Source organism: Microtus pennsylvanicus, chromosome 11 (assembly GCF_037038515.1).
Source record: "Microtus pennsylvanicus isolate mMicPen1 chromosome 11, mMicPen1.hap1, whole genome shotgun sequence".
NCBI classification, from domain to species: Eukaryota; Metazoa; Chordata; class Mammalia; order Rodentia; family Cricetidae; genus Microtus; species Microtus pennsylvanicus.
Window position 1 is genome coordinate 34,976,414 of NC_134589.1, and position 143,678 is coordinate 35,120,091.

Sequence of the window (143,678 nt, forward strand, 5' to 3'; positions counted from 1 at the left end):
TTAGTCATTTCCAAGTGACTTAAAGAACAGACAGGAAGTGCCTGGACACATTCCAGCACCATTTCTGCAAACCAGACCTTATTTGCACTGGAAACCACATTCCAGAATTCTGAGGGGCTCTAGCCTCCTGGACCTCTCAGCCATCTAGCCAAGAGACAGTTGATGGTTTTCTGGAGGCCTCTGTAGCCATTCTTCCCTCCCCCACTATCCCAATGTGACGTTTACAGTCTTTTCCTGTGGGCCCCTTTGGGCTGACCCAGCTGGTCAGCGTTGCTTAATTGTGTTCTAGGCTGTTTCAGATCAAAAAGAAAACTATTTTGAGGTAGTAAGGCCAGTTAGGCATTTGAAAAAAGGGGTGACCATGATTCTCCCTGGAGGTTAGATTGTTGTTGCTGTCCTCCAGCTCCTCGGCCTGAGCCGGGCTTGCTGGCCATGTCCCCAAGGAATGCTATTCTCCACCCAGTCATCTTTTTTTGTTCTTTTTTTTTTGAGGCAGTTTCTTTGTATAGCCTTGGCTGTCCTGGAACTCACTCTGTAGACCAGGCCTGGCCTCGAACTCAAAGAGATTCACCTGCCTCTATCTCCCTAGTGGTGAGTTTAAGAATGTACTCCACACTGCCTGACCCAGTCACTTCAAAAAGGGAAAATAAAGTGAGACGGCCTCTCCCGCAGCCCCTTCCCTCCCCGCTGGAGAGTAAGCCCGCCTGGGCCTCCAGCAGAGTCGCCCACAGTGTGGCAATGCTCTCCCCAAGGACCTGTTTTGCCCATTGCATGGCCCCTTCCCTCTCCCAGGCCATGTGGCACTTTACACTCCGCGGTGCTGAGGGCTCCCAGGGACCTCTCTGCTGCACCCTGAACCAGGAAGCAGGGAGTTGCTGTAACTGATGATTGCTTGCTTGGTACCGAACACTTTTCAGTGTCTCGTCAAGTGTATTGTACTTAGTCACTTAATCCTTACTGCAACCCAGGAGGGCATTGAGAACAGGAGGTTCAGCAGTTTGTGGGTGGTGAGGGCACGGACAAGGAAGTAGCCTTGTAGGCCTTGGCACTGCCCTGCTTACGCACCCTGTTATGTAGAAATCAGTGCAAAAGTTCAAGCTGCATCTTGTGATCACTGAGTTGGTGGAGAAAGGAAGGCAGCAGAAAACCAAGGCCACTGCCTCAGAAGTCAGGCGTTTTCCCCTCCCTAGCCTTCCTGTCTGGTCGGATTCCCAGAGTGCTCGGGGTGGTAACAATGATTACTAAACAATTCGTGTTTATATAGGCCTTTTTTTTTTTTCAATTTTGGAGCAAGGTCTCACTTTGTGGCCCTGGCTAGTCTGTAATTTACCGAGATCTGCTTGCCTCTGCCTCCCGAGTCCTAGGATTAAAACCATGTACCTTCATTTTCAGAATGCTCCCACACCTTGAATGGTTCTTTTAATTTCCTCATGGCATGTTGTTAGCCGCACTTTAGAGGGGAGAGGGCAGAATATGGTGGTACTCCTTGGTGATTTTTGGATTGTTTTTTTTTTTTTTTTTTGGTTTGGGTTTTTCAAGGCAGGGTTCCTCTGTATCTTTAGATCCTGTCCTAGAACTCACTCTATAGACCAGACTGGCCTCGAACTCACAGAGATCCACTTGTCTGCCTTCTGAGTGCTGGGACTAAAGGCATGCGCCAATCAGAAAACTTGGCAGCAGATACCCAGAGTGGGTGAAGCCCGGTGTGGTGGCATGCCCTGTAATCCCAGCACTTGGGAGGTAAAGGCAGGAGGACCAGGGGTTGAAGGCCAACCTGGCCTAGATGAGACCCCCAGTTTGAGAGAAACAATAGTAGTAGGGGCTGTGTGGGGTTGTGTAGAAGAGGCGAGATCAGTGGGTGTACCAACGGGGGTCATCTCTTCCTCGCTATAGTCTAATTTCTTGAGGGTCCTCTGGACCGTGACACGGTTCATAGTAGAACCTAGCATGCGCAAAGCTGTAGATTCAATCGCTAGAGCCACCAACAAAAGGAAGGGAACTTACAATTCATTTGTCCGTTTTCTAGTGTTGGGTCTGCTTTTGCCCCTAGAACATTATCTCTAAGGGTCCATGTGTGTGCAGCCAACAGCATGTGCTGAGTGGGTACTGCAGCCGTCCAGTTAGGAGCTACTGTCCTGTTAGAGGCCGGGGTGTGTGGCTGGGGATCTGGCTTGGTGGGTCAAATGCTTGTCACACAAGCATGAGACCCTGAGTGGATTCCCCAGCGTCCACATCTGGACCCTAGCACTAGGGGAGCAGAAACCAGAGGATCCCCAGAGTTAACCCAGTTAGTCAGTGAATTCCGTGAGAGACCGTGACTTTGAGCCAATGTCTTCAGCTTTCCCGCAAGCACGGCAGCCTTCACTTGTGTAGCAGTGATGGAAAGATGCCACTGTGAGTAGAGCTTTGAGTGACAGGAAACTGAAACTTCCCCTCTCCTGTCTGCCCCTGGCTCCTCCCTGTGAGGCTGAAGGGTGGTAGTTCCTGGATGGATGGTCTTTCTATATAAGGAGAAAAGTTGGTACCGGGTGTTGCTGTCTTCTCCTGGATCACAGCTGCAGCCAGGAGCCCAGATGTGTTTCCAAGGCAGAGTGAGGGCTTTTCCCAGCCGCCTCTGCCAAAACCGAAGGCAGCATCTTCTGGAGTGTGTGGTGAAGGCAGTTTTCCACTTGGCTGCTTTGGTGCTGAGGTCGTTTACATGTTTTAGTAAATGAGTTATTGCCTATTGAAGTTGGCCAAATAGGCGCTCAGAATAAATGGCATATGACCACACCACCACCACTCGAGGAGCTCCAGGCTTCAGCAGGAGAGGTTTCATCTGTGCATTCCCTTGTGCTGGAGAATGGGTGACAGCGAATTCCACTTGCAGGTTCCTGTCCTGTTTTCAAAGACCAGGAGGATTGGGGTATCTCCATTCTAGGTAGCTGCTGATCCTGTGAAGACGTGGACAAGGATTTCTGAGGAGGGATGCCCGCATAATCCTTCCCGAATGTAGCAGTCAATTCTCGGATTCTCTGCATTTGTTTCAGAAGTAAAGGAGTCCAGAGGTGGGGTGCCAGCTCAGCACCGCGCTCTTCCAGAGGACCCAGTGTCCTCTTCCAGCCTCTGTGAACAACGGGCATGGGTATGGTACACCATTCGTGCAAGCAAAACACTTGTACAAAGATTCCATGGAGGGCTGGTGATGCAGCGTAGGTGGTAGAGGGCTTGCCTGGCAAGCAGGAAGCCCTGGACCCCTTGTCCTGCACTGCCTGAATCCCAGGACTGAGGAGGTGATCACAAACTCAAGGGCACACCTCCACCTCGGGAGATGGCTAGCATTAACACACGCGGCTCTTCCATAGGACCCATGTTCGCCTGACAGCACCCGTGCTGGTTACCCCAGTTCCAGGAGATCCTGTACCCTGTGCACCCGGGGCTTACCTTTACGTCCGTCAACTAAACACACTAAACTCAAGGTCATCCTGAGTCAGAGAGGAGCCTGGAATACCTGAGACCTTATCAGTAGGGGGAAATCCCTAGTCCCTGCAGAAGGAAGTAAAAAGGCCTTTGAGGTGTACTTTTTCCTAATCAACTCCTCTCACCCTTTGTTAAAGCTTCTGACTCACTAGACGTCAGTCTCTGTTCTTCAGACTGTTTCCATGTGGGTGTAACATCCTTTAATAAATTATTTTCCTGAGCCACAGTGTTGGGTGCCTGACATCTCAGCTACTTGGGAGGCTGAGACAGAAAGAAGCTCAGCTCGTCTGGAGCCAGAAGTTCAGAGCAATATAGCAAAAACAAAGATGGCAGGCATCGATATTACAGTGTGTGCCTGGCCAGCAGGAAGCCTTGGGCTCCCTAACACCACCTAGACTAGCCAAGGCAGTGCACACCTGTGATCCCAGATACACAGTTGGGGAAGTGCTTTATGTGTAGACAGTTTGTCCTTGTGGGTCTGTGCACCATGTGTGGACCTGATGCCCAAGGAGGCCAGATGGCATTAGATCTCCTGGCACCGGGGCTACAGAAGGTTGTAAGCCACCATGTGGGTACTGGAACTCCAACCCAGCACCCAGGAAGAGCAACCAGTACTCTTAGTTTCTGAGCCAAAGACTCTGTCTTTTAAAAAAGAAAAAAGAAAAGAAAAACCTGAGCCGGGCGGTGGTAGCACATGCCTTTAATCCCAGCACTTGGGAGGCAGAGGCAGGCAGATCTCTGTGAGTTCGAGGCCAGCCTGGTCTACAAGAGCTAGTTTCAGGACAGGTTCCAAAGCTACAGAGAAATCCTGCCTTAAAAAACCAAAAAAAGAAAAACCTGGGTCTCCAGACAAAAGTGAGAGGAGAGAGAGGATGGTTAAGTAGGAAAAGGTGCTTGCCCCAGAAGGCTGATGACCTGGGCTCAATCCCCAGGACCCACAAAGTGAAAGGAAAGAACTGACTCCCACAAAATGTCCTCTGACCTCCTTACACAAATAGCCCTCTGTGTCACCCTGACTATCCTGGAAATAGCTATGTAGACCAGGCTGGCCTCAAACTCAGAAATCCACCTGCCTCTGCCTCTTGAGTGCTGGGATTAAAACAGGACCCTTTGGAAGAAGAGTCAGCGCTCCTAACTGCTGAACTACCTCTTCTGTTCTACACTCGATTGTTAATTCTGTTCATTACTTATTACTCGCGGAAGCCAAAGGCCAATTTACGGGGGCTATTTCTTTCCTTCCACCCCATGGGTTGGGGAAATTGAACTCAGGTCATGAGGTTGGTGGTCCTGACTTTACCTGCTGAATTACATTGCTGGTCTGTTCTGGTTTAGAGGCGAGGCATGGTCTCATGTGTCCCAGCCTGGCCTGGAATGCTCTATGCGACCAAGGGTGATCCCAGAGTGCTGGGATTACGGGCATACAGTGCTCAGTTTATGCAGTGCTAGGTGTTGAACCTAGGACTTCAAACATGGTAGGCCAGTGCTCTGCTATCCTAACCACTTGTTTGACATAGGGCTCCGTGTAGCCCAGGTTGGACTTGAACTCCTGATCCTCTTGTCATCACTTCCCAAGTGCTGGGATTACAGACCTGCACCACCAGACCAGGGTAATTTTGAATTCTGTTGTGAGGTTGGAGAGTCAGCAGCTAGGAGCACTTGCTGTCCAGTCCTGAGGACCTTAATAGGCTTCCCCATGTCCCTGTCGCTTGATAGCTGGAGCAAGAGGCCTAAATTCATCTGTCCAGTAAATGTGGAGTCTCTTGTGAGCCAGGAAAATGCTCGACAGCATGGAACATAGCACGCGGTGAGCATCTTCCAGACAGAGGCAGGTTAGACTCATCTCTGTACCCCATTCTTAGCGGTCTTTCCTTGCAGGTGTGCAGTGGATGTCTGTCGAGTTCAGCTCACATCCTTCCTGCCCCTGCATACTGATCTCAGACCCAGCCTCAGCCCTTTTTTCCAAAAAGAAAACTCCCTGCTTTTGCCTTATGTCTTTTTCCCCCCCAGACAGGGTTTCTCTGTGTTATCCTGCCTGTCCTAGAACTTTCTCTGTAGACCAGGCTGGCCTCAAACTCAGAGATCCACCTACCTCTGCCTGCATTAAAGGCGTGTGCCGCCTCTGCCTGGCTTGGGTTTCTTACTCTCTTGTTCCCATGCCCTCTCACCTAGTAAGTATAAGGAAGTTTTCTTCACACTTCTGCAAGTTCCTGAACTTTGCTCTGGAACTATCTAGAACAACTCAATCACGCATATCTCATTTAAAACCTAATTTGAAAGCATTTGCCTAATTTTAAATTTTAAGGAGAAATAGATACAATTAATATTACCAGCCTAATATCCATAAAATTACAGTAATTAAAATATTAATATTTTGGTCTGGAGAGATAGTTCAGTTGTTAAGAGCACTGGCTGCTCTTCCACAGGACCTGGGTTCAATTCTCACCACCCACAACTGTAACTCCAGTTCTGGAGAATCCTATTTCCTCACACAGACATACATGCAGACAAGACATCAGTGCACATATAAAAATACAATATCAGCCAGGTGGTGGTGGCACACACCTTTAATCTCAGCATTTGGGAGACAGAAACAGGCAGATCTCTGTGAGTTTGAGGCCAGCCACTGGAGAGTGATTTCCAGGACAGGCTCCAAAGCTACAGAGAAACCCTGTCTTGAAAAACTAAAATAAATGAATGAATGAAAATGTAAAGAATCATTCTAAGAGAATGTTTAAAATATTAATATTTCTTTCTTTCTTTTTTTTTTTTTTTTTTTTGATTTTCGAGACAGGGTTTCTCTGTAGCTTTTTTTGGTTCCTATCCTGGAACTAGCTCTTCTAGACCAGGCTGGCCTCGAACTGACAGAGATCCGCCTGCCTCTGCTTCCTGGGTGCTGGGATTAAAGGCGTGCGCCACCACCGCCCGGCTCAATATTTCATATTTTTTTATTCAAGTCTTTTTTTTTTTTAAATATTTACTTATTATGTATACAATACTCTGTCTTGTGTGTATGTCTGCAGGCCAGAAGAGGGCACCAGACCTCATTACAGATGGTTGTGAGCCACCATGTGGTTGTCGGGAATTGAACTCAGGACCTTTGGAAGAGCAGGCAATGCTCTTAACTACTGAGCCATCTCTCCAGCCCCAAGTCTTTTTTTCTTATAGCATTGTAGATCAAACCCTGGGCCTTGCACGCACTAGCCAAGTCCTTGCCATCTCTCTACTGCCTTCCCTTTACAGTACTGCCAGAAGTCTGATGCATTGTTTCCATTCATAGCACTAACCACGTGTGCTCAGTGGTGATATTGCTGGACAGATGGGAACTGTGTACCACTTAAATACTTAAATTCGCCAGGCAGTGGTGGCACATGCCTTGAATCCCAGCACTCGGGAGCAGAGGCAGACGGATCTCTGTGAGTTCAAGGCCAGTCTGGTCTACAGAGTGAGCTCCAGAACAGTCAGGACTACACAGAGAAACCCTGTCTCAAAAAAAATTAAAAAAATAAATAAAACCCTTAAAGTTAAGGAGAGCAAGAAAGCCAGAGAAACATCTATGACACTGACTTCACTGGCAAGAGGGAACTCTGACAAAGCAGCAGTACTTGCTCAGTGATGCGCCGTTTAAAGCTTTTAAAGAGTTTAAAATAATTTCTTGGTTTTTGTTTTTTATAGAACCCAGGCCTCCTCTTAATCCCCCACATTTCTGGCCCTGCTCTCAGAAGGACCACAACACCTAGGCTCTTTTTAAATTGTTCTTTTAACATAGTCGTAGACTTCGCCCTTAGGTAAAGCCAGCAATTTAAAGACCAGGCATGGTGGCACACATTAGTGATCTCAGCACTTGGGAAGCAGAGACAGGCAGGTCTTGGTGATTTCAAGGTTAACCTGGGCTACTTAGTAGGGTGTTGTCTCAAAAACAAAACAAATGACTTTTGAAATGCTTAAAGCTGCAGTTTGTTTCCACGACTTGAACTCCCTGTTTTCTCCTATCCGACCCTAACAGACAGTTTCCCAGGACACTGGAAGCATCTGCATAGTTTATCTCAGCTCCCTGTAGGCATTCCTGTTTGTAGAAGTGGGGTTCTGTCTGCTGCTAAGGTTGACCTCGCATCTTCCAAGACATTTCAGGCTGTAGGAACAGGACGTTAGTAAATAAAAAATATAGACCCTGGGTTTTTTAGTTCACATTCCTAACCACACACACAAAAGATATTTTTGATTGATGAGGGATGAGACAGTGTCTTTTCAGATATTTAGTCATCAAAAATGACAAGTCAGCTGAGAAACCCATATTTAGTAAGAAGATGGAAGGCGAAGCAAGGGTGGACAGCCAGATGTGAGCTCCTGGGAAGGGAGCAGTGGGAGGGGGACGTATGGAGCATGTCTGAAAACAAAACATTGGACAAGTATTCAAGTGTGATAAACACGGCGGTCAGAGGAGGAATCGTTGGTATGCATGCTGCAGAGTTGTCCCAGGCCAGAAGAGACATTGCAACATCCAAAGCCCAGGCCAGCACTCCCATTTGCTGTTCTTTCTGGAACTGTGTTCTTTCCCATTACAAAAAAAAAAAAAAAAGTTGAATATATACACAGTCAAAAACAATAATTAAGAAGCCAGAATCGTAGATTCATACAGGAAAAGAAACCCTGCCTTGTGAGCTCTTCCATCCCCCTGCAGTACCGATCTACAACCCTACGTAACACCTCGATGGTCCTACCAAGCACTGAAGACATCGCTGAACGAATGAATGAGCTGAGAGCAGGGGGCTCTAAATGATTGAGGGGTGAAACGAAAGACTTTATACGGAACTGCAACTGCTGCTGGCCGGGCGGGGCGGGGCAGGGGTCCAGAGCTGGAAGGGATGGAACAGTGACTGCGGGAGGGGCGGTGGGGGGGGTAAATGGGTCCGGAGCTGGAAGGGAAGCAGAGGGCGAAGTGGGAAGAGACGGGATGGGTTCTGCAGCTTAGAGGAAAAGGCTGAGGAGACAAGGCGGTGAGAAAGCCCGAAAAGAAGCAGCCTGTGCTCACACCACACCCGCTGGCCATAGGCTGTTCCCTCACCTGTGTTTCCATGAGTCCAGGCTGGCCCTCCTTTCCTGAGTCTCCTGAAGCCTCGGGATTACGGGTGTGCGCCACTGTGCTTGACTTCAGCGTTACATTTCCAAGTCTTCTCAACCTACCTGGGAGCTCCAGTCTTTGCTTTCTCTCTGGTAGGAGCAATTCTGATACCATCTTAAATTCCAAAGCTTTGACTTCAGCCTCCTCATGGATTGACTTCGTTTGGTTGAGGCAGGAGCATCTCAACGTATTGCCACCGTTGACCTCAGTCCTGGGCTCAAATGATCCCCGTGCCTCAGCCTCCCTTACAATTGAGACTCTAAGTAGGTACCACCACACCTGGCCTCTACTGTTAATTTTCGTTAAAACTGCAACTCTCAAAAAAGATCATTACAATTTTTTTTTTGAAAACACCGTTTTCTGTGTAAATGTTTAAAACAAGCTTAAAATATTTTGCTATCCACATATGCCAAATAGTGGTGTGCTTGAAGAAAATGTTCAAACATACGGATGGGGCCTGAGTGCTTGTAGGAATTTCCTTCTCATAGTCACCTGCTGTTGATTATATGGATTTCAGATAAAAATATCTTCACCCCGTCTGTACCTCCTGAATTCCTGTCTCCAGTATCAAGTGATTTCAACTGCTGACTTCTCTCACGCATTCCTTCTAGCAAGATCCCTGAGTCAGCTCACCCCAGTGAGCTCATGCAACCACGGGTCTTCATGAACATTGGTTTCGTCCAGGAAGTCCTGAAGAATTCTGTCTTGTGAGAATTATGATCTAATTATTCCTCAAGTATATTTGAGTTAACAAAACGCAGCCAGTGGGGTGTGCCTTCTGACAGCCAAACAGACCACTTTCTGCATTCTTTTGAAATAAGATATAGTCCAGTATTTTAAACCATAGCAACAGTTGATAAGAAAAACAGCAAAAAGGTAATCATTTCCATATGGAAAGAAAAGCAAGAAGGCAGCAAAGCTGGGAACCATTGTTTTTCCATGTAGCAAAATAAGTTACTACCAGTAGACTGAGCAGAAATAGCCAACCTCCTATTTATGTTTGTTGATACACTGTGTGTGTGATGTATTTCATTGAAACACAATGTTTCTTTTTTTTAATATTTATTTATTTATTAGTTAGTATACAATAGTCTGTCCGTGTGTATGTCTGCAGGCCAGAAGAGGGCACCAGACCTCATTACAGATGGTTATGAGCTACCATGTGGTTGCTGGGAATTGAACTCAGAACCTTTGGAAGAGCAGGCAATGCTCTTAACCACTGAGCCATCTCTCCAGCCCCGAAACACAATGTTTCCTTCAAGCATACTAGCAAATTTTTTGTGCCTGTGATTCTTCAGAGTGAAACTAACATCCTCCTCTATTAATTTCAGTACTGTATAGGCTGTGTGATAATGTTCTCAATTTCAAAAAACCTATGGGTGAATGGTATTTTTACTTCGGGGTCACAAGAATGGTTCACCTGAGCCAGGCGGTGGTGGTGCACACCTTTAATCCCAGCACTCAGGAGGCAGAGGCAGGCAGATCTCTGTGAGTTTGAGGCCAACCTGGTCTAGTTCCAGCAGAACAGGCTCCAAAGCTACAGAGAACCCCCCCCCCAAAAAAAAGGCTTGCCTGGTGAAGGTGCCTGCCACCAGGCCTTATGACCTGAGGGTGATCCTCCTCCAGACACAGAACCGACTTCTCCAAGTTGCCTTCTGACTTGAATCCACACGGTGGCACAAGCATGTCCACACACTCACACAAACACACACAATAATAAATAATGCAAATTTACAGAAAAGCATATAAGCTGCCGACTATAGCAACTCAAAACCTAGTAGTCTTCAGAGCAGCAGCTGAATAAAGTCAGTTTCTGCTCTGACATTCTACAGTTTCACAGCCAAACTGACTGTGAACTGACCTAGTTCACTCATTCCCAGGGGGTTGAAGGAAAGAAAACAATTAGCACATTTACCTGTTTACTTTAATTTAAAAAAAAAAGCTGGGTGTGGTGGCCACGTCTTTAATTCCAGCACACAGGAGGCAGAGGCAATTGGATCTCTGAATTTGAGGTCCATCTGGTCTACATAGTGAGTTCGAAACCAGCCAGGACTGCACAGTGAGACCCTGTTTCAAAATAAATATTTAATATGTGTGGGTGCATGCATATGCCATGGCACATATGTGGGCCAGGAAATGTAGGTCCAGGGATGGATCTCAGTTGTCAGGCTTGGCAGCAGGTGCCTTTACCTGCTGAGGCATCTCTCGAAGCCCTGGCTTTGGGTTTTGAGACAAGGTCTTGCTGTGTGTATCGCCCTGTCTGACCTGGAACTTGGTGTGTGCTCAAGCTGCCTATTAACTCCTGATCCCTGTGCCTCCATCTCTCAAGAGCTGGGATTTCAACTGTTTGCAACAATGCCTAAGCTTTTTTAACTCATCTTGAACTCCTGACTGATCATGCACTTGACCCAATGTTCTCTTTTGGTTTTGTTTTTATGTGAGATTTTATTCTGATAAAGAAATGTTGCCAGGGCTAGTACCGGGGAGATTTTTCTCTTACATTTGCATCTACTATTTTAGATTTAGGACTTTTGTTTAGGTCTCCTTTCTACTTTCAGATAAATTTTGAAAAAATATAAAATAAATATCCCCAATGTTCCTTATTATTATTATTATTGTTTTGTTTTTTGAGATAGGGGTTTTTCTATCTGTCCTGGCTGTCCTGGAACTAGCTCTTTTTTTTTGTTTGTTTGTTTGTTTTGTTTTGTTTTTCGAGACAGGGTTTCTCTGTGGTTTTGGAGCCTGTCCTGGAACTAGCTCTTGTAGACCAGGCTGGTCTCGAACTCACAGAGATCCCCTGCCTCTGCCTCCTAAGTGCTGGGATTTTTTTTTTTTTTTTTTTGGTTTTTCGAGACAGGGTTTCTCTGTGGCTTTGGAGCCTGTCCTGGAACTAGCTCTGTAGACCAGGCTGGTCTCGAACTCACAGAGATCCGCCTGCCTCTGCCTCCCAAGTGCTGGGATTAAAGGCGTGCGCCACCATCGCCCGGCTCTAAGTGCTGGGATTAAAGGCAGGCGCCACCACCGCCCAGCTGGACCTAGCTCTTGTAGACCAGGCTGACCTTGAATTCACTGAGAACCACCCGCCTCTGCTTTCTGAGTGCTGGGATTAAAGGCCACCGCCCCCCTCCAATGTTCATTTTTAAATAGCTGTGTAAAGTAGCTTACTGTGTTCAGAGTCGATGGTCACACTGTAGTGCTTGACAACATCTCCCTCTTGTGGCTCGATGCGTTCATTTCCAAAGGTAAATATACTTACAGAATTGTAGTTCTCAGACCCAAGTAGTGGCTGATGCTTAACACTTGGGAGATCACAGCATGTTTCTGGCCTTCCTGGGCTACAGAGACCCTGCCTCAAAAAACAAACAAAACCCATGCTAGCTGGAGGGATGGCTCAGGGTGAAGAGTACTTACTGCACTCGCAGAGAACAGAGTTCAGTTCCCAGAACCAGCACCTCTACCTCCAGCTCCAGAGGACATAACGTCTCCTCCTGGCTTCCACGGGTACCTTCATGCATGTACACAGCCCCACACAGCACACGCACAAGTGCGCACACACACACACACACAAATCTTTTTTTAAATCCCGGGTGAATACTTAAAAGTAATTTTTTGCTTTCATTTGAACTGTGAACGCTTATGTTATGTTCAGTAAGTCTTTTTTGAGTAAAGAGGGAAGATTTAGAAACATGGAGAACTCCTTGGATTCTTACAGCTCTGTCTGTCAAGTGTTTTGGAATTCTTTTAAATGAGGTTCCAAGGGGCACAGAGCTGGCTCTGGTGGCTGAGGCAGAAGGATCTCTTGAGCCCAACAGTTTGAGAACCTGTCCTAATAAAACAATGTTCTTTATAGAAACACTGCTTTTTTTCCCTTACAAATGAAATACCAAATACATGCTTATGGCAGGCTTTCTCCTGGGCCACCAACCAGCTCCCGAATCACAGAGACTTCTCTTGTTTTGTTTTGTTTTGTTGAGACAGGGTTTCTCTGTGTAACCTTGGCTGTCCTGCTTCTGCCTCCCAAATGCTGGGATTAAAGGCATGCACCACCACCACCCAACCTCAAATAGTTATTCTTTAACACAGCTACTCCACTCCAAATTGAAGTCAACACGGTCATCACTACAAATCATTTGTTGAAATAATCTATCCTGAAGAAAAATTAGGAAAAGGGGTTGAAACAATTCCTCCAAATTACACATTTATAAATATTGTCATATTTAAAATGTGAAAGGCATGAATTAGTGGAAAAGCAGTTTTTTGACAATAGAAAAAAAAGACTCAGCAACAGTTTACTAAATTCAGCATTCTACTTTATTGCTTTAACAGACTGAACTTTAGAACAAGTATTTGTATTTATTTATCTATTCTGAGACAAGGTATCACGTACCCCAGGTTGGCCCGGAACACACTTTTATTTACTTATTTATTTATTTATTTAGTTTTTTCAAGACAGGGTTTCTTTGTAGCTTTGGAGCCTGTCCTGGAACTCACTCTGTAGCCCAGATTGGCCTCAAACTCACACAGATCCTGGCTGTCCTGGGACTAGCGCTTGTAGACGTAGACCAGGTTGGCCTTGAACTCACAGAGATCTGCGTGTCTCTGCCTCCTGAGTTCTGGGATTAAAGGCAAGCGCCACCAGTGGTTTGGCCTGGAACACTTGGCGTGGCTAAGGATGCTCGACTTTGCTCTGGCTCTCCGGCTTCTTCTTCCAGAGATCAGGGATCTCACGTGACCTCCACTGAGCACGGCTCAATTTTGAAAATATTTTAGTTTGAAACTCCTGCGAGATGTTTTCCCTCTTGGTTTAGGGTCAGAGATTACCGTAACTGGCAACAACTTGTTCTAACAGTGTAAAACTGTCCAGAAAATCTTCTTCCTCTATTCCAAATTTTGTGTATTGATGAACGTAGGCTCTGGTGGAAAAGCAGAAACTGTCAAATCAGCAAATCCAGGCCACTGAGAAACGTACACAATGAGTAGACCTTTCCTGGCTTTTGAGCATTCAAAGCTCACAGACCCTCTTAGGGACCGTACGTGTGGGTCGCTGTTTACTCAGAACCATGAGCAGCATTAGTAAACTGTCAGCCTATCACCACGCTCCCTTTACCTTTGCTGTCCACGAGCGCACGGGGAAGGCAGCATGTCTAACTGCAGTCCAGGCAAACAGGTTCAGTTCACCACAGGAGGTGATGCCTCCAGATCAACTCTAAAAGGAGCCCAGAAGTTTCCCTGAGGGTTTGACATTAGAAATGGATCTAGGGGGGCTGGAGAGATGGCTCAGTGGTTAAGAGCATTGCCTTTTCTTCCAAAGGTTCTGAGTTCAATTCCCAGCGACCACATGGTGGTTCACAACCATCTGTAATGAGGTCTGGTGCCCTCTTCTGGCCTGCAGACATACACACAGACAGAATATTGTATGCATAATAAATAAATATTAAAAATGAAAAGAAAAGAAATGGATCTAGGTTTCTGCCTTGTGGTTTTCTCAGACCCTTCCTGTTGGGGAATATTATTTTCAGGTGTGTGACTTCTGTTTACGCCACATTTGTTTAACTCTATGAAGCTGTTACTCTGCCTGTCTAAAACACCTGATGGCCCTAATAAGGAGCTGAACGGCCAATAGAGAGGCAGGAGCAAGAATAGGCAGGGCTGGCAGGCAGAGAGAATAAATGGAAGGAGAAACCTGGGAGGAGGGAGAATGAGGAGCAACAAGAGAACAGGGAGAGGAGGACCTCAGGGCCAGCTATCCACTACACAGCAAACCACGGAGAAAGAAGTAAAAGAAGGTGGACAGAAATAGAGAAAGGTAAAAACCCAGAGGCAAAAGGTAGTCGGGATAACGTAAGATAAGAAAAGCTGGCTAGAAACAAGCCAAGCTAAGGTCAGGCATTCATAACTAAGAATAAACCTCTGTGTGTGGTTTACTTGGGAGCTGGGTGGTTGGGCCCCCCAAAAGAGCCAAAAGAGTAAAATTCCCACAACACCTTCCCACCCAAATGTTCTGGGTCAGGAGAAACCCAGCACCCAGAAGACCAGCGAGGGCAACCCAAGATAAACTGACGTCATAGCAAGAGTAAGATGAGCTTGAACCAAAAGAGGACTTGGGATCCAGGTGAGGAGACAGGACTGCACCAGCCTGGGAAGATGGCAAGGCCTGGGGAATCCTAACCCTGCTCCATCATCCGGGGAATTGTATTCTGACAGCAAGGAACTGTGGGAGGCTGAGCAGCTGCTAGGACTTCCCTGAATACGGCTGGACCAGAGTCCCCTCCAGTCCCCTGGACCTTTTTCTTGTCCTCCCAGTGCTAGGGACAGAACACAGGCAAGTGCTCTTCTCCTGAGCAGCATCTCCAGGACCAAGGATCTGTTTTAAAAATCTTATGAAATTTTGAATGTTGCCTAGAAACTGTTCACTTGGTAAACGAGTCCTACAGCGTAACAGCAGTTTAGGAGACAAGCTGGAGAGAGAGAGAGCTCAGTGCTTGAGCGCACTGGGAGTTCTCCCAGGAGACCCAGGTTCTACTCCCAGGGCCTCCATGGAGACTCTCAGCCGTCTGTAACTCTAGTCCCAGGGCTCTAGGCATGGCTACGGTACACAGACTACATACAGACACACATACACCCACACACATAAAATGACAGCACAGAACAATTACTGAGCCCTTTGCTAGCCAAGTGGTACACTAAGTGTTTTGCATGGTTATCTCATTGGACCCTTGCTGCACAGATGAGGGGTAGCCTTTAAGTCACATGCCCACGGCTTCGCAGCCACACAGCACACCTCATGCTTTATCTTGGCATGTCTGGCTGAGGCAAGGCAGTCTGGGGACGTCTCTTACTTACTTGGATGCAAACATATTCCACGCCTTGCCGACGATCATGTCGAGCGGCTTTACCAAGAGCTGGCTATTGCTGACCAGTGCCGCAGACTTCTCATACTTGCCGAAGGCTCGCTGGGTTTTCCAGGTGCTGAAAGCGTGAAGAGGCTCCAGCCAGGAAGTATAGAGAGCTGGGTCTTTAAATCCCTCTAGAATTAGAAACACCACACACATGAGCAAAGTCCCTTTTTTTTGTTGTTGTTGTTTTTGTTTTTCGAGACAGGGTTTCTCTGTGGCTTTGGAGCCTGTCCTGGAACTAGCTCTGTAGACCAGGCTGGCCTCGAACTCCCAGAGATCCGCCTGCCTCTGCCTCCTGAGAGCTGGGATTAAAGGCGTGCGCCACCATCGCCCAGCGCAAAGTCCCTTTTATGTATGTGTGACGATGCTATAACGAGGGCTGGCAAGATGGCTCAGCAGGGAAAAGTGCTTGCTGTCAGCCTGATGACCTGAGTTCAAGTCCTGGCACCCACACGGCGGTAGCAGAGAACTGACACTTCTGCAAGCTGCCCTCTGATCGCCACATGTGTGCTGGAGCACATGCGTGCATCTTATGTCGAGCACACGTGTACACAAGCACACGTACACACACATGTTAAAAAAAGAAGGAAAACACCCAGTAACTCTGAAGAAGGACAGAACAACGGGGAAATCTAAGAGGAGAGGAGAAGGAAGGAGCCCCTCACTCCAGACTCCAGATAAAGTTTCTGGGCCAGAAGGACAGTCCAGTGCTTAAGAAGTCAACATTGGCTGTTCTTCCAGAGGTTCAATTCCTGGCACCTACAGAGGCATTCACAACTGTCTGTAATTCTAGTCCCAGGGGATCTGACACCTTCTTCTGGCATCTTTGGGCACTATAGATGTATGAGATACTAGAAATTCATGTAAGCAAAACATAACACATAAAATAAGTAAATAAAATAAATCATAGAACAATTTACAAAATTTGCTGTGAAGATTATCTGCAAAGAGCTGTTTCAAACAGGAATGTATAACTAGTAACGAAGCATGCTTGAGGCCAAGTGTCTGGCTGTGCTTAGGTACGTCCCTCAGCTGTGAACCTGCACTCTGGAATGTCACAAGACCGTAAACTGTGTACGTCAAAGCACGTCTTAACTCCCTGATCTTATCAGCTCAGTCTGAGGAGACCCCTCAGGTAAAGCGGATCCTTGGTTTTGTGGGAGAAAAGAATTTGAGAATGAGCCAGCGGGATGCAGAGCGGGGCTTTATGAAAGATGTTTCTCATGTAGAGCTTAAGTACAAGGGTTAACAGAATGAGGTCCTCAGGCAGAGAGTAAGAAGATGGGGTAGGCAGAGACCAGGGTGGACAGAGAGCCACAAACTGTTTCTCATCTCCACACACGTGAGCTACGTGCACACAACCCCAACACACATTCCCGTGCATGTGGACCCATAAAAGACTTGGGCCCCATTGTCTATACAGTACTTTGGTGATTTCTGAAGTTACGGTTTTCAAGAAGTTGTTAAGGAACTTGAATGAGGCCACAGGGTACCCAACAGATTGCGGTGGTGAGATAAACTCCAGATCGCAGGGATGAAAGATGGTAGAGCATCTTCACCGAAAACAAAGATGTTAGTCTGCAAGAACAGGCTCTAAGCCTGGTCACCGCTCTTTTAATATGCCCATTCCTGTATAAAACACCGTGTCTATGCTGACCGTCTCAACAGCGAATGCTGATCATGCAGGAATCCTCAGTTTTTGGGTGGTGAGAGAGACCCCCTTCCCTTCCTAAGTCCCCAGATTTCCCTCTTCTAGCCAGCCTTACATTTACCTTGTCAGCTCTGACCCAGTGTGCACAAACCCACTGTATATGCTCACTCAGCTCCCTAGGCAACCCTTCGAAAAGGGACTCTGAAAGCCACCAAAATTGTACACATCACGGGGCCGAGAGAAGACTCAGTGGGTAAGAGTGCTTAATGTATAAGGGGGCAGGGATAGGCAAACCCCAGAAGCTTGCCAACCAGCCTGCATAGCTGAGAGGGTAAGCGTCAGGTTCAGTGAGAGACCCCGTCTCGGAGGAATAAGGCAGGGAGCAGCAACAGATGAAGACTCCCTAAGTCCTCCTCTGGTCTCTGCATGTACATGTACAGGCATATGCATCCACACACTCATGGGCACACCACTCATGTAGAAATAAACTCTTTAAATTGTACATAAGGAGCGATGGCTCAGAGATTAACAGTACTGACTATTCATTTTTTTTTTTTTTGAGACAGGGTTTCTCCATAGCTTTTTGGTTCCTGTCCTGGAACTAGCTCTTGTAGACCAGGCTGGCCTCGAACTCACAGAGATCCGCCTGTCTCTACCTCCTGAGTGCTGGGATTAAAGGCGTGCACCACCACCACCCGGCTAGCACTGACTATTCTTCCAGAGGTCCTGAGTTCAATTCCCAGCAACCACATGGTGGCTCACAACTATCTGTAATGAGATCTGGTGCCCTCTTCTGGCCTGCAGGCATACATGTAGGCAGAATGCTGTATACATAATTAATAAATAAACCTTTAAAAAATTGTACATATGGAACCTGGCAGTGGTGACACACGCCTTTAATCCCAGCACTAAGAAGGCAGAAGCAGGTGGATCTCTGTGAGTTCGAGGCCAGCCTGGTCTACAGAATGAGTTTGAGGAGAGCCTCAAAACCCTGCCTTGAGAAAAAGAAAAAAAATTTGCCATGGAACATTCTTTTTACACTGTAAATGCATATTATTACTCTCATTGGTTAGTAAGGAGGTGACTGCCTTATAGCAGGGCAGGAGAGCCAGACTAGGAGGACACCGGGAAGAAGGGTGGAGTCACCAGAGACAGAGCAAGCAGGATGGGAAGTAGATGAGGTAAACAAGCCTGGGGCAGCACACAGATTAGTAGAAATGAGTTAGTTTAAGTTATAAGAGCTAGCTAAAAGCCTAAGCTATCGGCCAAGCATTTATAATTAATAAGTCTCTGTGTGGTTAGCAGGAAAGAAAAGTCTGCCTACAAAAAATTTTACGTATGGCTATTGTAAAGAAACTTAAGAGTGACTCTCTTGAGAGGCTCATGCCCACATCCTCTCCCTAAATGCCTCTCTTTCTATAAACCCTGGTGCCTAAGCCTATGCTGATAATGTCTTCTTGAGCCAGCAAGATGGCTCAGCAGGGACGCTGGCTCCGAAGCCTAATGACTGGATCTGATCTCTGGGACCCACAGGGTGGGCAAAGAGAACAAACAAATTATTCGTTCTCTCTCTCTCTCTCTCTCTCTCTCTCTCTCTCTCTCTCTCTCTCTCTCTCCCTCTCTCTCACACACACACACACACACACACACACACGTACACTCTCTTGAAACTCTTCCTATTGAATTCCAAAGTTAAGAATACTGGCTTGGTTGTAAAGATGGATCAGTAGGTTATGTATTCCACCCCCTAAATTAGGTTGTATTGTTTTAAAGACAGGATCTTGCCGGGCGATGGTGGCGCACGCCTTTAATCCCAGCACTTGGGAGGCAGAGGCAGGTGGATCTCTGTGAGTTCGAGACCAGCCTGGTCTACAGAGCTAGTTCCAGCACAGGCTCCAAAGCCACAGAGAAACCCTGTCTCGAAAAACCAAAAATAAATAAATAAATAAAGACAGGATCTTACTATGTAGCACTGGATAGCCTGGAACTCATTATGTAAACCAGGTTGCCTTCAAACTCACAGAGATCTGCCTGCTTCTGCCTCTTGAGCTGGGATTAAAGATTAGAAACCACTAAATTTGTATTTAGTGTGTGTGGAGTCGGTTCCCTCATCCACCTTTACATCAATGAGTTCCGGGTACCAAATTCAAGTTTGTCAGGCTTGTAAGCTAAGCGCCTCTCCCCACCGTACATCCCGACAGTCCCAGAAGTGAACACCCACATGATCCAAAACAGATGCCTCACTTTTGACCTGAAGTTATGCTTACCCACGTCGGCACTTTGCACATCCTTCCCACGGAGAATGACCAAGTTGGCAATGGAAGTGTTAAAATGAGGATCCTTGTGGACAGACATTTTGCCAAGAGGTGGGAGGCCTGAGGAAGGAGGCCGCACCTGCCAGTCAATACCTAGCACAAAAGAAAAGCTAGAGAGTTTATAGGTGGCTTCGAACAACACAAGGAGAATGTAGATGTTTAGGTCGGGTGTGGTAGCACGTGTCTATGAGCCCAGCACTTGGCAGGTAATGCAGGAGGATCAGCAGTCGGGAGATAAGGCCCTGGGATAATTCACCTCACACTGAGGATCAGCAGTCGGGAGATAAGGCCCTGGGATAATTCACCGCACACTGAGGATCAGCAGTCGGGAGATAAGGCCCTGGGATAATTCAGGGCACACTGAGTTATATTTCATTGTCTGTCTGCTTTTGAGGCAGGGCCACGCTCTGTAGCCTACAACTCACAATGTAGCCCAGGTTGGTCTGGAACTTCTGCTTTGGTCTCTGAAGTGCCAAGTTGCGGGGTTACAGGTAATAGCCACCATGTCCACTTTTTTTTTTTGGATGGGGTCTTACTGTGTAGCTCTAGGTTAGCCTCAAACTCACAATCCTCCTGCCTCAACATGCTGAGATTCCAAGCATGCACGACCATGTTCAACTTTGAGGCAGGTATGCAATGACACTTGTAACCTCTCTCTGTCTCTCTACTTGTATCTCTCTGCCCGCCCTTCTCCCTGGGCTCTGCCTATTGTGTAGCCCTGGCTGTCCTGGAACTCGCAGAGATCTGTCTGTCTCTGCCTCCCGAGTGCCGGGAGTGAAGGCGTGCGCCACCACATCTGGCAGTTCTAGTCCCTCTTCAACCTTCATTCCCTTGTCGGTCTGTTGCTGGGACGTGGGGAGACGGATAGTGATGGAGACATAAACGGGGCCGGTCTTTACACAGAGCAGTCTGATAACATGAACAGTTTGTACCTAGATCCTTCACCTTGGTTTGTGCCATAAATATGTTTACCCATCTCCTTAGTCATGTATTCAAAAATGGAAACCAGGGGCTGGAGAGATGGCTCAGTGGTTAAGAGCATTGCCTGCTCTTCCAAAGGTCCTAAGTTCAATTCCCAGCAACCCATCTGTAATGGGGTCTGGTGCCCTCTTCTGGCCTACAGGCATACATGTAGACAGAATATTGTATACATAATAAATAAATAAATAAATATTTTTTTAAAAAGAAACCATTCAGGGCTGGCTATGTGGATCAACATTAGTGCACTAGCCTAGTGTATGTAACTGTAGATTCAATCCCTACACTACAAAAACGTTTTATATGCTTAAAGTCCATCTGTAGCAAACTGAAAAAACAAAACAAAAACAAACCATTGACACCCTACGGTTCCATTTGGAAAAATGACTAAGCAAACTGCGTTTTATTGACCTGAGAGAGCTTGGTGCAGAGCGCCTCACCCTCCCTTGAAGAGCATTGCTTCATGAGATATTAGCAGGTATTGCTAGAACAACAAGAAGAGGTAATAGCTAAAGCTGGAAATAAATCAGAGCAAAATATTCAGAAATAGGGACATCAAGTTCAGAAAAACAACTGAGAATGTTGAAAGGGTTTTATCTGAGTGAGGGGAAGCAGAGGGCAGGGTCCTGCTGTGTGTCCTCTCAAATGTCCCCAGACAGCGCTGCACCACATTGCAGACATACTTGTGTGTACAGAGTGACTAGGATCAAATGCAGGACCTCCCACATGCAAAAGCTCGGCTTGGAGGCCGGAGTAACTTAGTGGCTGCTCTTCCAGAGGACCCAGATTCTATTCTAGGCATCCATGGCCCACAACTCTCTGTAACTCTGATCCCCGGGAATCTAAGGCCCTGTTCTATCCTCCACAGGCACAGAGCATGTATGTACAGATATACATGCAGGTAAAACAATCATGCGTATAAGATAAATAAAAATTTAAAAATTGTGTGTACTACCAAGAGGCTTAAGTGAATTTTAATAACTCAATTCAATTACTTGATTTTTTTTTTTTTTTGTTCTCGAGACAGGGTTTCTCTGTGTAACCTCCTGAGATGTCCTGAAACTCGCTTGTATACCAGGCTGGCCTTGAATTTACAGAGAACCACTTGTTTCTGCCTCCCTAGAGCTGGGATTAAAAGCATGTGCCACCACCACCCGGCTATTACTTGGCTTTTTAAAAAAAGTTAAAATAATTGCTGTGTGCTTGTGTTCGTGCATGTGGGCACGTGCTCATGTGTGCCGCAGGCACGTGTGGCGGTCAGAGATAACTTGTACAGCGGCTCTTGCCTTCCCCCATGTGGGTCCTCAGATTGGCTCCAAGCACCTTTACCCTGGAGCCATCTCACGGGGGCCTGATCCTTTTCTTTTGAGGCAGGGTCTAACATACCCTAGGCTGACCTGGAACTAGCTATGGAGCGGAGTCAGGCATTGAATTTTTGATCTTTCCGATTCGGCCTCTAGAGTAGAATTACAGGCGTGTACTTCTGCCCCTGATTTTTATGGGGCTAAGGACTGAACATGTCACATGTTACATGTTAGGCAAGCACTCTTCCAACTGAACTATAGTCCCAGCCCCTAACTACTTGATATTTTAAAGCTACATTCATGTATTACTTTGATTAAAATAAAATAAAGATTTGAAATAACATGACACCTGTCTTAAATGTCCTTCTGAAGTGAAACTGTAAAACCATCAAGAAGCCCTCTGCAACGTCCCAGGGGTTTCTGAAGGAGGCTCCCTGGCTAGAAGAAGGGGCCTTTATTTCAACCAGCCCAAGCCAGTTTATACTCAGGGCTCCAGGACAGGCGCCTTCCCCATATGTGGGTTGTCTATTTTAAAATATCTCTTTACCTTCTTCCACCTTTGCGCTGGAAATAAGCATCTGTCGCAAATGCTTGAGGAGGCCGGCCCAGGTAAACGTGCTGTACGCCAGAGAGTTCTCAGACATCTGTGGGATGTGACGGACGCTCAGCATTTTAAATTCAGGGTGGGGAACTAAATGCTCCATTAAGTCTCCTGTAAGAAAACAAAACAAAACAAAAATGTGAACTAAATTTACTTCCTCCACAGTGGGGCATTTTACATAACCGTGACTTGATGATCTTCTGAGTAAAATATGTCTTCTCCATCTCCAGAACTGCTAAATTACAATGGTGAATTTTCAGATAATGTCTGATACAGACTACATATTTGCATTATTGCTATATATACATATATATATATATATATATATATATATATATATATATATATATATATACTTTGCAATAATAATAGATGCAGGACCTCACTGTGTAGCCCTGAATGACCTAGATCTCTCTTTATAGACCAAGCTGGACTTGAGCTCACAGAGATCTATCTGCCTCTGCCTCTGGAATGCTGGGATTAAAGCGTGTACTATCAGGCCCAGATCTTTGCTTGATTTTAGCATGGTTGAAAAAAACCTATTTATAAGGGGTATGGGTAGGGTGGCTCACACTTGTAATCCCAGTACTGAGGAGGCAGAGGCAGAGGCAGAACAATGGCCCAAAAGTTCCAGGGCAGCCCAAGGGCTTACATTATAAGACTCGGGCTCAAAACATAAACAGATATCCAGGCATGGTTGTGTACACCTTTAATTCCAGCACTCAGCATGGAGAGGCAGACAGATTTCCGTAACTTATAAATAAGGCTAGTTTTGTCTCCATAGTGAGTTTCAGGACAGCCAAAGTCACATAGTGACCCTGTCTCAAGGAAAGAAGAAAGGAGGGAGGGAGGAAGGGAGGAAAAAAGGAAGGAAAGAGAGAGAGAGAAACACCCTATACTTTTGCCAAAAGGCATATGAGTAGAGACAAGAGTGACTAATCACAAAGCTATGAGAGCTAATCTGCTTTCCTTGTCAGCCTATATTAACTAAAGTTCCTCAGATCATGTTCCAGATCTTGTATTTATCTAGCTAAATGACAATCAAACCTGTCTGGGGGATAGACACATAGTTCCGTGGTAGAAAGTCGCCAAACAGACCTTCCCAGTGTAATGATCTGTCCTGTGCCTTTAACAGAGAAGCCCCACCCACTCCCTGCAGCGTTTTACCATAGCATTTGGTGCCATGACTCAGATTGGTACCAAATGTTATGGTAAAACTAAGATGGTGCCGGTGCTGTTCCCTGAGTGGCAGCAGCAGGCCACGAGACCATGGTGGACCATGAAGGCAGCCTGTCCCAGGCAGGGAGCAGTGTGGCGGGTGAGACCTTGGCAGGGTAGCCAGTCCCATTAGGAGCAGAGAAAGTGGGTATTTATTTAGTGGGTTATAGAAGGGAAGGGAGAAGGGGGATCGGGGACGAGGAGAGAGAGGAGGAGAGAGAGGCAGAGAACCAGAGAGAGAGAAAGAAAGACAGGAAAGGAGGAAAGGGAGAAGTGGGTAGAAAAGAGTGTAAGGGAGCGCGGCCCCTTGTTCTGTCCCGCCCGGCTAGCTTATACCCAAAACAATCACACAGAAATTGTATTAATTAAATCACTGCCTGGCCCATTATATCTAGTTCCTCTCGGCCAACTCTCACATCTTGATTAATCCATTTCTATTAAATCTGTGTTTCACCACAACAACTGTGGCTTACCCCAGATCTATACACCTTTTATCTGTTGGATGTAGCTCAGTGGTGTAACACTTGCTTAGTGTGTGTAATAGCTTTAGCCTCTATCCCAGGCTGTATGAAACGCATATTTTCACCCAGTGAATATTTTATCAAGTGTGCACTATTTGCCTTTCACTGTTTTAGATCCTGGGAGCACAGTGGTTTCACAGATGGTGTGGTGAGTGGGGAGCACCTAGCTCAGCGGTTCTCAGCCTCCTAATACTGCCGCCCTTTAGTACAGCTCCTCATGTTGTGGGGACCCCAACCATAAGATTATTTGTGTTGCTACGTCATAACCTTAATTTTGCTACTATTATGAATGGTAATGTAAAAATGACCATTCAACCTCCAAAGGGATCTTGACCCACAGGTTGAGAATGACTGACCTAGAATTCACATTGTATGCTTTTGAGAAATTTAGTAACTTTTTAAGATTTTTCAGTAAGACAGTTCAAAGATGAAGGTGGGCCTGAAGACAGATCTTTGGGTATATCTTGGCAGTAGCTCCAGGTAACTTTGGGACTTTCAGAACATATGGTTTTCTACAGAGAGCAGAGGGGTCGGGTACCTAGCGGATTCCTGCGGTAGTGAAATGAGCCATCCTCAGAGTATGTGGGCTGGAACACATTCCCCAGCTGGTGGGCGAGAACTTGATTGAGGTCTCTGAAGGAGATCTGCTTGATGTTCATCCGTCTGGCGCAGATCTTGTGGACAGCGTCATTTTCATGGATGAGGAGGGCATCTGAGGACCGGTACAAGTGAGAGAGAGTCAAGATGGAGTTGTAGTTCTGCACGATAACCTGGAGAGAGAGGGGTCAGAGACAGGACAGGGGAGGTGAGGGATGAAGAACAGAGACTCCTGCTGGGAGTGATGGCGCACTTGGGAAGCAGAGGCAGGCGGGTCTCTGAGTCTGGGACCAGCCTGGTCTACATACTGAGTTTCAGGACAGCCAGGGCTACACAGTGAGACCCCGGGTTAACACAATAACAACAGAAACGAAAGGATGTAGATTCCAAAGGCGCCCTGCCTGGCTTCAAGCCAGGTCTGCTACTTTTCAGCGGCATGGCTTTGAGGTTATTTAATTCCTCCATGCATTAGTTTCCTCGTGTGTAAAATGGGGACGGAAATATCCGCCTCTGAAAGATGCAGGACATAATGCAAGGAAAGCATACACCAAGGCCAGGCATGGCACACGCCTTTAATCCCGGCACTCAGGAGGCAGAGGCAGGCAGATCTCTGTGACTTTGAGGTCAGCCTGGTCTACAGAGCAAGTTCGAGGCTAGCCAGCATTACAGAGTCTCAAAACAAAAAATGAAAACAAAACAATAAGTCATGGCAGAGCACGCCTTTAATTCCATCACTCCAGAGGTAGAGGCAGGCGGATCTCTGAGTTCCAGGCCAGCCTGGCCTACAGAGTGAGTTCCAGGACAGCTAGGGCTACACAGAGAAACCCTGTCTCAAAAAACAAACAAACAAACAAACAAAAAATTGGTCTCAATAGAAAGAAAGATCGTTTGAAGGCTAGCCACAATACCATGAACCCCAATATGAGTTAGGTGAAGGTCCCTCTTTGCAGCACCAGAAGGACCAACTCAAAAAACGGGCTCCCGAAAGATGTGCAGTCATTTTTGAAATTCCTTGTTGTGATTCCTACTACCACCTGGTGCTGGGGATAGAATCCAGGGCTAGAAACAAGCTAAGCACATGCTCTAATGAGTTACATCGCTGGTCATCATCTTTGGAAAAAAAATTTTCTTTTTATTATATAGTTCTGCTGTCCTGGAGTTCTATATATAGGCCAGGCTAGTCTTGAACCCACAGAGATCCACCTGTCTTTGCCTCTTGAGAACTGGGGTTAAAGGTGTGCGCCACCATGACTGACTTAATTTAAAAAAAAAAAGACACCTCAGATATACATGGTGATACATGCCTATTGCTAGACTGGGTAGATGGGTCTTAGCTGGAAGTCAGTCTGGACTGCAAGTAAGACTGTCTCAAAAAACCCAAGACCATAATGAAACAGAAAGACTTAAAAACAAAGAATAATTCATATATTTGGGAAAATTTAACCAAAATTAAATGAATTATTCACATAAATTGAACTCAATAGTCCCAAAAAAGTGAGATCCATTATTTATTCATGTTCACTTTAAGATCAAAGACTATAGGGACTAGGGAAATGGCTCCATGGTCAAAAGGACTGGATTCTCTTCCAGATGACCAGGATTGGGTTCCCAGCACCCACGTGGCAGCTCACAGCTACCTAACTCCCCCAGTCCCCAGGGATCGGACACCACATGGGACATAGACATACATTCACCAAATACTTATAGACATAAAATAAAAATAAATAAGATACTATGATTTAATTATTCTACTATTGAGTATTTACCAAAGAGAAATGGCATATGACCACACCAGATTCCTAACTGTGCCTTGATTAAACAAACAAAAAGAACAAAGAATACACAACATAAAACATTTGGTTAGGGGCTGGAGAGATGGCTCAGCGGTTAAGGGCACAGGCTTGTCTTCCAAAGGACCTGGGTTTGGTTCCCAGCACCTACACGGTGGCTCACAACCTTATGACCCCAGTACCAGAAATCTTATGCCCTCTACCAGCCTCCTTGAGAACTAGGCATGTATTTGTGCACATACATACAAACGAGCAAAACACTCATGAAATAAATACATAACTTTTAATTAACGTGTTCATACCTCGCCAGTTCCGTAAGGCCATATAACCTGATTCATTTTCAAGGAACTGGGATACTCATCTTGTAACTTCTGTGTAACGAAGGCTCCCAGCCCCGATCCTGTTCCGCCAGCCATACTCATAATGATGAAAAATCCACTCAGAGAGTCACAGTTCTCCACCTCCTTCTGGATTAAGTTCATTATAGATTCTTCATGCTTCGGTCCATGCACAGAGTAGCTATGCCACAGCAGAAGGAACAAACATGGCACCCGTCAGTTTAACCAAAGGGATGTGGTACGACAGAGTAAGGACATTTAGGAGACAGAGGTCTTCGCAAAGCTATGGGAGTGGGGCCCTGATTGACAACATTTTATAGAGACAGGTTAAACATATTTAACAGGTGAATAGTGTGGCTATATGTGTGTATGATTTTCAATACAGGGTTTCTCTGTGTAGCAGCCCTGGCTGTCCTAGAACTTGTTCCGTAGAACAGACTGGCCTCAAACACAGAGATCCTCTGCCTCCCAAATGCTGCAACTAAAGGCATGCACCACTACCACCTGGCTGAAAGTTCTTTTTAATATGAGAACAATGGAATTATTTTCCTGTTATTAATATCATCGTATGTGTGTTCTGCGTGTGAGTGTGTGTGTGTGTGTAAATGTGGGCCATGGTGTGTGTATGGAGACCAGAAGACAGATCCATGGAATCCATGTGTCCTGCCATGACTGAGCTCAGGTCTCCAGGCTTGGGAGCGATTGTCCTTCCCTCCTGAGTCACCCCTCCGGCCTCATCTATGGTGTGAGAGCAGCCCGGGAACTCAAGTTCCTGCTTCAGCCTCCCAAGGCTGGGATACCTGGCCCTCTGGAAATTCTACAGCACAGCAAGATTGGGGAACTACTGCCTTGTACCAGCCTTAGAGCTGGATTCCTGCAAGGTAAGGCTGCTGCACTGATACCAAGTGTGCAGCGGGATAGTGACGGAGACCGGCTGCCGGGACCTTGGTTTCAACAATGGCCTTTACCTGAGCACAGGCAGCAGAGAGTAAGAGTTTTTGAATGAGATCAAAATTCTGAATATTTATTTACTGGTGGTAATGGAAGTTGGTCCTAGTGCCTCAAACACGCCAGGCGAAGGTTCTATTGCTGAACTACATTCTTGGCCCCTTTGCTTATATACTTTTAACTTTGATCTTTCTTCTTTCCCTCCCTCTTTCTTTCTTTCTTTCTTTCTTTCTTTCTTTCTTTCTTTCTTCCTTTCTTCCTTTCTTTCTTTATTTCTTTCTGTAGACAGGGTTTTTCTGTAGCTTTGGAGCCTGTCCTGGACTAGCTCTTGCAGACCAGGCTGGTCTCGAACTGACAGAGATCCACCTGCATCTGCCTCCCGAGTGCTGGAACTAAAGGCATGTGCCACCACTATCTGGCCCGGAAAGTCTAGGTTTTTGGTTTGTTTTTTTTTTCACTTTTTTTTTTTTGGCTTGTTTTTGTTTTTTCGAGATAGGGTTTCTTTGTGTAATAGCTCCAGCTGTCCTTACTTTTAATTTTGAGACAGGAGTTTGCTAAATTGCAAGAAAAGCTCAGGCAGACATTAAACTTGAGATCCTCTTGCCTCAGCTCACTAAGTAGCTGGGATTATAGGCTTGCATCACCAGTTCTGATACATTTGAAATTGTAATTTTTTATGACATATATTTATGGGAGGGTATGGCCATGTCATGGCGCATGTGTGGATGTCAGTAGTCAGATGTCTCCTTATACTGTGTGTGTTCTGGAAACTGAACTGAGTTTATCAGGTTTGGCAGGGGTGTCTTTACCCTGAGTCATTTCCCTGGCCTAAATTCTTAATTTTATTTTAGGTTTGATTTGAGACAAGATTTGACTAGGTAGCTACAACGTGGTTTGAATAAGAATGGCCTCCCAAGGGCTCACATATTTGAATGCTTAGTCATCAGGGCGTGGCAGGACTTGAGAAGCTTTAGGAAGCTGTAAGTGTGGCCTTGATGGAGGTTTGAGGTTTCAAAAGCCCAAGCAAGGCCCTGTATTCTCTCTTCCTGCTGCCTCTGGATCCAGATGTGGAACTCTCAGCTACTTCTCCAGCACATCTGCCTGCATGCTGTCATGTTCCCCTCACGATAATGGACTAAACCTCTGAAGCTGTAGGCCAGCCCAGTTAAAATGTTTTCTTTTTTAAGAGTTGCTTTGGTCATGGTGTCTCTTCATAGCAACAAACACAGAATAAGGCAGCTTGGAACTCACTCTGTAGACCAGGCTGGCCTGAATTCACAGAGATCTGCCTGCCTCTGCCTCCTCAGTACTGGAATGAGAGGCACGTGCCACCACACCAGACTCCAAATTCTAACACTTTCAGGATTTGGGGCCTGTTGTATCGACTGCAAACTGGACAGCTGTACCTTCCCTGACATCATGAGGAGTTGCTCTTACCCATACGCCCAGTTGTTCCCGGATCCTTGTCTCTGACAAAAGCACGCGTGCTGACCGTATGTCCACCGGCCAGACTGGGCAGCTCTGGACAGTGTTTGATTGATCACTTTAGGTTCCATGTCAACAAGGACAGCCCGGGCAACGGGAACTAGAGTAGGGAAAAGGGGGGAAATCGTATATTTTATGTCAGTACCACACAGCATACACTAAGTCCCTGAACCATATTGCCAGCCCTAGATTCAGTTGTTTGTGCTTTTGTTGTGCTTTGTTTTAATTCGGGGGCTGCAGGTAGAGTTCTTGCATAGCCTGCTGAGGTCGTGGGGTGGGGAAAGAAAAGCAAAGGCCCTCCCTAGTGAGCTGGAAGGGATGGGCTTAGAGACTTCAAGACGTTCAAGAAAGGGAAGGAGAGGGCTGTGGACCACACCTACCTCCATTTTCTTCCTCTCTGAAAAATCTTTCTTTGCAGGAGGCTTGATATGCCTCATTTTCTCTCTTAGAGCAGAGTCCTTGGGAACAGTGTGAGTCTCTAAATAAAGCATCAAACACTTCAAAGCCAATCTGGTTGCCACACTGTCCAAGCTGCACTGTTACTATCGACATGCCAAGCCGCAGACTGGGCCCAGTCTAAAACACAAGGGATTGGATGACCTGCAAAAAGACACAGACATTAGAAACCACCACATTACTAACAAGAGCAAGCAATATGCCATGTGCTCATGAGACAGACGAAAGGGGCTGGAGGGAGGCTCATGTGCTCATGACACAGATGGAAGGGGTTAGAGAGATGCTCATTGGTTAAAGCACTTGCTCCTACTGCACAAGAACCAGGTTTGGGTCCCAGTACCTACACTGCTGCCTGTAGCTCCAGGTCTAGGGGTTCCAATGCCCTCTGTTGGCTTTCCCAGGCATTGCATGCACATGGTGCACATACAGATATACAGGTATTCACATAAAGATATGCAGGTATTCACATACAACATAAAGATAAATAAAATTTTTAGAAAATTAAAAATATGTGTACATGGGGGCTGGAGAGATGACTCAGATGTTACGAGAATTGGCTGCTATTTCAGAGGTCCCTAGTTCACTTTCCAGCAATCACACAGTGGCTCACAACCATCCATAATGAGATCTGGTCCCCTCTTGTGGCATGCAGGTATACATGTAGGCAGAAAGCTGTATACATAATAAATAAATAAATCAGCCAAGTGGTAGTATGCTTGTCTTTAATTCTAGTACTTGGGAGGCAGAGGCATGAATCCCTGTGTTTGAGGCCAGCCTTGTCTATAGCACGAATTCCAGGACAGCCAGGGCTACAAAAAAAAAAAAAAAGAAAGAAAGAAAAAGAAAAAGAAAAACAACTTAAACAAGAAAAAAAATATATGTGCATTAACAAAAAGTAACTTTTTGTCTGGACCTGGAGGCCTACACCTTTAATTCTAGCACTCAGGAGGCAGAGGCATGTGGATCTCTGTGAGTCCAGGTCAGCTCATGAGACTGTCTAAAATGTGTGTGTGTGTTTATACATTTGTTTTTGAGACAGGGTCTCATGACATAGCTCCGGCTAGCCTGGCTTTGAATTCACAGAGATCAGTTTGTTTCTGTCCCTGGAGTGCTGGGATTAAAGGCATGCAGCACCATGCTCGGCAATCTATGATTCTTACTTTGCCATCAAAAAGCACTTCAGAACGAGCTGAAGGAAGCAGCGTTGATGTTTATTAAGAAGGGATTTTAGCGGATTTAAGTAACGGTACTGATGGAAAGAGAGGCACTTAAGAAAAGGATATTGCATCCCCAGTGTGGGGCATGGACTGCTCAAGAAGCAATCTCATTTAAGTGTCTTAGCCACAACTACATATGTTAATGTGCTTTTGTTGTCTTCTTACTTACCTTTTATTTATTTATTTTTAAATTTTTATTTATTATGTATACAGTGTTCTATCTGCATGTATGCCTACTCGCCAGAAGAGGGCACCAGATCTCATTACAGATGGTTGTGAGCCACCATGTGGTTGCTGGGAATTGAACTCAGAACCTCAGGAAGAGCAATCAGTGCTCTTAACCTCTGAGCCATCTCTCCAGCCCCTTATTTATTTATTGAGACAGGGTCTCACTGTGTGGCTCTGGCTGTCCTGGAATTCACTATGTAGACCAGGCTAGCCTCAAGCACATAGAAATCCACCTACCTCTATCTCCTGAGTGCTGTAAATTTGTTTTGTTTGTTTTGAGACAAGGTTTCTCTGTGAAACAGTTTTGCTTATCATGGAACTAGCTCTGGAGAGCAGGCTGGCCTTGAGCTCACAGAGATCCACTTGCATCTGCCTCCTGAGTGCTGAGATTAAAGGCGTGTGCCACCACCACCTGGCCTGTAAATTTATTCTTAGTGAAAATATTTTGGGGCTGCCTGTTTGTCTGTCAACTACATGCGATGCTGGGAACTGAACCTGGATCCTCTGCAAGAACAGCAAATTCTCCTAACTGTTGAGGCCTCTCTTCAGCCGGATTTTATTGTCTTCTCACATTGCATGGTCCAGACTTTCTAAGAGAATTATTTTTCTTTCCCTCTCTTTTGGTTCCTAGTGTGCACTGGCGAAGACGACAGGCGGCTAAGGTAAACAGTACGGCACAAAGGCTGCGGTAAGGCCGTACTGGAGACTCATAATCTTAGGCCTTACACAGGCTCCTTACTCTTTTAACATTCCTATTTGAGATAGCTCTATATAAAAGGAATATTGCCTCTATATCGGCAACTTGCACATAGCTTTTTGCCAATAGTCTGCATGTATGTGGCCCTTGTTTTCTGCCGGGTTTGAGGCCGGGTCTCTCTCTGGTTGCTTGCAGCTGTGTATCAGGCTAGGTAGCCTGTGACTCCAGGGATTCTCTGTCCCCACTTCCCATCTTTCCAGAGGAGTACTGTGATTACAGATGTGTGCTACTGCACCTGGCTTAAAATGGGTTCTGAGATTTGAACTCACGTCCTCACGCTTGCACAGCAGATGCCTCACCCCCTGTACCATTTCCCTGTCCCCTGTGCTGCAATCTTGACTTTCAGGTGGTGAGACCTCACTATACTTTGGGGTAAAGTACCCCATTCTTGACCTCCCCACGTTCATAATTTTTCCTGTCTTTCTATCCTGCCTCCATCTAAGAATCTAGTCATTTAAAGACATTCTCTTACACTATATAATATGGGGGGGTGGGAATCTAGGGTACTCAAATTCATTCACACATAGATCAATAGTTTCCAAATATGATTTGTACTCACTGTTTTCCCCAAGTATGGTTTTAAGAAACCAAACCAAAACAAAATGTTGGTTGAGGGGGCTGTGTAATCAGGAGAACCGGAGTTCGGATGCCAGCACCCACACAACCAGCCAGGTGTCCTGTGCAGGCCTGTAGTTCCAGGTCCAGGTAGGTGCAGACAGAAGGACCCCTGGGGATGGCTTCCAGCTTGACTGAGAAGCTGAAGCCCCAGGTTCCGAGAGGGGCTAGAGGGATGGGGGTGGGCGGGGGGGGGGGGGGAGAGAGAGAATCTTTCTCAAAGGAATATGTGAGGAGTAGTAAAGGAAATGCTGTGATAACCAACCGGATGCCCTCTTCTCTGCATTTGCGTAAGTGCTCACATCTACACACATGCGCACATACACTCTCACACATTAATGATCTAAAGTTAATATAATGTTGATTGAAGGAATTCTTTGTATTCACTTCATACCGCATAGACACTGGAAGTTAGCTTAATAACAGAACATCCATCGAACATTAATTTTCTGTCTTTCAAGAAAATGACTTATTCTTTTTCCACAAGGCAGCTTCTGGCCTGGTAAGTACAATTAAAATCAGTAAGGAATGTTTTGTTTAGTTCCAGTATTAAAACAAAGTTGGAGCCGGGCATAATGGCGCATGCTTTTAATTCCAGCACTTGGGAAGCAGATACAGGCGGATCTCTGCGAATTCAAGGCCAGCCTGGTCTAGAGTGAGTTCCAGCAGATTCTGGGCTACATAGTGAGACTTGGACTCGGAAAGAAACACAAAGTTGGAGCTTAGAGATAAAACATTAAAGTAAGTCTTATTAGTTTCATACAACAAAAAAGCATTCTTTGTTTTGAGACGGGGTCTCCCCCATGTAGCCCAATCAGTTCTGGACTGAGCAGGGTTCAAGCACGTGACCTTTCTACTTCAGACTCCCTGAGAGCAGGGATTATAGGTGTGCGCCACTATGCCCGGTAAGAGTCTTTTTGATAAATGCATCAATCCTATGTAGCCCTGGAAATGAGCAGAGGCTAGCGAACCAGATTTTCAACTTAACGGCTAAGCCTGCGTTGTAGGTAATACTATTCTCTTTTTACAGATAAGGAAATTGAGTTACCAAAGGATTATGAAACTTTCCAAAGCCACTGAATTAGCAAATATCAAGGCCAAGACGTTCTCTTTGCCTTTCTGCCCTATCGGCTCCCCATTAGCCCCACACTCACTGACAGCTCTCCGACCCGCAGTTTCAGTTCGGTTCAAACTTCAGAAGACCAACCCTCTCACTATGCGCATGCTCACTCAAATACTTCTTAAAAGAACTACTGAGAACGAATTAATGCGCATGCTCCTTATACTAAGAGCTCTGCTGAGGCTTTTTTTCCCCTTTCCTCCTATTTAGAATAGTTAATCACGCATGTTCAATTTTAATTTATGAACTTCAGATATGGTACGCATGCTCGGTGTCCAGTAAAACGCCTTAGACAGTAATGCGCATGCTCTACTTTCCGGGTTTGGCTTCGGTTGTGATCTGCGCATGTTCCTGCCAGTACCTGGAGTCGGGAGATAGTGCTACGCATGTCCGCTGCCCACAGTTGGCTTCACGAACCCTTGTACGCATGCTCCGGGGCTGAACTTGAGGAGCCAGTCTGGGGCCTAGGCGCAGACGCATTGAGCTTAAGCAGCTGGTGATGGCGGCAGCAGCAGTGGAGTCTGCGGCGGGTCCGGGCCCATGAGGCGACGACGGAGGCGGGACGGCTTTTACCCAGCGCCTGACTTCCGAGACAGGGAAGCTGAGGACATGGCAGGAGTGTTTGACATAGACCTGGACCAGCCAGAGGACGCAGGCTCTGAGGATGAGCTGGAGGAGGGGGTGAGGCCCGGGGTCCCCGGGGATGTGGCGTGGGGTGGGGTGGGGGGGAAACGGGACGACGAGGTGACAGGGCCGGGGTGGCGGCGTGGGCCCGGGAAGCCTGGTGTTTCCTACGGCGCGGAGACCCGGGGGGACGCGAGCGGTCTCCGGGAGGAGCCGAAGCGCCGCGCGGCCGACGAGGAAGAGGGAGAGGGAGCAGGCGGGCTGGCGGGCGGGGCGGACCTGGCCCTAGGTGTGAGGCCTCTGCGGGGCGCGCAGGTGCAGGTCTCGCCCTAGTCCCTAGAGCAGCGCAGCCCAGAGCGATGTGTTTCGGGACCGCCGAGGAGAACGGCGCGCGCTCGGCTCCCGAATGTGGCCGGGGTGGTGCGAGCGTGTGCTGCGGGGTGGGGCGGGGGAGCTGCTCTTGCTGGGTGTCCCCTAAGTGCAGGTGTGAGGCGCGAAGGGCTTCCCCCTGGAGTGTTAGATGGCAAGTCTTGAGCTCTTCAGACTCCCCACAACCACCTCTCTTCTCGGCCTGTCGCTTCTCTCCTAGGAAGCGCTCAGCTGTTAGAAGTGACAGCTGAAAACTTCTGTCGGGAGTAGCACTGCCGCTGCTGTTACAGCCACCAGAAGTTTTATTTCGGGAGCAAGGGGGCCCTGCTGCATCTTCCAGGGTTTGTTTGTTTGCCTTTTATTTTTAACCCCCCTTCCGTGTGACATTTTAAAGGAAAAAAAAACCATTCATAATGACACACGGCATTTGTAAGTTAATTTCCCCCAAGTTGAAGATGTCTATATTTTTTTTTCGGAATAATTTATGTAATTGTAGGGTGGGGAAAAAACCCAGCGTTGACAGCTGTGATTTGTCTCGCCCTAAATAAATTGCTTGAACAGAGACTTGTGAATAGTGGTGTGAGGGCTTTCCTTGCTGAAGTTTAAATTTAGAATCGCTTTTCCTAGCGCACATCTTGGTTTTACCTTTGCTGTCCTAGGAGTTTGTTATTTATGGAACATCACCTTTTCTAAAATAACATTTATTGAAACATACACATATTACACCGAGGGTCAAAAAAAAATGAGATGTCAAACTGAAGAACCTATTGAGGGCAAATGCCCTCAGTAAAAACCTCATGGGGATTTCATAAGAATATGGATTTATGGCTGATGTTAGGTATTTGCTGCATTTGCATAGGGGCTCTTTCTCTTCTCATCCCCAGTTTTCCTTCTTTAATAAATAAGTTGGCAAAAGATTGAAAGACTCTGTATAAAGGGCTCTGAACCTTTTACGAAATTAAGTGGGCCAACCAAGCATTGCTCTTTTTATAATTGAGTGACTCTCGAGGTCACACAGGTCCACAGGTTTTGAGACACACACACACTTTTTAAATGTGGAATTCCACTTAGCCTTTTCATCAGACAATGTGGTGGATACTAAATTTGAAACAAATACAGGATTACTTTAATTATAAATGTGATACACTGTTGAGTTACATTGTTTCCATATGGCAGTGGCTTTGGAGTAGGGCCAGAGAGTGAACGGCAGAGGAGAGTGGCTTTATGGGAATATTGTCATTAGTGACTGGTGGAATTTTCAGTCTGTGGGTTCATCGTCTTTGGAGAGTACAATATTGTGAATCTTGGGACGAACTCTGGAGCCTTGTTTGTTTTTCTTTTCGCTTTCTTAATGTACTTCAAGAGCAGTAGGAGTTCCAGGTCTGGCCTACTCTTGGGACAGAAAAAGTGGGTAAGAGAATGAAATGTGACCATTCATTAGGTTAGGAGGTTAGGAGGAAGAGCAGAAGTAATTCTGGACGATTTTTAAGAGGAGTGCTTTTAGAGTTGAAATGTTTCTCTTGAGTGCATTCTTTAAAAACAACCAAAACCAAAGCTGGGCAGTGGTGGCGCATGCCTTTAATCCCAGCACTTGTGTGGCAGAGGCAGGCGGATCTTTGTGAGTTCAAGGCCAGGCTGGTCTACAAAGTAAGTGCCAGGATAGCCAGGGCTACACAGGGAAACCCAGTCTCGAAAAACTAAGGGGGAAAAAAAAAACCAAAAAACAGTGTGTCACTGTGTAGCTATGTGGCTTCAAACTCCAAATTCTCCTACATCGGGCTCTTGAGTGCCAAGAATACAGGCTGGGTGCACCTGCTAGGCCTTCATTGTTACTAAGGGATGTCTTAACGTCTCGAGGTGGTCTCGAAGTGGAAAAAGGGATGGAGTTGGGTCAGCTGCCTAAAGAGAATCAGTCTCATGGGGAAAAAAAGTTTAAAAAATTTTAAGTATGGTAACAGTTTTGATTCTTAGGAAATCTTATGTTTTCTCTGATAGTTTCTTTCTCTCTTTTTTTTTTCTTTTTCAAGACAGGGTTTCTCAGTAGCTTTGGAGCCAGCAGCTTTTAGTTTCTTATGTAAATCTTTCTTTGACATTGGTGGCATGTCAAAACAGTCCCATTTCTTCCTTTTATAATGAGGAAACTGAGGCATAGGCCAGAGAAGTGATTACCCACAATTAGTATCTTCTGACTCATTTGAGCAGATTGTATTATATAGGTTTAAATATCTTGGGCCACATGGATGGCCCAGTGGGTAAAGGCACTTGCTAACAGAAGTTTTGTGCTGAAGACTTGAGTTTGATAAATTTGATTGACATGAGCTTACTCTGTAGCTCTCCTGGCCTTCAACTTGTGGTTCTTCTTGATCCTCCTGACCCTCTTCTCTCCTGTGTGTTGGGGTTGTAAGTTTGCATCCCCCCCCCCAAAATCTGGCTTGCACACGGATTCTTTCTTTTACATTTATTTTGATGAGGTAGGTGTGCAGTAGCACATGTATGGAGGTCAGAGGACAATTTGGGAGAGGTCAGTTCTCTCTTTCCATCATGTGGAGAATCTGAATCAAACTTAGGTCCTCAGACTCGGCAGCAAGGGTGTTTACCAGCTGAGCCATTTCCTTGACTCCCGCATAGGTTCTTTTTCAAATTGTTACTACATTTGTATGTGTGCAGACACATTTCTATGTGTGTGTGTGCGTGTATGCATGTGTGTGTGTGGCGTTATGCTATCGTGCACATTGTGGGTGAGATGACAACTTGTGGGAGTTGGTTCTCTCCTTCCATCCTGTATGTGGGTTCAGAGGAGTGAATTCAGTCATCAGGCTTAGTGACAAGCTTTTACCCACAGAAGTATCTCATAGCCCTGCTTTTTTTTTTTTTTGTTCTTGTAGACCAGACTGGCCTCGAACTCATGGACATCAGCCTGCCTCTGCCTCCAAGTGCTGGGATTAAAGGCGTGTGCCACCACCGCCTGGCTCGGCCCTGCATTCTTGATTGCATATATTAGCCTCATTCACAGTGTGCCTATTTGTATGTCAAGTTGAATTCAGTAAAAGAAAAATAGGGAATAGAGATCTTTTTGGCCATACTCATGAGCTATGGAATCTACAGTAAGCTGATTTTTTTTTCTTCTTTGTAAAGTGAGGGTTAAACGTAAAGTATTCTCAAGATACCCTGACTTATTGTCCGGTTTGCTGCTTCGTGGACTGTAGCTTATCAGCACCAGTCAGTGCTAAGTTCTGAGTGATTAGAATTTGCCTTCAGCTGTTCCTAGCCACTCAGTAACAAATGCATGTAAACCAGAGCTGGCATGTTTTTAGAATGGTAGCATTTTTTAAAATAATTAATCACACAGATAACACCTTTGTAGGTATTTTGTACTGGGTGAATCTATATTATATTAGTATAGGCATGTATGTAGTCAATTCTTCAGACAGTAAATGATAAAACTAAATAAATAACTTATAGATAAAACTGAGTGGCTGCTATCCAAATTAAAAAAAACCAGAATAAAAGCCCTAAAAGTATAAAGTAATGGATAATCACATGAATGAATAAAAGGCTTTGATGAGTTTTTTCTTTCTGTTTGTCTATATTTCTGTGGTAATAAGCTGAAACTAAGGCAAAGTTTTCCTCCAGAGAAATGTTAGATTATGAAAATGTTGGCTGCGTCTTTGCTTTTTCTGCCAGTTAAAAATTTGAAATAATTGCTGAGACATATTACACAAATTTTAGAATGAGATAGCAGATTTTTGTTTGACAAAAATTTATTGCTCTGCCAGGTGTGGTGGCGCATGCCTTTAATCCCAGTAGTCAGGGGGCTTTCTGAGTTCAAGGCCAGCCTGGTATACAAGTTATAGCCAGGGGTACATAGAATGATCCAATCTCAAGAGAATTTAATTTTTTTTTTTAAATTAGGGCCCAGCTTGACAGCTCAGTGGGTAAAGATCTTGCTGCCACACTGGCAACCTAAGCTTAATGTTTGATTCCCAGAACCCACATGATGGGAAGAGAGAACTGACTTCCATAAGTTGACCCCTGACCTCCACTTGTGTACCATGTCATGAGCTTGCTCAAGTACACATACGTACACCCATGCACGCGTGCACACACACGCAGAAACACTCATTATTTAATTTTTTTTTTTCTCGAGACAGGGTTTCTCTGTAGCTTTGGAGCCTGTCCTAGAACTAGCTCTTGTAGACCAGGCTGGTCTCGAACTCACAAAGATCTGTCTGCCTCTGCCTCACAAGTGCTGGGATTAAAAGCACGCACCACCACCACCCCCGACCCTCTTTACATAACATTTTTAATTTAAAATTTTGCAAATATTCACTGGTAGGCTAATATGACACAGTCTGTCTTGTATAATACTTTGCCGTAGCAGGATTCTAGTTCATACAGGTGAATCTTTTAGAGAGTGTGTGTGTTTTGAGACAGGGTTTCCCTGTGTAGCTCTGGCTGTCCTGGCACCCACTTTGTAGACCAGGCTGGTCTTAAACTCAAAGATCTGCTTGCCTCTGCCTCCCAAATGTTAGCATTAAAGTCATGTGCCACCATTGCCCAAAAAGATTGATCTGTCTGCGTGCCTGACTGGCCTGCCTATCTGTCTGTCTGTCTGTCTGTCTGTCTGTCTATCTATCTATCTATCTATCTATCTATCTATCTATCTATCTATCTATCTATCTATCTATCTAATGTGAAGAGGGTATGGGATGGGATTCTGTAGCACGATTAATAAAAACCCAGAGACAGATATTGGGTTTAACCTGAAGGTCAGAAAAGTTAAACAGCCACCCACTGACTTTTACCTCTACTTCAGTCCAAAATGGTAATCCTGCATCTGGTAATGAGACTGAGCTGACACCTGTCTCCTCCTGTTTTATATTCCTCTCTAGTGCTAAGATTAAAGGTGTGTGCCATGCCTGCCTGGTCTGTAAGGCCAACCACTGTGGCTGTTTTACTCTCTGATCTTCAGGCAAGCTTTATTTATTAAAATACAAATGAAATATCACTACAGGATCCATGGAACTGCAGTTATATATGGTGTTGGGAATTGAACCCAGGACCTCTGGAAGAGCAGCCAGTGCTCTTAACCTCTGAGCCATCAGCCTCCACACAGGTGAATCTTACTTAAAGTAGCAGGAAATAATTCTGAGGGAAGAATTTCCTTTGAAAGAGTGTTGTCAATGTGTATTTCAGTGTGTACCTACATGCCTTAGTGAGAGATTTTTGTAGAAGTACGGTGAGTGGCAGAAAAGAATTGTGTCACTGAAGTCTCTGTTCTAGAAAGTAACGGTAGGGGTTGGAAGTTAGGGCAGGTGCAGGTGCAGGTGGTGGAGCAGCTCCGGAAATGAGCCACAGCCTGGGGGCATGTCTGCTGAGGTGGCTTCCAAGGAGGCTCTCTGCTAACTACTCTGTGATCTTTAATTTAGAATTAAGTAAAGCCAACATTAAAAAAAAGACAATTATGTAACATCAGTTTTATCACATCTGAGAGAAGTTAGTCATTTGTCTTTAAAGTGCAGCCGTGATTGTATGGCGGCCAGAAACTAAAACCCTGGTTTATTGGTGGGTTTTTTTTGTTTGTTTGTTTTTGGATACTGGGTCTGACTATGAAGCCTTGTCTAGCCTGACCTAAAACTCTCTGTATAGAGCAGGCTAGTCTGGAATTCACAGAGATCTGTCCACCTCTGCCTTCCAGTAGCAATTAAAAGTGTTATCCACCATGCAAAACTTTTCTTTTTTTTTTTAAAAAAAAAGATTTATTTATTTATTAACTTCTACCTGTGCACATGCTTGCAGGCCAGAAGAGAACACCAGATCTCATTGTAGACGGTTGTGAGCCATTATGTGGTTGGTGAGAACTGAACTCAGGAGCCCTGGAAGAACAGGGAGTGCTCTTAGCCTCTAAGGCCATTGCTCCAGCCCCCAACTTTTTTTTTTTAAATGCATATGGCTATTTTGCTTGCATACCACATGTGTGTAGTACTCTTGGAGGCCAGAAGAAGGCATTGTATGTCCCGGGACTGGAATTATTGATGCTTATGAACCTGCCATATGGATTCTGGGACATGAACCCTGATCTTCTGGAACAGCAGCCATTGCTCTTAGTAAATGAGCTATCTCTCCAGCTCTGACTGGTTATGTTTAATCTTTTTGTTTGTTTAAGATAGGGCCTCCCTAAGTAAGGTAGCTGTATTTGGTACTCCCACATAGACCAGGCTGGCCTTGAACTCACAGATATCCTCCCGCCTCTAGAGTTCTGGAATTTAAGGTGTACCACCATGCCCAGCCTTTTTTTTTTTTTTTTCCCCAAGACAGGGTTTCTCTGTAGTTTTTGGAGCCTGTCCTGGAACTAGCTCTTGTAGACCAGGCTGCCTAGAACTCACAGAGATCTGCTTGCCTCTGCCTCCTGAGTGCTAGGATTAAAGGTGTGCGCCGCCACCACCCAGCTGTTTAACTTTTTAAAAAGTGTTTTATGTGTAGGTGTGTTTTGTCTGCATATGTTTGTGTGCCACTTGCATGTATATTGCCCCAGAGGCCAGAAAATGTCAGATTCCTTGAATTAGAATTACAGACACCTGTGAGCTACTATGTGGATGCTAGAAATGTAACCTAGAGTCTCTGGAGGAGCAGCCAGTGCTCTTTAACTCCTGAGCCATCTGTCCAATCAGGCTATGTTGAACTACTTTTTTTTTTTTGTTTTGTATTGTTTTTAAAGATTACTTTTATGTATGCAGTGTTCTGCCTGCATGTATCCCTGCAGGCCAAAAGAGGGCGCCAGATCTCATTATAGACGGTTGTCAGCCACCATGTGGTTGCTAGGAATTAAACTTAGGTCTCTGGGAAAAGTTAGTGCTTTTAACCTCTGAGCCATCTCTAAAGCCCCTATGTTGAACTTCTTAAGAGATTGCCAGACTATTTTCTGAAGTTCTTACACCATTTCACATTCACACTAGCAGGGTATAATGGTTTCTTCCCTCTTGTCTCCTGCCTTTTCTATAGTCTTAGTAAATGGGAAGATGTAGCTTATGTCTCTATGCATCTGTCTTCTAGTACTAATGCTGAATATCTGTGGGTTATTGTTCATTTTATGTCTTCTTTGGAAAAAAACCTATTCAGAGTCTAACTTGTTTTTCAAAATTGTTATCTTTTTATTCCTTTTCTGTGTTTTTTTTTTTAGTTTTTCGAGACAGGGTTTTTCTGTAGCTTTGGAGCCTGTTCTGGAACTAGCTCTTGTAGACCAGGCTGGCCTCGAACTCAACAGAGATCCGCCTGCCTCTGCCTCCCAAGTGCTGGGATTAAAGGCGTGCGCCACCACTGCCCGGCTTTCTGTGGGTTTTCTTATCATCTTTTCTTTTTTTTTTTCGAGACAGGGTTTCTCTGTGGTCATCTTTTCTTATAGGGGAGTGGAGGAGCTAAATGTGCTGGGGATCAAACCCAGGACTTTGCACATTCCACCCCAGTGCTGTACCTCTGAGATATATCCCAAGACCTTTTGTTTTTGATGTACCAAGTCGTTCAGGATGGCTGTAAATGTACTCTGTGGCAGGTCTTAAATTTATGATCTCAGTCTCTTAATCAAGTAGTTAGAATTGATTACAGGCCTTTTATACCAGGTGTGGCTCTCCCCCCTACCTTTTTCATTTATTTATTTATTTAGAGTCTTGCTGTTTCACTGTGGTTGGCCTGGAATTCACTGTTTAAGCATTTCTCCTTCCTGCATCTTTCAAATGCTTAGATTACAGGCGTGTAGGACCATGCTCAACATCTAAGCTATACTTAAATACATATACATATATATTTTTTAAATTTTAAATTTTGTGTATATGTGTGTCTGTGCTCATGACTGGAGGTGCCTGAGGAAGACAGAAAAGGGTTTCAAATTCTCCCCCAGTCCTGCCCATGCTGCAGTTACAAACTGTTGTGAGCTGCTTGTTTTGGGTCCTGGGAATTGATTCTGGGTTCTCTGGAAAAACAGCACACTCATTCTCTCACTCCTGAGCCAGCTCTCCAGCCCCACATCATCTAAGTTGTTGTGTTTTTTTATTTTGTTTTTTCATTGTTTGTTTTGTGAAACAGGGTCTCAATTGTAGACCTGGCTGGTTTTGAATTCACAGAGAAATAGCTGCCTCGGCCTCCCAGGTGTTGGTATCAAAGGCATGTGCTACCGTACCTGGGCATCTATGCTATTTTTACTGATTCTGTTCTGAGTAGCATTTTCTCAATTTAGTTTTAGGGTTGTTCATTGTCAGTACACAGTAGGTTAATTACAATTTTCACTTACTCAGTGGCCAGTGTGATGTTTAATCATTAGATTGGCTGGTGAATTATTTTGCTTTGTTTAGCCACAGTGCACATTATGTATCTTGGACTAGTTGCGGTTGGTTGCCTTAGGCTGAGCTCATGACATGTTCCTCTACCCAACAGAAGCATATAATTTGACTTAGTGTCTTAGAATGTAATTAATGCCTTTGGCTTCAGAATAAAAATCATATTTTTAATAGCTGATAAGTATAATTGCTGAAGGAAAACTCACTTTGCTGAAGGAAAACTCACTTGGCTTTGTTTTAGGTTATGAATGAGTAGCTGTTGTAGTTAGCAGTATAAAATGAAAACATTTAGCCAGGTGGTAGTAATGCATACCTTTAATCCCAACACTCCGAGGCAGAGGCAGGAGGATCTTTGAGTTTGAGGCCAGCCTGGTCTATAGATTGAGTTCCAGGATAGCCAAGGGTACACAGAGGAACCGTGTGTCAAAACAAAGAAACAAACAAAAAAGAAAAACTTCAAAAACTTTAAAATACTCCATAGTATTGTTTGTGTACTGTATTTTGTTTAGTAGCATGTTTGTTTGATAGTGAAGTAGAAATTTTAAGCCGATTTTATTTCTTTTATTCTCTGTGAATTATGAGATAAAGCACTGTACATCTTAAATTTTGAGTTTCTGATGTTATTTTTTTCTAAAACTTAAAATATTTTTCAGGGTCAGTTAAATGAAAGCATGGACCATGGGGGAGTTGGACCATATGAACTGTAAGTGTATCTGAATAAACTTCCATTGTGTTTCCAAGTAGGCTGTACCTGCTGATAACCTCGGGATTCTAGCTAATAATCTGTTTTTAAACAGCTCATATTTACGAAGTTGTTTGTTGAGTTGCTGAATATAACATGAGAGTTTTAATATTCTGTGTGTAAAAAAAGATGAAGATTCAGAGTATACTAAATATGAATTCAAGTTGGTTATTTTTTTCAAGACATGGTTTGCTGTGTAGCCATGGCTGCCCTGAAAGTCACTATGTGTAGACCAGGCTGGCCTGGAACTCAGATTCATTCATCTGCCTCCCAAGTGTTAGAATTAAAGATGTGTGCCACCACTACCCAGTGAATTTTTACTCATTTAATATAGAAAACTGTATTTGTAACTTTTTCTTATTGAAAATAATTATGACAGTGCCCCCAAAATACTTCAATACAATATTCTTACAGGGAGATTAATGCAATTTTAAGTCAAGTTGAACAGATTCTGTTAGGTGAGTATGTGATGAATCTACTCCTTACCCCACCCTTCAGTAAAGAGCATGACAAGAGATCGAGAAGACCGGCTACTCACATAAGAAGCATGTACATCACGCCTTTAATCCCAGCACTCGGGAGGCAGAGGCAGGCGGATCTCTGTGAGTTCGAGACCAGCCTGGTCTACAGAGCGAGTTCCAGGACAGGCTCCAAAGCCACAGAGAAACCCTGTCTCGAAAAACCAAAAAAAAAAAAAAAAAAAAAGAGAAAAACCAAAAAAAAAAAAAAAAAAAAAAGAAGCATGTACATGACCTGCACAGTTGCCACTCCTTTTTTGGAAACTTTAAGCAAGTAATTTGGAAAAGCTAGACATGGGAAGAGATGCAGATTTATTTTATTATCAAGAATTTTAAACAAAACAATCCATGGTGTGGTGGTGAGTGCCTATGATCATGCATTCAGGAGACTGAGGCAGGAGGATGAATTTGAGGCTAGCTTGGGTTACTTAATCATTTTGAGATAGGCCTGGGTTATAGAATAATTGAGTTATTTCTGAAATATCCTAGATTTTCTGCTAGGTGTAATAAGTGATCCCATGGACATTTTGAATGAACTAAATTTGAATAACCAGAAGACTTGTTTACTTCATCAGCTTAGTAAACATGTTCTAATTTTATTAGTTTAGCTGGGGTGTTTGATATTTAAGAAAATAAATAATAATGGTATGTTATGTGGGCAAGCAGATGAGCAGTTACAGCCACCCTGATCTTGACCCAGTCATCACTTCACTTAGATCACAGATACTCAGTTACTGTCAGTTACCTAACTGGATTATATTCTTTTCTTCTTTCTAACAATGTGTTGGATATAATTGAACTTGTTGCAAATTTACTTCTGGTTTTGCTTTTCTTCCCAGAGGCATGGAACATTGTGAGAAATTTGAAATCTCAGAAACTAGTGTGAACAGAGGGCCAGAAAAAATCAGACCAGAATGTTTTGAGCTACTTCGGGTACTTGGTAAAGGGGGCTATGGAAAGGTAGGAAGTGTTTTTTTTTTTTTTTAAGATTTATTTATTTATTACATACACAGTGTTCAGCCTCCATGTATGCCTGTAGGCCAGAAGACGGCGCCAGATCTCATTACAGATGGCTGTGAGCCACCATGTGGGTTGCTGGGAATTGAACTCAGGACCTCTGGAAGAGCAGTAAGTGCTCTTAACCTCTGAGCCATCTCTCCAGCCCCGTAGGAAGTGTTTTTGAAATAGCTGTCTTTGACTTGGGTAGCTTGATTCCATTCATCAGTGTAGGATCTAACCCTGACTTGTATAATTTGAGGGTGTAAGTTCAGTTCCCACCTTTCCTATCACTCACACAGACATAATGTCGATCCTTAATATTAGCAGCTGATGTGCCAGCCGTTGAAGCCGTGCTCTGTTCTTTGGCCTAGTGGCACCTCGTGTAGGATTCCCCTTTAAACATGGGTAGATCACTCCTCACTTCATGCACGTTTAATTGTCTCTTCCTGAGGGTTGAATCTGAATATGTTTTCTTTGACTTGCAGTGTCTAAGAAATAGGAAAGATGAAAGACTGTAAGAAAGGGGTTTCATAGTTTTGCCCTAGGCTTTCTAATTTAAGACCTTATCTTTATATGTCTGCCCAAGACAACTATACCCCAGGCATTCCCTTCTAAGAGAGTTTAACAACTTGTTTAGGTTAAGGACTATCTGTACCATCCTAATGTTAGTTTTTAGAAGTGTGACATTTTTAGTTTAAGGTTAAGGCATGCTGGAATATGTAACACTTTGAAGCTTACATGTGGATTAAAAGTGCTGGGTTAGTAGACATCTTAATGCAGTGAGTGAGAATCTGTTGGTTAGTTTAGTATTGTACGAAATAGTAACAATTGTATCCCGGGTACAAATTTATGTAAAAAACTGAGAAATTTGTGTTTTAAGTTGGGGACACTGATAGTTTGTGTTAAGTGAACTAGGATTTTGTGAATGCTGTTTAGTTGGATATTTTCCAACACTACCATCAGGTGACAGAAAACCACAGAAAGTCACACATTAACAGTTTTCTCTAGTAAATCTTAAAATGTGGCCTTTTGTAACTGACCCTTTTTATGCACAGTCTTTTGTGATGTACTTTTTACAGTATAAACAACAGTATGACATGTTTCTTATAAATGGGTATTATGGAAGATGGCCTGCATAGTTTGACTTTTGGTAACATGTCAACACTCCTTTCTTTGTCCAGGTTTTTCAAGTACGAAAAGTAACAGGAGCAAATACTGGGAAGATATTTGCCATGAAGGTGCTTAAAAAGGTGATTGCTTTCCCCTTTTCACTCTCTGTGCTCTAGCTTACGTCTGTCAAAACTTTAGTTGGAAAACTGTGTCTCTAGGCCCTGAGGTGGAGCGCATGTTTAATCTGCAGCACCTCTTCTCTAGAAAAGGAGGGTATTGTAACAGCTCTCCTTGTAGAATGGAGGGACGTTGTGATGTGCTTTGTTTCATATGTGTTTTATTTCTGATGAGGATGGAAAGGAGAGCACTGTCAGTTCTCTGAGGGACACAGCTGCTTCTGGTCTCCATGTTTCTAAGTAGTAAGCATAATATTACTCTTTTATATACAACAGTTCTAGATTGTATAGTAATTTTCTATTAAGAATTTTAATTTTTTTCAATCTTAACTTTTTTCTATTGTGCCCTTTTGGTTCATTTTTATTGACTCTACTATTGTGGTCTCTAGTTCTTTTGTTTGTTTGTTTGTTTTTGAGCATGCAGCCATGACTAGTCCTGAACTTCTGGCCCTCCTTTCTTTATTGCCTGGGATTACAGGTGTGCACTGCTATGCCCAGCTTCCGTAGGAGCCTTTTATTCCCTGTTCCAGTCTATACTCTAGACATGTCTGACATTAAAAGACTCCATTTGCCACAGTCCTTTCATCTTGGTTCTTCACTGTTCCATTCTGTTTTCTGCGTGTCATGATTCTGTATTTCTTTATTTATACCCCATTTTCTTACAGAGACCATCTTGCCTTGAGGAAACGTTCTTGAAGATTTTTGCTTGTAATTGTTTTTGTTATTGTTGTTGGTGAGACAGGCTCACTATATAGTCCAGGCTGTCCTTGAACTCATGACTCTGTTGCCTCAGCCTTCCAAATTCAACCATAATTTACCAGTGTGCATTACCAACCTAGGTATGTTTCTTCTTTCATAGCTGAGTCCATATAGCTGATAACCAAACCAGTACCACACAGATTGTTGGATAGAAAAATATGGCACAGGGGCTGGAGAGATGGCTCAGTGGTTAAGAGCATTGCCTGCTCTTCCAAAGGTCCTGAGTTCAATTCCCAGCAACCACATGGTGGCTCACAACCATCTGTAAAGAGGTCTGGCTCCCTCTTCTGGCCTTCAGGCATACAGACAGAATATTGTATACATAATAAATAAAAAAAAAAAAGTATGGCACAAAGTCAGAGGGGGAAGTCTTGTGAGAGATTTGTGTTTGGGAGCTGGTGGTAGGACTGCGACTGGAACTCTTGGGAGGAGTTCTTGAGCTTTAAGTCCTCACTCTGTTTCCTAGTATTACATTAATACCATTAGAGCAAATTTGATTCATATTTTACATTTTTATTTATTTTCAATCTTTGTGTACACATATGTGTGATTATGTATGTAAATTCGAGTATTCATGTACCATGGCTTTCATCTGGAGGTCACAGGGAAATGTTGGGTGTTGGTCTGTAACACCCCATTTTGTGTTACACCCTCGGTACAGTTTGCGTGCCACTGTACCGAACGCGAGTCGAGCAAGGGCCTGGAGATTGTAAGATCACACAGAGAGACCAGGGTCATTCAAAAGGAGATCAGCCAAATGCCAGTTTATTCAGACTTGGGGAAATCCTTATGTATCTAACTGTTGTACAAGGATCTCCGCCCAGACAGGTGAAAAATTACCATATTAACAAAGGAGTAAATGCCCTGTAGTTAACCACCAGACGGGGCAGTGAGAGCACAGAAACACACAGAAAGCTTAGTTAGCTGATCATAAACTGACCCTGCAAATGCACCCCAGAAATAAGGGAGACCAGGGCCCTACATTGGTCTTCGCTTTTCACCTATTCAAGGGGAGGTCTTTTGTTATTTACACTGTATGCACCAGACTAGCTGATCCACTTCTGAGCTGTTCCTGTCCTCTGCCTTCCGTCATTGCTGCAGAGCACTGGGATTACAGACATGGTTCTAGGCAGTCAAACTCAGGTCCTCATACTTGTGAGACAAGGGTTTTGCCCACTAGCCATACCTCCAGCCTTTGATATTTTTTTTTTGTTTACACTATAGCCTGGAAGTCATATAGACCAGGCTGGCCTTAGACTCAAAGCCACTTGCCTCTGCTTCCAGAGTTCTGGAATTAGAATCATCCCTTTAGATTCATATTTTTTGAATTATATTTTTGAGACAGAGTCATGCTATGTAACCTTGCCTGGCCTCAAATTTGCAATTTTCCTTTCTGTCCTATGCTACCGTGCACTTGTTTGAGTTCAGAGGGAGGGAGTGTGTGTGTGTGGGTGTGGGTGTGGGTATGGGTGGTGCTGGGGTTTGAACCAAGGGTCTCATATTTGCTAAGCAAGCCAGCTATTTACTGTGTTGTACTCTCTGCTTAGGCCCTGGGAATATTTTTGGTGTTAAAAATAATGGAGACAGTGCTAATTTCTTTACCCCTTCATCTTTTCCTTCTCCTTTTTTTTTAAATCTTAGTTTACTTTTTTTTTTCAGGTAAGGTCTTACTGCACAGCCCTGGTTTGTTTAGAACTTTCTATATAAAACCAGGCTGGTCTTGAACTCAAAGATCTGTTTGCCTCTTCCTCCTGAGTTCTGAGACTAAAGGTGTGTAGGCACTATGCCTGTCCTTTCTTTTGTTTTGAAGATAGGGTCTTACTCTGTGCCCTAGCTGGCCTAGAACCTCCAAGCTTAAAAGAAATGGTGCCTAATCTGTTGTCCTATGAATCCATACTTCTTTCATGTGGCCTCTTCCATTCCTGTCCAATTATGAATATGCTAGTGACCACTTCAAAGTTTTCCTGAGCTCTTTAGCCTCTCCCCACTTCCTCTTAATATGAATGGATTTAGAATTTAGATCACATTCATCTGTCATACTGAAGAGTGCTATGGGTTTGTGATTATACTAAAAACCAAGGTAAAAGAGACTAGTAAGTCTTACATAGTTACAATTTTTTAATTACATTTATTTGTATGGGGTGGATGGGTGGGTCAGGACAACTTGCAGGAGTCAGTTTTCTCCTTCTGTTGAGTTATCTTTCCAGTATTTCCTTCTTTCATATTTGATTAATCATTTTCTTCTGACAGCAGAAATAGACCTGTGAATAAAGCAAAACCAGTCACCATCTGAGGTGTCCAGCCAAGTGTGGTTACTTGAGAAGCCTTGTGGTGAAGCCCTTAGCTATTCTTCTTTACTGACTCGTAGGAGTTTGCTTACGTGAGATCTTTGACAGTTTCCTCTCCACAATTTTGTGCTATTGGAATTGCAGTTAGTTAGTGTTGGATCCTGGGCTGATAGCTGATTTTCTTAACTTCTGTTTCTCTTCTTGTTTGTTTACTTCATTTTTTTCGGTTTTTTGCTTTTTGTTTTTCGAGACAGGGTTTCTCTGTAACTTTGGAGCCTGTCCTGGAACTAACTCTTGTAGATCATGCTAGTCTTGAATTTAAGAGATCCGCCTGCCTCTGCCTCCCTAGTGCTGGGATTAAAGGCGTGTGCAACCACCACTAAGCTACTGGTGTTTTTTTAATTTTTTTTACTTTATTTATTTATTTATTTATTTATTTATTTATTATGCATACAATATTCTGTCTAGACCTCATTACAGATGGTTGTCAGCCACCATGTGGTTGCTAGGAATTGAACTCAGGACCTTTGGAAGAGCGGGCAATGCTCTTAACCGCTGAGCCATCTCTCCAGCCCCAGCTACTGGTGTTTTTAAAATGAATTTTTATTTGTTTTTTTTGTTTTTTTTTTTTTTTTGGTTTTTCGAGACAGGGTTTCTCTGTAGCTTTGGTGCCTGTCCTGGAACTAGCTCTTGTAGACCAGGCTGGCCTCGAACTCCCAGAGATCTGCCTGCCTCTGCCTCCCGAGTGCTGGGATTAAAGGCGTGTGCCACCACCGCCCGGCCTTTAAAATGAATTTTTATGAGGCTGGAGAGATGGCTCAGTGGTTAAGAGCTCTGGCTGCTCTTCCAAAGGTCCTGAGTTCAATTCCCAGCAACCACATCGTGGCTCACAACCATCTGTAATGAGATTTGATGCCCTCTTCTGGCCTGCAGGGATACATTCAGGCAGAGCTCTGTATACATAATAAATAAAATTAAAAAAAAATATTTAAAAAATGAATATTTATTTATTTATTTTGATTTTCGAGACAGTGTTTCTCTGTAGCTTTTGGTGCCTGTCCTAGAACTAGCTCTTGTAGATCAGGCTGGCCTCGAACTCACAGAGATCCTCCTGCCTCTGCCTCCTGAGTGCTGGGATTAAAGACTGTGCCACCACTGCCCGGCAAAAATAAATTTTTAAAAAAATATATTAAAAAAAATAAAAAATAAAAAAATATATTAAACTGGCTGGGTGGTGGCACACACTTTTAATCACAACACCTGGGAGATAGAGGCATGTGTCTCTGTGAGTTTTGAAGCTAAAATGATGTGTATAGTGAACACTAGGATAGTCAGGGCTACATAGAGAGATCCTATCTCAAAAACAAACAAAAGCCCTAAAATTTATTTATCTTTATGAGTATCCTAGTATCTTAAATTTTAATTACATTTTAAATTTTTGTGTGTTTATTTATATGGATCAAAGGAGAACTTTTGGGAGTTGGTTTTCTCTTTGTACCATGTGGTACTGACGATGAGACTCAGATTGTCCTTTGCCTGCTGAGCCGACTCACTGCTGTCCTGGCCCGCGTGTACTCTCCAGTGCATGTGTGTTACGTGATATTTAAATCAGGTTAAGCATACTTCTTTAAACAGCTAGGGTTTTAATTCCTAAATCCCTAAATGAAATGATAGTAGGCTCTTTAGAGTGTTTTTCTTGCATCACGGAGGCAGAGTCCTGATCTACTAAACCTAAATGTGTGTTGAAAGAATTCTTCCTTCACAGACTGACGGATGAAATCAGGGGAGAGTGAGGCGTCCCATTATTTTTAGTGAGTTGTTCACATCTGGAAATTCTGTTGGGTTTATAAGACTTTACTTTTTGTGGGAATGGTGTCATTTGGTTATTTACTCAGGATATTGAGGAAAAGGCTAGCAGTAGCCCTTTTTGGAAGCAAGCTATTCTTCTAGCTAGAGACTTTGGCCAAAGTTTGTTACTCACGGGGTTGCCTTTGCCTGTGTTCCACCTTTTATTAAACTAGTGTGGAGATACTGGATATGAATATTCTTCATTTAGATGAAATGTATTCTTTGTTTCTAATTTACTTGCTCTGTCTTTCAAGGGAAGAATGAATAAGCTTATTTTTAAGATTACTCAGCCACCCTACAGTCAAGCCTTTCTCCATTAAGTTTAAACCTAGGTAGGTTCTAGGTAGGTAGGTAAATTGGTATGCATTTGTATGTACATATATACATACCTAGTTTCTAGTTCAGTCTTTTTCCCCTTGTGTCCAGCCTTATTATTCTGGGTGTTGTCATTGCCTTTGTGTCACCTCACTATCCAGCAGTCTGGCCTTCAGTCAGCTCCACCAGGTTCCACTTCCGTTCCAGAGACCATCCGAATTAACATAGCCTGCCACTTGATTTAGTTGTTACTCCACTAACTTTATGGTCAGCAAAAATGCTGATCTGAATCTGCTTGTTTCTCACTACTTCTGTATTCCTCTTTCTGCTGCTGAGCATTTTCTGGCAGAAATCACATAAATTTTGGGAAGAATTCATAAAATCCAGCTCCAGTTTATGACTTGTTGAGACCCCGAGTATCCAACAACATTTGACATCTCCCTGCACAAATCCTTCCATTCTTTGATTGTTCAGAGCTTTTACACTCAGCCTTTCATTTATTCAGCCAGAACCATCCTTCCCATGAGACAGTCATCCATGGTTTCTTGCTGCCCATCCTGGTCCCTATTGCAGCACTGTCCTACCTGTATTTTTTCTTTTTTAATATTTTTATGGTTTATTTAACTTTATTTTATGGGCATTGGTATGAAGGTGTCCAATCTCCCGGAACTAGATATCTTCAGACAGTTGTGAGCTGCCATGTGGGTGCTGGGAATTGAACCTGGGTCCTCTGGAAGAACAGTCAGTGAGCCATCTCTCCAGCCCCCCTACCTGTATTTTATACTTAGTGAAATGTATTCTTTTCTGGAGCTAATTGCTCTGTTTTAGATCTTATTCTTTCAGCCTGTTTTGGATACTTTACTCTGTTATTCATTCAATCACTCTTCCTCTGTCCTGACTTTCTTTTTTTATTCTAAAAAATTTATTTATTATTTGTGTTTGTGTGGGCACATGCATGGCATCACAATGTGTGAATGTCAGAGGATAACTTTTGGGCGTCAAGTCTATCTTTTTTTTCATCCTGTTTCTACCACAGTGCATAGTCTAGGCAGCTGGCCTCCAAGCTTCCAGTCTGTTCTCCTATTTCTACCTCCCGTCTTGAAGTGGGGGTGCTAGAACTGCAAGTGTACACTACCACAGCTGGTTTGTTTTCACTTGAGTTTCAAGAACTGAAACAAGTCAGGATTACATTGCAAGCCCTTTACCTGCTGAGTCAACAAAGACCCTGAACTCTGTATGTCAGGAGTTTGTTAAATTGCTGTAGCTGGCATCAAACCTGTCCCTCCGGTCTTAGTCTCCTCAGTTCTGGGATTACAGGCACATTTCACCATGCCCAGCTTCCCGTGACGTCTTTCTTTCTTTAAATATGTCTGTCACATGCTTAAGCAAAACTTTCTTTCACTCAAGATCTCCTTTTAGATCTTCAGAACTTGAGAAGTAGGGCACACATTACCATCTCTACTTTTTCTTTTTCTCATTCATTTGTTATGTGCATACCTGTATATATTATGTGCATGTACATATGTGTGTGCACATTCCATGGAGTATGTGTAGAGCTCAGGACAATTTGTAGAAGTTGGTTCTCTTTTTCCAGGTTTGGGTCCCAGGGATCAAATTCAGGTCATCAGACTTGACAGCAAGTAATTTTAACTGCTGAGCCATCTTCCAGCTCCACCTTTTTCAGGTTGAGGTTTTTTTGTTTCTGGGTTGGTTTTTTTTTTTCCATAGTATTTTGGCTTGTGACTCTACTATTTCAATGAAATTCTTGTTCCTAAGTCATAAGTGACTTCCCAGTTGTTAAATCCAATAGTCTTTATACTTAATTTACATCTCTATACTCTGAAGCAGTTGACCACAACTCTTTTTTTTTTGAAGATTTATTTATTTGTATTTTAAATGTATAAATATTTGCCTATATGCATGTTTGTGCACAACATGCATTCCTGGTGCCTGTGGAAGCCGGAAGAGAACCCTGGATCCCATGGAGTTCCAAATGGCTGCGAGCTGCCATGTGAATGCTAGGAACCTAACCTGGATCCTCTGTAACAATAGGAAGCAGGAGCTTATTCTTAAGGACTCTGCTGTCTTTCCAGTCACACTAACCACAGCATTTTGTTTCTACTTTTTATTTGTTCTTAAGACAGGGTCTCACTATGCAGCTCTGGCTGACTTGGACCTCCTGTGTAGACCAGGCTTCACTCTTGAAGAGATCCACCTGCTTCTGCCTCCTGAGTGCTGGGATTTTAAAGCATGTGCCACTAGGTCCAGCAGTGTCTTCTCTCCCTGCCTTAATGTCCTGAGACCTGGTATGGGTTCTCACTTAACTACAAGTTCATAGTTTCTTACGAGGCTGACTGGGCAGTAAGCTCTTGGAATCCACCTGTCCCTGCTTCTCAGTTCTGAACTTGAAGATACACAACTGTGTTCAGCTTTTTATGTGGGTGCTGAGAATTTGAACTCAGGTCCTCAGGTTCTCGTGCTTGCAGAGCTATTGCTGTTACCTCCCCAGTGCCACAATTGTGACATTTTGCTATAGTTTGTCTTTCCACCCTCCATTCTTTTCTGCTGTCACATATGCATAATATTTCACCACCAAATTCAGATGTTCATACAGTTTTTAAGAGGAATTGTTCAACTTTCTGAAGAATTTTTTTTTGTTATTATTTTATTTGTGTGGTTGTTTTGCCTGCATGTACATACATGCCTGATACACCATGGAGGCCAGAAGAGAGTGTCAGATCTCCTGGAACTGGAGTCAGCCTTGGTGGGTGCTCGTTACTGAACTCGGGTCCTCTTAATGAACAAGAAATGCTCTTAACTGTTGAGTGTCTCTCTGGCCCCTATCTGTTCTAATTTTTTTCATCTTCTTCTTTTTTTTTTTTTTTTGGTATTAGGATTGTCTAGCAAGTTTTCTAAAATAACTTTTTGTTTTTGTTTTTGTTTTTTGAGACAGGGTTTCTCTGCAAGATTCCAGGCTGTCTTGGGGTTTGTTTTTTGTTTTTTGTTGTTGTTGTTGTTGTTGTTGTTTTCGGTTTTTTGAGACAGGGTTTTTCTGTGGCTTTGGAGCCTGTCCTGGAACTAGCTCTTGTAGACCAGGCTGGCCTCGAACTCACAGAGATCCACCTGCCTCTGCCTCCCGAGTGCTGGGATTAAAGGCGTGCGCCACCACCGCCCGGCCCCTATTCAAATTTTTAAATTCAGTTTTTGCCATATATTTTGAGAGTTATGTGTGGACACTATATACTTCACCCTAAGTTCTGTTAAGAATAAAGCTATTTTCATACTTTAACTGTAGTATGATTATTGTATTTGGAAATAATAACGTTAATGTTCAATGCTGTTGTCTAATGTACTGGCTACGTTCAGACTTTTCCAGTTGTTTCTTTTGTTTTTTTTTTTTGGTTTTTTGAGACAGGGTTTCTCTGTGGTTTTGGAGCCTGTCCTGGAACTAGCTCTTGTAGACCAGGCTGGTCTCGAACTCACAGAGATCCGCCTGCCTCTGCCTCCCAAGTGCTGGGATTAAAGGCGTGCGCCACCACCGCCCGGCCAGTTGTTTCTTTTGGAAAGCAGGGTCTCAGATAACCCAAACTGGCCTCTAACTCAGTGTGTTTTGTTTGTTTTGTTTTTTTGAGACAAAACCTCTCTTTGTACTCTTAGCTATCCTGGAACTTACTGTGAAGACCAGACTGGCCTTGAATTCAAAGATTTACCTTAGATTAGATTAGAGGTGTGCATGATCATCATGGTCAAATTTGTGTATTTGTGTTGTGTTTTGTTTTCTTTTAAATTTCTGTCCTTGATTTCATCTTATTCTTTAAATATATAAAATTATTAACATTCAGAAACCAAAGTTTCTATAATTGTAACCAGGTGGTGGTGGCGCACACCTTTAATCCTAACACCGGGGAAGCAGAGACAGGAGGATCTTTGTGAGTTTGAGGCTAGCCTGGTCTACAAAGTGAGTTCCAGAACAGCTAGGGCTACCTGGAGAAATTCTATCTTGAAAACAAACCAAAAAAAAAAATTTTTTTTTTTCTGTAATTGCAATAAAGAATTTCAGCAATATGGTGGATGGCCAAACCATTGGGATTTTATTTCAGGAAATAGACTCCAAAGTCTTATTCTCTGACCACTCTTTTTTTACTGTTAGCTTTGAGACTTTCTTAGTTGTGTTTAATTTTATAGATACAAGTAGCATATATATATTTGTATTTTCTGAATCAGGGTCTTACTGTGTTCTGCTGGCTCAGCATAGACTGACCTCAAATTTATGGTTCCACTGCTTTCGACTTTGATTCTGGGCCTTTTCCATCATACCCAGCTTATATTTGTACTCTTTTCCCTAAACACTTTTATTATTATTATTATTATTATAGCCAAGATATTACATACTTTAGACTGGTCTCAAACTCATTAATAACCATAACTGGCCCTGAACTCCTGATCTTTTGGCCTCTGTCCCTCCCAAGTGCTGATACGTCAGAAGTGTGCCTTCACATCCATCTTTCATTATTTCTTAAAACTAAGGCTACAAGGGCCAATGACAGACCTTTAACTTTCTTAATTTTTGTTTCTTATCTTCTTTGTCATAGTTACAAGGCACATTCCTTAGTTTCTTGTCTGGCTGCCTGCATTGTATCATTTCTTCCCTACACACCACAATCCACTGGGAGCTGAGGTATTCATCACACTCCTCTCAGTATTTCTCCTTGGCCTCTGAGATCTTTGCCGAGACGCACAGCCTTCCATTTCCTGGCCTCTCGTTTCCACCTCCAGCTGTGCTCTAAGCACTCTTTAACATTCTGACCTTGGTTCCTTGACACATTTTGATCAGTCGAGCCTCTTTTTCTCCTGGGTGCTTCTTAACCTTCCTTCACCTTAACTTTACAGTTTGCTATCATCATCTTGAGGAAGGCTTCCTGCCAGGTTCAGTGCATACTTGTTCTGTGCTTACCTTCATTGCTATGTTTTCTCCTGATGCTCTGACTCCAAGGACAGGATTCCTTTGTTAGTTCTGGTCTCTTGGCCTAAACCTGGGAGCACACTAAGCCCCGAACTGTAAGTGAATAGATACATAAACTTGATCTGTATACAGATTGCTAAAAAAAAACACATCTAGGTTTTCATTTACATGTTTACTACAAAACCATAACAAGTTTAGATATTTATAAGTAGTGAGTTAGCTTCCATTACCCCCATCTCAGTTTCTAGGAGGAACCATTCTGTATTGGCCAGGAAAGCATAAAATAGATTTTTCCAATTACCATAGGATAAAAATGTTCACTATTTTGTTCTTATAGATCATCTCTTTTCCTTTAGGCAATGATAGTAAGAAATGCTAAAGATACAGCTCATACAAAAGCAGAGCGGAATATTCTGGAGGAAGTAAAGCATCCCTTCATTGTGGATTTAATTTATGCCTTTCAGACCGGTGGAAAACTCTACCTCATCCTTGAGTATCTCAGTGGTTAGTACATAGTTCATGTAATTATTTACATTTGCTCCAGAAACTGGGTTCAAACATTATTTTCCAGTGAAACATGCTTTTCTTGTTGTGAACAAGTCTTCAAATTGATGGATACATTGAAGAAGGAAATTCACATGTGAACAAATGGTTCTGTTTATAGACAAATATGAAAGAAACTTGGAAGGTGTTTTCCTGTCTGTAAAATTTTATTTGTATCTCTTTGTAACCAATTATTTAGCATATTAATAAGCTGGGGTAGCTACTGTAGTTCACATATTCTTTCCTATATAGAAATGGGGATGCTTACTGAGAGTATTATGAGATATTGAAAGTTTTTGAGTCATATTTTCAAGGGACTGTTCTCTGCTGGGAACTTACCAACACTTACCAACCCTATGTCTTTTTTGTTTGTTTGTTTGTTTTTTGTTTTTGTTAAAATCTCACTGCAAACCAGGCTGTCTGGAGCTCACTAGGTAGCTTATGCTGCCTTGAGCTGCTTGCAGTGCTGCTTCAGCCTTCTGTCCCCATCCCCATATCATGATATAGCACAGATATGCCTGCATCTTTTTTTTTTTTTAAGACAGGATCTCTCTATATATCTCTGGCTGTCCTGGAACTCACTACATAGACCAGGCTGGCTTCAAACTCAGAGATGGGTTTTTGCATTTGCCACCAGCCTGGCATACCTGTGATTTCTGAGAAACAGATTTTGTCATAGCTATTAACATGAACCCGAAAGCTGCAGAATTTCCCACCTTTTTTGTTAGTACTACTTGCTTATGACTTTATAATTTCAAATTTATATAGATGATTTTCCGAGTAGTACAAGGTTTTGTGGTTCTGGGGAGTTTCTGCGCCACTCACATAGATCCTCCACATTCTGTCATCTCATTGCATGTGCCTATCTTCCCTCTCGATGCATATGCATGTGTGTACACGTATGCACACGTACACAGTCAACGTTTTTTGTGCTATTCAAAGATTTTTTTTTTTTTTGAGACAGGGTTTCTCTGTAGCTTTGGAGCCTGTCCTGGAACTAGCTCTTGTAGACCAGGCTGGCCTCGAACTCACAGAGATCCGCCTGCCTCTGCCTCCCTAGTGCTAGGATTAAAGGCATGCGCCACCATTGCTCGGCATTTAAAGATTTTTATAACTGAAACGCTAACATTTACTTCCTATACTCAAGGACGTTTTCTTATGTAACTAGAATTATAAAATAATTAGGAAATGAACATTAATATAATATCTTAGTTTTCTTTAATTTGTAACAGTTCTTAGTCTGTCTTTGTCATTATGTTGACATTTTTAAAAAGAGTATATATAGTCCAGTTTCTGTAGAATGCCATCGATTTGGGTTTATCTGATATTTCTTTGGGAGTAGATTCAAGTTAATGCATTTTTGACAGGACTGTCCAAGCGACATAGTGTTTCTTCTCAGCAGTTCAGAAAGGAGGTGTGTGGTGTTTAGATCTTTGTCCCACTGCTATTGATGTTCACTGTGTCACATGTAAGGTGGTGTCTGCCAGGCTTCCCCTTTGGAATTAAAAGTGTTTCATCTCATCATGCTTTCAGGTCCAGTTGTGGCATCCATTGGTTCTTGACTATAACAGTTAACTGGTGTTTGCCAAGTGGGTTCTTACTCCATCATTCCACTTTCACTTACACAGAGCTTTCCTTTCTGTTCATTTATTTACATCATTTTGGGTTCCTGGATTTTAAGAACTCAGGACAGTATAACCCTTTATTATTATTTATTTCGATATTCAAATTATGCCACCATCAGGTTCATTCAGTTTATATAAAGGTTCTGAAAATGGGGAATAGTCACAGTCACTAAAATTTAGGAGACTTAATTGTGTACTAACATTTTCTTTTACATATTGAAAGGTGCTGGAAAGACTTTAATTAAGACTTTTTTAAACTTTAGGCCTGAAGTGTAAAAGCTGTAATTCCATGCCAATTTTAGGATTTTTTTAAAAATTTTTAAGGAGTTAATGTTACGATAGAAAAAAATGCAGACTCGTTAGAAGAGGGTTGAAAGTAAGATATTTATTCCCAAAAAAAGGTGCAGATTCGTTAGAAAAGGGTTGAAAGTAAGACATTGATTTCTAATACTTTTCCTTTCTAGGAGGAGAACTATTTATGCAGTTAGAAAGAGAGGGAATATTCATGGAAGACACAGCTTGGTAAGTGAACTTTTGTGGCTGTATGAATCAGGTAATTATTCATGTAATTAAAGGCAAAACTACGTTCCCACACTGTTCCATAAATTGATCTGGAGCCAGTCAGTCACTCAGAACGTCCAGGGGGGACTGGGCAGCTATTGGAGGTCACATGATTCCTTTGCCCCCAGGACTTGGGTGGACCGCTCTTCACTGCAGAGTTTCCTTGACTTGGTAAGCTGCCTGTCTTGGTTGTGGGTGAGTGTGGTTTTCCAAGTGAAATTTTGTATGTGGAGCAATGGAAAGTATCAGAAATCATCTCCTCTTTTTTTTAGACTTTCCAGTTCCCAAGGTGCAGTCTTAGGGAGGTGATTACCCTGAGCACACATCTGTGGATTGATTTTATAGCCAGAATGGGATCTGCCCTCCTATTCGTAAGATGGCATCTGCTTCAAATTAAAAATATACACATCCTTTTGTGAAGTGACTGTATTGGGTAACAGTAAACAGTTTGACCTACACATTAATTGAATAGAAAACACGTAAATGTTTTTTCTATCTTAATTACCAAACTGCATTCCATTGTTTAATTTCAGGCCTTTTCTAACACAGAAGCTGCATTTAAGAACCTTAGGGATGAAGTGCCCCTTTTTGGAGGAGGCTCTCTGAGCCCTGTTGGAGGCTGTGGTCCTGCTGGCTGTGAAACTGCCTCAGTCCTCTAGGACACACCCTCTCCATCCTGGAGTAATCTGCAGGATTGCAACATTGTTACACAGCCAGTATTGCAGTGCTTTGTGCTTTTCGAATCCAGACAGGGTTGATTCAGCCCTTTATTCTTTTGAGGTAGATAAATTTGAGTGTCACACAGTTTATAGTTGTGGGCTGGCTGGCAAGAGGGTGGGCAGATACTGTGGGCATTGCTGTTTGTTAATACACAACTATATTATGTAAGGGATGAGTGGGCTTCCACAGGTCAGGCTGTAAGGACCAAGACTTGATCTCTGAGAATAACAAAGTCCCTATTTCCTGTGGAATCTTAAAGTTGGGGGAGGGTGGGAGGAATTTGTTTGATCTGAATGACTGTTGGCCTAATTCCTACACAGAGAGAGCAGAACCTAATCAATAATAGTTAGAATAGATGGGACATCTTTGAGTTTTAGCAGTATGTTCTAATGGAAAAATAAAACATAGTATAGTTTGACTAAAATGAGTGACAAATGCCCCCTGTGCCATCTCTTTTCCCAGTACATTCTTCCACCCCCACTAATTTGGTCTTTGGTGCATGTCTGTTTCTTTCAAGGAATTTTATTCCATACATAAACTTCTTTGGGTAGATTGATTTTTAAATTTTTATTAAATCACTTCTGTTTCCAGCTTTTACTTGGCTGAAATCTCCATGGCTTTGGGGCATTTACATCAAAAGGGGATCATCTACAGAGACCTGAAGCCGGAGAACATCATGCTTAATCACCAAGGTGGAGCTATATCATGAACAATTCTGTAGAAAATAATCCGCTTATAACCCTCCATTTTCAAGGCTCCCATGTTTCTCTCTCTCTTGTTGCATATTTCCCCCACAGAATATATAACACTGTAATACTTGCTGGTACTTTTAATTATTTAGTATTTATAATCGAGCTTAAACAGAATTAAAGGGGGCTGGAGAGATAGCTCAGATGTTAAGAGCACTGACTGCTCTTCCAGAGGACTCAAGTTCAATTCCCAGCACCCACATGGCAGCTCACAACTGTAACTCCAGTTCAGGGGATCTGACACCTTCACACCAATGCACACAAGATAAACCTAAATAAATTTTTTTTTTTTTGGATTTTCGAGACAGGGTTTCTCTGTAGCTTTGGTGCCTGTCCTGGAACTAGCTCTTGTAGACCAGGCTGGCCTCGAACTCACAGAGATCCGCCCGCCTCTGCCTCCCGAGTGCTGGGATTAAAGGCGTCCGCCACCACCGCCCGGCCTAAATAAATTATTTTAAAAAAAAAAACAGTCAAATATATTAGCCATTCTTTACAACTTAGAAAAAAATCCTATATAAAATGTTGTGACCCCCCCAAAAACAAATAAAATAAATGTTAATTTTGATTTATGCCATTGATTTTTTTTAATGACATAAATGTGTAAGTTGTAAAAGCAAAACTTGTTTTAGACATAGTATTGCTGCATAGCTATCTAACACTGAACTTAGGGTCTTCCTGCCTCAATGTCCCAAGTTTTAGAATTACTTGTATATACTATGCAGCTAAAAACAAAACTTTCTATAATTTTAACTAATGTCTGAGGAAGAGAAAGACTGAAATTGAACCAGATTATTTGGCATAGCCCCATTAACAAAATACTTACTAAGCATAGGTTAATCAGAGAGACTAACATTCTGTACAGCTGTGGGTATAGCAAAGTGAGTGCTGGCTGCAGCTGCGAGCACCTGCCCCTCCCATTTTTACTGCTGTAGTCTGAACTGGGAAAGACTGCAGTTTACTTGAACAAACTAGCAGACCAAGGCATATTCAAGACAGTGAACAGCTGCTAGTCCTGGTCTCCTAAGGATGATTTATGAGATAGTTAACCAATGTAAACTCTTAGACAGAGAATGGTGGAGCGTATATAAATGTTCCAAATAGTGCTTTTTAAAAATTTGTTTGTGAGGGGCTGGAGAGATGGCTCAGTGGTTAAAAGTATTTGCTGTTCTTGCAAAGGACCTGGGTTTAGTTCCCAGTAACCATGTGGTGTCTTGTAATGTCTGTCCGGGGAATCTAAAACTGGTTTTTGCTGGCAGCAGGCACACATGTAGTGTTCATATATACATATAGGCAAAACAGTAATACATGTGAAATTAAAAAAGCAAAACTTGTTTTTTTCATGGTAAATGATAGAATTGACAGACTGCATTGTGGGAACCATGTTTGTATTCCTACCTTCCCATCCCAGACCAGGATTTTGATTCTGAATTCTTTGTTGTTGATTTTGAAGTATTCCTTTAAAATTATTTTTCTCTTCTGGGAACTGAACTTTGTGCATGCTACCACGAAGCTATAGCCCCAGGCTTTCTGATTCTCAGTTCTAAGGCAAAGGATAGAATAAAGAAATGGTGCAATAGTAAAATAATGTTTTTAACACATAAACTTGAATATACCATTTGGTTCTTTGAGAAATAAAGGCTGTGGCCAGGTGTAGTGGCACACACCTATAATTTCAGCACTGCACCGTATAAATAAAGAGGATCAAATTCAAGAGTAGCCTGGGTAGGTAGTTGAATTCCAGGCCAGGTGGACTACCTACCAGATCCTGTCTTAAAAGCGTTCTGAGGGGCTGGAAAGATGGCTTCAGTGGTTAAGAGCATGTGCTGTGCTGCAGAAGAAAAAACCTGGGTTTCCAGCACCACTTTTGGCTCACAACCATTGGAAACCATACTTTCACTGTTCCCGAGCTGCCTTACAGCTTATCTAGACACCAGGCAAACATACTGCACTTACATATATGCAGGCAAAATTATTCATACATAAACTTTTAAACTTGAGAAAATAAAAGATAAATAATATAGCCCTATTTCTTCTTTTGTACCAGAATGTAGATTTTCACAGTTGAATAAATGAGTCATTGCTTGAAAAACCATTGTCTGAAAGGGACCTTGAATAATAGGGCTTTGGTGTTGTGGAGCCACTGATGACTTAAATGACAACCGAGAGAAACTTATCTGAAGTGATCTTTGTGTAAGGTGGAATTCCACCTTCTGGAACAGAAATGATTATCTGATGCAAATTTTAGTTCTTCCCCTTCACTGGCAACTTTTGGCAGTAAATAATTTAATTCATTGTGCTAACTGATAGCATTTGGCATACATAGTAAGCGATACAGTGACTTTCTCAGACTAAGGAGTTTGAAAGTCACTTAAGTACACTGAAGAAACAGTGGAGTTGAAGCATGCCATGAGTTTTGTTTAAATACAGAATGTTTATTAGGAGTCTGTATTAAACTAGACTTTCAAAGAGACTTTCTCAGGATGGAACAGAATTCTGCATGTAGGAAAAGAGCCAGAGCTTTAGGCAGCTTCATTATTTTCTGTCCTTTCTCCTTACTGCATTGATTATATCATTTCCACTTCCCTGCCTTTAAGTAGTTACTACCCCACAGTAGATCAGGTAACTAGTTCTGGACATCTTCAAGATAAGTTTTAGAAAGGAAAAGCTAACTTGAAGGAAGAATTGTCTGTTTGCTATGTTCAGATACTTGAAATTTTCAGAATAATCATGCTAATCTTTCGTTATAGGTCATGTGAAACTAACAGACTTTGGATTATGCAAAGAATCTATTCATGATGGAACAGTCACACACACATTTTGTGGAACAATAGAATACATGTGAGAGCTGCATGTTAAAAGAAATATAACTGGTTTGGGGGTAATATCTAACTTTACCTGGTTTAAAATAGTGTCTTAGTTTTCTTAGTTTAATAATTTTATTCAAATGATATAAAAGTAGATAAATTTTAAGACTTTTTTTTCCTTTTTTTTTTTCATTTTAGGGCCCCTGAAATCTTGATGAGAAGTGGCCACAATCGTGCTGTAGATTGGTGGAGTTTGGGAGCATTAATGTATGACATGCTGACTGGAGCAGTAGGTGCACATTAAAAGTTGCATGTTTCATGATCTGTGCTGAACATTTTAGTAAGAGAACTTGGCTATGCTTCTAGAACATGTTCCTAGTAGAGTTATTTTTAAGGCCTAAAAATTGGTTATCAGTAGTTATTTTGAGTTTTGGTTTGGTTTGGTTTTGATTTTTTGAGTTAGGTTTTCCCTGTATATCCCTGGCTGTCCTGGAACTGACTCTGTAGACCAGGCTGGCCTTGAACTCAAAGAAATCCGCCTGCCCCTGCCTCTGCCTCTGAAGTGCTGGTGTTAAAGGCGTGCACCACGCCACCAGGCTGTTATTAGTGGTTTAGCGTTAGTGGTAGCTTATGATTTTGCGGGATTCCACACTTTTTGTTTTACCTGCATGTTTGTCTGTGTGAGGGCACCAGATCCCAGGGAGCTGGAATTGCAGACGTCCTTGAATCTTGATGTGGGTCTGGAAACTGAATTCAGGTCCTCTGGGAGAGCAGCCAGAATGCTCTTAACTTCTGAGCCATCTCTCCAGCCCTGGGATTCTATACTTTTAAAAATACTTTTATTTAAATGAACTATATAGGGACTGGAGAGAGCTCAGTGGTTGAATAGTGAAGTCTGTCCTAGTTCAGTTCCCAGGATCACATCAGGTGTCTCACAGCCTCCTAAACTAGTTCCAAAGGATCTGGTGCCTCTGGCATTCATGGTTACCCACCCATGTACACAATATGTGCACATAATTAAAGAAATTAAAAAGAAACTGGTTTATGTCATGACAGTCTAGTGAAATACATAGGGAGAAATGGGAGCTTAAAATGAGAGGCCTTACTGACCACACAAGACTTCCTGGGCATTGCTACTTATGTATCATTGCTTAAAGCCACAGGTCTGTGAGTTAACTATTTCTGAGCATGCTCCTTCTTTCTACTTTCTCTCTATCTCTTTTCTTGAGACATGGTTTCTCTGTGTAGCATTCCTGGCTGTTCTGAAACTCTGTAGATCAGGCTAGCCTTGAACTGTAGATCAGCCTGAGTCTGGAGTGCTGGGACTAAAAGGCACGTGCCGCCACTCCTGGTTCCCAACATGTTTTCTTATCTCAATGTGTAGCTGTCCAATTCAGGAACTAGATAATAATGTTACTTAAAATTTGTTTTTATATGCTAATTTTCCACTCTTTTCTCCCCTTAGCCTCCTTTCACTGGAGAGAATAGAAAGAAAACAATTGACAAAATCCTCAAATGTAAACTTAATTTGCCTCCCTACCTCACACAAGAAGCTCGAGATCTGCTTAAAAAGGTAGGGTTCTTAAATGGCAACCTCAACAGCGCAGACATGTACATGCACGCTCAAAGACACACACACCTGTTGTTTGTTTGGTTTTTGTTTTGTTTTTGAGACTCACTATGTCTCACTATATAGATCAGACTGGGCTCAACAATAGAGATCTGCCTGTTTCTGTCTCCTAAATCTTGGGATTAAAGGTGTGCACCCCTACACCTGACTCATGCAATAATTTTTTTTTATCTTTGAAAATCTTTTTTTTTTAAATATTTATTTATTATTTATTATGTATACAATAGTCTGTCTGTGTGTATGCTTGCAGGCCAGAAGAGGGCACCAGACCTCATTACAGATGGTTGTGAGCCACCATGTGGTTGCTGGGAATTGAACTCAGGACCTTTGGAAGAGCAGGCAATGCTCTTAACCGCTGAGCCATCTCTCCAGCCCCCTATCTTTGAAAATCTTATGTATGGATATAGTCACACCTCCATCCTAATTCTTCAACTTCCTCTAATGCATCCAATACTTAACCCCCCAATTTCATGCTTTCCTTTTTGTTTTTTTGAGACAGGGTTTCTCTCTGTAGCCCTGGCTGTCCTGGAAATTGCTTTTGTAGACCAGGTTGGCCTCAAACTCACAGAGATCCCTGTGCCTCTGCCTCTCGAGTGCTGGGATTAAAGGTATGCGCCACCACTGCCCTCCCCCACCCCTTTTTAAAATAACCTATGCAGTCCAGTTAGTGGTGCCTGTATAACTGGGTGTGGAGTCATCTACTTGAGCATGGGCAATATACGAGTGGCTATGATCCTAAGAAAAATAACTGTCCTTCCCATGCAACCATCAACTGCCAATAGCTCCTTCATGAAAGGTGGGGCTTTAAGTCCCTCCCTCATCTAAGAATTTAACATATATTTTGATTAGAGATACTAAACAGAAAAGACTTGTAAATTTTTAAAGATTTACAAGATTTTCTTTTGTTCTCAAACATCATTTGGTATTAATAAATTGTATCTTCTGGAGCACAAATAGGTCCCACATTCTCTAAAGGAAAAAAAATCAGTTTGATTAATTCAGGATTTTCACCAGTGCTTCTTTTCTTCCCTAAAGCTGCTGAAAAGAAACGCTGCTTCTCGTCTTGGAGCTGGTCCTGGGGATGCTGGAGAAGTCCAAGTAGGAATTGAGATGCTTGGTGTTTGGGGGAAACAATGCTAATTTTGCTTATTTGTGATGGCTATATGTGTGTATTCATATATGTTTAGCTTGTTTTGTGATTTGTAGCTTCAGAAAAGTGGTTTGCCATTTCAGTCATCCCCTTTGACTTTTTCTAGGCTCATCCATTCTTCAGACACATTAACTGGGAAGAACTTCTAGCTCGGAAGGTGGAGCCTCCTTTTAAGCCTCTGTTGGTATGTATATAGGGAAGCATGTAATATGGGAGATCAGTAACCCTTGTTCTCTAGTTCTGGGGGGTTGAACCTAGGGTCTCCCACATGCCAGGCAAATGCTCTTCACTGACACCTGAGTGCTGGTAATTTTTAAAATAAGAAAAGTCTCAGAGAAACCAGGTATAGTTGTGTACTCCTGTATGATAGTGTCTTTGTTTGCTTATGTATTTATTTGGTTTTTCAAGACAGGGTTTCTCTGTGTAACAGCCCTAGCTGTCCTGGAACTAGTTCTTGTAGACCAGGCTGGCTTTGAATTCACAGAGACCCACCTGCCTCTGCCTCCTGAGTGCTGAGATTAATGGCATCTGCCACCACTGCCCCGCTGACAGTGTCTTTATTAATGACATCTGCAATGACCCTTTCCAAGTAAGATAACTTTCTGAGGAACCAGGGCTTTGAATGTCAACATGAATATGAGGGCAAGGGAACATAGTTCAGTCTATTAAAATGTAGCTATGGCAAAGTAACTTGGTGTTTATTTAGCTTTTGTCTTCTGCCTCAGAAATTGAGAAAATATACTTTCTCTATTTCTTGGGATGTAGGTGGAGGAGGAGGATAATGAGGCTGGTTGTTCTGTCCCAGAGCATAGATGACCTGCTTTAAAATGTCAGCATACACAGGGCTGGAGAGATAGCTTCAGTGCCTAAGAGCACTTGTTGTTGCAGAGGAACCTGCACCCATATGATAGCTCATAGTCATCCTTAACTCCACTTCCAAGGGATCCAACACCTTCTTCTGATCTCCAAGGACACTAGGTAGGACATACACTTAGTGCACTGCCATACATGCACAGAAAATGCTCATAAAATAAAGTAAACCTTAAAATATCTGCATATACAATTGTAAGGACGATAATTAACCCAGATACCTACTGCCCAACTTCAAAAATAACTAACTCATCTTGTATAAACATAAACATAACAACTAAGGGCTGGAGAGATGGCTCAGCTGTTAAGAGCATTGCCTGCTCTTCCAAAGGTCCTGAGTTCAATTCCCAGCAACCACATGGTGGCTCACAACCATCTGTAATGAGGTCTGGTGCCCTCTTCTGGCCTTCAGGCACACACACAGAAAGAATATTGCATACATAATAAAAAAAAAAAACATAACAACTAAGCCATCATCACTTCTAAAAGGTTGACCATTTCTCCATTTGTTTGTTTTGATTTTTCTTTTTTACCCGTTATTTTTTCCCTCAATAAGGATTCATAGTCTATACATAGTTTAGATGCTCCTTATTATATACAGATGTCCCTTCTCATGTCTTCTGGCGATTAATTGAAAAAACTGGATCATCTGTCCTGTAGAATTCCTCAGATTAAAAAAAATGTGTTTTTTTTTTAATGTGTATGACTTTTTGGTGTAAACGTGATATGCAGTAGATATGTATGTGTGTCTGATGTTTGTGAAGGTCATAAGAGGGCATTGGATCTCCTGGAATTGAAGTTATGGATGGTTATGAGCCACAGTGTGGATACTGGGAACCTAAGCCTGGTCTTTTGGAAGAGTACCCAGTGCTCTTAATGGCTGGCCATTTTCCATCCCCAAATTCCTTACATTTTGCTAATTTTATCCCCATGGTGTCATATACTATATTAATCTATTTCCAAAATCTGGATAATTAAGGAACTTATTTAATACAGATGGAAGTCTTGGTGCTGTATGCTTTAACAAGGAGGCCTAACTTACAGTATAGTTTTATTTCTATCAGGCTGTTAGTAGTCATTAACGAATGCCTGTCAATCAATAGTTTTTTTGTTTTTTTGGTTTTTTTTGTGGATTTTTCGAGACAGGGTTTCTCCGTGGCTTTTTTGGTTCCTGTCCTGGAACTAGCCCTTGTAGCAATCAGTAGTTCTTAATCTGAGACCAAAGTCTAGAAACATTTTGGTTGTGTTGCAAGAGGGCCCTGCTACTAATACGACAGCACACACACAGCTCTCTACAAAAAAAAAAAAAAAATCAAGAACAGAAGCTGGAAAGATGGCTCATCGGTTAAAATGAACATTGACTATCATCCAGTGGACCTAGGTTCAATTCCCAGCACTAATATGGTGGCTCACAACTGACTGTAACTCCAGTTCTAGGGGATCCTACACCCTCTCGGGCCTCTACAGGCACTGGGCATGCATGTGATGCACACTTGCAAGCAAACACATAGATACATAAAAATTAAAATAATTAAATCAAGTCCAAAATGTCAGTAGTGCTGAGGTGAAAAACTCCAGTCCAGTTCTCTGTTCTCATTCAGGGTTTACACAATGGTCTCATTTTCTTATTCATTCTTTATTGCTAGAATTTTTCCATAAAGCAGACTTATCAATTGTTTTGTTACCCTAAGTATAGTTGGTACCAGGAAGACAGGCTAAATGTTATACTCTTTACTAGTCTTCAGAGTAATGAAATAGTTCCTTGGTATCTTCCAAATTGTACAGTGAGTTATATATTTTTTTGTTTGTTTTAGTGTCATGAGCTTAGATGTTTAATATATGCAATATTTTTCTGATTTTTCTTTCCTTTTTTTTTGTTTTTATTTTATTTTATTTTATTTTTTTTTTTTTTGATTTTCGAGACAGGGTTTCTCCGTAGCTTTTGGTTCCTGTCCTGGAACTACCTCTTGTAGACCAGGCTGGCCTCGAACTCACAGAGATCCGCCTGTCTCCGCCTCCCGAGTGCTGGAATTAAAGGTGTGCACCACCATCACCTGTACGTGTAGTTTCTAGGAGATACAACACCCTCTTTTAGTTTTTGTGGATACTAGGCTCACATATGATACGCAGATATACACAAACCACCTGTATGCATAAAATAAACACTAAAAATAAAAAATGATTGGTATCTTTCTACCTGCATCTTTTTTCTTGTCTGTGGCTGCTAAGATTATTCTGTGCAGAGTGTATATTGGGCTTGTAGCACCTTTGATTGATAGGAATAATAGACTAGTCACCATTTTCTAATAATGTTGTTCTTATGAAGCAATCTGAAGAGGATGTGAGTCAATTTGATTCAAAGTTTACACGTCAGACACCTGTTGACAGCCCCGATGACTCAACTCTCAGTGAAAGTGCCAACCAGGTTTTTCTGGTAAGTGAAGGAATTTCCAAGTTGCCATAGGATACTTAAGTAGGAGGATGATCAATGAGAAGTTCATGTGGGAAACCTGGGTGACTTTGCTTTTCCTTGGTAACTTAACTGGTCCCTGCAAAATAACTGATAATCTAACATTCGGTTTTAGAAATTACAATAAGAATGTTTGATTCTTTGGAGTGATTCATGTTTGGTTGAGTGCTAGTGATTTAAAATGATTTTTGGCTTAGCATCACAAAAACTATTTCATTATGGATACTAATTACTGAGTGGTGGTGGTGCACACCTTTAATCCCAGCACTCCTGAGGCAGAAGCAGGCAGTTCTCTGAGTTTAAGGCCAGCCTGGTCTACAGAGTAAGTTCTAGAACAGCCAGGGCTACACAGAGAAACCCTGTTTCAAACAAAACAAAACAAAATTATGGTTACTATCAGCCTGACTCTGCAGGGATTTGTAATGTTAATTTTTTTTTGTTTGTTTGTTTTTCGAGACAGGGTTTCTCTGTCCTGAAACTAGCTCTTGTAGACCAGGCTGGCCTCGAACTCATGAGATCCACCTGTCACTGCCTCCCGAGTGCTGGAATTAAAGGTGTGCGCCACCACCACCTAACTATAATGTTAATTATTAATATTTGATAGCAAAAACAGTGATTCATCTTTGATAATAAATGTATTATTTTTTGTTGAACAGGTGTCTGCCTATATCTCTAGTCCAAGGCCTCTTTAGAAATTAATCTAAAAATTTAGTTTCCAGAATAGCCAAAAAATAACTGAATAAACCCATTAAGATCCCACTTATTTGTATATTTTAACAACCTCAGGCTTAACAGATACTTAACTATACTTAGTTATGATGAGATCTCATTAAAACTAATGGAAATTTAAAAATTGAATAAAATGCAACTTTGTCTTTAGCCCACCAAAACATACAGAGAAATGGCCTCTGATATGCAGAACTATACCTTCCTCTTGGAGCTTCACTCAGAGCCTGCTGAGTATCATTTACTGTGATACATAAGCTCACATAATGAGGAGGAAAGCAGGTAGGCAATAGGACCAATGGTTGAACAAAGGAACATGCATCAAGAAAATGAGAGCCAGAGTCTAATAGCAAGGTTCAAAACAAAACTGAATCCAATACAACAGCAATTGTGCCCTGTATAGTGGAATTTTCATAATGTTGGCACTTGGTCACAAAAAACAAAAACAAAAAGAAACTCATATGGCTCGGTGATTAATAGTGTGTCTCACTCTTTCAGAGAAACCTGAGTTTAGCTCCCAGCACCTATGTTGGGTGGCTCACAACTACATGTAATGCAGCTTCAAAGGATCTGATGCCACGTGTCCTCAGGCATCTGCACTCGTGCACATACACACAGACATATATGCATTTATAAAATTTTTAAAATTAATTCCATACAATTACTGGTGTGAAAGCGGAAAGGTCACATGTGCTTCCAGGAGGAGGAGCGGGCTGCGTCCAGCCACCCTGCTAGCTTATTCCCCGAAATAACCACACAGAAATTGTATTAATTAAATTAATGCCTGGCTCATTATTTCTAGCCTCTTATTGGCTAACTCTCCCATATCAGTTTTACCCATTTCTAATAATCTATATATCACCATAGGGTCATGGCTCACAAATTCTAACCAGCGTCTGTCTCAGGTAGGAGAATCCTGGCATCTACCTCACTGCCCTTCTTCCCACATCCTGTTCTGTCTACTCCGCCCACCTAAGGGTTGCCCTATCAAAAGGCCAAGGCAGTTTCTTTATTCAACCAATGAAAGCAACACACAAACAGAAGAACCTCCTACACCACGTGCTAAATCAGAGAATTCTGATTTTACCTTGGCTTAGTTATGAGCAACTCTTGGATATTAATCCTATCAGATTTTATAAATGTGTGTATATATGTGTTATGTAAATATATATACATATATGTAATATATGTGTATAAACAATATGTGGCTGACAATGCACAAATTATTTATGTTTTTCTTTATAGTCAACATTTTACTGGTAAGCTGTATTTTTCTTGTTGAGTTTTTCCTCCTTACTCCCAACAATTGGGTAAAATTTTGTTATCTAGCATATGAGGCTTTCAAAGATATAAAAATGTAGATTGGTGGTGCACACCTTTAATCCCAGCACTAAGGAGGCAGAGGCAGGTGGATCTTTGTGAGGTTGAAGCAGCCTGGTCTACAATAGCGAGTTGTAGTTCAATCAGTAGTACATAGAGAGACCGTGTCTTGCAAAAATCAGAAGGTACAAAAGTGAGATCAAGGATAAGGAAGTATATACACAGTATATTTTTTATATATCATTGTGTTGGTGTGTCAGACTAAAAAGCCGTTTTCTTGATATGGATGACAAAACGTCATCCTGTAGTACACTGTTATTGTTTTTCAGGGTTTTACATATGTAGCTCCATCTGTGCTTGAAAGTGTGAAAGAAAAGTTTTCTTTTGAACCAAAAATCCGATCACCTCGAAGATTTATTGGTAGCCCACGAACGCCTGTCAGGTATTTGACTCTCTTACTCTTTATTCATGTTTATGTACCTGTATGCATGTTCATGTGTATGCAGCTGCGTACAGAGGGCAGCTTGGGTAGTGCTCCTCATGCTGTTTCTCTCTCACTGCCTGGAACTAGTCTGGTATGCTAGGCAGTGCTGGGATTACAACCATGCACCACAACACCCACTTGGTTTCTTACATGGGTTCTGGGTGTTAAACTGAGATCCTGTGCTTGCAAGGAAAACAGTTTTTAAGCCTAGAAGAATATAGCTTAAGAAATGCATGTACGTTACATAAATAAGAAGACTGTTATATTTTGCCTAATGTAAGCAATCTGTATTTTATATTTAAATGTTTGGGCCTCTCATACATTATATAGTTTGCCCATAATAAATGTCTTTATGATTTATCAACATTTTACATGTGCTGCATGTTATATGTATTACATATATAATACAGAATTGTTTCTTTTTTGTTGTTGTTTTTGGTTTTGTTTTGTTTTTTGAGACAAGGTTTCTCTGTTCTAGAACTCACTCTGTAGACCAGGCTGGCCTCAAACTCAGAGATCCTCCTGCCCCTGCCTCTTAAGCGCTGGAATTAAAGGCGTGTACCACCACCACCTGGCCAGAATTGTTCCTTTCTAATGAATCAAGCAGGGGTCAGAATAAACTAAGATAGAAATATACACAAATGTGTATATACCTGCCAAGTTATGCCAAGTGCACCTGCACACATGTGTGCACATTAAAAAACAAAAAAGGTGGTAGTAGAAAGCAAAAAAAAATGCGGAGGCTTTCACTAACTATGGTCAGCATGACCTCCCTAGAAGTGAAGTAACTTCTAGGAATAAGGAAAAAGCTAGTTATGCAAAGAAGTTACAGAAGTATTGGCAGTTAGAAGAGCAGTTGGTACAAAAGCCCCTGAGGAGGGAAACATGCCTTTTCTTGGAAATAAGAAGTCAGAGTTCCTGGAATGTGGTGGATGAGGAAAATGGCAAAGATTTGGGAAAGTATTTCATTTTAAATACAATGGGAAGCTGTTATAAGTGGAAGAGAAAAATGACTTAACGGTATGTCATCAAGGGCTTTAGGGGTCAAGTGCCAGAGGCAGAGAGGCTTGTTTGGACACACTAGTGATTAGTCTAGGGGAAAGATGGCTCAGCCTTTGCCTTTGTGACAGGGCACATGAAAATAAAATTAGAAAAATAAAGTCACAGCCTGGCGGTGGTGGCGCACGCCTTTAATCCCAGCACTCGGGAGGCAGAGGCAGGCGGATCTCTGTGAGTTCGAGGCCAGCCTGGTCTACAAGAGCTAGTTCCAGGACAGGCTCCAAAACCACAGAGAAACCCTGTCTTGAAAAACCAAAAAAAAAAGAAAAAGAAAAAAGAAAAATAAAGTCACATAGCCCTTCCCTTTAAACATCGGGGGAATATTTCTTGTTAAGATGGTCCTTGAGACAAATGAGTGACAGCTCTTCTTTGTCTTAAAGCCCAGTCAAATTCTCTCCTGGGGATTTCTGGGGACGAGGTGCTTCAGCCAGCACGGCAAACCCTCAGACACCTGTGGAGTACCCAATGGAAACAAGTGGAATAGAGCAGATGGATGTGACAGTGAGCGGGGAAGCATCAGCACCACTTCCAATCCGACAGCCGAACTCTGGGCCATACAAAAAACAAGCTTTTCCTATGATCTCAAAACGGCCAGAGCACCTGCGTATGAATCTATGACAAAACAATGCTTTTATTGATGCAAAAAGAAAACAATTCGGGGAAGGATGTGTGAACATCCTACAAGATAAAATGAGAATCAAAATGGCAGTCAACGCTATTACCTAGAATGCTTTGGAGAGAGGAAAAAATATACATGGATTTAAAAAAAATCAATCAATGGTGCAAAAAAATAAACCCACAAAAAAACTCAAGCAAAATAGTATTGTGGAACCCACAGACACATCGATGGACTGGTTCCTGTCTAGCGACATCTCAGCATTAGCAAGGGTTTTCACGTTGATGGCTCCAAACCGACAGTATTAAGGGTAGGATGTTGCTTCTGAATCACCGTTGAAGCCTGAAGATGTCAAAGAAGGGTCATCCTTTCATAGGCAAAGTATGAGATTGCCTGTAATACTTGCAACTAAGGACAAATTAGCATGCAAGCTTTGTCAAACTTTTTCCAGCAACACGAATCAAAGACAAAAGAAACTTATCGATTGATGTTTTACGTGCAAACAACCTGAATCTTTTTTTTATATAAATATATATTTTTCAAATAGATTTTTGATTCAGCTCATTATGGAAAACATCCCAAACTTTAAAATGCAAAATTATTGGTTGGTATAAAGAAAGCCAGCTTCTGTTTCTTCTCTTGATGAAATAAAATACAAATGAATCATTGTTAACCACAGCTGTGGCTCTTATGAGGGCTTGGGGTAAACCTGGGGTGTTTTTTGTTTTTGTTTCAGTAACCTAGCTGCAATACCTTTCTGTAATACTAGAAGAAAAAAGTCTGTTTAATCATTTCTACTTGCAGTACTGTTGTGTGCTAGGTGTAACTGCAAGCCTTGGGAAAGGCAGAAGTTATATGTTCTACATTGCATCCTTGCCCTGGGCCTGCACTGCACTGGAAAAAAAATCGCCACCTGTTCTCATGTCAGTATTTGGGTCAAGCCCACAGCCGAGGAAAGACAGAAGAAAGTCAGGCTAAAGTGCATAACTAGGGCAGTAAGCAGGAGAGACAGAGACCTGCAGGGAAGAGGGTTGCCATGGTCCACCCTCAGTCTGTCTCTTCTCAGCATATTGGGAAGGTTTTCAGTTTTACTTTGTACTGTTTTTTGCTGTTTACCTTCCTTAACATTTTTTTCCCTCAAGAGTTTAAAAAAAAAAATGGTGTTTTTTCCCTCCTATTCTGGGGCTACATTTTTTAATTGTAAAAATATTTGATGGCCTTTTGATGAATGTCTTCCATAGTGAATAAGAAAACTTAGTGGCTTAATTTAGGAAACATGTTAACCAGACATTGTTTTTGAAAATGTAACAAAATCTACATAAGTGATTTACAGGTACAAAGAATAAAAATAAAGGTAACTTTACCTTTCTTAAATACTTCCTGCCTTAAGGAGCATTTCCATGACTAGCTGGTGAGACGGTTTAATAACTGCAGAGCTTTATAAAATATGCTTCAGTGCATACTGGTCTAGGTAAATGGTCACACTGCGAGTCTTGTCACTTCACTTTGTTGGTCTTTATGTCTCCCGTCTGTGCAGCTCATTTGGTATAGTTGCAGCCCTAGGGTTTCTTTACACAGATGCTCTTGCTATGTTCTTCATAGGATCCAAGCCATAAAATTCCTTATGCACGTCAGAGCCAGTCAGGAGAGATGAAGCTTGCTTCTTTAAATTGTAATTGAAGTGAGATGGGAGGGAAGTTTAACAGTGAGCAAAAATAGAACCTTGAGGGGGCTGGAGAGATGGTTCAGAGGTTAAGAACACTGGCTCTTCCAGAGGTCCTGAGTTCAATTCCCAGCACCCACATGGTGGTTCCCTACTGTCTATAATGGCAGTCCAATGGAACCAGATGCCCTTTCTTTCTGGTGTACATAACTTATGGACAAAACACCCACATACGTGAAATACATAAATCTTTTTTTTTTTAAAAAAGTCATGACAGATGATTGGAAATACAATCGTTCAATTGTGGCAGTAAATGAGAGAATTGATAACTCCATCTTTGGACAGAGATGCTTTATATCATCTAATTCTCCCTCCTGGATCTCTGACTGCAGCTGCTTTTGAGAACTTTGTGATTGCAGCAGTAAATGACGAGCTGCGGTGATGATTAAAGGCAGAAATTGTAAAGTTGTTTTTTGATAGTTTGTGGTATCTTTAAAAACAGACTCCCCTTTCCCTCAAAAACCCCACCTATGGTGATGCATATAGGAATTATTTCAGACTGCAAATGGCTTGTGCTACTCTGATACCTGTTTCCAAATGTGTTTACTGACTATAGCGTTGACTGCCTGGCCAAATTCCATAAAACTTACACCAAACAGTTCCTCCTCAGCCCTAGTTGCTATATGTGCACTGTGACTGCCCCATAATTAAACTGTTTAACTGTAGTAGTGCCAGCAATAGTGGCAAGTACTGCAGCTTTTTTGCGTAGAAAGCATTAATTATACACCTTCCATCTACACAATGTATAGCTTTTCTATCACAACATTAAGTGAAATTGATTTCTCATGCTGTGACAAGTTGATTGAGAAATTGTTTCATAATGGATATTCCTACTATGACTGTGAAAACATGTCAGGTGTCACATGCGTGCCACAGACAGAAAGCACACGCCTATGCAATATGGCCTACTCTGTATTTATTTGTAAAAACTGAAGCGCAAAGTATATGTTAATACTAGTTTGAGTTTATAAGAGAGGTGTTCATGCTTGTACCAGGTAAGTGTATAAAGAAGATGAAGTGCTTTTTCTTTTATTATCTGATTATTTTCTTTAAAATCAGCTATTACAGGATATTTTTTTATTTTCTACATGCCATTTTTTAATTAAAATGAACTGAAGTTTACTAAATTTGTTTTTTAAGGTTTGTAGTGTTACAGAATAACTAAACTGGGATTTATAAACCAGCTGTGATTAACAGTGTATTAATTATTGAACTTGAACCAGACCTTTAGGAAAATTATGTTTCTTTCCCTTTTATGATCTTAACTTCAAGGATTTTTTTTTTCCCATACTGTTTTTGAGCTAGAAGATAGTTTGAGATTTAGGGAAAGGAGGATGCATGTGTGAGACTCCATAAATTCAACATTCTGTACTATAGATAACAATTAAAAACAAAACATCTTAGTATTAATATTGTGAGCCTTGGATATCATAATTAATATAGGACCTTTTTAAAACTATTCAGTTAGTTGTATTTCCTAGCTTACAAGGGCTAGATCGAAGATAATTCCCATGAGAATTGTTGAATTTATGAAGGATGGATTTTGAGGCTTTGAAAATCGTTAATATCTAAAAGAGTCAATACCCAAAACATCTGCCTTTGTTGTAGGGACAGATAATAGCTAGCTGGACAAAACAGTCATAATATTCATCACGTAGGACCTGTGGTCTGTTGCTGATTAATACAGTACTTTTCTCATGTGACTCTTAACACTACAGCACAAGTATTATTTCCCTGGATTCTCTGGAGAAGCATCTGGAAGATGGGTTTCTGACAGTGTTTGCTCTTTAAACTGTGTTCGCTTCTACCCCAAGTTGGCTTTGCATCTATTAAATAGTTCTTCAGCTGCCTTATTACGAGTGCTATAAGGGCAACACCTTTTCTGCTTTTCATCTTGTATTTAGTTTACTGTATTAAGATATTTGATTTCAGATTGAATGAATGTAAATAGAAATTAAATGCAAATTTGAATGAACATAAAATAGAAGTGTTTTTTTATTACCTGAGAGAAAAAAGTATACATATTTACTATAGTATACATACCAGATGTACATTTTTCATTAACATGTTAGATATGTTCATGGTCTCATATGTAATAAACTACTTTTGTATGAAACAATTAGTTATAAAACTTTCTCCTGAGAAATTAGAGCTATTAAATATATAACAAATTTTAGTGTTGACTTTATGTAGTAAATGTTAAACATCTTTGTTATTTTGAATACACTTGAATTCTTTCCTTTTAAAAATATGCAGCAAGCTATGTGGAATCTAACTTCACATAAAAATCATGGGAATACCTTTTTATATATTAATAATCAATAGTTTGCTTACTTACACCTCATAGCTACCTTTGACAATGTAATGTTTACGCACAAAATAATGTAGTGCTCAAATGTAGCAAATATAATGTCTAGTATATGGTAACCACTTCGGGTGGTAACTTACCATCCCTGAAGCCTTCATATCACGCTAAGGTGTACAGAAATTCTCCAGCTGAAGTTACCTCTAAAAAAAGGTATTACACATAGGTTTGTGGCCACTGCATGCATGTAAACGTCAGAAGACAAGAGAAGTCAGTTCTCTCCTTCCACCATGTGGGTCCCAGGGATTGGAATAAGTTCATTGGGTTTGGTGGCAAGCATCTCTATCTACTGAGCTAGTCTGCCAGCCCAGAAGTTACCAGTTTATAAAATATAGTAGTATCTCTCTCTCTTTGGTGCTCAGAGATCTTCCTGCCCCTGCCTCCTAAGTCCTGTTATTAAAGGTACATGTCACTGCATTACAACCATTCTTTAAAACACTATTGTGTGTGTGCATGTGTGTAGAGGTCAGAGGTCAACACAAAACTGAACAGTACAGGTGACGGCAAGAAGCACATATATGAGGTCCACAAAGTGATTGAATCTAAATCATTTATTCTCACTGATTGCTTGTCATAAGGCATAATACAGTATTAAAATATATCATCCTCAATAAATCTTCACTTAGAAAATGTGATTGTTATAGGTAAAATATAGCATTTAGAACTTTCATTGAAAAATACAATTTTATGAAAAATTTAAGCATTTTTAGAATGGGGATTATAAAAGTCTGATGAAGAAAATTGTTTCAGATACTATGTATCTTAAAATAGGCAAAATCTTTACTCTGAAAACCATGTCAGGAAATAGTACCTGCACCCCTTTAAAGTGGCTAGTTCTAGTTGCTAATTGCTGTTTTGGTATTATTAACAAGAAAAACCATTTCTAATTTAACACTGCAATTATCTGTCAAATAAGTGGAATAAATTTGTATACTTTTTAAATTTAATATATACTTCAAAAACACAAGGCTCTTGCACTTAATCTTTAAGAAATTGAACTACAAACATGTCTCTTAATACCTTAAAACCATCTGGAAACATTTTTTCTACTCCTGGAAATCAATTATCATGCCTTTATCAATAGTTACCATAACCAGATAAAATTAATGTTTTGTGTCCTTAACAGTTTATACAACTTAGTATATCTGAAGGTGCAATGAAGTGGCTCCATCTTTCCATTTGTTTATACGATCTGAAATCACAGTTCTGCACAGTGGACAAGTTTTCTCTCTGTTAAACCATAAGGTAATGCATTCTTCACAGAATATATGCTGTAAAGGAATGAAGAACCAGATCTTACATATCATACTTCAGAGGATCCAATTCTTTCAAGTTTTTGAGAGAGCATCTGGCCCAGCAGTTTACAAATGAGTAAGTGACTGTTTTAATGGTAGAGCCACTACAAGTGTTCTGACTGCCACTGAACTGTTTTGCTAGGTGCCTTTTAAGTGTGATTACTTACCTGCTTAGTGGAAACTTGCTTGCAGTTACTATGAAATATGGCAAGGAGCCTCCTTATACATTTAGTAACAAATGCTGCCACTGATGATCAAGACTAGTATCCATTTAGAAACAAAACCTGTTTTTCAGCTGCTCTGGTATCTAAGTTACTGACCAAGTTACCCCCGCCCCTCAGAGGTTCCTTTGCACAAAAATCATCAAAACATCATCAGAACATAAGGGGCATGATTTAGACAATCTATCACATCCTCCTTAACAGTATGTACCCAGAACGCAATTTTCCACTAAATATTCCCCTCATTGTCATATAATAAACATAATTTTCTCAAGTCAGAGAAAAATGCTGTATGCAGTTTGCTTAGAAATTTACCTGACAAATGAGAAGAACTGGCTTCTGAAATTCAGCTTGACATATTGAACAAATACCATCCGCATCTGAACACTGTCTCTTGCTAGCAGGCACTCCATAACTCTATGAAGACAAATTCCATTAGAAGAAGTTCCTCTGGAGAGTCTGGTTTTGAACTGGCCAGGGTATGGCTCAGTGGCAGCACACATGCAAGTCCCAAGGCTCAATCCCCAGTACTGTGCCAATAAAAAGAATTTCTTCAAAAGTCCTAAAAATAGTTTGAGTTCCTTAAGGTCTTGACTTTCTTACTGAAGTCAGCAGGGTTTAATTGTTAACCATAACAGTGAAAGCTCTCTATAGACATGAAGGGAAAGGTGGTAAACAACATTGGTGCTGTCATGGATAAAGTGAGATGGGTGTTAGTTATGATAGGCTAACAAAATTAAACCAAAACTAAAATTAATTAATAAAATTAATTATCAAGTTTGAAGCTGATAATATAGATTTCAGAATCAAGTCAGGATACTGTTTAGATGGTCTTGATAACAATTTCCCTTCGATAAAGTGCTATTTAGCAGAATACTCTACAGGTAGTTATCCTGAAAAGTTTTTAGAATATCTTTTGGGGGGGGGGCTGAAGAGGTGGTTGTGCATGGCTTTAATCCCAACACTTGGGAAGTAGAGGCAGGTGGTCTCTCACTTTGCAGCTAACCTGGTCAACAGAGCAAGTTCCAGGATAGCCAGGGCCACATTGAGAAACCCTATCACAAACCAACTATTTTTGTGGTTTGGAGAATCCCTTTAGATGAACACACCCCAACAGGTATGCATATATGTACTTGGGATCTCCTAGGGAGACTCAGGAATAAGTCTGTGTCAGTAACTGATTCTCTGTCTCACAGTGAAGATAGCAATGAGGGTGTTTGGTATTTTGTTTTTCTTCTGTGTTGCATACTGAATGTAGGGCCTCACACATGTGTCAGACAAGCATGCTATGAGTTACAGCCACAGCCCACAGGACATTTTTATGAGGTTATTTTCAGCACTAATCTTACTAGATTCAACTAAGTGAAATGGCTGACACTTATAATTCTGAATTTTATTGTAGTTTTTACTTTCTTTTTGTTGTGTTTCAGCAGGTTTCACATGCTGGCCTTGAATTCACAAGAAATTTGCCTTCCTCTGTCTCCTGAGTGCTGAGATTAAAGGCACTTGCCACCATAGCCAGCTAGCATTTGCTTTCACATCATCAATTACCTTAAAGCAAAGGTATCTTGGCCAGTTAATTTGAACTACTCTGTAGATAATTTTTTCCATTTACTTGTTTGTTTCAGACTTTATTGCTAAATCACTTAGGCTGGGATCACTTAATCCTGGGATCGGGGGCTCTTCCCTACCCATCCTTTTTCCCCTCCTTAAAAAAAAAAAAAACTAATAGTATGTTATGAACTGGAGATACAGTTCTTGGTAGAATGCTTGCCTAGAAAACTTAATTTTCTAATACAGAATTGAGTAAGAGGAAATTTCCATTAATATGAAAACTGCAAGGGACATGATTTTTTACTGAGTTGTCTTCAAAATAAAATTATGCTCAAGTGGGATAGGGAAAGTATTAATGAACCTATATAAAACACCCATGGATTTAAAAAGGAAAAGGAGCAAAAGTCTATGACAGGATTTTTAAACGTGTATTTATGAATCCTAAAAGATGTCCAGTGACTGAATTGCTTGCTGTTGTGCTTTAGTACAGGCTATGTGAGACCACTAAGTCTCAGCTCCAGAACAACAGATTGAAAGGACAAACAGGCATTCAATACATAAGCATTGGTGGACAATGAAATTTAAGAAACTGCTTATGGGCCGGGTGGTGGTGCAGGCATTTAATTGAGAGTCAGAGGCAGGCGGATCTCTATGAGTTTGAGGCCAACTGGTCTACAGAGGGAGTTCCAGGACAGGCTCAAGGAATTAAAATTTCTTTATCATTATAATCCCAAGTGCCAGAATATTAGAAAATAATCTCATAATGGAAAAGAAACATCTGGTGAATTTCTACTTGTAAAACTACTGAAGAACTGAGAGTGAAGCAAGGCAGAAGTAGTTTCTTAACTGTAAGTACTTACTGGTCGTGTAAAAAATACTCGCAAAACCTGCCTGAAAGTTCTCAAGTGTCCAAAAAAGTCCAAAAGCTAAAAGAGGAAGAGACAGTTTATTAATTCAAGCTAAAAGGAAGAGACAGTTTATTAATTCAAAATCTCTATATGCTAAATCTAAAGACCAAAGGTGAAATTCAGTTCCCACCTAATATTCATTGTATGCCACAGCTAGGCATGCAATTATAAATCATTTCAAGTTTAATAAACTAGTGCAGAGCTCTTAACCTAGAGCTACAATTTAATGAAGACGAATAACCCTATGTCAAAGACACTGCCACGGACTAGCAGTGCTGTTCCATTCGTCCCTGGGACCCATGCAGAGGCTCTCAACCACCTCTGACTCCAATCCCAGGATTGTTCACCTCTGCAGGCCTCTGAGGGCACTGCACTCATGTGATACACAAATATAAATACAGGGGAAACACTCATATACAAAAAATAAATCAACTTGATTCAAATACCCTTGGCATTTAGATTTAAAAACTTCACTAGGTGGTGGCAGCAGTACTCACTAATCCCAGGGGAGGCAGAGGCAGGAGGATCTTTGAGTTCAAGGCCAGCCTGGTCTACAGAGTTCCAGGACAGCCAGGGATACACAGAGAGACCCTGTCTCAAAAAAAAAAAAAAAAAAAAAAAAAAAACCACCACAAAGTTTCATTGTTCTACATGAGTTCCAGGGCAGCCAGAGCTGTTCCCGTCTCAATCTCTCCAGACACACACAATTAAAAAGTTTCATAGGGCTACACAGAGAAACCCTGTCTTGAAAAACCAAACAAAAAAAGATTGATAAAATACTAAATTGAAGAGATCAGGCATAAAGGGAGGAGGGCAAGATATCCCATGGGTTTGAGAACTATATGTATCACAAATGGTACTGTGAGGGTTTGTGTGTTTTCTACTCATTCCCCAGAGATATCACAGGTATGTAAGTCTACCCCGCAACTCAACAAGAATGGAGACACAGAGCTTGGCATGGTGTCAGGTACTTTTAAGACACCCTAAGCAGCAGAACAAGAACCAGTGCAGTACCCTGCTTCCCCAGACCACTAGGTTCCTTCTACCCTTTCTGGATATCTCTGGAGGCAAGGTCTTGGTAGGCCTGCCAACACTGGCAAACCTGCCTCAGCCTCCTTTGTAGTTGGGATTACAAGTACCCCAGCTCTACATTTCTAAATAGTTAAGAGTCTGCTATTACTTCCAGCTAGTGATATGAACATAAATTTTGAGGTAACTTAGTAGCAATATAAAATCAGTGATCAGAAGAGTCACTCTGCCAGGGTTATAATGTTACTTACTTTTAGTATGAGGTAGAGTAAAGCCAGCAATATCCCAAGACTCCATCTAGTTACATTACCAAACTCCCCATAGCTTATAAGGTACCGAAACCAAACTGGTATGGGGACAAAAATTCGGTAACACTGACATAATTCTTCTAAAAGCATGTACCAATAACCCTAAAAAAGCAAGAAAAAAGAAATAAATCCAGCTACCCAAGGTATTAAACACATAGCAGATATTTAATATTGGAAGGAGAACATCATGAGTATATAATACACTAATCCCATGAAATTATATTTCAGAATTATGATTAACACTGACAAATTCAAATTGACTATCACATACCATTGTCATCACATGGCTTGCTTTAAGTATTTCCAAAATTGGCTCATTTCCCAATTGTTGGGCCAGCAAGATGACTCAGTGGGTATGGGTAATGACCTTAGTTCAATCTCCAGAACCCACATGGTGGAGAAGTAAATAAATGTGAAAGAAAAAGTTTTAATGTGTAAGTTGGGTTTGGTGACTCACATTTGTAACCCCAGAATTGGGAGGTTAAGGTAGCAGGACTGCAGTTAGTTCCAGATTAGCTCAGGCTGTGGAGTGAAACCTTGTCTCTAATAGTAAGTCACTGACTGCTTATGTAATCGTTTTATAAACTGGCAATGCCTTGGACCAAAACAGAAGTACAAATCTAGAATTTTCCCATATATAATATGAAGATTGAGTTTTCAATTATGCCGGAAGCAAATGTAATCCTTAGCCAAGTAAGTTAGTATTTTCAGTTCAAGTACTTGAACAAATGGTTGCCAGGGATATTTTTGTGTTGGAGAGATGGCACTGCAGTCAACGGTACTTCTTGCTCCTCCAGTGGACCTGAGTTGGGTTCCCAATACCCACATTAGGCAGCTCAAATGCTTCTAACTCCAGCCCCAAGGTATCTGATGCCCTCTTCTGGCCTCTAAATGAAGAGGCATTTCAATGAAGACTACTAGGTTTTGCTAACATCATTCCAATAAGCATTAGTTAGTTTCTTACCTTTGATTTAAAAGGCATGATGAAAGAAGGCACCAATAAAATTAGGCATTTTAAACCCATGAAGAAGAATTTTAGAATGAAGTCTGTAATTCCAACAATCCAAAGAACTTCCCAAAAGCTCAACTGATCCAGTGTAGGATTTAAGAAAATTAAGCTACCAAGAGAAAAGCATAAACACTTATGAAGGCAATATACAAATGTAAAGTTTGCTGCAGTACTTCACATATTTCACATACAGTTAAGTGCCCTACCAGTGAACAACCCCGAGTCTGTTTTTTTCTGGTGTCTATCAATACACTCCTACAGCAGCTCTAAGTTAGAGGTGCAGTGCCTTTCATGTCTGGGCTGGGCCCTCTTCTTCTTCCTTTCCCTGGTTGATTTTGTGCAGGTCTGTGAGCTCCTTTTATGTTGTGTGTTCCTTCAGACCGGGTATCACTGTCACCTAGGCTGGCCTCATTAGAATTACAGGCTATACCCAGACAGTCTTTTTTAAGTACTAGACATGTTCTGGAAACACAAATTTAAAAGTATGTGTTTGTGTGTGTTGTGGGGATGGGATGTGCATGTCTGAGTGCAGGTGCAGAGGGCATCAGATCACTGAGCCTCTGAACTGGAGTTTCCTGGAAAAGCAGCGGATGCTCTCAGCCATGGCACTATCTTTCCAGCCCGAGGTCATTCTTGTTTCACACTCAACCTAGTTTCACACTCTCTACCACTCCTTACAGCCCAGATGGGTTAATATTGATTACATTGAACCTAGGCCTTCTAATTATTTGATTAAAGCAGAAAATTCGGAATATCTGACATGAAAATGCATCTTAACCATGTGTTTTAATGACTCATTTTTAGAAACAAAATGTTGATTTTTTTGGGTACTAAATAAACACTGATTAAAACTGTAAATGGCACATATCTATATTTTCAGCATTCAAGAGGCCAAGGCAGGAGGACTGCAAAGTGGAAGGCACCCTAGACTACACAGTGAGACTCTGTCTCAAAAACAAAAAAACAAGCCAGGCAGTGGTGGTGCATGCCTTTAATCCCAGCACTTGAGAAGCAGAGGCAGGAGGATCTCTGTGAGTTTGAGGCCAGCCTGATCTACAGAGCGAGTTCCAGGACAGGCTCCAAAGCTACACAGAGAAACCCTGTCTCGAAAAACAACAACAACAACAACAAAAAACAAAAAACAAAAAACTGATCAAACAAATCCACTTATCAAAAAGTATTTATTGAGCACATGCTATGTGCCAAGGTACTGGGGATACAAATGTGTAAGTCACACCTGTCAATCATGAAAGGAGACTGAACTATAATAAGCATTATATAGTCAAAGTGCCATGGAATAAATGATAAACAACAAAAGTATACGAGGATCTCTAGTTACCTGTAATAAAGTGATTCAGAATGAAAGGTGTAATATAAAAGAATAGAAGAACCTGCCAGGAACACCAGTAACCAAGCACACTGAATCTTTGATGACCGTTCCTGAAAAAGAAACAATTTTGTAATTTATGTGTTATGTTGGGCTAGAATTACTAGTATCATTTTAAGTTGATGATCAATTTATTACTTTAGAATGTTTTTTAAATTATTCTTAATCTGCTAAATTGTTCATTGTCACAACCACTGTTTTTGTTAATTAGTCTTTAATAAACAAAATTTAAAACTACAAGCTGAGCTGGACAGGCTGGACAGTGGTAACACACACCTAAATCCTAGCACTCAGGAGGCAGAGGCAAGTGGACCTCTGTGAGTTTGAGGCCAGCCTGGTCTACAGAGTGAGTTCTAGGACAGGCTCCAAAGCTATACAGAGAAACCCTGTCTCAAAAAACAACAACAAAACAAAACAAACCAAATGAAACAAAACAAAATACAAGCTGGGCACAGTGGCACACACCTTTTATCAATCCCAGTACTTGGAAGGCAGAGGCAGGCGGATCTCTGTTGAGTATGAGGCCTGAGCTACAGAGTCTCAGGACAGCCAAGACTGTATAGAGACCCTGTTTCAAGCCACCACCCCCATAAAGAATCTAAAAACACAAGACTTAGAAGTCAAAGAAGCAAATCTCCACACTGACATAAAGGACCTGCCCAGAGCAATCTTTACTTTTGCTGCTTCTTTCTCTTCCATAAAACAAAAATTTTTAAAAATGAATGTTCAAGTAAATAAGTTCATAAATATGCAATAATTTTGATCTTTGAAATTCAAGTTTTAATTACTAGTTTAATTCAAAGTTTTACAGTTGAGCATGCTAATCCAACTATTTGAGCACTAACATGATGCCCCATGTGGAAAGTTCCTCACCTGATTTCACTGCCAATCAAAACCCAGTGCACTAATACTATATAAAGCTGCCTCTAGACTATGTGGATAAGGCAGACAGACATACATGAAAGACACCTCACTATGTACAGGCAAACTTAACAAAATTAAAGAAATCCCGGGTGGTGGCAGTGCATGCCCTTAATCCCAGCACTTGGGAAGCAGAGGCAGATGAATCTCTGCGAGTTGGAGACTAGCCTGATCTACAGAGCAAGTTCCAGGACAGGTTCCAAAGCTACACAGAAAAACATCCCCCAAAAAATTAAATAAAAAATGTTACCAGGCAATGGTGGCACATACATTTAATCCCAGCACTCAGGAGGCAGAGGCAGGTCAATCTCTGTAGACCAGGCTGGCCTTGAATTTAGAGATCCCCCTGCCTCTGCTTCCTGAGTGCTGGGATTAAAGGCCTGTGCCACCATGCCCAACCTTGTACTAGTATTTTTGTTATTTATTATTTTTTCTTTTTCTAAAGACAGTGTTATGTTAGAATATAACACACCTTGGCCTGGTGCTCACTACATATTCCAGACTGATTTTAAATTCACGGCACTCCTCCTGCCTCAGCTTTCCCAGTGTTGGAATTAGACGAACACAACCACCAAACCCAGCATTAATCTGTGCTAGTATAAACTATGCATTAAATTTTTGTTAATAGGCTATACTATAAATTCCTAGATATGATCCCAGCACTCGGGAGGCAGAGGCAGGTGGGTCCGAGTTTGAGGTCAGCCTGGTCTACACTGTGAATTTCAGGACAGCCGGGGATACACGATGAGACCCTGTCTCAAACATAAATAGACACATAAAATGACCAGTGCCCATTCATTCAATGCTCCATTTTACTTATTTTTTCAATCTTATGGTACATCAACTAAGGTTTTTAATGATATCATACTACTTAATATGTTTCAATCAACTCATGAAGTACGAAGGCCCTTGCCAAGCTAGATCAAATAGGGTGGTCTAAGTCTTTTATCCTCTTATCTATATTTTCTTTATTAGGAACTGAACAACAAAAGTAAGGTGAGGTAACTAAGCATTAGGACAGGTAACTTATTACAAGTCATTTAGAAAACCAGATTAAGTATGTGGTAAACATCAGAACTTATCCTGTTGCTTTCCAGTCTTCTTGAAAGTTACTTCTATTTCTCTCAAAGTTATCTCTAATTCTGTAGAGAGAAACAGTTAATAATTTAGTTGCTTGTTATACTTACTCTTAGAAAAACCTGATTTACAATGCTTTTGTTTGCATACATAAAAGTTGTTAGCAGCCCAATTCCAAGAGAAATTCCTGTTAGAAAATAAGTTCTAGTTAATTGAAAGAAAAGAAAAAAACCAAGATTATATATGCTAATAATATAAATTAAAACATAATTTTAAAAGTTAGCAATCAAAATACATAGGTTAAAATTATCAGTAAAAAGAGAAACTGAATTCAATAATTGAGTCAATGTTTTGTCATTTCCTACCTGTTATATGCTGCATAACAAGTTTAATACCCAGAATCAAAATATAAGGAAGACTTTTTTGCAGCCACTTGAAGAGATAGCGGAACTCTGAGAAGGAGCCACTTCCATGTTCTCCAGATTCTGTGGCAAAGTCCTCAGGAGGCCTCGCTTCACTGTGGGAGTGACTCCGGAAGCGAGTATGTGCACACCCGTGGGCACAGCTGCAGGCACCTGACCTTGTATTTCTAGAGCTCGGATTTTCAGGATGCTCCTTAGGTCCGGAGTTTATTTGGATATGTATGTCTCCAGGATGAAAAGAAGACCCTTCTGTCGATCTTGACGGGTGAACACACTGGGAGGCTGGAGCATCATCACTTGCGGTGCCTGGAGGATCATGCAGTTGACTACAGCTGGCTTGCATGGCCCTGAAATAGTTTTTCTCTAAGATGTCTCTGCTTCAGGACTCTTTCTTCTTCAAAAATAAAATCAAAGAGCAGAAAGCACTGTGAGTTAACAGTTAATCACAAGCGGTATACTGTGCTTAGGTGTCCTTTATTCACTAAGGGAGGAGCGGACAGTCACAGATGATCTTTCAGGTTTGCTGACACTACTTCTTCCATCTCTGCTACTGCCAAGGCTCTGCTCCCCCAGCCCCAATCCCAAAGTCAATTTAGCAAATCAATGTGTTTAACTGATTTAGGGGTTACTAAAATACAAAGCATACTTAATGAACATTTGCTTTTGAGCCGCAGATGTCTTGACTTCTCTAATGCCAAAAGACATAAGCAAAAAGTCCAAGAATGGGTGCCCAGCTTATACCACTATGAGGAGCAGTACCCATACCGAGTATGTATGTAGGCACATGGACTCTGAGCAAGAGCCCACATTAATAAGTTTACTAAGGGTAGGTGAGACGGCTCCGTCAGTAAAGGTACCTCCAGCCTAGTCTAGTCTGCTGATCTGAGTTAAATCCCGGAACCCAGATGGTAGAGGAATGAACTGACTCCCACAAGTTGTCCTCCCTCCCTTCCTCCCTAATCTCCCTCCCCCGCCCCACCTCCACTAAATCAACGTAACAAATTTTTAAAAGATTCACTAATGCTTAGAAGGAAAAAAAAATCAGTGCCTTATTAAGCATCAAAAGATAAACATTTCATTTGGTTGACCTAGACATTTCATTTTATGTTGGAAAAGCCTTTCCAACGCTAATAAGGTTTTCGGTAATTAACAGTGTTGTTACTCCTCAAAAGAATGTTACTGAAATACCTTTGAAATGGGGTTGTTAGGGGGGGAGTCATCACGTAATTGCTAAGTGATGCTTTAGTGTGAATAAGGAGTTCACTTCTGGAAGAAAAATGCCACCATGGGCGGGTGTGTGGCGGGGATAGGGGTGTCAGAAGGGAGGCTGTGGGCAGGGCAAGATCCCTACATGATCCAGAGTGGATCTCGGACAAGGGTGCCAGTCGCAGAGTCCACACCGCCGGGCCTCTCCCGTTTCTCCCGCGAGGGAGCAAACTGCGGCCGGGCTTGTTCGGGAGCCGTGCAGTTACTGTGTGACGTTTCGGCGAAGCTCTGAAGCCTCGGCGGCCGGATCTCCTCACTCTCTGAAGAGCGACTTGGGACAGGACAGTTTGTGTCTCTGCTATAAAAAGGGAGGGAAAAAAAAAACCCCAAACAACTACCTTCCTGTCCTCCTTCATACATAAACAAGAGAAGGGAAAAGGAAAAGTAAACGCCAACTCTTCCGGAATCTGCGAAGACCGAGTTCTCCACCCACGTCCGAACCTCGGCTCTTCTCCCCGGAAACCCTCCTCCTCACCGCCCTTCCCCAGGCCTGACCTCTCATGACCAGGAGCGGGTGGCCTCGGCAGCCACGATACCAACAGCCCGACACGCCGCCGCAAACCCTTCTCCTTCTCGCCAAGCCTTCAGCCTCAGACGACACCAGCAGCAGTGACGCTCCGCCTGGCCCCGCGGAGGCGCGCGCGTTCCCCAGACGTCGTCGTGCGCGACCCTCCTTCGCCAAGCCACGCCCTCGCCTGCGGGAGGCGGGCGCCCTTAGGCCCCGCCCCGCTCCCATCCTGGCCCCGCCCTCTCCGGGCAGAGAGGGGAACCTTTAGGCCCCGCCCCGCGCTCATCCTGGCCCCGCCCCCACTCGGAGGGTGAAGGAGGGAGGAGAAGGGAGGGCGGTGCGTCTAAGTATCCTGGCCCCGCCCAGTCGCCTTGCTCCTGCTACTGTGTTCCGAGTGGCTAGGTGGCGGCTGTATGCACTAAATTAACTCAGCGTGGCCGTCACTTCTTGCGTGGATTTGCAATCCCTCATACGCCTCGGAGTCCTTTCCTGCAGGACTTGAGGTTGAGGAGTAGGCTCGGGAGGCCGCTCCATTCTCGGAGCTGCTCCCCTCCCCGGAGCCACGATGACAATGCCCGGGCTTCAGGCACTCAGACCCACTGGGCTGGCTGGGCGAGGTTGTGAGTGACCTGGATTCGGGTTCTAACCCTGAAGTTGGCCAGTGCGCACTAGTTCGTGCCAGAACTGGATATCAGAAGCGCCGGGGAGTTTGTGAGGCGGTGGAAGTAGATTTAGAAAACCCCTTGTTGACGAAAGGGAACTTGACTCCTAAAGACTAAGGGGAAAAATTGCCGGGCGGTGGTGACTCACGCCTTTAATTCCAGCACCCGGGAGGCAGGGGCAGGTGGATCTCTGTGAGTTCGAGAACAGCCTGGTCTACAAAGCGAGTTCCAGAATAGTCAGAGCTACACAGTGAAACCTTGTCTCGAAAAAAACCCAACAAAACAAAGAAAGAAAGGACGGGGCTTGGGGTGGAGGAGTTATAAACGAAAAGAAGTCCTTCTAGAAACATCTAATATATCAAGTAAATAGCAGGGTTCCTATGATTTCCTGAAATGAAGTGTTTCGTGGGAGGTTAGGTGAAGGGACCTGGGCAACATTTTGTTAGTTAAATGTCAAGTGATATTTTGTCTTTTGTCTGTCACCACCTGGCTTAAACCTTTCAAATACTGGTGTGATACCTTAGCGGTGAAAAGTTGTCTTACTTTCTTTCATAGCATTATGACTGAATCCACTGTTTTCAGCCCCAATCATTCACCTCGAGACTATACTTAAATACTTAAATTTCTCTCAAGTCGAAAAGCACTTTTTAAAAAATTATTATTATTATTTTATTATTTTTGAGACAGCGTTTTACTATGTAGCGTTAGCTGTTCTGGAATTCGCTCTGTAGACCAGGCTGGCCTCGAACTCAGATTCGTTTGCCTATCGAGTGCTGGGATTAAAGAAGTGTACCACCACGGCCCAGCCTTCTCTTACTTCTGTATATCTTACTCCCTCGCTAGCTGTGTCGCTGGGTGGCCAGCCCCTGGTGTCCATCCTCTCCAGATTTTTCCTGCTTATGTTCTCTGTCTGCCTGCTCCTCATCCTTGCTCCTGCTGGGCTATTGATTGGCTGTTCAGCTCTTTATTAGACCATGAGGTGTCTTAGACAGGCAAAGAATCACAGTTTCATGGAGTTAAATAAATACAACATAAACAGAAGTAACAGACGGCATAAAGGAAGACTGTGGAGCCTTGGGTACGACAATAACACAAGCATCTAGGACTGTCCAGGACAGGAACAACTGGAGACCCGCCATAAATGGGCTGACCATGCAGGTTTAGCAGTGCCGGGGCATAAAGCATGAAAATGGTGACTGTCAATCTCGTCAGAAGCCAATGACTCAGGAAGTCACAGACCTGAGGGAGGAACCTACTACTGCTCTGTTAAGGGACATGTTGTCAAACTGCCTTCTGAATAATGCTTTCGCTTTTATCTGTAGTGTTATAGTTTATATATTAATGTTGCTCTCAATTTGGGCCTTCTCCCTGCAGTCGTCAGCAGCTAATGATGAGACTCATAACTTGGCGGATTGTGCTAAGACTGTCTGGTGATTGCTCTGTCCCGTGTATCAGTCCTCTCTCCCTGCAAAGCTAAGAAGATGCCTGGGAAGAAGAGCAGAAAGGAGGTAAAAGCCGGAGGGGGGGGGAGAACGCATGAGATTTTGTTTTGGGGACATGACGTGGTCGTCATACGTGAACCCAGGCAGCTATGATCAAGATCAGGTTAACGAGAGTAGTTAACTAATAGGCAGCCCTAGTTGGACTCAATGGGTTACTAACAATAACAAAAAAAAATGTGACCATGAAGAGGGCAGGAGACAGGCTGGAGGTGCCTGGGAAGAGCAAGCAGGAGTTGGGGGCTCCTTGTGGGGAACAGGTGGGCTGTTTATGTGTATAAAATTGTCAAATAATAAGAAATAGTCTACTAAAAAATAAATAATGTAAACTCAAACCTGTAATCTGAGCACTGAGAGGCAGAGTTCAAAGCCAGCCCTGTTTGAGGCCCTTTCTCAAACCAACCAACCAACAAACAAAAAGGCATTTGCTATATTTATTGTCAAGAATTGTCCTAAGGGCTGGCATGGCTCGTACCTTTCATCCCAGCACTTGGGAGACAGAGGCCGAAAGATCTCTCTGAGTTTGAGGTCAGCTTGGCCTACAGAGTGAGTTCCAGGACAGCCAGGGCTACACAGAGAAACCCTGTCTCAAAAAACAAAAAAACTAACAAAAAAAAAGAAAGAAAGAAAGAAAGAAAGAAAGAAAGAAAGAAAGAAAGAAAAGAGAGGAAGAAAGAGAGAAAGAAAAGGAAAAAAAGAAAGAAAAAAAGGAAGAAAAAGAAAAAAAATTGTCCCAGGTATTGGAGGGAGAAAGAAAAAACGATATAGTCCAAACCCCACAGGGAAGTGAGTGATTAGACATTAGACAGGCCTGCAAACAATCAGAGTGTGCTGGGGTGAACACTGTAATCGAGGCTTGTTCTCTTTGCCGTGGCGATGTAGGAGCCTTTACTTTGTCGGGCAAGAAGCACTTCCTTACAGTTGTGACATTTGAGATGTGGCTGAAGAAAGAGATTTGCATACAGGAACGTTTGGTGAAAAAGCATGCTACTGAACTCCCATGACCCTTTCAAGACTTGGTTCTTCATTTTTGGAACAACAGTAAGCATAGGTGAGAACATAGGAAGAGAAGTCACAGAGTAGGGGCTAGAAATTAACTAGGAACCTTCCTCAGCAGTCCGGAGTTTATTCTTTGATGCTGTTTGTTATTTCAAAAATAAAAATTTAACGATTTATTTTTAGTTTATATGCATTGGTGTTTGGCTGTGTGTGTATCTGTGCGAGGGTGTCAGATCCCTTGAGTTGCAGACAATTGTGAGCTGCCATGTGGGAATTGAACATGGGTCTTCTTGAAGGGCACCTCTGAGCCATCTCTCCAGCCCCCTGTAGTTTATTCTGATGGTCCAGGAGGAGCGGCTGAGTTTTAAGTGAGCAGAGTTGTGTTGCCGGGAAATTCTCATGCTGGTAGGTGTCGATGCACGGTGAATTTAAAGTCTCTCCGTACTTTAGGGCGGAGATGAGAAGGTCTTGAATTTGTTAGTGTAGTGGCATCCACGAGGAAGAGTGAGAAGAGAGAAAGGAGAAAAAAGAATTCCTAGGTTTCAGGGGGCAGCAGTCAGGCCCTTCCCACATTGCTCCCCGTTTATATGTTCTCCTGTAGCAATATCCCCAGGTGGCCTCCTCCCTCCCTTTCTTTTAGCAGACTGCAGCTGGGAGGGTGAATCTGTGCGTGGATTTGTTAGAGTGGCTTCCAGGATGCGGCCTGGGTAGTCCAATAAAGCTGGTCTCATGCTGAGACTGAGACGCCAACAGTGGCTCAGCCCCCAGGGAAAAAGTCAGTTCTAATCCTCCTGAAGGACCGCTGCGGCAACAGGAGAGATGAACTTGCCGCCAAGGATGAAGGCAAGCAGCCTAGCAACTGGGCTTCACTGCTTCCTGGTGCAGTCAGGTTGACAACCAAGAGGCACTGGTCGCTGGGGTCATAACAGTGATGTGAACAGGCTCTTGAAAGCTTCTTGAACATTGAGACAGGAACTTGCTGGCAAATGTTTGCAACCTTGAGATCCAATGAAGTCAATTCTTAGGCAAGGGACCACTTGGAGAGAGTCCTGATTTGCTCTGATTGCCTCTCTTTGCTTCCTCCTAGGGGCCCTAAACATGCATAGGGCTACCCTTGACTCAGCTCCAGCTGAGGTCATTCAGACCAGAAAGCTCAACCAGTCAACATGCGCATAAGAAGAAATAAAAACCATTTATTTTAAGCCTCCACTTTGGAGAGCTCCAGCATTGTGCCTAACAGTACTTACCCGGTACATAAGTGACCCATTAGATGTGGGGTGGGAAAGGACGAGAGTGGCTAGGGAAAGTCAGCATTAGGAAACTCTACACACTAGAATAAATGAGTAACTGATGATACCAAGTGGAGAAAGTCAGCATTAGGAAACTCTACACACTAGAATAAACGAGTAACTGATGATACCAAGTGGGGTGCCAGGTGGGCAGCACGCATGCCAGAAGGTGGTAAGTCCCCTGCAGGCTGTGAGTTGTGAGCTGTCCACAGTGGGTGCTGGGGCCGGACTCAGGTCCTTGAGAAGAGCAACGAGAACTCTTAACTGCTTAGCCATCCCTTTCAGCCCCGTCTTTCTTTATTTGCTTGTGTGTGTGTGTGTAGATACATATGACCGTGAAGGACAGCTTAAGGAAATCATTTTTCTCCTTTCACCAAGTGAGTTCCTTGGTGTGCTGGTTAGGTTTGTGTTTGTTTGTTTGCTTTTGTTGTTTGCCTTTTTAAAAAATATTTATTTATTTATTATGTATACAATATTCTGTCTGTGTGTATGCCTGCAGGCCAGGAGAGGGCACCAGACCTCATTACAGATGGTTGTGAACCACCATGTGGTTGCTGGGAATTGAACTCAGGACCTTTGGAAGAGCAGGCAATGCTCTTAACATCTGAGCCATCTCTCCAGCCCCCTGTTTGTTTGTCTTTTGTCAGTGTGACACAACCTAGTTCTGGGAAGAGGGAACCTCGGGTGAAGAATTTCCCAGATCAGCTCAGCACAGCCACGTCTGTGAGAGGGCCTTCACTGATGTTCTATGTGGAGGGCCCCACCCTGGGATGGCCCCACCCACTGTGGTGACATCATCGCGGGGCCCACTGTAGTGACATCATCGCTGGGCAGGTGGGCGTGGGTTGTAGAAAAAAAGCTAGCTGAGGGGCTGGCTCAGTGGTTAAGACCCCTGGCTGCTCTTCCACAGACCCAGGTTCAATTCCCAGCACCCACATGGCAGCTCACAACTGTCTGTAGCTCCAGTTCCAGGGGATCTGGTCTTACACAGACCTACATACAGGCAAAACACCAATGCTCATAAAATAAAAATTGGCTATATATTAAAAAGAAGTTTAGTTATATTTTTAAAAAAGCTGAGCATGAGCCAACGGGAAAGCCAATAGGCAGCAATTTTCCATGCTGCCGACCCCAGTTCCTGCTTACGCTCCTGCTCTGGCCTCTCTCGTGATGGGGGTGGTGGGCTTTGACCTAGAAGTCTAGCCAAATAAGCCCTTCCTCTCTGCTGTTCAAGAGTTCTGTCATAGCAACAGAAAAGCGAACTAGAGCAGGGATAGAAACCAGGTCAGCTGGCTTGGTGGCAGGTGCTCTCACCCACTGAGCCGCCTCACTGGCCCCAGTTAAAACTGTTGATTACACGTTTTTTAGCGTGTGCCACGCCCATCTTCGAGAATGCTGCAGTGAGTGTGTGGGTGTGAACTGACTGCTTGAGGAAGTAGGTCTTTTCCTCCTACTACGGGGTTCCTGGGATGAACAGGTTGGCAGGCTTCATGGCAGGTGCCTTTTCTTGCTGAGCAATTCCACTGGTGCTTCTCTCTCTACTTTTTCAAGACAGGGTTTCTCTGTGAAGTGGCTGTCCTGGAACTCACTCTATAGACCAGGCTGGCCTCGAACTCACAGAGATCCGCCTGCCTCTGCCTCCCAAGTGCTGGCCTGTGCCATCCCCACCTGCCTGGGCCCTGGTCTTTTAAGACGGAGTCTCACTGTGTAGCTCTGACCAGCCTGAAGTTCTGCATATAAACTACACTGGACTCACGTTTGTAGTGATTCACCTGCTTTAGTCTCCTGAGTACTGGGTCACAGTCATAGGCCACAGTGTCTGGCCAGGACTTGTTTTTGTATGTGGGAAACAGGAAATAATGCTATATACCTGTAATCTAAGCATCCAGGAAGCCGAGGTTAGAGAACTGAGTTTGAGGCCAGGCTGGGTTACATAGTGAGACCTTGTCTTAAAGAAACAAACAGGGTGCCAGGCGGTGGTGGTGCTTGTCTTTAATCCCAGCACTCGGGAGGCAGAGGCAGGTGGATCTCTGTGAGTTCGAGGACACCCTGGTCTACAGAGTGAGTTCTAGGACAGCCAGTGCTACATAGAGAAACCCTGTCTCAAAAAAACAAAAAAAGGGTGTGTGTGTGGGGGGGAACAAGCTGGGCATGGTGGCTCATGACTATAATCCCAGCATTTGAGAGATTGAGACAGGAGGATCACCATTAGTTGAAGTCTAATCCTGACTGTTACATACTCAGTTCCAGGGCAGCCTGGGCTACAAAGTGAGACTCTGCCTCCAGGAACCAATGGGAAAGCAATAAGGGTGGGGGAGGTTGACGGGATGACCAGGCAGCTTCAGAAACAAGGCTGGGGAGGCCTAGGCCACGGCTCAGTGGGTAAGATCCTTGCCAAGTTCAGATCCCCCCACTGGTGCGGGTTTTTTTTTGTTTTTTTTTTTTGTTTTTTTGTTTTTTTTGTTTTTTTTTGAGGCAGAGTCTCTCTGTATAGCCCTGGCTGTACTGGAATTTACTATGTAAACCAGGCTGGCCTCAAACTCACTGAGATCCACCTGCCTCTGGCTTCCAATTGCCTGGCCTTTGAACACATCTTTTTAGATGTGCTAACATGTGATCCTAAACTCACCTACTGAGGACTGAGGAAAGATTCGGGGTGTTAAAATTAGTCATTAAATTTAAAGAGTTTTGCTATGTCAGGAGAGCTCAAAGCAGATTTAGTTATATTTTACAGCCCCCCCCTGTAGCTCCCCGCCCCCAGTGTGTGTGTGTGTGTGTGTGTGTGTGTGTGTGTGTGTGTGTGTTCCAGAACTCGGTATCTGCCTGGCTGCTGGGATTAGTCATATACCACCATACCCAGCCCAGACACCCCCTTTCCTAGAATTTTATGTAGCTTTAGAATTTAGGCAGATGTAACCTATCTGGAGAAGTACTTGGCTTCTCTGCCTGGAGGGAACAGGCGGTGGGCTCCTGTGGCTGTTCCGAGTTCTCAGAGCTTTTCACAGAGGACTTGTCAGTGCAGGGTAGCGCTGAACTCCCCTAGGTTCAGTCAGGGCTGTGATCTGCCCTTGCTGTGTCTCCGTTTCTGAATCTTCACGGGCTGGTGATGAACTTTGGTTTATTTAGGTAATTGCAGGGTTGCCTGTGTCCGCACACACCCTCCTACAGAGCATCTGGGCCAGCCTAAGGTCGTGGTGAGCACACTTTATTAATGTTTACAGTGGTTTATAAATTATAAAGTGGTTTATAATGCCACTCCCCCAAATGCTTACTAGCTCCATAGCTTTCCTTGTGAGAGAATATTCAAATGCATTTTAAATATTCATATCATAATTCAGTAAAAATTTTTCGTGACCTTAAAATGAACTTTTTTGCTCGAGGAAAGAAACTCCCTGTTTGTTCAGATCCAGGAAGGATAGAGCAATTTGAAAACTCTTTAAAATTTGTAGCTGGCTGGGCGGTGGTGGAGCACACCTTTAATCCCAGCACTTGGGACACAGGGGCAAGTGGATCTCTGTGAGTTTGAGGCCAGCCTGGTCTACAAGAGCTAGTTCCAGAACAGGCTACAAAGCTACAGAAAAACCCTGTCTCGAACCCTCCTCCCCCAAATTGTAGCTATATAGCTATTCAGACCACAGTGTTTGCTAAAAAGGGTTGCAGGAGGCAGGACGACTAAGAGAAATGAATTGATTAATGCAGCCCCTGCATTTTTTCCACCGTCAATTTGATTTAAATTTAATATCCTCCCACAATGGAAAATGATTTACAATGAGAAGATGAGCTGGAAGGAATAAGAAAATGGAAACAAGATACGCCGTCACGTTTTACCATCCAGCAGATTTACCATGCGTTCCAAACAGTGTCTGGCCATTTACAGTAAATGAAACGAAATGCTTTTTAAAATAACAAAACGCTGCGTTTTTACTAGTGGTCCCTCCCTCCCCTGCAAACACATTCATCCCACTGGGCTCCGTGTTACATCTGTGTTGTTTTTAGCTCATTTCCTTTTGTAAAAAAGCAATTGGTGAGTTGATTTCCCAGTTTAGCCGTTGTAATAAAACATAAAAGGCATTTCTGTTTGGGCAGCTCTTACACTGAGTCAAAAGCTCCAAAAAAGCAACAAATATAGGACAGGATAAAATTAGAAACTGCTGGCGTTTCTTGAGCAGCAGTCTCTCGGCTGGCAGTTGCTCCTCCCCCCTGTTGCCACCAGCAGGAATCTGAAGGTCACCTCTGTGTACCAGACGACAGAACCCCATGTGTGTCTTTAAATAACAGTTTATAATTCACATAGCATAACCTGCATCTGGAGAAATACCCATCTCCGTGGGTTTAATTTTCACAGACTTGTCCAATGAGCATCTTTACAAAGGTAGAACATTTTCTTCCTTTCACAGAAACGTTTCCATCTCCTCACCCCCCTAGAGCTGGCAGCCGCTACTTTGTTTCCTATGACTTGCCCATTCTAGACATTTGACATAAACAGTCATAAATAACCAGCTATGTCACCGGCTTCTTTCAGTTGACACAATGTTTTCAGGTTTTCTAATGTACCAGTACATCTCTCGTGTTTTTTTTTTTTAGTGTACAACAATATTCCATTGTATAGATGTACCAGTATTGAGGGTGGGAATTTGGGTGTTTTTGCTTGTTGATTATTGTTAACGAGACGATTAATGTGCATGTATAATGGTTTTTGTCGTTTGTTTTGTTTTTATTTTGAGACAGGTTCTCATCAGGTAGCCCAGGCTGGCTCAGAACTCATGATCCTCCTGCCAAATAGTAATATTGTAGGTATGTCCCACCAGACGGAGCCACGTGGACAAGATTTTGTGAGGGTTCTGGTGTTTCTCACATTCTCGCCACCATTACTTATCGGTCCCTCACCCCCATTATAGTATACATGCGCTATGCAAGCGTCTACCAGGGGCCTACATCCCCAGCGCACGGAAGTCCCAGTTGTCGTGTTGCTAAGGGGTTAGTTGATAGATGTCTTAGTTAGACAGTGAAGGATCTACTGAGAGACTTTTCAGCCAGGCAAAGCAGCAGAGCCTGTCACAGAACACATGAGATGACCAGGGACCTGGAGAAGCAGGCTTAGAAAACACAGAAAGCAAGTGGAGCTAGCAGTGGGAAACAGCAAGGGTGTGACATCGGGACAGTGTGGCAAGGTCCTGTCACCTCTGCATGTGGACCCTGGCTACCACAATCAAAACTGGATTCTGATGCCAAGTGTGGAGGCACTCGTCTCTAATCCCAGCATTTGGGAATCTAAGGCAGGAGGGGCCCACATCTGAAGCCATCTGGGCTACAGAGTGAGACTCTGTCTCCAAAAGAAAAATACAATAAACAAAAATGTGCCTTTGGGAACCACACTCAGAATTTGAAGTCTGATGGGAAGTCCGGCCAGACAAGCCCAGATCAGACCCTGCGTGTTTGCTTCCCGGGATGGAAGGAGTAGTAGCGCATCTAACGCTAAGACAGGATGTTCTGTAGCCCGGGCTGAGAGCTCCCTTTGTAGCTGAGGGTGACTTTGAGTTTCTGATCCCCTTGTCCCCGCCTTCCAAATGCAGTCATTACCGGTGTACACCATCACTGCCAGCCAATAGGAGGGAACAGGAACTCGAGTCTCCGCTGTGGATGAGGCCAAAGAGAGAGAGTGGTGTGGGACAGAAACAAACACACCACCACACCAGCCACACCACACAACCCTAACCAGTATATACCACACCATGCCAACCACACCGCACAAACCACACCACACTAATGACACCACAAGAACCACAGTAACCACATCACACCACCAACTAAACCCATGTTAGCTTTTGAATACCCAAAGCCAAGACGCATGTACTATTCCTTACTCTGCAGGGCTAGTCCAGATTATTGTTGGTGTGCTCACAAACCCATCCGTACCTATAGTGAGACCTGCTTTTCCACTTTTTCCTTGTTTGTTTGCATCATTTGTAGAATTACAAGTATCACAGTAACAGAGACAAAATACTCATTCCACATAGTTGTTTTGTTTGTTCGTGTGGTTGGTTGGTGTTGGGAGCAGTGAGACCCCAGATCCTGAATTTCTTGTAATCCCCTGATCTGAGTGCCTACAGCTGCTCTGAGCACGAGACCTTCAGGAGTTCCTGATGGCGGGAGAGTGGTTTCTGGTGGGTTTGGCTGGGGCATGGTTGTCTCTATATAATCTGCACCTGAACACAATAAAGGGGGCATTCTTGGGGAATTCAGGGATGACCCATGTCGCTGTCTCTCTGTCTGTGTGTGTCTGTGTATTTTAACCTCCAGCCCCCTTGCCCGAAGCTCGCGAACTGAGTGCCAGCGCACAGAGTGCAGACAACGGGGGGCGCAGTGCGCAGCAATTGGAGGTCCTCACCAAGATATCGGAAACAAGGGAACACGGCAGGTTGGTTTTCAAGACAGGGTTTCTCTGTAGCTTTGGAGCCTGTCCTGGAACTAGCTCTGTAGACTCTGTAGACCAGGCTGGCCTTAAACTCACAGAGATCCGCCTGCCTCTGACTCCTGGGTGCTGGATTAAAGGTGTGAGCCACCACCACCTGACATAATTTTAAAGTCACCACATGGAACTTATATTTCAATACATAAAAAAATGCCTGTAATTTTCTACTTATTTTTAGCACCTAATTCTAAAATGTTTAAAGATATTGATTTTGCCATAGGTCTTTAGGGAAATTCTTTTTTCTGAATGTGTTTTTGTTGTTTTTTTTTTCTTCAATGCTGAGAGCTAAACGCAGGGCCTTGAGCATGCTAGGTAAGCATGCTCTCGCTGAGTTATACCCAGTATATGACCTCTCTCTCTTCCTCCCCCTCTCTCTTCTATCTCTGTTTCCTTCTTTTCCGAGACAGGACCTCAAGCTCACTGTGTCCCCCACTCAGCCTCCTTGGTGCTGGGGTTGCCAGGCTCCTTCCTGTCCAGTTCTCCTGGAGTTTGGAGAGACCCGAACTGCTAATCTAAACTGAGTTGTGCTATAAGTGAAAGCTGGGCACCAGGTTTCTAAAAGTCAAGAGAAAGGAGACTGTAAAACACCTCAGGATTTTACTGGCTACACGGTGCGATGATATTTTAAGTAAATTCAGTTAAATAAAGTAACAATGTTAAGATTAACATGTTTTTAATTTGACCATTCAAAAACATGTTTAAAGTCCACAGGTGGCTCCTTTGAAATGTCCACAGAGCAAATCTGTGAGCTAGAGCTGGAGACCCAGCTTTGCCCACAGCCACATTACAGGCAGGACATGGCAAAGTCATTCGTTTGTTTTTCCCTGTAAATTACATTGGAGGCTTTTGCAGGTTTATTTCTGTTTTATTGACTTATCAAGCATCTTTTATAGTGAATGAAATTCTATAAATATAATGTCTTAAAACCTCAAATCTTTATTATTTCTCTCAGTCTGAAGGGCCCACTGGTGGATTAGTGACATGTGTTCTCACTGCAACAAAATGTCTGACAAAAGGCACTTGAGGAAGAACGCTTGGTTTTGATTTACAATGTCAGGGGATGCGCGCACGCGCGCACACACACACACACCCCAAAGCGGGTTAACCATTACATTGGTAATCTTTAGGCCAGTTCAGCTCAGATTGGAGAGTGGCCTCACTCATTACCTGGGACCTCATTTGAGATGGTTGGGGTGGCAGCCAGCCCACGGGGCCCTTTCAGGCTCCAGGACAGGATGCTTCCCATTATACGGGGATGGAAGGGCACTCTGAAGCAAAAGAGAGTGTCCATACTATCTTGAACCTTCTAATTGTGCCACATTTGTGTTGGTCTGTGAGCCTAAGAAAGTCACATGTTCACGTCCAAGTGGATTGTAGCAAGAATTTAATTAGTCTTAATAATGAAAACTTGGAGTCAGATACTAGGGGGTGAACGCTGACAGATCAGAGAAGCAGAGCGGCCAGCCACTAGAGAATTTTTACCTCTGCCAATGCTCAGACCAAAGGGGCGTTCCTGTCCTCAGACTGCATCTCCAGACTGCTTCTTAGACTGCATCTGAGCGCCTGTCTACTCCCGCCTAATATTCCTCCCTCTGACTAGCCATATCTCCTGTCTCCATCTTCCCAGTGCTGGGATTAAAGGTGTAAGGTGTAAAGGTGTAAGCCACCACTGCTTGGCTCTGTTTCTCTTTTAGACTCAGTAGCCAGGGGGGCCTTGAACTCACAGAGATCCTTCTATCTCTGTCTCACCAAGAGCTGCACTGAGATTAAAGGTGTGTGCCTAGCCTGGCCTCTATGGCTAACTAGTTGGCTTAGCTCTGCACTCTGATCTTCAGGCAAGCAAATGTCATCATAAAAGAGTGGCATACATGGGGTGGAGGCCTAGGAAAGCTGTGGCGAGGACAGTAAGGGTGTGTCTGCAGAGTGCTTACCTTAAGTATCAGGACCTCTAGCTGAAATATCTTCCAGGTTGATTGTAGCAGTTTCTGTTTCTCCCCATGTAGCATTTCCTCTGCGAACCCTTTCCAGGAACCAGCATTGTTGTTGATGTTGTTGTTGTTCCTGTAATATTTGCCAGTTTGTGAGTCGGAGAGCGTGTCCCTGTTTGGTTTGTTTTTCCTGACTGGGGAGCTGAACATCTTGTACTGAAGATTGTTCCTGGGCCTCATGCGCTTGACGTTTGGCAAGTGATCTACCACTGTTCTTGCTAACTCATATGCTCAGGAGGCAGAGGCAGGCATAGATCTGTGAGTTCAAGGCCAGCCTGGTACACTGAGAGAGTTACAGGTCAGCCAAGACTGAACAGTGAGACCCTGTCTCAAAAGAAGAGGAAGAGGAGGAGGAGCAGAGTAAGTTAAAAAGTTGGTGGGGGCATCACTAAGCTTTGATGAGATCGATGACAGCAGCAGTGTGAGAACGCGGGAATTTAAACCAGGTCACGGGGAAAACACAGAGAATTGTGGGGCATGCAGCTTTCCTTGGAAAGAGTAGAGGCTTCTGGATGGTAAAGGAAAGCAGAAGAGAAGCTTGGATGCTCAGGAGACACGAAAGAATAACCAGAAAGCCTGAGACAGGTTCTGTTCTCTGGTGGGAAGACACCAAAGCCAGTATTCAGGGCCAGTGAGGTGGCTTAGCCGGTAAAGGCACCCACAGCCATGCCTCAGCACCTTTGCTGGATTCCCTGGATCCCCTGGTGAAAGGAGAGAACCAACTTGCACAAGCTGTTCTTTGACATCCGCACAGCAGCGTGGTGTTTCTGTGTATGACACATGTACACATGCACATACACACACACACACACACGTGCGCACACATACACACACAAAACAAATTTAAAACAACATTCTCTTTTCCTTAGGGCCCCATGACTAGAGCGCCTTAAGACACTCTCCTGCGGCCCTCTTTGGAACCCATGGGTTGCTGGTGTCTGGTTTCGGAACTGCTGGAAGATAAAAACACTGGCTTCTGCCGGGGAAGACATGCTACTGTGTTCTGGCTCATCCAGTGTAGCCTGTCTGGCCTCTCAGCTGAACTGGTGTCTCCCCTGATCCTTCTGGTTTTACTAAGTTCAGGCTTTCCTTCAGGAGTGATGCTCCTGTCTTCTAACTTCATTTCCTGTCAGGAAAATTTTAAATAAAAAAAAAAGTCAGCAAAAATCTCAGACTCAGAGATTTTTCTATATACAAAGCAACCCATAAAATCCATACTGGGAGTCACCAAGGCTTCCCTCGTAAACATTTAGGGTGCTGCGCTCTCCAAAGTCTATGCTCATGAGTGAGGTGGTCATTACTGCTTCACAGAGTGGAAAGAGAAAATAGGTTGGTTTGCTTTTTGGTTTTGTTTATTTTTCTTTAGCAACTTGAGTCTGCCTAGTTTGGCATTGCAATCTTGACACACAGTGGGGCTTCAATAAACGTTCCGTGTGTGGGCTCCTTTATATGTGTGTGGAGTTTTGAGACAATGAGGTTTTGTTTTTTTTATACAATTGAAAAGGAAATGAGGTCCCTTTTGTTCGTATCCAGTGTGGTTTTTTTGTGTGTGTGTGTGTGTGTGCGGAGGAAGAAGTGTCTTTACAATGACTTAAGTAGATATGTATTTATTTGAAAAAGATGAGTTAGAATTAGCACGTGAACTGTTACCACCCTCTAAAAGGTTGCTTCAAGTGCTCAGGTGTTAAAAATGCGCTAACTGACTACTTTTTCTTCTAGGCAGGAGAATAAAATAACATAATAAAAAGTGTATCCTCAATTCTCAGGGAAAAGGTCATTAAATACAATGTTTGACTCTTAGCAATTGGGAAGCTGAGGCAGGAGAATTGTGAGATTTACACCAGTTTGGGCTACCAACTAACCCATATCCTCCTTACTTACCAGCCTCCCCTCCCCCCCAAATCTTTCAGGGTATTGGAGAGATGGCTCTGGGTAAGGGCACATACTGCTCTTGCAGAGGACCTGAGTTCAAGCCCCGGCACCTATGTGAGTGGCTCACAGCCGCCTGTAACTCCAGCTCCAGTGGATCTGCGACCTCTGACTTCCTTAGGCATCTACTCTCGCTTTGTGGACACAGACACAGGCATGTACACATAATTTTAAAACAATTTAAAAATTTTTTTAAAATATGGAACGCTTCACGAATTTGTGTGCCATCCTTGCGCAGGGGCCATGCTAATCGTCTCTGTATCGTTCCAATTTTAGTATATGTGCTGCCGAAGCGAGCACCAATTTTAAAATTTTATAGAAACAACCTGGGGGGGGGGGTTATAGGTCAGTTGGTAGAGTGCTTGCTTAGCGTGCGCGAAGCCGTGGACCCTCTGCACTGTGTAAACTAGACACGATGGCCCAAGACTGTAATCCTTGGGAGGTGGAGGCAGGAGGTCATCTTCAGGTTATACAAAGAGTTCAGGGCAGGCTGGGATACTTGTGGTTCTGTCCCCAAAATCAACACAAACAAGCAAAACAGACCCAGAAATAAAAAGCAAGTCGATAGGTAACGTTAATCGGATTAATCACATTCTTCAGCTTTCTCTTGAAGTAATCACAGATGGGAGAACAGAGGTAAATGGTATTGTTCCTGAGACTCGGAAGACGTTACAACAAAGGTACACATGGGGGCGCCATAATCGGCCAGAAACGGTACGTGTGAGCCGAGAGAGGTTGGTGGTGTCACAGCAGCGCTGAACTTTCACAGCCGGAAACATGAAGGCTGCTGAGTCAACATACTCTGCTCTCAGAACGTGAGCTGGGTGCTAGGATCCCAAAGGCGGCTGTGCAGTCCCTGGTTAGTGAATTTGGCTGTTGTTTTGGCAAATCTTTATTTGAAACATTTACTGTTGGCCCGGAATGATGTATTTAAATCTTGAATGAGTTGGTTGATAGCATTTATGGGTGGCAAGAAGCAGCTGAGTGAAGAGTCCTTGCTTGGAATGAGTGGGACCCTACGTTTGAACCCCAATATTGTAAAACAACAAAAAGCAAAATGTTTATTTTTGTGTTGTTTCTTTTACCATGTGCAATGTGGGAAAGCCTTTTATGATTGACTCTGGCCTCAAATGACTTCCCCTGTAGCCTTTTTCCCATCTCCAGCTTAAGACGATTATTCCTTGACTCTCGTGCAAATATAAAGCTACCTGGCCGCCTATAGATTTGCTAGAAGAAGCCCACAAGTACCCACAATGTTTTTTATTAGGGACAAGCCATGATGAAAATATAGAACACACATTATTTTTTCCAAACATCAATCTGCATGTGACAATATTTGTTTTACAGGCTAAATTTCTTCAACCTAACATTTGTCACGAAATGTTCCTTCCACCAGTGAATGTCCCGTTCCATGTTTCTGCATTGCCAACTCCATCTCCCCCACCAAAAGATCTATTTTATTATTTTTAATTATGTGTCTTTGTGTGGGTCTGTGCACATGAATGCCAGTGGAGGCCAGAAGTGACTGGATGTCCCTGGGAGCTGAGGTTACAGGTGGCTATGGACCACATGGGTGATGAGATTTGAACTCAGGTCCTTTAACTGCTGATCTGTCTTCCAGCCTCTGCCACCCCTTCCTTTTCTGCTTTTTTTTTTCAAGACAGGGTTTCTCTGTAGCTTTGGTGCCTGTCCCAGAACTAGCTCTTGTAGACCAGGCTGGCCTTGAACTCCCAGAGATCCTCCTGCCTCTGCCTCCCGAGTGCACCACCACCGCCTGGCTGCTTTTTTTTTTAATATTTTTAAATTTTCTCTGTGTGTGTAAGTGCAGTGCCCTTACAGGGCACAAGAGGGTGTTAGATTCCCTGGGACTGGGATCCCATTGGGTGCTGGGAATTGAACCCAGGTCCTCTGCAAGAACAGCCAGTGCTCTTAACAACTGAGTCAGCTCTCTAGCCCCCATTTTCTGCTTCTGGAGACACAGTCTCATGTGGCCTTGGCTGGTTATGTAGATCGGCCTGGCCTCAAACTCACAGTGATCCATCAGCTTCTACCACAGGTGTATACCATCACTCCTGGCCCATTTCTGCTTTTTCTTTTTTTTTAAAAAAAGTGTTTATTTTTATTTGATGTGCATAAGTGTTTTGCCTGCATGTATGTGTGTGCACCACACATGTGCTATGCCCCCTGACACTAAAGGAGGGAGCTGGGTCCTCTGGAGCTGGAGTTGCAGATGTTGGGAACTGAGCCTGGATCCTCTGCAAGAGCAGCCATCAAGCTATTGATGGAGGAGGGTCATCTGTCTATTTGTTATTTTCATTGGTTAATAAAGAAACTGCCTTGGCTTTTTATAGGGCAGAATTTAGATAGGCGGAGTAGACAGAACAGAATTCTGGGAGAAAGAAAGCTGAGTGAAGCAGTCGCCATAGCTTAATGGGTTAATCAAGATGTGAGTTAGTCAGTAAGAGGCTAGAGCTAATGGGCCAAGCAGTGTTTAAAAGAATACAGTTTCCGTGTAATTATTTCGGGGCATAAGCTAGCCAGGCAGCCGGGGCGGCAGGAACACACCCCGCAGCTCCATACTACAAGCTATCTCTTCAGTCCCCCCATTTCTGCTTTTTTTTCCTTATAAAATCAGCTTTTTAAAATGAAGGATCTGGGGAGATGGCTATGCAGTTAAGAGCACTGACTGCTCTTCAGAGGACCCACATTTGATTTCCAGCATCCACATGGTGGCTCACAGTCATCTGTAACTCCAGCTCCAGGGCTTCCAATGCCTTCCAGCCTCAGTAGGCACCAGGTTCAGACATGAAGTCAAAATACCCAAATATATAAAATATTTTTAAAAAACTTTAAAAATTTTAACATGACTAAGGGTGTTTGAAAACACTGTAAGAAATTATATTATTTTTATTGGCCCCCAAGTTACATATAATACATGTAAGTAAACATATTATTTAAATGAAGTTAAACTGTTTAGACATGTACTACCACTTGGGAGGCAGAGGCAGGAGGAGTTCAAGGTCAGTGTGGTCTACTGAGCTAGTTCCGGAACTGCCAGGGCTACAGAAAGAAAGCCTGTCTTGAAAAACCAAGCAAACAAAAACAGCTGTACAGTACCAGGCATGAAAAACTCTCTTTTGAATTGTTGGTCAGGGGAGTCCAAGACACTCCCCAAATAGGGACTTTCACTGTTCCCCTTGGTTGCCTCCCAGAGGTTGAAGGTAAGGCCCTAATGCTGAAGGCACAGGCATTGCGGATTCAGGACTTGCAGGATCTGAGCTGGATCTACCGAAAGCCTCCTCTCTGAGGACGAACCTTCACAGTTCCTGAAGATGCTAATGTAAGCTGCCAAGGAAGGGAAGCTACCAATAGTTAACACAGCTGCGAGGCCTATGAACATGACCAGCACGGCAAGACATCCCTAGAGCCACAACGGTGGCTCTCATATCTGGGCAGTAACCAACAGCTGTATAATTGGATGCATGGCCTGTTCAACGGCAAGGAAGTCATGCCCAGCACCGGAAAGCGAGCCACCTAACTGGAGCCAGCGAAATCACAGCTCTCAAAGGAGCTCTTGCAACTGTTGCTTTCCTAAAACAGCGTAATTCCTAAAATGCCTTCTAAATACGCATCCTTAGACCCACAGTAAGAGTTGCTCCCGAGCTTCACCAGAGAAGCTTTTCTGGGAAAGAGAGATCATTACGGAAGACCACAATTGGTCAAAACCCAGGGGCCTGATGTTGGGATACCCAGCCTTAAGGGACACATGGACAGCACAACTCCTGCACCTAAGGCTCAGGGAGCATTAGGGAGGAAGGGGTGGAAAGGCTGAAAGGGGACCAGGAAACCTGCAGTAAAACTGTATCACCTAGGAAGGACAGGGACGCTTCACTCGTGACTTTAACGATGTGGCTACTTAAGACCCGAACAAGGACATCACCAATAGGCATGCTAAGAGGAAGGGACAATCTCACAGGGCACTGTCCCTAGACAAAGAACTACAGGCCACTAAGGGACGCTGAGTGGAAGTAGTCCCTCCCTCCCCACTGACCCGCAGGCAAGCCCATAGTCCATCCAAGACCAGGTAGTGAGCCCTGAAATCCTGAGCGTACAAACAATACTAAATGGATTCAGCAAATAACAAAGAAAAAGAGTCCGGGAATTCGAGAGGGAGTGCACGGGTATGGTTGGGGTATGGGAGGAGCTAGAGGAAGGGAAGGGAATGGTGGGAAATGATGCAATTCTGTGTTTTTTTTGTTTTGTTTTGTTTTGTTTTTTTCGAGACAGAGTTTCTCTGTGGTTTTGGAGCCTGTCCTGGAACTAGCTCTTGTAGACCAGGCTGGTCTCGAACTCACAGAGATCCGCCTGCCTCCCGAGTGCTGGGATTAAAGGCGTGCGCCACCACCGCCCGGTTTGCAATTCTGTTCATTAAAAAAAAAAAGACAAAGTAAAGCCAGGCGCGGGGTGATGCACACCTTTAATCCCAGCATTTGGGAGGCAAAGGCAAGCAGATCTCTGTGAGTTCAAGGCCAGCCTGGTCTACAGAGTGAGTTCCAGGACAGCCAAGGCTACACAGAGAAACCCTGTCTCAAAAAACAGAGACAAAGTAAATGACAAAGCTGAACAAAGGCCAACAACACTGGATGCAAAGCGCCTTCTCCGAGGGCGAGGTTATGGGAGCCATAGGATAATACGAGCTCGGCGTCCCGTTTACCCTTGCCAATGCTTACATTGTGTGTGTCTCAGTTTAAACGTGGAAATGCATTTGGCTGTGTGAATGAGTTTACATTTCATTAGTCAGAAATTAAGTCTTTTTCTATACTGAAAGTACCTGAAAGTCTTAGAATATAAAGCTCAGAACTGGGTGTAGTAGTGAACACTTTTAATCCTAGCACTCAGAAGGCAGAGGCAGGTGGATCTCTGTGAGTCCCAGGTCAGCCTGGGCTACCCAGAGAGACCTTGTGTTGGGGGAAAAAAATGGGTTGCTCAAAACGTTAGAGTGATTTTGGAACAGCTTTGGAATGTGAAGAAAAACTGCGTTTTGGAGTCCCCTGTGGTTAGGAGCATTTCCGTGTATAGGCGCTAAGTAGTCTAGACTTGCTCCGTGAAGACAGAGCCCTTGAGCACCACTCTGGCAGATTCCAGTCTTCAGCACAGCAGTGTAAACTTCGCACTTGAGTCTGGCTGGATCAGAGACTGGCGTGTTAGCTCCAAACTCCCAGGCTGCACGGATTCCCCATATGCTACAGGCAAATGCTGTGCGGCTTCTCACGCAAAGGTGCAATGCAGGGGCGCTGGCTGACTTTCTACCTCCAGCTTCCCCAATGTTGTCACTTACGTACAGTGGAGTCTTACACCAGTCCAAGAATCGGTTGTGAAATAATCTACAGTAAAAACCAGAATAACTTTATATAAAGTATTGATTTAGCAATAATTTCCAAACTCTGAGAAGCAACAAACTGTCAATCTATAAATAAATCAGGGCAACGAAAGCCATAATTGACAAACAAAACACAAAAAAAAGTGTCTATACTTCCTTCTATCTCAATAGCTACATGGGAAAAATATATGGGAAGAGGCTTTTGTTAAATTTTTTAATTAGACACACAGAAATAACAATGCACAAAGAAAAGAGCACCTCCACAATATTGTGCAGAAGACCCCCCGAGATTCTGGTTCACAGTTCCAAAGCCCTGGCGTCATGGTTGAGTTGAATGACGCCCTCAAATGAGAGCGCCTTCATAGTCTTGCAACCCCCACTCCCCAAAGAAAGAAAAAAACAGAAACGCAGCCTATGTAATTCGTGTTTCTGTTTGTATGCACATGTTTGAATATCTTTACTATTTGAAAAGTCACATGGAATTCGTCATTAAAGCTCATGACTGTCCAAGCTCCCAGTGGCCATTTGAATCTTCTCTGCTCCAGACCTGATAAGCCAACTATGCGGGCTCTGGGCACAGCCTGGCTTAATCCACCGGACACAGAGATGGGAACTCACACCTCCTGATAGGCTGTCTGTTTTCTTCTTCCCTTCACTGGTCGCTTTGAGGCCGTAGTAGCCTGTATTCAGTCAGATACATCTCAATCAGTCAGTCCCCCCCACCCCCGTGTCTGTCTCCCCTCTGTTGCTGGGATAAAATCAGGGTCTTGAACATGCTAGAAAGTACTCTAGCTCTGAGCTGTATCTTTTTCTTTCCTTTTCTTTCTCCCTTCCTTCCTTCCTTCCTTCCTTCCTTCCTTCCTTCCTTCCTTCCTTCCTTCCTTCCTTCCTGATTCTCCTGTTCTTCTTGCCCTGCCTCTACTTCCTGCCTGGCTACTGGCCAAAGCAGTTTCTCTCTATGTAGCCCTGCTGTCCTAAGTGCTTGGATTAAAGGCAAGGGAACCTTTTCTTTTTTCTTTTCTATTTGTTAATATATATATATATATATTTGAATATTTTTTGATTCTTTGGGAATTTTACATCATACACCCTGCCTTTTTCATGTGACCACTTTTCTGTTTGTCTGTTTTTTTGGTTTTTGTTTTTTAACTTTTAAAAATGTATTTATCTATTTTGTTTTTTCAAGACAGGGTTTCTCTGTGTAGCCCTAGCTGTCCTGGAACTCACTCTGTAGGACAGGCTGACCTTGAACTCACAAAGATCCGCCTGTCTCTGCCTCCTGAGTTCTAGGATTAAAGCTTGTGCCACCACTGCCCGGCCACGGAAGCACTTTTAGTAAACCCTCTGCAGCTTCAGTTCAAGAAAGACCGCCGTGTAAGACAGTTGTGATGGCTGTTCTTGGTTGTCAGTTTGACTACATATGGAATTAACTAAAACCCAAATGATTGGACACACCTGTGAAGAATTTTTTCTTAATGAAATTGTTTGAAGTGGGAAGATCCACCTCTAATCCAGATCTTTGAGGTGGGCCACACCTTCTGCTAGAAGACATGGAAGAAGGAATCAATCTTTCTCTCTCCTCTTCCTCTCTCCCTCCCTGCCTGCTTGCTCTCCCTAGCGAGTCCACCCCTTCACTGGCATTAGAGCATACACATTCAGGATTCTGGACTACACTGAAGATAGTAGAGACATCCATCCTTGTGGACTGAGCAACCACTGGATTCTTGGTCCTTCCATAGTTAGACAGCCACAGTCTGACTAAGTGTAACACAGCCTATAAGCCATTCTAACATATCCCCTTTATATATATATATACATATATATAAACATCATATGTAATATATGAGATATAAAATATTATATATGATATATATCTTATAAGTTCTGTTACTCTAAAGAACACTAACACAACAGTGGTTTCTGGGTGGTAGTGGTGAATGCCTTTAATCCCAGCACTTGGGAGGCAGAGACAGGTGGACCTCTATAAGTTCGAGGCCAACCCGGTCTACCAAGTGAGTTCCCGGAAAACTCCAAAGTTACAGAAAAACACTGTCTCGAAAAAAAAAAAGAAAAGGAAAAGTGTAAATCCTTCATTCTGACAAATTCCATCAGTAATTCCCTCCATCCTTGGGTACCATTGAGGCAAGAATCAGGGTTCCATTTAAAACTTACCTTATAAGGATATGCATTCCCATCAAAGAGTCCTACCGTGCAAAGAACTGGACTAGTTTAGGGTTAGCTGATGTGCCGGCCGTGGGCACAGAGACCACAGGAATGGGCATACCAGACCTGGTTTTGTGCTCTTGCAGGGCTTGGGACAGCAGGCAATCAGACCGCACTGGCTGTGGAGGGAGAGCAGTTCTGGCAGTTTTCTGTAACTCCTCTGCAGAGTGCACTGAACAACTCCAGGGCCACCAGCACTTAGCCTGCGACGCGATTGACACCCCTTGGGTGTGTGTAGTGTATGACTTACGCAACCGCTTGCAGTTACACTAGCTGAGCCATTTTGCTCGCCTGACTGTCAAATTTTGACCACACAGATCAAGAGTATATCGTTAGCATTATTAAAAACATATTTCGAACCAATAGCTGACAAAATACTTAATAAAACACTAAAGATTGTTCCTAATAGAGCTAGCGAAATGGCTTAGAAAGTGAAGATGCTTGCTACCAAGCCTGAGGACCTGAGTTCAATGCCCAGAACCTACACGGTAGAAGTAGAGAACCAGTCCCTGCAAGTTGTCCTCTGTCCTCCATGTGCTCTGTGGGATGTGTGCCCCCCGCCACGCAAATACATAAGTGTGGCGTTGACAGAGGTTTCTGTCCCACCAGGTCCCATAGCCATTTAGTCCCAAATAAACACATAGAGGTCTACATTAATTATAAACTGATTGGCCCAGGAGCTCAGGCTTCTTATTCGTTAATTCTTATAACTTATATCAGCCCATAATATTTGTCTGTGTTAGTCACATGGATTGGTACCTTTTCTGGCGAGGCAGTCACATCTTGCTTGCTCTGTGTCTGGCTTCCTTTGCATCTGGGTGATGACTGATTCTTTCCTGTTCCTAGGATTCTCCTGTTCTTCTTGCCCTGTCTCTACTTCCTGCCTGGCTACTGGCCAATCAGCGTTTATTTAAAATACAAATGACAGGGTACAGACCATTGTCCCCCAGCAGTGTGTGGGACATAGTGGCACAAACCTTTAATTGTAGCACTCAGGAGGCAGAGCCAAGTGGATCTCTGTGAGTTCGAGGCCAGCCCGGTCTACAGAGTGAGTTCTAGGCCAGTCAGGGCTACACAGAGAAACCCTGTCTCAAGCAAAACAAAACAAAACACCCAGAATCAACCCACTGGATCCCAGGATTTGGAGGCCAGCTTCAGAAACATCCAAACCTCATCTCAAACAATCATAAACCATCTGGAGAAGATGGTTCAGCATTTAAGAGCTCTGACTGCTCGTGTGGGACCCAGGTTTGGTTCCCAGCACCCACCTGATGGCTCACAGTCATCTGTCATTCCATTTCCAGGGGACCTAGTGCCTTCCTCTGACTTCCATGATGATCTGACACACCCACGGTGCACAGACATAACACAGACAAAACACTCATACACATAATTAATCGAAAACATTTTTAAAGAAGTGAAAACAAAAACTGCCAGCTATGCAGGCAAATGGCTTTCCCTGCACTCAGGAACCAGAGACAGTGGATCTCTGTGAGCTGGGGGCCAGCAGAGCAATGCTCTCTCTCAAAAATGTAGGAAGATAAAATGACAAAGGTATAACCAAGTATAAAATATGACCCAGCTTTTTTCAGTAGGGCATAATCAATATTAGATAGTAGCCACCAACCGAGCTGATGTCGGCCTGTAACCCCATCGTTTGAGAAGTGGAGGCAGGAGGATGATTTAATTATTAATAGTTCTCTAGTTATTACATGACATTCACATAGAGAAATCTTTAAGAAGAGGCCTGGGAGAGGAAGGGAGGGGAGGGTGGAGGGAAGCCTGATGTACTCTAAGCCCAGCCTTTGGGGCTGAGGAGTGAGGAGGAGAGCGATTTGGGGCCAGCCTGGACCACACAAGGGCACCTGTCTCAGGAAAACAGGGAGAGAGAGAGAGAAATGAGAACAGTGTGTAAGACTGGAGAGAAATAGACCAGGTTATTTATTTGAAAGATTTTGAGTGATACTTGGTATGTAATTTCTATGAATCCTAATATTTATGATTTTGGTGTATGCATGTATGTATGCATGTGTTTGTGGTGTGTGTGTGTACATGTATGTATTGAGATATGAGTTAATTAAGAATGGAAGCCAAAGGTTGATGTCAGGTATGACTGCTGTCTCTCTCTGGCCTTCTCCACCTCATTTTTTTTCTCACTACATAGCCCCGGCTGGCCTGGCTCTAAATATGTAGACCAGGCTAGCTTAAAATCCATGGAGATCTTCATCCCAAGTGCTGGGGTTAAAGTGTGTGCTACTGTGACCTATCAGGAATGGCTACCTTGTTTTTTTAAGTTTGAGACAGTTTGTCACTGAATCTGGAGGTCACCAATTGTCTAGACCAGCTGGTCAGCTCCAGCCATCCTCCAGTCTCAGCCACCCCAGCAGCAGGCACTTACCCACCGAGTCCTCTTCCCAGTGCCATGTTTATGATTCTTAAACAGGCTCATCTGTCTTGTCGTTTTAGTGCATATAAACAAACCGTCTCCCCCCCCCCTTTTTTAAAAGATTTTATTTATTTATTATGTATACAATATTCTGCCTCCATGTATGTCTGCACGCCAGAAGAGGGCGCCAGATCTCATTACAGATGGTTGTGAGGCACCATGTGGTTGCTGGGAATTGAACTCAGGACCTCTGGAAGAGCAGCCAGTGCTCTTAACCACTGAGCATCTCTCCAGCCCCTGACACCCTTTTCTTTGTCTTCCTTATCCCTTTGATTCTATGTGGTATCAAATCTGGGGCCTCATACATCCAGGCAAACACTTCCACGGAACCACAATCCCAGCCCCACCCCCCACCCCTTACACTTCACTGTTTTCTTCCTTTGTGGAGAAAGGCCTCACCAGCTAGCCTTGGCCTGGAGCTCTGTAGACCAAACTGGCCTTGAGCTCACAGAGATCCGTCTGGCTCTGCCTCCTGAGTGCTGGGATTAAAGCCATCACCCATGGGCTTGTTTTTGATTTGGGACAGAATCGCTTGCATCCTCTGCTGGCCTAGAATTTACTGCCTAGCCAAAGACAACCTTGAACTCCAGATCCTCTAGCTCTTGCCTTCTGAGCACCAGCGCCATGGGTTTAAGCCACCAAACCCAACATGCTGGATGGAATGTGGAGCCGCTCCCATGCTCACCCAGAACTCCCAACATCCCTGGCTCCATGTTTAAATTGTTTTTTCCCTCGCATGAATCTGACTTCTAAATAATCACTCACTTGATGTCATCAAACAGCCACCTAAAGAGAATGGAGAACGGAGAATTCTACTGTACCCCACTCACGCCCATCGCCTGAAGGAAATGCTAGATTTATAGATGATTAATTTCATATTTGAGCATAAGAGAGCAACTTAAATCAATTATGTGCAATATCATATTAATTCAATGTAGTATACCTTTAAGCGAAGGAACGGACTAGATTGCCAAGACCTATCAAATTTATGATTCCTTTTATATCAGGCGTTTTACAGGGAAGCATTCTATAAAGCTTGTATAGAACTTGGATGCCACAAAATCCAGGTTATAGATTTTCTGTCTGTAAATCAACAATTTGATCTTTATATGGATGCATTCAACTATAAGCCATGCAATAAATTTAAATTTAAAACTGTGTGGGTTTTATATTCTTTGCGATAGAACAATAAAATCCTGGTGCAGAAGTCATGAATTCAGCCTCAGGCCTCTAGGCAGTCCCATGATTAAGTCATCCTAGGCAGGTAATCGTCCATCCCAAGGAAAGCCTGTATATGCTCAGCGATCTGTTCTTGTAACGATCTCCCATCCGAAACTTCATTACATCGACTTCCAGGGTTTTCCTTTCCCTCGAATCCTAGCTCCTCTGACTTCCGTGGTTGCTCATCTCATGGTAAGGCTTCTGCGGTCAACATCCTCAGGCCATCGTCTGGTCCTGATGAGAAAGCATCATTAACACTATTTGCGCATATTAACTATTTTCTTCTCTTTTCTCTCCTCATTAGAGTATAATGACTTGTTATTGAATTGGCCATTTAACTGATATCTATATATGGCGCAGAATATTGGCAAAGCAAAAAATGACCTCTGGGCCAGGCGGTGGTGGCACATGCCTTTACTTCCAACACTCAGGAGGCAGAGGCAGGCGGATCTCTGTGAGTTCGAGGCCAGCCTGGTCTACAGAGCAAATTCCAGGATAGCCAGAGTTGTTACACAGAGAAACCCTGTCTTGAAACACCAAAAATAAAGAAAACAAATAAATGAATGAAACGAAACAAAAAATAAAATTAAACAAATTTTAAACTGAACTCATAGATAAATGATTTGCAGTTGAGTCATGTTTAATGATGTTTCTTAGAGAATATTGTCAATATTCTTTTTAGTGGTTCAACTTTTTTTTTCCCCTCTGTGCAACAGTCCTGGCTGTCCTAGATCAGGCTCTCCTCAAACTTTCCATTCATAAAATACTCCTTAATACAGGGACTGTTGTTTAAGGTATTACATTAATTTATGGTGTGGAAGATTTGTTTAATGATACAAAGATGTGTTGCGTTCTTTTATGTTGCATTTGTTTAACTCTGTGAAGGTGTGTTACCCGATTGTTCTAATAAAGAGCTGAATGACCAATAGCAAGGCAGGAGCAAGAATACGTGGGGCTATCAGGCAGAGAAAATAAATAGAAGGAGAAAAACGAATGAGAGAAGAGAAAGGGCGAGAAAGGCAGGAGAGGAGGACACCAGGGGCTAGCCACCAAGCCACACAGCCAGCCATAGAGCAAGAAGGAAAGAAAGGTATGTAGAATAGAGAAAGAAAAGCCCAGAGGCAAAAGGTAGACTAGAAACAAGCCAAACTAAGGTCGGGTGTTCATAAGTGTGGATAAGTCTTCGCGTATTTATTTGGGAGCTGGGTGGTAGGCCTCCAAAGACTTTAAAAAAAAAGTCAACTACCAGGGACAGCGTTAATTTTTTCTTTTGAGACAGGGTCTCACTGTGTAGACCAGGCTGGCATCAAACTCTCACAGAGATCTGCCTGCCTCTGCCTCCAAAGTGCTGGGATTAAAGGTGTGTGCCACTGCCCAGTCTTAATTTCTTGTCTGTCTAGACAGCATGCTTTTTCTCCCTCTTTCCCTGCCAAGCTGAATCACCTGTAGTTTCAGATTATTTGAGTACTGCATGCAAACAAGAAGAAGCAGGCCTCAGAGATGGGGAGGATGGCCAGGGTACCAGGCATATGGGAAACAGGAAATGAAGAAGACACGAGAGAAAAAGAAACACGGTGAAGGGCCTCCCCCGCCCCCAGTCATATACACATTTACACTCTATCTTGAAGAAGAATTAGTTATTTGTGGAAATCAAAGAAGCACTATGGTTTAAGTTGGGTTTTCTAAGGGTGCAGGCCAGGTCAGCAGAATTAACGGGGTGTCTGGAGGAGTTGCAGAAGCAGGAAGTGGAAGGGAGTGGCCCAGGGCTTGGGCTGTGGCAGTGGTACAGAAGAGAAGGAAGGAGTGCAGAATTTTCTTCTTTAAAAGTTAATTTATTTTATGTGTAAGTGTCTGCTTGTATGTCTGTGCACTCCATGTGTGCTTGGTGCCCATGGAGGCCAGCTTACGGAACTGGATGTATACTCAGATGGCTACCAGCTAGCAGGTGTGGTACCAGAAACGGAACCGAGGTCCTCTGCGGAGTATTGGGAGTGCTTCTAGCTGCTGAGTCATCTCCCCAGCCCTCTTCTTTCCAATGGGACTGAACCCTCAGCCTAGTGAATGCTTGAGTGGGTGGCAGACTATGGAAGGTGAATCAAAGACTAGCTGGATGTGTGAGGCACGTTCATAACAGCAGCACTCAAGAGTCAGAGCAGTGATTTATGCTCTGTTTCTGATATATATCTTGGGAGCTGAGACAATGCCTGACACGGCCAACCAGTCCTGCCTCTCTGTGTCACCTTAGGCTTCTCTCATGGAGTCATGCATCATCCCTTGTCTGTGGTAACAGAAACCATCTCTGGATATTTAAGCAAAAAAAAAAAAAGTAATTGTGGGCCAGTGGGGTGACATATTTGGGAGGTGGAGGCAGGAAGATTAGGAGTTCAAGGCCAATCTCAGTTACATAGTATGAGGCCAATGTGGATGACATGAAACTCTACCTCAAAACAAAACAAAAACTCCAATGAAGTTGGTCAGTGGTGGCTTTTAGTCCCAGAACTCAGGAGGCAGAGGCAGGCAGATCTCTGGAGTTCGAGGCCAGCCTGGTCTACAGAGTGAGTTCCAGGACTGGCTCCATAGCTACTGAAAACCCTACCTCGGAAAACCAAACCAAACCAAACAAGCAAACAAATAAAACAAAACCAGCAATAATAAAACCAAAAAAGGAATTCTGAAATATGCATGAGGGCTGGTTAAAGCCCTTGACATGAGTCAGGCGTGGTGATGCGCACATTGAATCTTAGCACTTGGGAGGCAGAGGCAGTGGAACTCAGTAGGTACACTGTTTTACCTACTGAGTTCCAGAACTGGCAGGGCTACATAGTGAGACCCTCTCTCGGCAAAACAAAACAAGCAAACAAACAAACGAAATATGCTTTGACGTGAAAGAATAAGAGTTGGGATTCAGATCTGCAGAACCCATTTAAATGCCGAGTTGCCTGCTTATACTCCCAGTCTTGAGAGGTGGAGACAGGACCTGCAGAGTAAGCCGGTTGTGAGAGTCACCACATTGGGAAGCTCTGGGTTTTGAACGAGAGATCCTGCCTCGATGAATAAGGTGGAGGGGTGACTCAGGACAACTCCTGACATCAACTTCTGACCTCCACATGCATGAGCACACACACATGCCCATATATGTGTAAATATGCACAAATACATCACACACACATAAAAATGGAAGGAAAAGAAGGTGTATGAGAGCATTCTTGTTAGTATTTAGCTTCTATTCTTCTCTTTTAAACTCAGTATCAGAAGAGTTTATATTTGACCTCTGAAAATGAAGACCACATTTCCCCGCCTCCCTTGCAGCTATGTCTGGCTAACCAATAGGGTAGAAGTAGAAATAGCATGTATAGTTTCTTAGATTTATTCTTCAAGAATGGAATTATATACTTCTCCCCCTTTCCCATGATTTGTGGGACCTTTGTGGTCTGTACCTTCAGGATGGCAAAGCGGATATCTAGAAGCACTCAGGGAGACTCAGGTCCTAATTGGCAATATCCACACTTCCATTTGGAAGACAGACTCTTGCCTTAAGTGTCCACGGTTGCTGGTTTCTTCTACATGCACCTGAATCCATTTCTTCTGACATTTTGGTTGTGAGCCTAGCCTTTAATGGCTGAAACATCTCCAACATTTGAATCCACACCTCAATGTACAGATCAGTGTTAGGGGGCCAACAAAATGACAAGCTTGAAAAAAGTTGGGTCCAAGGAGCTGTGGAGTTGAGATGACAGACTGCACAGTGTCAGTGACACTCTGCTGCTCCTGGTAGCAGTCCGACTCCCAGATGTCCCTGGTCTCTGGCTGGCTCCCTTTAGATACAAACCCCAGGCAAGGATCATTTTATTGCTCATGTTAAAACTTGTGTTTGCTTTGCAAGGACACCAAAGGGCAGGTGGATGGCCTTCTGCTTCTGTGTGGGCATCAGCATTGGAGGTGTGTGCCAGGAGTAGTCTATACAACAAATATAACACAGAATTTCCCCCAAAGGAAGATTGGGCTCCCGTAAAAAAAATAATATGGATTAGTAGCTTTTTCATTGCCTTGATAAAATTCTGTACAAAAAAAAAAAAAACCTTAAAGCTGGGCGGTGGTGGCGCACGCCTTTAATCCCAGCACTCGGGAGGCAGAGGCAGGTGGACCTCTGTGAGTTCGAGACCAGCCTGGTCTACAAGAGCTAGTTCCAGGACAGGCTCCAAAACCACAGAGAAACCCTGTCTCGAAAAACCAAAAAAAAAAAACCTTAAGGAGATATGTTAGTTATTCATCTTGTTCTGACCAAATATCTGAAAGGAAGCAATTTAAGGGAGGAAGGGTTTATTTTGGCTTACAGTTTTAAGCTACACAGTCCTCAAGGCAGAGGAAGGCATGGTGGCAGGGCCATGAGGTAACTAGACATACTGTATTGATGAAAATGGCCCCCATAGACTCATAGGGAATGGTACGATTAGGAGGTGTGGCCTTGTTGGAGTAGGTGTGGCCTTTTTGAAGAAGTGTGTCACTGGGGGCGGGCTTTGAGGTCTCAGATGCTCAAGTCAGATCCAGTGTCTCTCTCTCTCTTTTTCTTCTCTTTTATTTTTTAAAAATAATTTATTCAACTTTATTTCACGTGCATTGGTGTGAAGGTGTCAGATCCCCTGGGACTGGAGTTACAGACAGTTGTGAGCTGCCATGTGGATGAATTTGAACCCAGATCCTCTGGAAAAGGAGCCATCTCTCCAGCCCCCAGTGTCTCTCTCTTCCTGCTACCTGCTGACCCAGACACAGAACTCTCAGTTACCTCCCAGCACCATGTCTGTCTGCAATCTGCCACGCTTTCTGCCACGATGACAATGGACTAGACCTCTGAACTATAAGCCAGTTCCAATTAGATGCTTTCCTTTATAAGAGTTGCCATGGTCATGGTGTCTCTTGACAGCAATAGGACATTGACTAAGACAATTGGCAATGAGGGAACGGAAGGCAGACAGAAAGTGTAGTGGGGCTAAGAAGCCCCAGGCCTGCCTCTAGACACTCATATTCTCCACGGAGGCTCCGCTTTTTCAAGGTTCTACAAGTTTCTAAAACAGCACTTCTGCTGGAAACCAAACGTTAGAATGCATGAGCCTCCAGAGGTAAAGGCTGCTCTTCCAGAGGTCCTGAGTTCAATTCCCAGCAGTCACACGGTGGCTCACAACCATCTGTAATGAGATCTGGTGCTCTCATCTGCCGTGCAGGCATGCATGCAGGCAGAACACTGCATATATTAAAAAAAAAAGAATGCATGAGCCTCTGGGGGACATTTCACAGTCAGTGTGTATCAGAGGGGTTTATTTGGCTCGTGGGTTTAGGGTGCAGTCTGCCAGCAGGTGTGTGAGATGCCCAGCCGTGTTGCAGAGATAGATAATAGAGATGCTCTGCTAACTTTCTCCTGTATTTATGTATGTGTTTTATGCTTGTGTGTGTGTGTGTGTGTGTGTGTGTGTGTGTGTGTGTGTGTCTACATGCCAAGGCACGAACACAGAGATCAGAGGACAGCCTGCAAGATTTGTTTCTCTTTCTACCATGTGGGTTCAGGTTATTGATCTGTGGTCACAAGACTTGGCAACAAGTGCCTTTACCCAGTGAGAGATGTTGTCCCTTCTTCTGTTTATTCAATTTGGGACCTCAATCCATGTCATGGTGCTGGCCATAATCAGGTTGGGTCTTCCCGTGTCATTTCAACCTCTCTGGAAGCACCCTCAGACACATCCAGAGGTCTGTATCCTAAATGCACTCAAGTTGACAATGAGGAGTAGCCCTCGTAGATGGGAAGGAAGAAAGGCGGGCAGCCGGGACACCAGCAAATGCCGGCCGCATCACCCTTCTTCCTTCTGCTGAATCGAGACTGACTGAGAGAAACATCAACAAGTGTTTTCCCACTTAGCATTTTTCTGGTCCAATGGGTCCACTTCGCCACCAAGGTTTGCTCTTCCTTTCACAATATCCGTATGTGGCAGGCGTTCATCATTTCTTCCTGGAAACCCCGCTGTAAGCAGAGCCCTTCAGAGAGAGGCTGGTTAGAACTCACGGGCGCTGCACCCTCCTCCTCGGCGCCCGCATCACGAGGAAGAGCTGCGGCATTGTGTACAAGCCTCAATCAAAAGTCTTTCTTTGGATCTTCAAAACACTTAAGAATAGCAGGAGTTGTTTTTTTTTCTTCTTCTTCTGTGTATAAAAAGAAGTTCTCAGCCACAAAAAAGTTATTAGTATTCGTTCAAAAGCCAGTATCTGTCTTGGCAATCTTGTATTTTAACACATTTTTTTTCTTTTTAGAAAAAAAAAAGAGTTGCAAAGATTCAATTCCTTAATTTATCTGAAAGAAAAAGAGTTCAAGTATTTCTCATCTGACAGAAAGGCTCTCAGATGTTAGAAATGAGTATTTTCTGTAATCTGGTCAATCTCACGATCGTTCTCTTGCAATTTCTGGGAAATAATTTTCCACATCTGTCTTTGCTGTTTTTGTTTGTTTGCTTTGTCTTTTAGACAGAGTATCTCTATCTACATAGTCCTGGCTGTCTTGGAACTCACTGTGTAGGATAGGCTGCCTCTGTCTGGGTTAAAGGCATTCGCCACCACGCCCAGTTCCATATCTGTTTTTTTTTAAATGCTGCCCAATTTAATAACGCAAGCTGACATTTCAATAATGTATAAATAAACCTCATTATAGCTCAACATTTTGTGAAGAAACTATTCACTGTCCCTGAGTAAAGCATCTAGTTTTGCAACTCCAACACTTTCATAAAAATACTTTTTTTGGCATGTGTACGGACACACGTGTGTGCAGGTTTAAATGTGCACATATAAGGGTGTGTGCACACGCATGTGTGCGCATGTAGAGCCCAGAGGTTGAGATTTGGGGTCTTCCTCAATCACTCACCATTTTATTGACTGAGGCGGCTTCCCTTGTTGAGCCCCCTTGCTGAGCCTGGAGCTCACCAGCTTTTCTAATCTAACAACCCAACTTGCTTATTCAATGAGTTTAGCTATCCAGCTTGCTTTGGGGATCTTCTGGCTCTAATTCCTGAGGACTGGGATTACAGGTAGGCCACCAAACTTGCCGGGTTTGTTTGTTTGTTTTTGTACGGGAGGTAGGGATTTGAACTCTGATCCTCATGTTGCCTGTCTAGTGTGTTATCCACTGATTAATACTTTTTTTTGGTTTTTGGAGACAGGGTTTCTCTGTATAGTTCTGCTGTCCTGAGACTTACTCTATAGAACAGGCTGGCCTTGAACTTACAGAGATCCACCTGCCTCTGCTTCTGAAGTGCTGGGATTAAAGGCGTGAGCCACCACTGCCTGGCATAATTGATATTTTCTTTTAAAAAAGATTTTATTTATTATTTATGTGAATGTATGTGTATCTGTTAGTGCAGATTCTCACAGAGGCCAGAAGAGGGCATCAGATCCTCTGGGGCTGAAGTTACAGGTAGTTGTGAGCTTCTAGACATGGGTTCTGAGAGCCCAATTCAGGTTCTCAGGAAGAGCAGCAAGTGCTCCAATACAGCTCTGATTAATATTTAAACATTAAATTTTAGCAGGGCAGTGGTGGCACACGCCTTTAATCTCAGCACTCAGGAGGCAGAGGGAGGCAAATCTCTGTGAGTTTGGGGCCAGCCTGGTCTACAGAATGAGTTCCAGGATAGTCAGGGCTACACAGAACCCTATCTCAAAAAAAAAAAAAGAAAGAAAAAAGAAAAAAGAAAAAGAAAAAAGAAAAGAAAGAAAGAAAGAGACCAAATCAAACCAAAACAAAACATAAAGTTTTGCATTTTTGAAAGCTTTATTTTGAGACAGTGTCTAAGACTTACCTCAAACTTTGCCAGGTATCAAGGAGACTTGAACTTCTGATTGGCCTCGATTGCCCAGTGCTAAACTATGGGCATGCCCCGCCACGCCTGGTTCATGTGCTGCTGGAGACCAAACCCAGGGCCCTGTGCATACTAAGCAAGCAACGCACCAGCTGAGCCTTATTCCCAGCCCTTTCTTTCTTTTTTTTTAAAAAATATTTACTTATTATGTATACAATATTCTGTCTATATGTATGCCTGCAGGCCAGAAGAGGGCACCAGACCCCATACAGATGGTTGTGAGCCACCATGTGGGTGCTGGGAATTGAACTCAGGACCTTTGGAAGACCAGGCAGTGCTCTTAACCTCTGAGCCATCTGAGCCATCTCTTCAGCCCCCTTACTTTCTTTGTTGAAGATCTTGCTATATTGCCCAGGCAGGACCCGAACTCTTGACTCTAGCCGGTCCTCCGGCCTCAGGCCTTCCAAGTGGCTGGGACTGCAGGCACGTGCCGCCAGGCCCAGTGTTTCATCTCTAATAGAAAGCCGTGTAACCTGTTGGGAGATCTTTAAAAAAGTCATTGTTTACTATACTTATGAAAACTGTAAAGAATATGGGAATTAGCAATCTCCCTACTCCCTGCAGATCTGAGATTATTTGTGTTTTATGTTCTGCCACACACCACAGGGTACTTTCGGCTACTTTCAATTTCAAATACAGTCACAGAGCTGCGCAGATCCAAGGGGAGTGGTAAACTCAGGATAAGACCAGGGCTTAAAAAAACAGTTATTGTTGTTTTTTAAGTAGGATCTCACTAGTAGCCCTGGCTGGTCTGAGGCTCACTATGTAGATCAAGCTAGTCTTGAACTCACAGAGATCCTCCTTCCTCTGCCTCCTGAGTGCAGGCAGTACAGGCACGTACCACCACCGCCCACCAGAGTGAGATGTTTTGAAAAATCTTAGTTTGCGTATGGGTGACCTTTACAGTAACATTGCTTTAACTCCAGGTTCATCCAGCCAACAGAATCTTCTCTAAGATGTTTTCCACGGAGGAACAAAGGACTGTCAAACTAATAGTATTTTAAATAATAGTACTTTAAAAAATTGGCAGTAGAACCTGTTATTGGATTCTGTTTGAGCAACCCATTTCACTTGTGATGTAAATTGTACTGAATGTGAAATCCTCAAAAACTGATTTAGAATTTAAACAGGTCACACATGAGCATGATCTAAAATTCTAAGCGTATTTAAATGTGTATAGCCAGACATAGTGGTTGTCTTGATTGCTTTTGCTGTTGCTGTGATAAAAAAAAAAAAAAAAAACATCTGGAAAAAGCGCTTTCAGGAAGGAAAGGCTTGTTTTAGCTCCAGTTTGAGGGTACAGTCCATCCTAGCGAGGAGCTAGGGCGCAGTCCATCACGGCCAGGAAATAGGGTGCAGCCCATCCTGGCGAGGAGCAAGGGCGCAGCCCATCACGGCCAGGAAATAGGGTGCAGAGGAGCTAGGGCGCAGCCCATCACGGCGAGGAACTTAAGGTGGCAGGTGTTGGTCACCTCACCCCCATAGTCCAAAAGCTAGTAGTCAGGGAGCTTTTTTTTCCTTTTATTCAGTCTGGGATCCAAGTCGAGGGAATGGCACCGCTCACAGTGGACAGGTCTTCCCACTTCAATTGACCCTACTTGGATAATTCCTTACCCCTCACAGATGTGCCCAGAAATGTCTTCTAGATGATTCTAGATGCTGTCCAGCTGGCATTATTAACTTTCACAGTAGTGCATGCCTGTTACGGGAGGTCCTCCCACTCCTCCAGCCTATCGCCGCTGAGATACCAGCCCCTTGGGGCGTGGTCTCTCTCCCTTTAAAAAAGCGGCCACTTCCCTCTCCTCTCTCTCTTCACTTCCTGCTCCGCCGGTGACTTGACTTCCTTCCTGGTTACGCAGAGGGCTGACAGTGATCTGTAAGTTTTTTCCCCTTTAAATAAATACCACCCTATTAATAATAATTCCAAACTGGTGTGGCATTGTTTGTGACTTACGCCTTCATTTGGCGCCCAACGTTTGGTTTTAGAACCTCTCCCGGCTCGCAGCCGCGAGTTCGGCTTGGCGGCCGGAAGTTCGGCTTGGCGGCCGCAAGTTCGGCTTGGCGGGCGCTTGTTCGGCTTGGCGGGAGCCCTTGCTTCCTCAGCTGCTGCCTGTGGATTTAAACTCCACAGGCCCGCGCGTAGTCTCTGCCCGCGTGATTTGCTCTTTTCTGAGTCGTTTTCAAATCTCCCTTGCAAGCACAGCTCTTAAGTGGCGCGAACCAGAGCACGCGGTTGCTGAAAGCTGCAACCCCTCAGGGTGACTCTGTCACGTGGAGGCATAAGTAGCTTCCAGATTGCTCTTCTCTACCCTTGGATTCTAGGTTTCTGGTTCCATCTCTGGAATTGATTTAATTACATTTACTTTGTTGAGCAACTTACATTTTCCAGTTTTTAACAAATACTAGGCGGACTCTGAAACAGGACCGTGTTTTCGTCGAGACTTGGCAACAGCGCCACCTGCTGGATAATAGGTAATATGGCAGTTCTCGTTTCCAACGCGAATTTTACTGTTCTGGTTACCAATACAATGGGTTATATCATGCAAGGTTTATATGACTATGGGGATAACTTAATTTACTGGTTACTAGGTTTCAGTATTTTTTTGCATATTCTATCATTTAGGAAGATCATGGCACTCCTAAGAACCATACAATCTTTACTAGAAACTCATGCAGGTCAGGAGATTAAGGATTCAAAAGAGACAATAATAAAAAGACTTGAAATGATTGAAGAAATGATTGGAGCTGGTGAACAGAGTAATAAGGCACAAGGACAGAATACAATGCCAACACCAGCTATTAGAACTGGCTTACCAAAGGTTTTAGCAGCATACCCTATACTTAATTCTGACAAAGCGTCAACTTCTAAAGGCTCAAAGGGAGTCAGAGAAGCTAGATGGACGCCAATAGCAATGAATGATCTAAAAGAAATTAAGCAAGCTATTGTTAATTTTGGCTTGCACTCTGCATACGTAAAGGAAATGATAAGGACTTGGGCTTCTAATGCTAGAGCTACCCCCCATGATTTCCATCAGTTAGTGTCTGCAGTTTTAGATAATGGACCTTCCTTGATGTTTGGAATTTATTTCAGAGAAGAATCCAAACATATGGAACAGCAAGGAAGAGCAAAAGGTATTGAGGTTTCCCAAGATCAAATTCTTGGTGCAGGAGAATATGCTGATCCACAGGTCCAAGCTCTTTATGATGATGAAGTACTGTGTCTATGTCACCAAGCAGCTTTAAATGCTTGGAATAGGATACAAGATCCAGCAAAAAGGGTTGAATCATATACCAGAATTAGGCAGGGACAGAGAGAACCCTTTATTGACTTTTTGCAAAGATTAATTAAGGCTCTGGACATAGGGGTAACAGACCCAGAAGCTAGACGAATACTTCTTGAATCTCTAGCTTTTGAGAATGCAAACATAGAATGCAAAAAGATAATTGGGCCTTTAAAGTCTAGATCAGCACCTATGGATGAATGGATTCAGCATACGATGAATGTTGAGACGTTTAGCTATAACGATGAATCTTGGGTAGGAGAAGCGATTTCCACAGCAATGAGGAGACATCAAACTGCCAGGTGTTTTAATTGTGGTAAATTAGGACATCTGAAAAGGGATTGCAGGCACAGAATTTCTAGGAATATTATCTCCTCTGGGAATGACAAAGATAGGAGACCTAGGCCTTCAGGTATATGTAGGAGATGCGGTAAAGGCCGACATTGGTCCAATGAATGCAGGTCAACAACAGACAAACAAGGCAACCCGATACCGTCGGGAAACTCCTTGAGGGGCCTCTCGCAGGCCCCCAAGCCAACAGTGGCCCAGTCATTCCCAGTCACAGTGGAGAACGTGCCTCACCAAGAAAATTAAAAGCTCCAATTTCTGCTGTAAAAAGTAATACTGGTCTAAATGATGAAATCCATGTGGAGGATGAGTCAAAAAACCCAGTTGGACAGAGTAAACGTATATTTTGGCAGACTTCTATTAATGATCAAAGACCAAAGCTAAGAGTCTGTATAAATGGCACTTTTATTGAAGGCTTATTAGACACAGGTGCGGATGTAAGTATCATTACCCCAGAATCTTGGCATCCGAATTGGCCTCTTCAAGAGGTAGATGTTCAGTTCCTAGGAATTGGAACCCTATCTCGTGTAAAACAAAGCACAAGATGGGTTGAATGCATAGGGCCCGAAGGGCAAATAGGAAGACTAAGGCCATATATAGCCAATATTGCCATAAATTTATGGGGCCGTGACTTGCTACAGCAATGGAATACCCAGATTAACATTCCTGTATTTCCAGGAATTCATAATTCGGGGAAGGATATGATGAGGTATTATGGAAAAAGGTCACCAGCCATTCAGGCTGTACAAGAACATACAGCAAATACCAAACCTTTAGAGGTACCAACAGCCCTACCTTTAAAATGGCTAACTGAGAAGCCAATATGGATCAAACAGTGGCCTCTAGCTGAAGATAAACTACAGGCATTGGAACAGCTGGTGCAAGAGCAACTAGATGCTCACCATATTGAAGAATCAACCAGCCCTTGGAATTCTCCTGTGTTTGTTGTAAAAAAGAAATCTGGTAAATGGAGAATGGTGACAGATCTAAGAGCTGTCAACAAAGTAATTCAACCTATGGGCTCACTACAATCTGGAATTCCTTTGCCTTCTCTGTTACCAAAAGGATGGCCTCTTATAGTTATTGATTTGAAAGATTGTTTTTTCACTATACCGTTACAAGAAAAGGATAGAGAAAAATTTGCCTTCACAGTGCCTACTTATAATAATTCTCAGCCCAATAGGAGATATCAATGGACTGTCCTCCCACAGGGTATGCTCAATAGTCCTACACTGTGCCAATATTTTGTAAGTAAGCCATTGGAAATAATTCGTAAACAATTCCCCAAGTCCATTATTTATCATTACATGGATGACATCTTGTTATCTGATTCAAATAAAGATACTTTAGAAAGGATGTTTGAAGAAGTAAAGAAAGTCTTGCCTAGGTGGGGATTACAAATTGCCCCTGAAAAGATTCAAAGAGGAAATTCTATTAATTACCTAGGTTACAGAATAGGGTTAGAGAAAATTAAAACGCAAAAGGCACAAATTAGGAGAGACAGGTTAAAGACTCTTAATGACTTCCAAAGATTGTTAGGAGACATTTCCAGTCTACGACCAGCTGTTGGGATAACACCTGATCTAATAGTTCATTTAAACAAAACCTTAGATGGTGATAAAGATTTGAATAGTCCAAGAGAACTGACAGCTGAAGCAGAAAAGGAACTGACAATGATTGAGGAAAAATTACAGGAGGCACATGTGGATAGGGTGAACCCAAATCTTAGCTGCATCCTAGTCATATTGCCTTCCAGAATTTCTCCTACAGGGATTCTAATGCAGAGGGAAGATATTATTTTAGAGTGGATATTTATACCTAATAAACCAAGTAAAAAATTAAAAACTTATGTGGAAAAAGTCTCTGAATTAATTATAAAAGGTAAGCTGAGACTTCGTCAACTAGCAGGTATAGACCCAGCAGAAATTATAGTGCCTTTTACTACTGAAGAAATAAAAAAGTTATGGGAAGACAATGAACCGTGGCAAAGAGCTTGTGCTAATTTTTTGGGAGAAATTAATAGCAACTATCCCAAAAGTGGTAGACTTAACATCATAAAAAGAACTTCTTGGATTCTTCCTAGAATTGTACGTGATGCTCCAATAACTGGAGCCCGTACGTTCTATACTGATGCAAATAAATCAGGGAAAGCAGGTTACAAGTCAGATGAATTGAGTAAGGTGGAACAAAGCCCTTATAATTCTGTCCAGAAGGCAGAATTATATGCCATTCTTATGGTGCTAAGGGATTTTAAAGAACCTCTTAATATAGTTACAGATTCACAATATGCAGAAAGAGTTATCTTGCATATTGAAACCGCTGAATTTATACCAGATGACACAGAGTTGACTTCATTGTTTATCCAGGTACAAGACATAATCAGGAACAGGCTTTGTCCGATGTACATAACACACATCCGGTCCCATACAGGTCTGCCTGGTCCTCTAGCCCAAGGCAACGCTGAGATTGATCAATTATTGATTGGAAGTGTGTTGCAGGCCTCAGAATTTCATAAGAAGCATCATGTCAATAGTAAAGGCCTAAAGAAAGAATTTTCCATTACTTGGCAACAAGCTAAGGACATTATAAAGAGATGTCCTACTTGTTCTTTCTATAATCAAACACCGTTGCCTGCAGGGAGTAACCCAAAGGGCACTAAGAGAAATGAAATCTGGCAGATGGATGTGTTCCACTTTATAGAATTTGGTAAATTAAAATATGTACACCACACCATAGACACGTATTCAGGTTTTCAATGGGCTACTGCCCTGAGCTCAGAAAAGGCTGATTCAGTAATCACACATTTATTGGAAGTTATGGCCATCATGGGTATACCTGCGCAAATAAAGACAGATAATGGTCCAGCATATGTATCTAAGAAAATGAAACGCTTTTTTGATTATTATAATATAAAACATATTACAGGTATACCAAATAATCCTACAGGTCAGGCAGTTATAGAAAGATCAAATCGTACTATAAAGGATATGCTGAACAAACAGAAAGGGACTGAAAATACCCCCAGAAATAGATTACATAATGCTTTATTAACCTTGAATTTTCTTAACGCTAATGAGAAAGGAACGACAGCAGCAGAAAGACATTGGATAATGGAAAAGTCTGCTGAACTAAATCAACCGATTTATTTCAAAGATGTGCTGACCTCTCAGTGGAAGCCAGGAGATGTGCTACGTTGGGGAAGGGGTTTTGCTCTTGTTTCCACAGGAGAAGAAAAATTGTGGATACCATCAAAATTAATAAAGTTTCGATTTGAAGAGGAGAAACCTCTTGGAAAGGAGAAATGACAACTTATCCACAATGATGATATTCATACAGGTGGTAAGAAAAACATATATAATGGGGGCAGGGTTCTGTTCTTATCTCCACAGGAAAACACTCATCTTTGAGAAATTCAAGGGACCCTGGATGTTTGGATACTGACAGATGGAAAAATACCTGCCCGATAGGAAATATCAAGAAAACTGAATGGGTTGTGTAAGTAATATTAAACCATATTTCTAAATTTATAAAGCTGGTTTTGAAGTTGGACTCTGGCTCAGTCCCTCTCCAATTCCAAGCCTGTTAGTAAGAGAAAAACCCAGAGTTTCTGGAGTTTCTGTCTCATGTCAAGAGCCATGATGTGGGACAGAAAGAAATATGAGTTTAGAAAACATCTTTGCTTTTCTTCATATCTATCATACTTTTCATTGAATATATCTATCATGTCTTTCATTGAATATATATATATATGTCTATATGATTAATGCTTAAGTTTTTCATAATGAACAATGAGTTTTTCCTGAAGTGACATTTGAAGTTTCCAGGAAGAAGATGGGGCCCCATAACAACAACTCCACCTGGTTGATATGACGTCATGATACTGATAGCGCTACAACAAGACCTGCTTTGGATACCAGCTGCACAAGACAGTTCCAACTTGGATCCCCCAGAAAGAACGTCGCCCCCATGACAGCTGGAAGTAATTCTAGAGGACGACGTCCCCTCTCCCAGTAAAGTTTGCCCTTGGGTTTAGGGACATCATTTAGGGGTTGATTATAATTAGTATACGATTGAGGGTTGGGGGAGGAATTTTATAAGCTCAGGGATCATTTTGAAAAAAAAAAAGAGGGATGATGGGATAATAGATTTGTAATTGTGAGTTACTGTTGTTAGACAAATATATTGATATAGATTCTTGTATATTGATACAAAGTTAAATTGTATTGACTATTGTATGCATTCATGTTTCTACCTCTGTTTAAAACATTTTTTATGTATTGATATATATATATATTGTATATATTTACCATATTGCAGTGTACATTTCTACCTCTGATTAAGATACTTATATAATGTTTGTGTATTGATATATATTTACCTACTGCAATGTATATTTGTACATTGTTTATATTTGGAGGTCATTGTCCTCATTTGTTTCACAGTCGTTTATTGTCTTAGTCTTTAAGTTAGATAGATATTGAGAATTATATAGACTAATAGTCATCTAAGTTTGTCATTTATAATTAGACTAATCAGGTTCTTTAGATATATAGAGATTATACTCAGTATAGATAGATAATCTTCAACTTCTTCAAAGAGCTGTAAAAAATGGCCTTTAATCTAACTCAGAGTTTTGTGGTAGTGAGACACAATTGCTCCTGGCAACACCACTCTATTCCCGAGAGAATGTTGAGCACCAAAGACACTCCACCTGGAGCATTTCTTTTTGGCAGAACTGGCCTTGGGGCAAAGAAATGCCCATACCTCAACCACTGACAAAGATACAGAGCATGCATCAATGGATAAAACAGGGCTGTCTTATCCTGCCAAGACAGGGTAAGATAGTTTTGAAAGTTGCTTGCCTTTGAAAATGGTGTGTCAGTTATGTTAGGCCTTAGCCAAAGTTGGTTGCTTCAACGCTGCTAATGTGACTTTGGGTGATTGCCTAGGTAGCTAGTTGTCTCTGTGATTTGTTGCATGTTTTGGAAGTTGTTTTACTGAACTTCCTAATTACCCAGGTAACATTATTTCCCTTCTCAGATCTTTGATGGGGTTGAAGACTATATAAATGTAGTTACTTTCTCTCATGACTTGGCCAAGTTATTTATTATACAAGACCTAAGCTAGTTAGAATAGGATATTTGTACTTATTGTATATAATTTCATAGTAGGTTTAGAACTCTCTTATTTAAACAAAAGGGGCTGGAGTGAGATGTTTTGAAAAATCTTAGTTTGCGTATGGGTGACCTTTACAGTAACATTGCTTTAACTCCAGGTTCATCCAGCCAACAGAATCTTCTCTAAGATGTTTTCCACGGAGGAACAAAGGACTGTCAAACTAATAGTATTTTAAATAATAGTACTTTAAAAAATTGGCAGTAGAACCTGTTATTGGATTCTGTTTGAGCAACCCATTTCACTTGTGATGTAAATTGTACTGAATGTGAAATCCTCAAAAACTGATTTAGAATTTAAACAGGTCACACATGAGCATGATCTAAAATTCTAAGCGTATTTAAATGTGTATAGCCAGACATAGTGGTTGTCTTGATTGCTTTTGCTGTTGCTGTGATAAAAAAAAAAAAAAAAACATCTGGAAAAAGCGCTTTCAGGAAGGAAAGGCTTGTTTTAGCTCCAGTTTGAGGGTACAGTCCATCCTAGCGAGGAGCTAGGGCGCAGTCCATCACGGCCAGGAAATAGGGTGCAGCCCATCCTGGCGAGGAGCAAGGGCGCAGCCCATCACGGCCAGGAAATAGGGTGCAGAGGAGCTAGGGCGCAGCCCATCACGGCGAGGAACTTAAGGTGGCAGGTGTTGGTCACCTCACCCCCATAGTCCAAAAGCTAGTAGTCAGGGAGCTTTTTTTTCCTTTTATTCAGTCTGGGATCCAAGTCGAGGGAATGGCACCGCTCACAGTGGACAGGTCTTCCCACTTCAATTGACCCTACTTGGATAATTCCTTACCCCTCACAGATGTGCCCAGAAATGTCTTCTAGATGATTCTAGATGCTGTCCAGCTGGCATTATTAACTTTCACAGTAGTGCATGCCTGTCATCCCTAGCTCTCAGGAGGCTGAGGCAGGAGGTCAGTTCAGGTCAGCCTGGTGGGTCGGTGAAAATCGTGCCTGGAATAGATAAATAACAATGTGCAGTGTAACGCTTCCTCTTCACCCCTGCTACCCAGTTAGATAAATCTCTCCCTCAGAAACTTCCACAGCTCTGTTGTATCCTTACAGATATCTGTGCATGTAGTAAGATGCAAAAAAAAAATTGGGTGCATATTTTTGCATCTGTATGAGAATAGCAGAGGACATCCATGGGTACTCTTTAGTTTGCTTTTCTACTTTATTATATTTTTAATTTACATTATTCTCTCTCTCTGTGGTGTGTGTGTGTGTGTGTGTGTGTGTGTGTGTGTGTGTGTGTGTGTGTGAGATGGGGAAGGAAGGCATGCCGCAGTGAGAGTTTGAAGAAGACTACAGTTGTGGAGTTGGTCCTATGGATCCTGGGGCTAGAATTCAGGTCACCAGCCGTCCCACACCCTTGCCTTGTGTTTTGATTTTAAAAGACTAGATTTCTGAACGAATGGTAATGCTACATACACTCAGTTTCTGCATTTTAGATACCTGGGAAGATAACATGTTGATACTTGTATCATGTTGTATAATTAAATAGAAATTGCTTCATTTAGCGTAGAAAGGGAGGCAGTACTCCGCTCCACTAACAGATGAGAAGGGAAGTTGGGGTTTGAGGCTAGAGACGGCTCAGTGATTAAGAGCTGCTCTTTCAGGGCCCGAGTTTGATTCCCAGCACCCACATAGCAGTCACAGGCATCTGTAACTCCACTTCCAGAAGATCGTATGTTATCTTCTGGCCTCCCTGGGCACCAGGCATACACCTGGTGCACATACATACATGTCGCTACAGCATTCATTCACAGAAGATAAAGTTATAAAATATTTTTAAAAATCAAGCTTTATATCACCTAACTATTCAGTAGTATTATTTTTGGGCTACTAGACAAATTATAGCCTTAGACTTGTTCATTTATACTATCATTTTAAGTATTTCTAATTTTTTTGAGACAAGAAGTCCTGTTGCCCAGGCTGACTGTAAACTCTCTAAGCAGTAGAGGGTGACTCTGAACTTGCGGTCTTCTGCTTTTGCTACCGCTGGCTCTCTGGTATCACAGGCGTGTGCCCCTACTCCTGACGTACCGATTTTTAATTTTTGGTTCTGAATTTAGCATCAGAATTCTGATTTTCAGGATCTGGAGCGATGGCGGAGGAGCAAAGCACTTCGCTGCACAGGTGTGACACCAGAGTTTGGATCTCCAAGGACCATGTAACTGCTGGGTGGGTAGGGCGGCCCAGCTGTAATTCCAGCGCTCTGCAGGCAGGCGGGGGATCCCAGAGCAAGAGTAGCCATGTTAACAAGTTCTGGGTTCAACTGAGAGACCCTGCCCTAATGATTAAGGAGAGAGTGATAGTGGGGGACTCGAGTGTCGAACACATGCATGCGCACTCACACCTTCAAACATACATGCACACACACCCCAGCCCCCACTCACATACAAGCACATGAGGAAAAAAATTGAATTCCAGAGCAGTGGCAAGAACAAAACCATGTTACAGATTTTCTTCAAATCCCGGGGAAGATCTGGTTATTATTTTTTAGTGAATTTATTTGCACATTAACACCCCCCCGATTTTTAAAAGTTATCTTCCTTATGGAGAATAGACATTTTAAATCAATAGCTATGGAAAATCAATCACTGGTGTGAGAATGAACATTTGTTAGCGACAGTACAGAAATGATATCTTGTCAGTTTGCTACGTATTGTGTACTTTTATTAATTATTTATTTGCTTTCTAAACATGAGCAGATGGTAAAATTGCACAGAATCCACACATGTAAAGTGATTTGGAGATAACTCCTACTGGGGAAAGCGTGGTCCAGCGTGGGGCTCGCTGAGAACAATCGGAACTCCGATCACAGGGAAGCGTTCCGTTGTTTAGAACGGTATCTGCGAGCAAGAGTGAACAGGCCAGAGGCTCGTGGGCTGTGCACGGTAAGGTGCTTGTGGTAAAAGTCTCTGAAACTCGGGTGTTTGGACTTGAAACCACTGAAGCCTTGGGCAAGCAGGTGCTTTATATAGCCCGGGATGGCTCTGTTGCCAAGCGTCTCCCTCACATCTGTCTCTTCGTTTCCATTCTCAGTGCCGCCGTCGGATTCCAGAGCCATCTGCTTTCTCCCACAGTCCATGTGATAATCTTTTTAATTACCCTCTCTTCCTCGGAGCACCCCCTTTCCGACTCCTTTGCACAGAGCTCTGGATTAATCTTCATGGAGTTCTAGTTGTTCTTCAGACCCCCGAAATGAAGTCCAATCTCCTCCACTAAGCAGGCAAAACCCTCCATGAATTCCAGCTTCAGTCCCTGTCTGACCTGGGTGATTTATGTCCTCAGAGGCCTGAGAGCAAAGACATCTATTCGCCTCCATGAAAGCAAACAGCATTCTCCTGGCTCAGGTCACCCCTTCCCCTCTCCCGCCTGCATCTGCTAGCGCTGGGCTCTTTCCCCTCCCCTTGATCCGTTGTCCTTTGCTAAGGTGGTTTCCTGGGAGCTCCACACCCGGTTGAATCCCACATGGGAGATGCCATGAACAAGGCTCTATGGCTAAGCATGTGACCTGAGGAGATGGCATCTGTAGGAACCGGTTAAGTGGCCAGGGACACTGCCTCCAAAGGCACACTGCCACTCTGGGAGGGTGTCCTCTGATGCTGCAGTGACCACTGAGGATGAGGTACAGATTCTGCTCTCTCCGTCCCTCCCTCTCCCTCGTCCCGCCCTGCTCTGATTTGAAACAGGGTCTTACATGGCCACACTGACCTCAACCTTACTATGTACATTATATAGCCAAGATAACCTTAAATGTCTTATCCCCTGCCTCTACCTCCCGAGTGCTGGGATTTCAAGGCACGCTCCACCGTGTCCAGTTCTATGTGGTGCTGGGGATTGAACCCAGGGTCTCACAGATGCCAGGCAAGTGCTCTGCCAGCTGACATCCATCCACAGCCCTCTTTGGCTTCCACCAGGAGTGCTACTATACTCCTTCTGATTAAAAGTGCTTGGCGACACCAGGCCTCAGAGCTGCGCTTTCACCACCCAAGACACCTGTGACCTTGAAGCTTTGTGGTGTCAAAGCTACCCTGCCCTTCAGAGCCCTCCTACTGTCACAAACCTGTGAGGTCTGCAGGCAGAATGTCACACTCTTGGAGTTACACTCTGATCTCAGGCCACCCAGACGGTCCCTCTGATTAGCGGTCTCTCCAGATGCTTTCAGAGACTTCAGTGAAGACAGATTTTAACTTTTAACTCTGCCCCATCGTTTTCTCAGATACTTAAACACAGGCCTGGAGATCTACTGGAACAGTAGCCGAGGAACGGGTCCAGATTCCTCCCCGCTCTCCCTAGGGATCTAGGATGAAAGAGAAAAGTAGTTTCCATTGAACGGAGTTTTGGTTTGTTAGTGTATATGTCCTCCCTTTTAAATGGGAAAATCCAGTTCATAAATCAGGTATGGAGGCACACGCCTGTTGTATTTATCAGGTTTTTGTCAGCTAGACACAAGCGTTTGAAGAAGAGAACCTTAATTGAGAAATTCCCTCCTTAACAATGGGCTGTCAGTAAGCCTGTGTGGTATTTTCTTAATTAGTAATTGTTGGGGGAGGGCCCAGCCCATTGTTGGTGGGGTTTCCCCCTGGGGTTGATGGTCCTGGGTTCTATAAGGAAGCAGGCTGGCTGAATGGTGGATTTTAATCTCAGCATTTGGCAGGCAGGGATGGTGGATTTCTGTGAGTTTATGGCCAACCTGGTCTACAAAGCAAATTCTAGGACAGTCAAGGTTACACAGAGAAATTCTGTCTTGAAAAACCAAAAAGAGCCGGGCCGCGGCGGCACACACCTTTAATCCCAGCACTCAGGAGGCAGAGGCAGGTGAATCTTTGTGAGTTGGAGGCCAGCCTGGTCTACAGAATGTGTGCCAGGACAGGCTCCAAACCTACAGAGAAACCCTGTCTCAAAAAATAAAACAAACCAACCAAAAAAAAAAAAAAAAACCAAAAGAAAAAAGAAAGCAAGCAAGCAGGTTGAAGAGTTAGTGAGGAGCAAGTCCTTTAATGATGAACAGCAATGTGGAAGTTGAAGCCAAATAAACCCTTTCCTACCCAAGTTGCTTTTGGTCATAGCGCTTCATCACAGCAATAGAAATCCTAAGGAACCTGCCTGCAATCCCAGCACTGGTGGATCATAAGGTCCAGGTTGTCTTGGCTATATAGCAAGTTTGAGGCCAGTCTGGGATACATGAGATCCTGTCTCCAATAAATAAATAAATAAATAAAAATCTGGCTTCCTTCCTAGGAAGAAACACGTGAGCACTGTGAAGGGTGTTTCCTCATGCGCTGGATTTTTGTGATACTCTCAGGGAGGACTTTGGATTGTCTTGACCCCTTTCCATCAACTGGCTTTTGAAATAATATATTACATGTAGACATTGTTTCAATACGTGAAGTGATATGGACTTATGAAAGTAAAACTAGAAGTCTGCAAGAGCGGGGGACTTCCAAAGAAGCTCATGTTTCCTCCCAACAGAAACAGATCATAGCTGGGCCCTCTTCTCAGGGCCTGCCTTGACCACACTGTGAAAACTGGAGACACGGCTACATGGGAACCAGAAGTGAACTGTCCGCCATGTTAATGATGACAGAGCAGGCAGAGCTAGTGTCCCTGAAGTCACCTTAGAGGACAAGCCATCGGCAAGCCTAGTTACCTCCAGGTATGTTTTATATACATTAAGTATTTAACATATTTATATTTATGTGTTATTACTGAGAGAGGTTTTTTTCCCCGTAGCCCAGGTTGGCCTTAAATTCAGTATGTAGTTCAGACTAGCCTTAAACTCACAGCAATGCCTGACTTAGATAGTTGTGTGTGTGTGTGTGTGTGTGTGTGTGTGTATTTGTTGTTGGTTTTTAGTTGGTTACTTGGTTGTTTTTATTTTGGTTTTGATTTTTCAAGACAGGGTTTCTCTGTGTAGCTTTGGTGCCTGTACTGGAATTAGCTCTTTTTGTTTGGTTTGGTTTTTTGGCTTTTTGAGACAGGGTTTCTCTGTAGTGTTGGATCCTGTCCTGGAACTAGCTCTTGTAGACCAGGCTGGCCTCAAATTCACAGAGATCCGCCTGCCTCTGCCTCCCGAGTGCTGAGATTAAAGGCATGCGCCACCACTGCCCAGCAGTTACTTGGTTTTTGGAGACAGGGTTCCTCTGTGTAGCCCTGGCTGTTCTGGAATTCAATCCGTAGACCAGGCTGGCCTTGGACTCAAAGTATCAGCATGCCCCTACCTGAGTGCTGAGATTAAAGGTGTGTGCCGCCAGGCCCTGCTAATAGTCCTCCTACAGGTGGAAGCTGTAAAACAGAAACAGCTCAGCAGCACCTCGAAGTTACCAACAACATCAGCCTTAGAACTCAGTCCTGCAATCAGAAATTCAGAGGGTGGAGAGCAAGAAGCTGGGCTTAAGGAACCGATCAGGTGATTCTGACACCCAAGTTTGAGAACTGGCTTAAAATCAGTAGCTATAGTTTGGATGTTGAAGGTTCTCCCAAAGGTTATATGCAAAGGTCCCCATGGGAAAGATGTGGTCCCTGAGGTGGTGGACCTTGAGAAGGAGCCCCGTGGGAAGTTTTTAAGTCACTAGGAGACATTCTCTTTCCCTCTCTTTCTTTCCCCCCTCCCCACCCCCTGGTCCGGAACTTGTATACTTCCTGGCTGTGAGGCTTACTCCATGTTGCTCAAGACTCACAGCAATGTGCCAACTTGATCTTGGACTAGAATCTCCAAAACCATGATCCAAAGCAAACCTCCTCATGAGATCCAAGTTGTCTGCATCCAGTATCTTATGTAAGGGCGACAGAAAGCTGACCAGTACACCCATGTTTCTGGAACTTTGCTAGGCAGAGGCATCCTGGGGAGCTCGTGTTAGAATCTGGCTCAGTATGTGTACTGAGTCTGGCTCAGTATGCATGGTTCTGTTGGGATTGGACCCCTCGCTGAGAAATGCCTTCAGCTGCAGTGCACTGTCTTGCACAAGATCACGTCCTTCCTGGCTTACAATGAAGACCTGGTCACTGACAATAAACGTTGCTTCTAAGAGGTTGTGGTGTAATCGCGAAGATTTCTGACCGCAGAAGGCGGAGGGGGTAGCTCAGGTGTTAAGAGAGTTTGCCCAGCATACGCTGGGTTTGATTCTGAGCCCTCTGATGAACGCAGAACAGATGAACTGGAGAGACACTTAAGGGTTCAAGGGAAATTATATTTCTATAACAATTTGAGAATTGAATGGCTGCTTCCTCTGGCTTTCTTTTAAATTTAATTCAATTTAAATTTTAATTGTGTGCGTGTGTGGTGTCCACAGGAGTGCCAGTGCTTGCAGAGGCCAGAGGTGTTGAAATCCCTGGAGCAGAAGTCACAGGCAGTCGTGAGCTGCCTGACGTAGATGCTGGGAACTGAGCCGGGGCCTTCCAGAAGAGCAGGAAGTGCTCTTACCCACTGAGCCTGCGCAGCCCCTCCCTCTGGCTTTTGAGGCAATTGAAAAAGGGAGAACTAACAATCATTAGTCACCTAAACAAGGTGAAGCGTGTGGACTCCTTGGCAGCAAATACAGACACCCCCCTGCCTGCAGCGGGGCAGAAGGCCTAGGAGCAGGACCTCATTCTCACACAGTGGATTTTCTAAGAAGCCTGCGACACCAAGTTAGGACGCTGACCACGAAAGAAAGGAGCTCTGAGACCTGGGCTAGGAACATCTGGATCACTGAACTCACGGTCCCCTGGGTCAATGCCCTTGGAGAAGGAAGTCATCTGTCCTTTCCTGAGGAGGGCTCTGCCTTGCTGAACAGCTCATACTGTCTAAAAGACCATCTCTTCTTGGGCTGGCACGCGATATCCGAGGTGGATCCACTGGACCCATTAAGGGAGAAAGGAGCTAGAACCAAAGAGGCTGGTGAACTTTCCTAGAGTGTTCCAGAATGAGCCAGTCTGAACAATCGGGACTTCATTCCGCAGTAAATGAGAGGGTGGGCCTCACAAAATAGGTTTCACAGCTGTTTGGAGGAGTAAGAGGGGATGGGATTGAGGGTAAGAGAAGACGGGTAGGCGAGGGTTTAGGGAAGAAGGGATTCCATTTGGAAATTGTCATAGTGTCCTAGAGAAAGAAGAGCAAACTGATAAAATGTTCGTAGTGGCAGATCTGTTCCTGTGTGTGTGTGTGTAGGGATGGTGCTGGTATGTAGGCATGTGTGGGTATGTGTCACAGGAGCCCATGGAAGCCAGAGGGGGACATCAACCACTCACCCTTGAGAACAAGTCTGTTTCTCATCGAATGTGAAACTAGGCTGGCAATGAGTAAGCCAGAGGCCAGCGATCCTCTCTCTTCCGGACAGTGTTGAGTCAGATACACAAGTGGCTACAGTTCACTTCCTTCCCAGTGTGGAATCTGAACTCCGGCCCTTATGCTTGTACAGAAAGTGCTCTCACCCACCGAGCCATCTCACCAAGACCTAACTTTATTTATTTTTTTAAATATTTATTTATTTATTATGTATACAACATTCTGTGTGTCTGCCTGCAGGCCAGAAGAGGGCATCAGATCTTATTTCAGATGGTTGTGAGCCACCATGTGATTACTGGGAATTGAACTCAAGACCTTTGGAAGAGCAGGCAATGCTCTTAACCACTGAGCCATCTCTCCAGCCCCAAGACCTAACTTTAAAAAAGAAGAAAGAAAAAAAAAAGCGGGATGATGGTGGCGCACGCCTTTAATGCCAGCACTTGGGAGGCAGAGGCAGGAGGCTCTTTGAGTTCGTTGCCAGCTTGGTCTATGGAGCTAGTTCCAGGACAGCCTGGACTACACAGAGAAACCCTGTCTCGAAAAACAAAAACAAAACAAACAAACAAAACCAAAGGAACAACAACAAAGAAGTTGTGAAGAGACACGAAACAAACTAGAGGCGGGCAAGATGGATAAAGCCCTTGACTCTGAGCCCGAAGAGCTCAGCTTCGTCCTCAGGACCCCTGTGATAGGAGGGGGACACTGACAGATTGTCCTCTGACCTGCACAGATGAGCACAAAATGAGTAACAATAAATAAATGTAATAAAAATTGCTAGCAACACTGTAAGTTTAAAAAGTAAAACACTTTGCCAAACTAATATGTTCTTTCACCTAATTTTGCCATGATTTGGTTGGACTGCAACACCCAGTGATCCTCCGTAGAGCCTTTATGTGTCTAAGAACAGGAAGTTGCTCACTCCCGCCGACTGCCCCTCCCAGGGCCATCACCGACCGACCCTGTGCGAGCAGCATGGTCCTCCTCTCAGAGCCCATCCACAGGGCGGGTGGGTAGCGAGCACACCGCTGCCGCCGTAATCCTCATGCATACTCTGCTATATACAAAGAGAATCTGCTTTGATATTACACATGTAATTTAAAGTATCACCGGCGAAACTAAGCCCCAATGTTCACTTGGCACTAACCTTTACCCTTTAACACTTAAGCATCTTTCTGGCTGTCTTATCAGCCTATAACGGAGCGCTCGTCTCTAACTCATCTTGCATACTGTCTCAACTGTATGTCTAAGATTCCCATGGAGACTATAGGATATTCTTCATCATATCTTTTTTTTCTTTTTGGCTTTTTGAGACAGGGTTTCTCTGTATAGCTTTGGAGCCTGACCTGGAACTTCCTTTGTAGATCAGGCTGGTCTTGAACTCAGAGCTCCACCTGCCTCTGTTTCTCGAGTGCTGGGATTAAAGGTGTGCGCCACCACCCCCGGATCTTCATCATACTTTGTTTCTGTTCTGACCTGGGTGGGGCGTTCCGCCTCAGGTGATAGCTGCTCTCCTCCTCCTGTTATTTTAAGACAGAGTTTATTTTGTAGTCCAGGCTGGCCTCGAACTCACCAGCTTCCTGTCAGCTTCCCAAGTGCTGGGTCTATAAATGACCATCACACAGAGCTTAATTTCTGCTTCCTATTCCTTCTTCCCTTCCTCATAGCTGATGAAGTAGCCAGCTGCTTCTGTCATCTCCTGGTTTCACCCCACAGACAGCTTCCCAGTACAGACAGACACTTGGAGCAGCATCTGCCTACCCCGGACTCTGATCAAGTCAACACACTGTTGATCAGTATCTGCCTTTCAGACTCAAGCCACGAAGCCCCATTTTACCAGAGACGTCTCAAAACAGCCCAGCGTCTCCGACAGAATAAATGCTATCTATAAACCAAAATCCAATGTTTAAGCTCCAAATAGGATTTCAAAATGAAATTGTATGTTATAGCTTTAAAAATCACAATTCACTGAAAAGGGAGCAAAGGGGACACGTTGAGGTTTAGATTTGATAAAAGGAAGAACATTAAAAAATATAGATCATGCGCTGGACAGGTTATTGGAGATTGCCTTCCTCGAAAAATCTTTAAAAATAGAATCCACAGGGCTGGGGCTGCAGCTCAGCTGCAGGAACTGCCCGTGCAAGGACCTGGTTTGATCCCCAGCGCGTGCCGGGGGCAGGGGGAGGGAGGGAATGGGATACAGTCATTCATCTTGAATGGTTTTGATGCAGACCAGTGTGGAAGCAATAGGAGAAGCCAGTACACTTCTGAAGCCCCTCCACTGTCCCTTGCCTCTCCCACTGCCTACATCGCAAAGCATCAGGGCACAGCAGGGGTGTCAGAGCTGGCGGGGAGCCATGGCAGTGGCATGTGGGGTTACTTTGCCCCAGGAATGGAGAAAAATGACTGTCGCGCTCTGTCAGGCCAATTGAGCAGTTCATGAGAGCAGGTGGCATAAGACGATCCTTTGGTTCTTTCTAGAATCTTGATGAATCAGTAGTCTTGTTGTTGAAAAAAAACTAAGATACCCCACCCCCAAAGAGACTGTGATTCTAATCTGAGGATGATTCTGATCAGAGACAGCAAAGATGTGTCTTTCTTTTCCCTCCTACGACATGTCCAACTCATAGTCAA

The 143,678-nt window shown here is 43.3% G+C and overlaps 3 protein-coding genes and 1 non-coding gene across 6 annotated transcripts; 1 reads left to right on the forward strand and 3 right to left on the reverse strand.

The window, feature by feature from the left end:
- Positions 1–12,870: 12,870 nt before the first annotated feature.
- Positions 12,871–33,780, reverse strand: Tubd1 (tubulin delta 1). Its single transcript, XM_075991219.1, has 9 exons — positions 33,648–33,780; positions 29,601–29,820; positions 29,173–29,320; positions 26,752–26,968; positions 24,601–24,832; positions 22,270–22,434; positions 19,393–19,533; positions 15,422–15,605; positions 12,871–13,491 (listed from the first exon to the last, which is right to left on the reverse strand). The coding sequence occupies exons 2-9, from the start codon at positions 29,770–29,772 to the stop codon at positions 13,389–13,391; spliced, it is 1,362 nt and encodes a 453-aa protein (XP_075847334.1). The 5' UTR covers positions 29,773–29,820; positions 33,648–33,780; the 3' UTR covers positions 12,871–13,388.
- A 276-nt stretch (positions 33,781–34,056) lies between these two features.
- Rps6kb1 (ribosomal protein S6 kinase B1) lies at positions 34,057–76,109 on the forward strand. Of its 3 annotated transcripts, none has more exons than XM_075991220.1 (15): positions 34,059–34,294; positions 43,590–43,639; positions 45,036–45,156; positions 46,377–46,445; positions 57,011–57,158; positions 59,287–59,344; positions 60,695–60,795; positions 63,600–63,690; positions 63,855–63,945; positions 65,122–65,229; positions 66,322–66,384; positions 66,543–66,620; positions 69,633–69,740; positions 72,152–72,264; positions 73,746–76,109. In XM_075991220.1, exons 1-15 carry the CDS (start codon positions 34,154–34,156, stop codon positions 73,981–73,983), a joined length of 1,578 nt encoding a protein of 525 aa, XP_075847335.1. In that variant the 5' UTR covers positions 34,059–34,153; the 3' UTR covers positions 73,984–76,109. The 3 variants fall into 3 exon arrangements, with proteins under 3 accessions (XP_075847337.1, XP_075847335.1, XP_075847336.1); XM_075991221.1 differs by lacking the exon at positions 34,059–34,294 and adding an exon at positions 34,857–34,947; XM_075991222.1 differs by lacking the exons at positions 60,695–60,795; positions 63,600–63,690; positions 63,855–63,945; ... (4 more) ...; positions 72,152–72,264; positions 73,746–76,109 and adding an exon at positions 59,917–60,119 and having other exon boundaries at positions 34,057–34,294.
- Positions 76,110–78,605: 2,496 nt separating this feature from the next.
- Rnft1 (ring finger protein, transmembrane 1) lies at positions 78,606–90,114 on the reverse strand. Its single transcript, XM_075991223.1, has 9 exons — positions 89,962–90,114; positions 88,144–88,594; positions 87,889–87,965; positions 85,733–85,833; positions 84,349–84,502; positions 83,328–83,486; positions 82,000–82,065; positions 79,901–80,002; positions 78,606–79,340 (listed from the first exon to the last, which is right to left on the reverse strand). The coding sequence occupies exons 2-9, from the start codon at positions 88,541–88,543 to the stop codon at positions 79,206–79,208; spliced, it is 1,194 nt and encodes a 397-aa protein (XP_075847338.1). The 5' UTR covers positions 88,544–88,594; positions 89,962–90,114; the 3' UTR covers positions 78,606–79,205.
- A 14,891-nt stretch (positions 90,115–105,005) lies between these two features.
- LOC142832113 (U6 spliceosomal RNA) lies at positions 105,006–105,112 on the reverse strand. Its single transcript, XR_012907191.1, has one exon. It is a non-coding gene; the product is annotated as a U6 spliceosomal RNA (small nuclear RNA).
- Between the last annotated feature and the right edge of the window lie 38,566 nt (positions 105,113–143,678).

Coding starts and splice junctions, on each gene's coding strand:
- Rps6kb1 (XM_075991220.1), top strand. CDS start 34,154: ATGAGGCGACGACGGAGGCGGGACGGCTTTTACCCAGCGCCTGACTTC. Junction 63,691..63,854: donor TGTGGAACAATAGAATACAT/GTGAGAGCTGCA, acceptor TTTTCATTTTAG/GGCCCCTGAAATCTTGATGA. Junction 72,265..73,745: donor AGCCCACGAACGCCTGTCAG/GTATTTGACTCT, acceptor TTTGTCTTAAAG/CCCAGTCAAATTCTCTCCTG.
- Tubd1 (XM_075991219.1), bottom strand. CDS start 29,772: ATGTCGATAGTAACAGTGCAGCTTGGACAGTGTGGCAACCAGATTGGC. Junction 15,606..19,392: donor TGTGCAAAGTGCCGACGTGG/GTAAGCATAACT, acceptor TTCTAATTCTAG/AGGGATTTAAAGACCCAGCT. Junction 13,492..15,421: donor TGGAATATGTTTGCATCCAA/GTAAGTAAGAGA, acceptor CTTTTCCACCAG/AGCCTACGTTCATCAATACA.
- Rnft1 (XM_075991223.1), bottom strand. CDS start 88,543: ATGCAAGCCAGCTGTAGTCAACTGCATGATCCTCCAGGCACCGCAAGT. Junction 85,834..87,888: donor TAAATCAGGTTTTTCTAAGA/GTAAGTATAACA, acceptor TTTCTTTTTCAG/GAACGGTCATCAAAGATTCA. Junction 84,503..85,732: donor TCTGAATCACTTTATTACAG/GTAACTAGAGAT, acceptor TTCTCTTGGTAG/CTTAATTTTCTTAAATCCTA.